Genomic DNA, 138,513 nt, shown 5'->3' with positions numbered 1-138,513 from the left:
GTTTCCATCAAGAACGGAGCAGGCAGTGCGGCCACAGGGATTGGCGTTGGTTGCCCTGAGAAGGAGTTCCTGATTTTCCTGAGTCATCCCATCCGAAAGAACTGACATCTTCCTTCTCCTTCCCACCCTCAACTCATCAAGAGGCAGGGGACGACCAGAATGTATCTGGGGCCGAGGATTCTGACACAGTAATACCGTGTATACGGACGCTTTCTCTACTAATGCTATGTCAGCTTCCTTTTCAGCTAGTTTCCAGCATGTCATTTTTCAAGTGCCCCACCCGGTTTATTGGTGGCCAAGAGGAAAACCAGAGCAGATGATGGATAGAAAAGGAGGTGGAGCTTTAGAATACAAAGCTTGCCAGAATTCCAGAGTGGGTGGAACCTGTTCGTATTGAATCACCATAAGTGGACAAGAAAGAGAGTCCCAGGAGGCCATGGGGTTATAGCTCAGAGATAGAGCATTTGACTGCAAATCAAGAGGTCTCTGGTTCAATCCTGGTTGCCCCCTTCCTCCTTTATCCTTTTACTTCCATTAAGTGGAAGTGAGTAAATATTTCTTCACTCCCAGCCCCAGGGTCACTAGAGGAGGAAGACAAGAATTCTCAATGGATTCTTGTTCAGAATTACTAGTTACTCTCACATTCTAAATGACCACTGAGAACAGATCCCTGGAGGACTCCGTTGGGCTTCAATTAAGACAAAGTCCATGAGGAAATTCTTAGTCTGAGATTAGATCTGAGCGTGGTGAACACAATTTAGCAATATGATGTATGACAGAGTAAAGATAAAGACATTTGTACAACATGTATTGTTGAGAGCTTAGTACACACAAGGCTGCAGTGAATTAAAAGATGAAAGAGGGCAGCTGTCCTCAGGGAGCTTTCAGTCTAGTGGAAGTTGACACATTCACACACAGCCATCAGAGGAAGAGCACTCTGTAGCTCAAGAAAGAGATACCTTTTAAAAAGACCTATTCAGGGACTCTCACCTTTTAAAAAGGCCTATTCAGGGACTCTCCTGGTGGTTCAGTGGTTAAGGCTCAGTGCTTCCAATGCAGGGAGTGTGTGTTCAATCTCTAGTCGGGGGAACTAAGACCCCACAGGTGCTGTGTGGCTAAGAAACTTTAAAAAAGACCTACCCACTTTTTCTAGATATAATTTAGAGATCCAGCTCAGTCTTGTCCCTGGAAGTGTCCACTGCTTGTGCCAAGAACCCTAGGCACATATTCAGGACGATACCTCAAGTTTGAAAATGCCAAGTGGAAGCATTTGATTGGCCGAGCCGTGGTCAGACATGCATGTCGTTTTCCTCCAGGAAGGGGACAAGGTTGGCCTTGCCTCACCAGGTTTGACAACACGAGATATTACCCCAGAATTGGAGGGGTGGGTGTTTGGATGTAAAAATGAATGCAACCTTTTTTCCTCCTTGAAGAAACTACTGTAAGGAGAGAGCATGATAAGTTATAAATTTCAGTCCTGGCAGTCAAAGGTTTGCTTTCTCATACCCCTTTATTTCCCATTGGCTAAAATTAATTAAATCAAAAGTTTGTATTAAATCGTGTTCACATTTTATCATGATCATGTAAATACTATTTATTATTGAGTCTATCCATATATACTGTGATAGTATTTCCTTTCTTGAAAACTTTTCTGAAGAAAATTACCTCATTTTCTCATTTGTGTATTTTTCTTTGTGCCTATTGGTAATTTGAACTTCAAGAGCCTCACGGTACAATTATTCACCTGCTCCAAACCTACCAAATTAATTTTTCAAGGCAGTCCTCCTGACACCCTCTATCCTTCTGTTTCAGGCTGTTTAGACCCGCCACCCAGTTTGGGGTGCCTTGGGAATTCCCATTCTGTCTCCTCTGTGTTGGATTCTCTCTGTTTCCTGGGCAATGTCTTCCTTTTTCTTAGTTTCCTTCTTTATATGGTGGAGAATAATCCGCAGGAGCTTCTTGAGAAAGAATATATGGGAGGCAAAATTCTTGAGTCCTGGCATGTCTGAGAATATTTTTATTTTACCCAAACACTTGAGAGATAGTTTGTCTGGGAATAAAATTATTGTTGAGAATTTTTTTTTCAGAAGTTTGAAAATCATTGTCTTCTAGCTTCTCTTGGTAGGTTTGATGTCATTCTTATTTCCATATGTAACCTGCTTCTCTCTGTAAAATCTTAGAATCTTTGTTCCTGATGTTCTGAAGTTTTTCAATGATGTACATGGTGATCCCTTTCAATCTAGAGATTCAAATCCTATCTTAAGTTTTATTTTTCTTTTATACTTTGTTCTCCATTGTTTGCTCATCTGGGGACTTACCTTTTCTCCCCTACTGTTCCTTTGTCTTTTTGTTCCCCCCTACTCTTCATTTGTCTTTTTGTCGTACTTTCTAGGAGATTTGCTCATTTGATCTTCCGACTTCTTTGTTAGCTTTTTGATTTCAGTTTTCTCATAGTTCCAACTGCTCCTTTGCTATTACATTCTGTTCTAGTTTTATGGATACAGGTTATTCTCTGGTTTCTTTAAAATTATGGTTGTTTCTGAAGTATTCTTCTCCAAGTACTGTCTGTTTTTCCTCAGTGTCCTTTTTGCTGCTGTTTCCTTTGGTTTTAGATTCTTGTGTTGAGAGCATTCACCAAATAACTGGCACTCCATAGGGTAAAGGCCATTGGAAGCTCTATAGTCTTCAGCAGGCTTGCTGACCGATGGATCTCCTTGTGGGGAGTCCAACGGTGAGCCAGCCTTTTCATTTGGGAACTTCCAAATGTCTGTATCTGTGGACCACCATGCCCCTATTCCTTGGGTCATTTAGTTTCTCCATAGAAAAATTCTGAGATCTCCTGCCTGGGGAGTAGAACAAGGAGGAGGAAGGGAATTAGTGACGCCATTTTTTAATAAGCAGACTTTCGCTTAATCTCTACAGCCATTCTGAAAGCCCTTGGCCACGCAGTTGGAAGTGGAGGGGTCTCACAGGTTCAGTCTCCCCAACAGATCTTTCACCCTTGGGACTGGGGAGGGAGATTAAGGATCTTAACTGCTCCTTATATAGACTTTCACCAAAATTCCCTATTTGCAGCCCACCTGGCGGTGCCAAGTTCCCAGCTTTTCTGGGATTCCTCACGTATCAATCAGTTCTCTTCTCTATTCCTCTCCACAGTTCTCACTCTTGGAAAGCACCATTCCATTTTCTGTCTGTATGAATTTGACTACTGTAGTACCTCATATAAGTGCAATCACACCGTGTTTGTCTTTTGTGTCTGGTTTATTTTACTTAGCATAAAGTCTTCAAGATTCCTCCATGTTGTAGCAGGTGTCAGAATTTCATTCCTTTCTAAGGCTGCATTTTATATATATACAAACATATATATATAAACACTTTGTTTATCCATTCGTCAGTGGACACTTGCATTGCTTCCATCTTTTGCTTACTGTGTATAATGCTACTATGAACAGTATGAACAGAATATACAAATATCTGTTTGAGTGCCTACTTCAGATTCTTTGGAGTGTGTACTCAGAAGCGGAATTGTTGGATCATACAGTAATTCTATGTTTGATTTTTTGAGGAACTGCCATATACCCAGAGATATTTTAAAATTTGATGCCTAGTGGGACCCAGGTCTCCAGATTTGTTTCTTTATCTCCCAGGTCCTTTTAATGTGCACTCAAGATGAAGAACCACTGTCAGCGCCAATACTTAGGTTTCAGCTTCCTCTTCTCAGCTAAATCACACCCCCCCACACTGCTTTCCACCTTCAAAAACTGTTTGACACAGCTCTTCTGTTCCCTCTCCAGTTGTCTTTGTCCTTGTCAAGTTATATATGCTATTGTTTTAGAAGAGTTTTGGGAGGGGATGGAGCTATTGATAAATACACGTTCCATGTTTTTTTCTCTATGATAATTATTTTTATATGGATTTTAAAGTGTGCATACATGTGGCCTATCTCTTGAGTTGGAATTCCTTAAGAGCGACTGCTTTGCTGTGCTTGCTCTTTCTTTACAGTGGCCAGGAAACAGTTTTCTTGCATTCTCCCATTCATTCATTCACTCATTTGTTCATGTAGCCACAGTACAGAACACCTACCACGTGCTGGGCGCACAGCGTATGCCCCACATAGGGGCAGTTTTTGGCCAAACAACAGATATAACTCTACCAACATACACATTTGGTCAAATGAAAGCTGTCTTCAGTTCCTTGCCCTTTTTGTTGTGTCTTTGTTTTGATAGACACATGCCAGGATGATATTTGAAGTTGCTTTCAACACACTGAGCCACGTCCACCTTTTAACCCTAGTAATTAAAAGGTCACCTTTCTATTTATTTATTTTTAATTAATTAATTTATTTTTTGGCTGCACTGGGTCCTCGTTGCTGTGCGCGGGCTTTCTCTAGTTGTGGCGAGCAGGGGCTGTATCAGTTGCAGGGTGCGGGCTTCTCATTTCGGTGGCTTGTTCCCAAGCACAAGCTCTAGGTGTGTGGGCTTAGTTGCTCCGTGGCATGTGGGATCTTCCCGGACCAGGGCTCGAACCTGTGTCCCCTGCATTGGCAGGCGGATTCTTAACCACTGCGCCACCAGGGGAGTCCCCCACCCTTTTAATTAAGTGTTGCAACACTTAACAGAATTTGGGCTTATTACAGCAGGACTAGAATCTTTCATTATCCAGCAGGAGTCCCAACCTCAAGTCCTACTGTTCCCTTTGCAATCACTGCACCTTTTCTGTCTCTTAGTAGTTTCCAAGAAACCTGGGGGCTTTGGGTCCAATTCTACCCAGTGTTGCTGAGAAAGTGTTTGAGAACGGTCAGCTGAAACTGCCTTCATTAATTAATTAATCATCAAAGTGTGGAAGAAGGGACTTGCTGTCCCTTCCTTTTGCTCTCACAGGGCCCCAGCTGGGGAGAGAGTACTTCCTTACAGTATTCAGAAGGAATGTATATTACTGGATGATGGCAATGCGCTGGTGGAGGTCAGAACTCTGTGGTGGAATAGTTCATCGCAAGGCAGCTGGTCCCTATTTCAATTCAGTTTTCTTTCCCAGAAATTCCCCCTCTATTTCTAAGAGACAGCTTAAACCCAATTGGCATCACTTTTAGAAGCCTGTTTGTACATTGATAGCTGAAATGCTTTTATGTCCCTTCCTTTGCCATTTAGTAAGAATTGCTTAAGTGGATGGAGTACATGCCACACACTCGGTGCTGTACTTTGGCTTCACATCTTGTACCTCAGTCTGTCCCAAGGGTGGGATGGGTATGCAGGTACGTGCAATTTGACAGCAGCTAGCCAACAGGTCACAAAAAACACTGAACCACAGAGTGAAAAAATGATTCCTTTTTCAATTCTTTTTTGTTCCTGAGTAACTTAAGGGAAAAGTTTTCTTTGGTGTCAACTGTCTAACACTTCTGAATCCTCTCTTTTTTTTAATCAGAGAGTAAATGTAACTATCTTGCTAGTGGGTTTTTTTTTTTTTTTTTGTGGTACACAGGCCTCTCACCGCTGTGGCCTCTTCCGCTGCGGAGCACAGGCTCCGGACGCACAGGCCCAGCCGCTCTGTGGTATGTGGGATCCTCCCGGACCGGGGCACAAACCCGCGTTCCCTGCATCGGCAGACGGACTCCCAACCACTGCACCACCAGGGTAGCCCGCTAGTGGTTTTTATTTGTTTGTTTTTGCTGTGTCACGCAGCGGGCCCTGGGCAGTGAAAGCATGACGTCCTAACCACTGGACCGCCATGGAATTCCCTAGCTAGTGTTTAATAATTTGTATTTGATTTTCCATTCTATTTATGGCAAGTGATACTGGTTTTCCTTTTTCAATGACAACTTTATTGATATAATTCGTATTTGATAAATTTACCTATCAAACATGTACAATTCAATTGTTTTTAGTATATTTACAGAGTTGTGAAATGGTCACCACAATCAATTGTAGAACACTTTCATCAACCCCAAAAGAAACCCCATACCCATTGGCAATCACTCCCCATTCCCTCCAACCTATCCATCTCTAGGCAACCACTGATCTACTTTTTGTCTCTGTAGATTTGCCTATTCTAGACATTTCATATACATTGAATCATACAACATGTGGTCTTTTGTGACTGGCTTCTTTCACTCAGCATACTGGTTTTCAAAGTTCATCCATGTAGCATGTATCAGGACTTCACTCCTTTTTATGGCCATATAATATTCCATTGTGTGGATATACCACTTTTATCTGGCCATTCATCAGTCGATGGGTATTTGAGCTGTTTCCATGTGTTGGCTCTTATGCTGCTATCGTCAAAGAAAAACAATAGTTGATCTAAGAAAGAAATGGAAAATTTTATTCAAGCCAAATTGAGAATTATAACCCAGGAACAGTCTCTCAGAAAGCTCTGAGAACTGTTCTGCCCATTAGAGGTCAAAGCACAGTTATATATGATTTTGAGACTGAGGACTGTACATTAAATGACAGTTTACACAATCCAGGACTACAGGTACAAAGCAAGTAGTGGGTGGGTCACGGGTCACAAGATTAAGAAGAAGGTTATCTCCCAAGGAGTTGTGACCCTTGATGAGATTAAGAAGGAATGTTATCTCTAAAGAGATCTGGTTAATGCAGATGCACACTAAAGGGGAGGGGGAGGAGGCTCAAATGGGCAAAGACAAATTTTCTGTTTAAATTTTTCTTGCTATAAAATATGAGTTTTATTTCATCACTATGGATATTCATGTACAAGTTTTGGTATGGATATATGTTATCATTTAGCCTACATATATACTGAGGAGTGGACTTGCTGGGTCATTTGGTAATGTTACTGAAAGTGGGTCCGGCTGCTCACCGCTCAAAAGACAATAAAGAGGCAAGGTTGGTGGAAAGGAAAATTTGCTTTATTTTGAATGCTGGAAACCGGGGGGAGGGCAGACTCCTGTCCAAAGGCTGACTCCCCACCACTGACAATCAGTGGGCAAGAGCCTTTATAGATGGAGGGAGGGGGCTACATGCAGAAAGCTCTGACAGTTATCTTAAAATTGGTCATGCGGTGGTCTGACCAGCATCATCTTGATTGTTGTAAGTACAGTTAATCTTCAGTTCCAGGGTCAATTTGTTCCCATTTCCTTGAAGCCGGTTCTCGGAATTGTAGCAGCTTATGTCATGGCTACAGTCTGGTCATCACATAGTTAACTTCTGGGGGGGGTTCTGTATCTACAAGACAGCTCACAGGACATGGCTCAGAATATTATCTATAGCCCTTGAGAAGGAACTAAAGGTCCTTGACTATGCTTAATGACTAAACTATCTTATTTCTCTGATTAAACTTATTCTTTGGCTAAAGTTTTTTCACAGACAAAAGGCAGGCGGAGGTTATGGCGGGAAAGGACCACAGGGTCCTGCTCTGCTTCAGTAATTATGTTTAACCTTTTGAGGAACTGCTAGATTTTTTTCCAAAGGGTTGATTTTCTGTTAAAGTTTCTTTTTCAAATAAATTTAAGTAAATATTGACTCCGTATACAACAGCTACAAGAACTAATTAGTGGGGAATTCCCTGGTAGTCCAGTGGTTAGGACGCAGCACTTTCACTACCAGGGCCCAGGTTTGATCCCAGGTGGGGGAATTAAATTCCATGAGCGTGTGGTGCGGACAAAAGAAATAATAATAAAATAGCTTCACAGTGGTGATCATTTTGAAATGTATAGAAATATTGAATCACTATATTGTGCACCAGCAACTTACATAGTGTTGTAGGTCAATTATTCTTCAAAAACAAACAGGGACTTCCCTGGTGGTGCAGCGGTTAAGAATCCACCTGCCAATGCAGGAGACGCGGGTTTGAGCCCTGGTCCGGGAAGATCCCACATGCCGCAGAGCAACTAAGTCCATGCACCACAACTACTGAGCCTGCGCTCTAGAGCCCACAAGCCACAACTACTGAGCCCGTGTACCACAACTACTGAAGCCCGTGCACCTAGAGCCAGTGCTCTGCAGCAAGAGAAGCCACTGCAATGAGAAACCTGCACACTGCAACGAAGAGTAGCCCCCGCTCGCCGCAACTAGAGAAAGCCCATGCGCAGCAACAAAGACCCAATGCAGCCAAAAATAAATATTTTTAAAAAGCTGCTGGATTCTGAAAAATAACGTAGTTATTAAAAACAGACAAACTCATAAAGAAGGAGATCAAATTTGGGGTTACCACAGGCGGGGTGTGGGGAGAATTGGACAAAGGTAGTCAAAGGTACAATTTTCCCGTTATAAGATAAATAAGTCCTAGGGATGTAATGTACAACATGAGTAATATAATTAACACTGTTGTGTATTGTATATGAAATTCGTTAAAAGTGTAAATCCTAAGAGTTCTCATCATAGGGAAAAATTCTTCTATTTCTTTTATTTTGTATCTATATAAGACGATGGATGTTTGCAAGAAAAGAATATAGGTGAAAGAATACATCCATGAGAAGGCAAATTCTGCTCAGGGAAGGAAGGATATAGAGACAAATACATCCAATAAATATTTGTTGTGTGTTTACTACATGCCTGCAGTGAGATCACACCCTAGTTGGGGAGACAGAAAATAAACAAATGCATAAATAATCCAATGTTAAGTACTGATATGGGCATAACCCAGGCAGAGGCATCCCCAAGCAAACAGCTGCATTTAGTGCTCAGCCACAGCAACAGAGAGGTGCTCATTCAAGTTCTGTGCCAGGTTTGGGAAGCATGCTTGGACCTACAGCCCCAACCCTGCTTCTTGAGCACTTAGCGGTGACATTTTGCCTTACCGAGTAGCTCTGTGTTGATTTCTTTCTGTGTGACTTTCGTTGATGCATACACAGAAAAGAGCACATATCAAGTGTGCAACTCAATGAACATCCCACCCCAAGCACACCTGGGTAACCAGCATGCAGCATCCCTCACCAGGTGCCCTTGCAGTCCCTCTGCCACTAACAGTTACCAGTGTCTTGACACGAACACCATAGATCTGTTTTGCATGGTTGTGAACTTTATATAAGTGGAATTAACAGCACATGCTCAGTGCATACTCTCTGGTTCTTTAACTCAAGATTAGGTCTGTGAGATATATTCATGTTGTTGTCTCTATCAGTGGTTTGTTTTTTTCATTGTCATCTTTCATTGTCTGACTCTCACAGTTTACTTACACATTCTATTAATGGACATATGAGTCATTTCCACTATTTTCTCTCTCTTAAAATTTTATTGGAGTATAGTTGATTTACAATGTTGTATTCGTTTCAGATGTACAGCAAAGTGACTCAGTTTTATATATGTATATATATATATTCATTCTTTTTTTGATTCTTTTCTCATATAGGTTATCACAGAATATTGAGTAGAGTTCCCTGTGCTATACAGTAGGTTCTTATTACTTATCTATTTTATATATAGTAGTGTGTATATGTTAATCTCAATCTCCCAGTTTAACCCTTCCCCCCACGTTTCCCCTTTAGTGTCCATAAGTTTATTTTCAATATCTGTAAGTTTTCCACTATTCTTTTTTTTTTTTTTTTTTTGGCCAAGCCATGCCAAGTCCTAACCACTGGACCGCCAGGGAATTCCTTCACTATTCTTTTAATAATTTTTTTCTTGCTAAAAAAAGAATAAAAGTGAAAGAAAAAAAACTATCAAAAATAAAATAGCATCACACACACACACAAATACTGGGACTTCCCTGGTGGTCCAGTGGCCAAGACTGCGCTCCCAATGCAGGGGGCCCAGGTTCGATCCCTGGTCAGGGAACTAGATCCCACATGCACGCTGCAACCAAGAGCCTGCATGCTGCAACTAAAAGATCCCTCATGGACTTCCCTGGTGGCCAATGCAGGGCACACAGGTTCGAGCCCTGGTCCGGGAAGATCCCACATGCCGCAGAGCAAATAAGCCCGTGCACCACAGCTACTGAGCCTGCACACTAGAGCCTGCGAGCCACAACTACTGAGCCCAAGTGCCACAATTACGGAAGCCCGCGTGCCTAGAGTCGGTGCACCACAACAAAGAGTAGCCCCTGCTCGCCGGTACTAGAGAAAGCCTGTGCGCAGCAACGAAGACCCAGTGCAGCCAAAAATAAATAAATTAAATAAACTAAAAAAAGAAGATTCCCTCATGCCGCAGCGAAGATCCCACGTGCCGCAACCAAGACCCGGCGCAACCAAATAAATAAATAAATATTTAAAAAATACTTAGGGGGGCTTCCCTGGTGGCGCAGTGGTTGAGAGTCCGCCTGCCGATGCAGGGGACACGGGTTCGTGCCCCGGTCTGGGAAGATCCCACATGCCGTGGAGCGGCTGGGCCCATGAGCCATGGCCACTGAGCCTGCGCGTCCGGAGCCTGTGCTCCGCAGCGGGAGAGGCCACAACAGTGAGGCCCGCGTACTGCACAAAAACAAAACAACAACAACAAAAACTTAGGAATGAACTTAACAAAAGATGGGCAAGACCTCTATTCTGAAAATTACAAAACACTGCTGAAATTAAAGAACACTCAAATAAATAAAAGAATATACCATGTTCACATATAGAAGACTCAGCAATGATAGGGGATGTCAGTTCTCCAGACCCATAGAAACAGCACAATCCCAATCAAATTCCAGCATTTTTAAGTTGTCAAGCTGATTCTCAAATTTATACGGAAATACAAAACTCCTAGAATATCCAAAGTCATCCTCAAAGAAAGGAACAAAATTGAGCGACTTAACACTGCCTGTTGTCTATACTTTATATAAAGCTATGGTAATCAAGACAGATGGTACTGGCATAAGGATCGACAAATAGATCAGTGGTGGAGAATTGAAAGCCCAGAAATAGATCCCACTTATGTGGTCATTTGATTTTTAACAAGGCACCAAAATAATTCAATGGGGATAAGAAGTCTTTTCAAAAATTGGTGCTAGAATAACTGGATATCCATATGGAAGAAGATGAATCTCATACCATACACAAAAATAAATTCCAGAGATGGCTCATCACTACCTAGGGTAGACCCAAAATGTAGTGATGTGAGCTAGTTAAGCCTAGAGTTGACTATGATTTCAGTGACATCCAGAAGTGTGTACTCTTCAAGGCTCTCTAGAATACGGGAAGTCTCCTTCTCAATAACCACAACACCAGGCAAATGCTATGGGCTAATGACCCAGCCACAGAAAATGCAGACTGGTGAACTGGAGACTATTATTATGCTCTGTGACTCCTATTAAAAAGCAAAATTCAACTGAATAAATTTGAAGATCTAGTTGGTTTTATATAACAATTCATAAGGCGCTCTGAGGAGCTGTACAAAAATGGAAAACTTATCGGCGGAAGGGGGCAGAGCAAGGAAGTTATTCTAGCAAAGAATGAATTGTTTCAGGCAAGGTCACCTTTCTTTGGGGATAGTTGGGGGGGGGGGTCTATCAAGTAGATTACCTCACTAGTGTTGACCAGGTAATTCCAGATTGGTCACATTCCTGGGAGAAGCTGAAACTGCAGTTACATTAGGTATTAAGTCTTGGTTTGCTGATGTGAGACTTAGCACAAGTGACTCCATTTGGGGGCCTGTTGTTTACTTTTTTAACACTCTCTAATAGTTTCCTAAGCATTGTGGCTTGTTTTTGAGTGGCATGTCAATACCTTCCTGGTTGTATGTGGCCTCTTTCCATTGGAGTTGTGAGCATTGATGCTTGCAACCCCAGGCTGAACACATTTTTATGATGTCCCCCTGTTTAAATGACCTTATCCTGTGTAATAAATAAATGATTGTCTCCAAAAAAATTTATTCTAGAAGGATCATAGACCTAAAGATGTTAAAGGAAAACATAGGAAAATATCTCTCTGACTTTAGGCTAGGCAAAGGTTTCTTAGTGCATGACTAGGAGTCTCTCCATGAGCAAACTTAGGCATGCACACTCTTCTGAGTTCTCTCCAAACTAAGCCTTGACTTTTGGACTTCCGTGTTCCTCTCTGCATTGTCCAATTTTAGCAAGAATCTTGCGAAGTCAGTTTAGTTAGAATCAGAATCCTCCCTCCACCATATCTGACCTGGTCCTTCATCCCCCATCATCCTGCCGGTGATGTGTGATCATTCTGGCCTGTCTTTAGTTTGATTTAGCCAGAATTCTATCCCTACCCCTGATGTTTTTTCTTAGTGATTTTCCATCCACTAACCCCTGCACTGCTGCTTGGCTGTAAATTCCCACTTGTCCATGTTTCATTCAGAGTCGAGCCCAATCTCTTTCCCACTACAAGACCCCATTGCAGTGGTCCCTATTGGCCCTAATCTTAAATAACATTATTCTTTAACAAGTGTCATGAATAATTTTTCCTTTACCAAGAGGACACAAGAAGCATAAAAGAAAATATTGATAAATTAGACTTCATCAAAATTTAAAGTGTCTGCCTATCAAAAGAAAATGAATGGGCAAGTCTAGACTAGGAGAAATTATGTGCAAAATATATATCTGACAAAGAACTAGCATCCAGCATGTGTAAAGAACTCTTACTACCTGAAAGTAAAAAGATTGTAAGCAATCCAATTAAGAAATAGAGAAAAGATTTGAAGAGACATTTCACAAAGGAGGAGATACAAATAAATGGCCAATAAACCCACGAAAAAATATTTAATATCATTAGTTACCAGAAAAATGCAAATTAAAATCACATTGTGACACTCCACATGTATCAGAATGTCTAAAATTAAAAAGACTGACAATATCAGATACCAACTCTCAAGCAAATTGGTGGGAATGTAAAATGGTATATACCATTCGGGGAAAAGGTCTGGCAGTTCATATAAAATAAAATATATTGACCTACCTCTCAGCAATCCCATTCTTAGGATTTTACTCAAGATAAATGAAAACATATGCTCACAAAAGACCTATACAGAAACATTCATAGCAGGAATTCTCTGGTTGTCCAGTGGTTAGGACTCTGCACTCTCACTGCCAAGGGCCTCGGTTTGATCCCTGGTCGGGGAACTAGATCCCTCATGAATGACACAACTAAGGAGTCCACATGCTGCAACTAAAGATCCCGCATGCCACAACTAAGACCCGGCACAGCCAAAATAAATAAATAAATATTTTTTTTAAAAAAGTGGTTGCCTGTTGGGGGGAGGGACAAAGATTAACTGGGAAGGGGAATGAGGGATGATGTCAATGTTCCATTTCTTGCTGGAAGTTTGGGTTACACAGAGTTAGTGAACATACACCTAAGATTTATGCATTTCATTTAATGTAACTTTAACATAAACACTGTAAAAACTGAATATCTAATTATAGTTAATGATATGCATGCTGAAGTATTTAGGAGGAAGTGTACTGTTTGTCTGCAACTTACTTCAAAATGTACTTAAAGGGACTTCCCTGGTGGCGTAGTGGTTAAGAATCCGCCTGCCAATGCAGGGAACATGGGTTCGAGCCCTGGTCCGGGAAGATCCCACATGCCGCGGAACAACTAAGCCCGTGTGCCACAACTACTAGGCCTGCACTCTAAAGCCCACGAGCCACAACTACTGAAGCCCGCCCGCCTAGAGCCCGTGCTCCGCAACAAGAGAAGCCACCGCAATGAGAAGCCCGTGCGCGGCAAAGAAGAGTAGCTCCCGCTTGCCGCAACTAGAGAAAGCCCACGCGCAGCAACGAAGACCCAACGCAGCCAAATATAAATAAATAAAATAAATAATTTTTTTAAAAAATGTACTTGGGCTTCCCTGGTGGCGCAGTGGTTGAGAGCCCGCCTGCCGATGCAGGGCACACGGGTTCGTGCCCCGGTCCGGGAAGATCCCACATGCCGCGGGGCGGCTGGGCCCGTGACCCATGGCCGCTGAGCCTGCGCGTCCGTAGCTGTGCTCCACAACGGGAGAGGCCACAACAGTGAGAGGCCCGCGTACCGCTAAAAAAAAAAAAAAAAAAAGTACTAAAAATAGGAGGACTTACTGGATGGAGAGAAGGGTAGATATATGTATAGAAATGTAATAAAGCAAGTAGAAGAAAATGTTAGCTCTAGAATCTAGCTGGTAGTTATATGGGTGTGTCATGTACAATTCTTTCACCTGTGTTGAATGAAAAATTTTTGTAATAAAATGTTGGGGACTTTTTAAAAAAGGTGAATCAATGTAAGTAAAAGTATTAAATATCATTGTTTTATGAATGTGACAAAAATTTTGAGAGCAGTACTTGAATGACTGAAGTGGAGAAGTAGAACATTACTTCATTGAATCTGCACAGCAACTTTATGAGGTCGGTTAGGTACTAATAAAATCATTGTTTTAGTAATGGGGGAACTAAGGCACAGAAAGGTTAACTGACCTGCAATGTGGCATGCCAGGATATTAACCCAGGTATGTTTGGACTCCAGCACACACTATGCTTCACTGTTTGTGCAAAAAATCTTTATTTCCCCGGGTTAATATATTACTTTGTATGTTTCTCAATTATGGCCTTTGCTACACTATAGTGATGTCAGGTATTTAGGCATCCGCCTCCTCTTTTATACCATAAAGGGGTATAAAGGCCAGGGGAAAGTTTCCATCTTTGTAGCCTCCATACTTAGCATTGTTCTTAGTATAGTGCTAACTAGCACATAATAATCTTTCCCTTAGGTTGCTGAATGGATGCAGGAAGGAAGAAAGGAATGCTCTCTAACTTGGATGATGCTTTCTGGCTTAACCTATCTCAACAGCGTACTCTTCCACCACTTTCTGCAGGATTCGTGCCTAACCAGACCGTTTGATCAGGGCCTATAGTTGTTAACCTGACTTAACAGCTGTGGGGCTATTTATGGTTACTTGACTGTAGGGCTGGCTTGTACAAGCTCCAAAGCAGCAGAATTTGGGAAAACCATCTCTGGAGTAGCTGAGGAGTAGCAAAGACCTGACTCTACCTTGGGAAGAGCATTTATCAGTTTACAGACTATGGCTATAGTACAATTTGTCCAGAGCCTGACATCCACTGAATGGACAAATGAATGAATAAATGATGATGAAAGGCAACACAGATCAGTCATGGCAATTAATTCCTTGATTTGCCTCTCATAACGCCTCTCTCCTCATTGGGAAAACAGCTCTGTATTACAGTGTTTGTAAATAACCTTTAGGTTTCCTGGCTTAAGACAAGACTATTTCATTTATTTATTTATCTTTGAAAACTAACTTTATTCTAAAGCAGTAGTTTTCAAACTCTAGTGTGCACATGAATCACATGAAGAACTTTCTAGAATCTGAGAATCTCACCCCTGGAAAGTCTATTCAGTGGTTCAAGGGTAGGGTCCAGGAACATGTCATGTTTAAGAAGACCTTCAAGATATTCTATTATAGGTAGTCCCCAGGCCACACTTTGAGAAACATTAGTGAAAAGAAATTGGCTCATGTAGTTTCTGCAATTTCAGTTATCTCTGCCTCAAAAATAGCCTTGTCTTGTTTTCAAGTACTTTCCACCACAAAACTATGGCACCACTGACTTTTAGAACCATCTCCTTCCTCCTAACCTTTAGTGTCAATCAGCCCTAGAAGAGAAGTTACTATGGATATTGGTAACTTTGTGGATAGAATTGTTATCATTTATTGAGCATCTACTATCTACCAGAGACTGTGAAATGCTTTACAAATGTAATTGCACCTAATTCTTACAACTTTGCAGGGTAGGTGGTATTGTTCTTATTTTAAGGATGAGGAAAAACTCTCAGAGAGGTTATGTAACTTGTCCAAGGTCACGTAACATAGCTGACAGACTTGTGATTCAAATGCAAGTCAAAGCCATTGCTTTTTCAAACATATAACCCCCATTATTATTGTATGAAATTATTAATATTAATGGTTATTATTATTTCTATGAAGTCATGCCCTAAGCAAAACACTTTGGTCAATGGTGACTTCAAAACACAGGGCCTTTAAGGCTCATCCATCCATTCATGTATTCACTTAACAATAATTAAGCAACTACTATGTGCCAGAAACTGTGCCAAGCACAAGGGACACAAAGGTGGAGGTCTCTAGCATTATGGAACTTACATAGGCAATTATAATACAGAGTAAGTGCTATAATATAATTCGCCTAATTAATCTACAAATTTAATATATCTCTCAATAATTACATAAAAAACACTGTCTCTGGAACTGGACAAGCTGACCTGAAAGTTCATTTGGAAAAATAAAATTGTAAACAGAACCAGGAAACTCCAGAAAAAGAAGAGTAGTGAGGGAGAAGTAGGCCTACGTCATTAAAATAAAGCTATTAGGGCAGTTTGATAAGACCACATGAATAGATGGATTAATGGAATGGAATAGAGAATCCAGAAACAGACTCAGATACAAATGGGAATATAGTATATGTATATATGTATGTATTTCACACCAGTAGGGAAAATATAAGATTATTCTGTAGAGGTGTTGAGGTGAATCAACTAGAAAGACCAAAAAAAAAAAAATTCCAAATGGATCAAAGACTTAAATATGTAATATAAAATTATAAAGGAAACATGGGATAAATGAACGCTGATTGAGGAGGGTATAAGGATGGTGGGAGGCTTCTACTGCATTGACTTTTTTTTGGCCTCACCACACAGCAGCAGGATCTTAGTTTCCTGATTGGGTATCAAACCAAGGACCCCTGCAGTGGAAGCGTGGATTCTTAACCACTGGACTGCCAGGGAACTCCCTACTGTGTTGACTTTTGTATCTTTTAAAACATATTTACAATGTATTACCCACTAAAAAATGTTTTTTTGTTGTTGTTAAGAGTGTTTGGCTAGGGAAATAAAAGTTTAGCTCTAGCATAGTGAGTGAGAGGTAGGGAGTCTTAATGAAGCTGGAGAGGTAAGAAGAGTCCGATCATGAAAGAACTCGACATGGCCGCACAGCCCGGCTTATGGGATATTAGTTCCCCAACGAGGGATTGAACCCGAGCCCTCAGCAGTGAAAGTGCAGAGTCCTAACCACTGGACCGCCAGGGAATTCCCAGGACTTCACATTTTTTAAACGCGGGCTCTATAGTATGAATAATGGGGAGCTATGAAACGTTTTAAAGCGGTGGGTTGATACAATCATATCTGCATTTTAGAGAGATCACTCTTAGCTATAAAAAGAGTGCATAGATCTATAAGGGATAAAACTGAAAACGGGGAAGTGGACTTCTACCGGGTGAGGGATGATGATGGCCTGAACCAGGCAGGTGGTGAATGTCATGGTGAGGTGGACAGATTTGAGAGATGTTGAGCAGTTAGAATCTTGTTGATTGGATGTTGGAGATGAGGGAGAGATCTAAGAATGACGTCTGGATGGAGAAGTGGTGGTAGTAGGGGATTGGGGGAGTAAGTATAGGTGAGATAACACATTTAGTTTAAGTGACTTCCAGATGTCCAGTTGGAAATGACTAATAGCCAGGCTTAAAACCCTGGAGCTTGAAAGAGGGCTATGAGTGGAGATAATGAATTTGGGATTCATTAGCATATAGATGGTAACTGAAACCCTGTGAGTAGATGAGATCACCCAAGGAGAGCACCTACTGTGAAAGGACCTAAGACAGAACGGATGAGGAAGAAAAAAAGAAAATGTTCCCTGAGAAGGATCTAGAGAAGGAAAATTTGGAGAGTGATGGGAAGAAGTCAAGTGAAAAGTGTTTCGATAAGGAGAGAGTGCTCCTCAATACCAAAGGCTAGGGGTAGTCCAGATGAGGATGAAATGTGTTTTTTGATTTAAATACAGGGGTATTACTGAAGATCACGGGGAGAATAGTTGAGCGGAGGGTTTAGGTTAAGCAGAAGATGAAGCGGAAACATCTTGTCTCCGAAGTGCAAGCATCTTGTCTCCGAAGTGGAGACAACTTGTTTCAAGTTCGCTAAAGACGGAGAGGAGAGTGCAGCAGCTGGGGGAAAGACATGAGCTTTTTTCTTTTTTAAGGATCAACTGAGCGTATCTAAAATGATGATAACAAAGAACCAATACTTAGGGAGATAGAGGAGAGAGGGAGGAATTGAGTAATACCAGATGCGAGGGGTGGGATCCGAGCAGATGAACCGCCGTGCCTTAGATTAGGAGGGATGCTTCTTGCATCGTAAACGAAGGGGAAGGAAAGGGGAAAGCTGGCAGATTCTAAAGGTTTGGTGCAGGGAAGCTGATGGAATTTCGGTTCGATGGTTTCTATTTAACTCCGTAGAACACGCCTGGAGTAAGGGGGTTGGCTGTGAGTCGAGGTTTGAGGAGACTGCGGATTTGAAAGGCCGTTTAGAAATTCCGGGAGGCCCAGGCTGATCCACGCTGGGGCTTCGCTAGGGAGGCCCCGAGTGGAGCTCCGAGGGGGACGCCGCGGTGCGTCGCCATGGCAACCGAACCGCCGGGCTAGGCCCAGGACCAATTGTAACTCGAAACAGCCGCAGCGTTTTAACTCACTACTCCAGAAATCAGGGGAGGAGCCAACCCGAGGCGACCAAAGTGAAACCACAGATCCCGCGATATCACGGCCGCAACCTGCGAAGCTGCACGTGACGCTACCGCCACGCAGCGCGACAGCGAGTATTAAACGTCATGGTACCGCGACGCAGTCGCTCTAATACAACGCTCTCCCGGAAGTGGTCTCTGGATCGGGCAGTGAAAGTGGTAGCCAGTCGTCCCCGGGATCAGATCTCTGGAGGTCGTAGCTGAACTCTTTCTCTGCGTTTCGCCTCGATCCTTCCTGAGTCTTCCAGGCTCTCCACCATCATGGGGGGCGGAGACCTGGTAAGTGAGGGAGCCCAGGGCTGGGGCAAGACTGAGGCCGGAGACCGACTGAGGCTGGGGACGGAAATTGGTGGGGGTGGCAGTGGGTATTCTTGCAACGCAGCCGTTGGGGACAGGGAGCTGTAGCACTGAACAGGGGACGGATAACTAAGGCCATGAGGGACCGGGCAGAGACTTGGGAAGATATGTGAGGTGGGTCGCCAAGGAGGGGAGATGGTGTTTGTTGACAGGGAGCTCTTCTGGCTGGAAATTCTGGGAAGACTCGGGGGCGGTTGGAACCATGGCTAGGAAAGGAGGCAGGTATGGAGGACGTGTCACTTTGTTTTGTATATCTTGTCTTGGGATACATCTCCTTTCCTCAGCTAGGAGTTCAGTCATGTCCTGGGCTGTAGTAGGGGTGATTTGTGCCCCCGTTCTCCTCATCCCTGAGCCATGTCCTGGGGTCACGGAAGATCTTCCTCATGTTCACTTTTCTGACTTCCACTCCTTCTTCAGTGCTGCATTCTGATCTGTAGTGGCAGAGCTTTCTTCTGAATTCATAGCACTTAATATAAGTTATGTGGCTATTTCTCTTAAACTGTATAGTTCATTTGTAGGGGGCTAAGCCTCCGAATTGGGCAAATGTACCCATAAGAGCATGGTGCAAGATCAGAAAAATGCTAATCTCCTGAAAGTGTAGCTAATTGAATCAGCAAATAGATTCGTTTAGCCACCTGTCCAGTAGCTATATTAGAGTTTGTCAGGTGTTATCAGTTAGAATGAGTTCCAAGATACCATCAAGGTTCTTCTGACTTACTGTCTTCAAGTAGCTGCATTTAGGGATAGGAAAGCTCTAATCCAGAGTTTCTCAACCTCAGTGCTATTGACATTTTGGGCTGGAGATAATTCTTTGTTGTGTGTGTGGTCCTGTGCATGTAGCAGCATCCCTGGCCTCTAGCCAGTAGCACCTTTCTCCTTCAGTTGTGACAACCAAAACTGTCTACAGACATTGCCAAATGTTCCCTGGGAGGCAAAATCACCCATATTGAAGGCGAGAGACGAGGACCATTAGGACAAGGTGGAGGGTTGGGGAGGAAGGGAGGAAGGACTGAACAACCTGATGAGGGGAAAGGGAGTACAAGAAGAGAGAGAGAAAAGGAAGCCCTCATTAAAAAAAAAAAAAAATTATTTTGGCCACACTGAGCAGCATGTAGGATCTTAGTTCCCTGACCAGGCATTGAACCCTGCCCCCTACAGTGGGAGCACGGAGTCCTAACCACTGGACCACCAGGCAGTTCCCTCATTTAGGTTTCTTAACTGGTCTCCTGGTTTTCAATCCTGATCCTCTCCAATCCATTCTTTACATGCTAGGCTGGTCATGCCTCCCACCTGCATATGAATGTTTAGTGTTTTCTGCTGTCAACAGGATAAAATCCAATCCCTTAACATGGCTTATAAGGCCCTTAATCTGTTGCTTTCTTAGTTGGCTTCATCTTGAGCCCCTTCCCATCAGCTTGCTCTCCTATCTCCAGCCATGCTGAATTATTTGTTCTTTCTCACCACTGGGCCGGCAGTTGTGTGTGCTGTTACCTCTGTGTGGAAAGCTACCCCACTCCTTCCCGCTTCCTGCATCACTGGGCTAATTTATAATTATCCTTGGATGTCACTTCCTCCAGGAAACCTTTCCTGGTTGGGAAGCTGAACCAAAGCAGTGGCTCATGGGGAGGAGGGAGAGGAGAAGCATTCCTTGAGGGTGAGGAGGAAGATCAGAACCAGGGGGAGATTCTTGGGAAGGAAGGTTGAAAGAGGTACTAGGTGGGGTTGTAAACCATGCAAGTTTAAGGCACGTTAAGTGGACTCAAGGAAAAGAAGGCTGTGTTCATAAGAATGAACGTCCAGTGCCAAAGGCACTTGAATTCTTTTGCCTTTCAGAGTCTATACTTTCCTGCTTCTCTACCCCATTCCCCCTGTATTGTCATCACCAACCCTCACTTCAGGCATGGCCAGTAGAAGTCAGACTCACACATTTAAGGATAGAAGTATTTGAAGGGAATCTCGGAGGGGCCTGTTTTATCCTGAAGCTTTATGTACTTGAACAACCTCTCTCCCGCCCCGCCATGTGTGAGATTTTTGGGTGCCAACCTTGCCATTGTTAAAGACGTCTTGCCCTTACATGCCTGCCTTGGCATGAATATAGGGGTGGGAAAGGGAGGGCCAGTTATACTCACCACCCACCCACTGCCCGCATTGTTTTCTCCCTCCTTTCATTTACCTCAGAATCTGAAGAAGAGCTGGCACCCGCAGACCCTCCGCAATGTGGAGAAAGTGTGGAAAGCTGAGCAGAAGCATGAGGCTGAGCGGAAAAAGATTGAGGAGCTTCAGCGCGAGCTGCGGGAGGAGAGGGCCCGGGAGGAGATGCAGCGCTACGCGGAGGACGTTGGAGCTGTCAAGTACGTGAGGAGCTGGAGCGATTTGGCCTGGGGGTGTCTTGGTGTGTGGGGAATTGCAGAACTGCCTGCAGGTGCATCGTCCAGTTTTTGCATAATAGCTGGTTAAGAGCGTGAGTTTGGAATCAGACTGGCCTGGGTTCTGAGGCTGGCATGGCATGGACTAGCCTAGCTGTGTAACTGGGAGCAAGTTTGGGAGCCTTGGTTACCTTGGTAGAACCGGGGGAATGAGAGTACCCAACTCCTAAGGTTTGTTGAGGATCAAATGAGATGACATGTAAAGGGCTTAGTGTAGACCAAGTTCATGGTAGATGATTGCCAAACACCTGTGGCTGAGGATGATTGCCTATACCCTGCTTCTCAGTACGTGTTGAGGCCTCAGTCCTGCTTTTGTTTATTTATGGATTGCAGGCTCATTTTAGGGAGGCAGAGAGGGCCCGTGGAAGGAGGTAGATGGTGTGTCTGTCAGTAAAAGCTGTGTGAATGTGGACAGTCTCATTCGATATTCCCTGACTTCAGTTTCCTCTTGTATAATATAGGATAGGAGTAACAGACAATAATTACTCTACCCATCTCATAAGAGGGGATGGGAATAAATGTGTTCTGAGAAAAATTAAAAGCATAAAATATGCAGTGCAGGTTTCCCGGAACCTGGGATTCTAATCTGGGGTGTGAGGATAGACAGTGGGAATGTTCTTCTTTACTGATTTCTGTAATTTAATAAGGCGAGATCAGCTCCGGGTCCAGCCGGGGCTCTTGACCGGGAAGTGGCCGCGCAGTGGGGAGGGTGCTCTCAAGCGGAGGTTCCACGGCCCAGGGAGGGCAAAAGCAAAGTCTAACCTGTTCTCAGAGGGAGGTTTCTTGAGCCAGGGAGGTGGTCTATGGTGGCGCTAATGGAGTTAGCACTGGATAGAAGCTAGGTGTTGTGAGAGCGCCCCAATTTTTTTTTTTTAAAGCCGATCCAAATTTCCATCTCTATTTTCTTTACTCTTTCTTGTTTCTAAATGTTCAATGTACTTTTTCTGCAGCTAATGAAAAGTGAAGGTCTTCAAATGTCATGTTTGAGAGTACAGGTAGTATTCAGTGGAAATTGGGAGTCGTCAATATGTTTTTTTTTATCCCAAGAACATAAAACAATCTGTACATACATATTTTTTGTAAATCTTAAATGTAAGAAAATATAGTTAAAAATCACCTGCTTTAAAATCAAATGTAAAATTGTTCTTTGGGAATTGTTTTTTTAAAACAGTGAAAAGCAATGAGTAGTGAATATACTAAAGCTAGTTATAATCTCTGACTTATTTTAATATACCTGAAATTTTGTTTCTGGTAAGAGCTATTGCTTTCTTGTTTGACTTCCTGATTAAGTTTCAGTAAAATCTGCATGTAATAACAACAAACTGTATTCTGTATGAAAAAAACAAATCCGAGAAAACCCACGTCTTCACTGCAACGATCACCAATAAATCGGTATTTTTTAATTTAAAAAAAATATGCAGTGCATTCCTAAATCAGAATTGAATAAAAACTCCAGATAGACTAAAATTGACTTATCTGTACTATCCCTTGTTCATATCCTAGTGGGCAAGTCTCCAGGGTGACATGTGACATACTTCCCCTGTTGGATATACAGGGCTTTTCCTTAGTAATTTCATGACAGGAGGATTTGTGACATTCAGAGGCATGTGTGTGTGTGAGAGAGAGAGAGACTTAGTTTCAGTTTGTGGAAATGGCATTATGGAATTTAGGCAGGATAACAATTACATTCTTTCTTTTTGTTTGTTTGTTTATTTTATTTATTTTTTATATAGCATGTTCTTATTAGTTACCTATTTTATACATATTAGTGTATACATGTCAATCCTGATCTCCCAGTTCACCCCCCCGCCATTTCCCCCGCTTGGTGTCCATACATTTGTTTTCTAAATCTGTGTGTCTATTTCTGCCTTGCAAACCGGTTCAACTGTACCATGTTTCTAGATTCCATATATATGTGTTAATATACGATATTTGTTTTTCTCTTTCTGATTTACTTTTACTTCACTCTGTAGGACAGTCTCTAGATCCATCCACATCTCTACAAATGACCCATTTTCGTTCCTTTTTATGGCTGAGTAATATTCCATTGTATATATGTATACATTCTTTCAGGATTGGCAGAAGGCCATTCTGACTTGAGTATAAAATTTGAAATGTTTTAAAATAAATGGAGTCTTGGAGTTTTTAAAGTACAGCACAATATATTTAGGGCATTAATATATAAAATGAGGTAAAATAATGAAATTTTATAAGTTTTTTTTAACCATAGATACACATTAAATTATTTTACTTTATATACTTTGTATAAATTATATTCTTTATAATTTAAACTAAATAAATTTCACACATTTGAATTAATTCCTGGGCAGCTTATATGACATTTTTATATGTGAGTTTTGAGATTTTTTGAACGCTTGATTTTAAAACAAATGTCAATTTTATACGGAATAGCCATTAGTTATAAGAGTTTACTTTCCCACTAACCATAAGTAAAAAATTATTTTGAAATTTTTATTCAGCCAAGCATTACATATTCTGTGCCTGATACGTCAGAAATTCGGGCTTTGCAGAGTCTAATTAATGAGGTCAGAGTATAGATGAGCAGCTTCAGAGCCGGGAGTCAGTGTATATCCTGTTGCTGACCCTCATGCTCTCTTGTCTGTTGGGAATGGGAGGAAGGTGATTTTATATTCTTTTGATTTTTTTGCCCCCTCACATATTCTCCAATGTTATGAAACTCAAAGGTTAGCACGTAGGTCCCTTTTTTTGGTCTTTACTTGCAGATGTATTTAGACGATCTGCTTGTCCAGCTGACTGGTTTGTGTAGTTCTTTGCATAGTGTCGTGCTTTTCATTTATCCAATACAACCCTTTGCTATTTAACAATTCACTTGTATGGTTCAGATAATCTTTTCTGTGTTTATTATACAGCTCTCTTAGAACAAAGAAGAAACCTCAATATGCATGTTATCCTTGATCTCCATCCAAATCCCTCTTTGCAGTAGAATGTTGTTTAAGTATTTACTGATAATATTAGAAAATTGTGTTTTCTTTACCAGCATTTTTCAACGCTTGCACTTTAGGGTGTCCTTGGAAGATTAGATAAATGAAGATGGGAGTGATTCCCACCCAAGCAGACTCTCTAAGATTAGCAGCGGGGGTCTGGGGCGAGGGCATCTGGATACTTTAAGAGCTCCCCGGGTGATCCTCATGGGCAGCCTCAATTGAGAACCTGTTCTATATCCTTAGTGATAGCAACAGCAAAAATCTATACACCATTTCGTTTTTATATGACTTTTACCCCAAATGTTCTCTCATTTAAAAACTCAGAGAGAGGGTCTCACTTTAAAAATGATGAGAAATGGCAGTTACTAGCTCCATTTTAGACGTGAGGATATGGAAGTGCACAGAAGTAACTTGCATGTTTACCCAGCTGGGTAGTGGCGGAACCAGGTCAAGTCCAGTGGCACTGGATCTCAGCGATACATGTTCTCTTACTGGAGGGCCTGAGCAGGACTGATATTAGTTGAGTCCTTTTAAGAGTAGCTGTAGCCCTGAAAATACTGCTTTATAGAAGTATCTGTCTTCATTTTATCTATCCTTTCTTCTGGATACGTCTTGCTCCTTTGCCTGCATATTCCTGGCCCTCCTACCTCTTCATACTGTCTCTTCTCTTTTATTCACTTGCTTAGCTTCTTTTCCCTCATCCAGTAACTGCTCCTGCTTCCCAAGGCTCACTGTTCTTCTCCCTTCACTCCTGTGGTACCAGTGTCTGCTGCATGCTGACGACTCCCACGTTTATCCCACACAAACTCTTGTACCTCTGTATATTCAGGCAGTTCTTTTTTTTTTTTTTTTAATTCAGGCAGTTCTGCTTCAAGTGTCCCACAGTTACCCATCACATACTTAGCTCTCAGCAGCACTGTTCAGTAATTAGTTGACCTCTGTGCCTCATCTGGTAGCCTGTGAGCAACTCAGCTGCCTGAATCTTTGTCATCTTTCTGACCTTCTTGCTCTGCCTGGCACATAGGAAATGTGCCGAGTCGTTGTTTACAAATGAATAAACAAATATTTATTTCCAGTTTCCCCATCTGCATTCGTGTCAGGCATGCATAGACATGATCCCTTGAGCCATCTTTGACAAGTCCTTTTAGGATCCCCCCCTACTCGATCACTGAGACCTGCTTTTCATTCAAAAAGTACTGCCAGTTCCAGACCCATTGCCCATGAATTGTCAAACACTGAACATATTAGGCAACTGTCTGGGATTCATTCCAGCCATCTAGGAGTTTAAAAAAACCTGGTGGGAGATACAAAACACATACATAGAGAATAAAAAGACTAGCTAGTGGGAACATCAGTGATTATCCCCAGGGTAAGAAGACATGACAGAACTACAGGGTAGGTTATGGGATAGGAGGGGCAAAGAAATTATGAAGTACATATTTTATCTCAATACATTTATGTTTCTTCTGCCAGTTGATGAGTTGCCCTTGAAGTAAAACAAAGACAAAACAAAACAGACTAGCTAGTGTTTATTTAGTACTTACTTTGTGGCATGCACTCTTCTGAACACCTTAAAAATTCATTGACTTATTTAATCCCCAACAACCCTATGAGGCAGGTACTCTTTTATCCCCATTTTACAGGTGAGGACACCAGTGCTCAGATGAGTTGCTTGGCTTTAGAGCCGGGATTCAAATCCATGTTGCCTGACTCCAGAGCTTGTGCTCTTAACCATTATGTTATACTGCCTTTCAGGAAAATGAGCTTGCCAGAATATTCTAGTCACCACTGATCTTCTTGCTTAGACCTCTTTAAGCTCTTATGTAGTCTGCCTTTCACAGTCAGTTCCCTCCAACCCCCAGGAGTTTTTTATTGTTTGAATAACAGAACACACAAAACCAGGCAGAGAAGTCTCCAAGGAAATGATGGTTGTGTTTCACTGTTATTTGTCCCTTGGTTCTTCATCTTCTAAGCACTTATTACAGTTTCTTTTAAGGCTGTTAGACATGTATTTTGATTATAAATACAGTCCAACTGTGAATAAATAACTGTATTGTCTTTTTACACCCATCCCCCATGTTCCTTTAAATAGAAAAAAGTGCTCAATATCTCTTAATAGCCTATTTGGCCATGGTTGTCTCACCTGTGATTTAAAAATACATTGTATCTTGATCTTCCAAAATCCTTCTTGAATTACAGCTTATTCTGTTAAAGAAATTCTGGGAAAGAAGTCATTGATATTGTTGATAGTCTCCAAAAGGTGAGGGTGGTAACTGAGTTGAAGGCACCTGGGAGGGATCTTCAGCAAACCGAGGACCATTGGGAAACTACACAGAGGCAGATCTTGTCAGTAAGATACCAGCTCCTCCAATTAACCCTAGGAGAATGCCACCAGTCACAGCTGACCCAACAACTGTGGCCACTGGTCCCTTTTGGCTGCCAGTGTGACTCCTGTGAAGGCTGCACTTGTGACAGAATTCCAGAGGTCTTTCTAACATGCACCATCCAGCAGAGAATCATGGAAAACAGACCTCCCCAAACTGCAAAGCCACCTCCCAACTGTGGAGGCCTGCTTTTTTTTTTTGGCGGTATGCAGACCTCTCACTGTTGTGGCCTCTCCCGTTGTGGAGCACAGGCTCCAGACGTGCAAGCTCAGTGGCCATGGCTCACGGGCCTAGCCGCTCCGCGGCATGTGGGATCTTCCCGGACTGGGGCACGAACCCGTGTCCCCTGCATCGGCAGGCGTACTCTCAACCACTGCGCCACTAGAGAAGCCCGGAGGCCTGGTTTTAATAGCTGTCAAACTCCCACGTAGTCTCTGGTTTACTCCCACTGGAGAATGGTGAAAACCTTTAATTGCATAAAAGACACTACTACCTGTGGTACCCATCATAAAGGCCCCACCACAGTCTTCCACATAGTTCTCCGGGGCACGGCTCTCACTCTTGCTCCTCCATCTTGACCCCAGTGGTGTGAGTGAGGTTGGGTAAGCTGGGTGGAGCCTGACCCCTGTGGCCCACAATCAATTCTTTTTTTTTTTTAATAAATTTATTTATTTATAGCTGCACTGAGTCTTTGTTGCTGCACTCAGGCTTTCTCCAGTTGCGTTGAGCAGGGGTTACTCTTCGTTGTGGTGCATGGGCCTCTCATTGTGGAGGCTTCTCCCGTTGGGAAGCACAGGCTCCAGGCACGCGGGCTTCAGCAGTTGTGGCACACGGGCTCAGTTGCTCCGCAGCATGTGGGATCTTCCTGGACCAGGGCTCAAACCCGTGTCCCCTGCATTGGCAGGCAGATTCTTAACCACTGCACCACCAGGGAAGCCCCACAATCAATTCTTAATCATAGACTATAGTGTTTCTCAAGCCAATCCTTATAATAGGAAAAGAAATCTGAAGGGTTAGACCCTCTATTATTGGTTTAAATTATTTTTATTAAAAATATATGCAAAGATATAACTAGGAAGGTATTATTTATGCTCATGGTTGTTATATAATCTTAAACAAAAATAAATATACAAAATTTAAAAGTCATAGTCAAAAACCATTGCACCTAATGTTATAGATAATATTGTTTCGATGAACCTACTTTGCTACTTGTAGTGTGAATGTGATATTGGCTGCTCCAACACATGCTCTTATGAATGAATTCAGCACACCTTTACTGTCTGTTGTGTGAAGGCTCAATTTTCTCACCACTTTTTTTCTCTTAGAACCACAGGAAAATATTTGGCATGATACTGTGACATAATTTGGCTTCCCTCTTTTGGCTTGAAAGCATAACTTGTTATTGCTGGTCTTTTCTCATTATCCCCTCGAATGTAGTATATTACCACTGGTGCCAAGGTGACAATAAGCACCAAAACACACAGTAAACACAACTGCATATGTGGTCACTGAAATCGTTTTGGTGATGAGCTGATCCAGAACATGCATGTTAGCTCTTTCAGATTATCCTCGAAATGAAAGCACAACATAAAGACTTTGTAAAGGAGACTTGAGAAACCCTGAGCAGAAGATCCATGCCACAGGCTGAGGAACTTTTTTTTCCTCAGAAATTGCTTTAGGTGTGTGGAAATGATCTCTCTCCTAAAATGTAAACTCCATGACAGCAATTACCGTTTCTTCCCAAGTGCCCCATGGAGTGTGGTGTTTAGCCCTTGCTAAGGGGCCTGTAGAATGAGTCCAGTTCTGACCAGCTGTGCCTTTTTTTTTTTTTAAAGTTTGGCCACGCCTTGAGGCCTGCAGGATCCTTGTTCCCTGACCAGCAATGATCAAACCTGCACCCTTGGCAGTGAGAGCATGGAGTCCTAACCACTGGGCCGCCAGGGGATTCCCCCAGCTGTGCTTATCTATCCCTCATGTTCAGGTTTTGTGTGTAGATTTGAGAAGTCTACATTTTCTTTGACTGTATTTTTTTTTTTTCTTCAACTAGGAAAAAGGAAGAAAAATTGGACTGGATGTACCAGGGTCCTGGTGGGATGGTGAACCGTGATGAGTACTTGCTGGGGCGTCCCATTGACAAATACGTTTTTGAGAAGATGGAGGAGAAGGAGGCAGGCTGTTCTTCTGAGACAGGACTCCTCCCAGGCTCTATCTTTGCCCCATCAGGTGCCAATTCCCTTCTTGACATGGCCAGCAAAATCCGGGAGGATCCGCTCTTCATCATCAGGTACTGATGAGCGGCTGAGAAGGGGGTTTTTATTACAGAGATGCTTAGCAGAGATGTTATCTCACCTCTCGCTTTGCAGTTGGTTTCCTGTTGGCTTTTGTCTGCCATGTAAAAGGATTTGTCTCCATTTGGGCTTCTGACGTTGAAAAGGAGGCTCTATTAAGGGTGCCTGAACTAGGCTGTTTGGGAAGAGATTGGTAAATGTACCAGGCCAGACCAAATTTATTCACTTACCTTTGGCGCTTAAACAAAAATAAGAGGTAGAAGCAAGGTGAGAAAGACTGGCAGCTTCTTAGAAATTGGGGGATATGTGTAGAGTTGGCTGGGGGGTTGAATAGGCCTTTTCCCCTCCCCTCTACCCCTCCCTTTTGTTTGTTTTTTGCAGCAGAACCCTTTGAAAAGAAACTTTAGAATTTTATTTAACCCTAATATGTAACAGATCAAGTAGAGTTGCATTTTGGGTGTTAAATGAAATCATGTGGTGCGTTTTTTTTGTTTTTGTTTTTAATTTTCATTATTTTATTTCAAGTGTGTAAGGTTGAACATTAAAAAATGTTTATTTCTTATTTACATTTCTTTTGAAAATTCTTTTAAAGTTATCTATATATTACAGATATATATTTATATGTAAATATTTTCTCCCATTTTGTTAGCGTCTTAATTAATTAATTGTAGTAAAATATACATAACATAAAATTTACCATCTTAACTTTTTTTTTCTTTTTTTTTCAAGTTCCTTAAACTCACCAGCGTACAAATGTGAGCAGGCACTCTTCCCACACTCACATTGTATCATGAGTACATGTTTGGGTTTTTTTTAATAAATTTATTTATTTTTGGCTGCATTGGGTCTTCACTGCTACACATGGGCTTTCTCTAGTTGTGGCGAGCGGGGGCTACTCTTCATTGCGGTGTGCGTGCTTTTCATTGCGGTGGCTTCTTTTGTTTCGAAGCACAGGCCCTAGAGCGCATGGGCTTCAGTAGTTGTGCCGCGTGGGCTCAGTAGTTGTGGCTCGTGGGGTCTAGAGCACAGGCTCAGTAGTTGTGGTGCACAGGCTTAGTTGCTCCGTGGCATGTGGCATCTTCCTGGACCAGGGCTCGAACCCATGTCACCTGCATTGGCAGGCAGATTCTTAACCACTGCGCCGCCACGGAAGTCCCATTTTAACTATTTTTAAGTGTACATTTCAGTGGCAGTAAGTATATTCACAGCATTGTGCAACCATCACCACTACCTATCCTTCTCCAGAACTTTTTCATCTTCACAACTGAAACCTTATACTCATTAAACAGTAAGTCCCCATTCTCTCCTCTTCCCAGCTCCTGGCAGCCACTTCTACTTTCTGTCCCTATGAATGTAACTACTGTAGTTACCCATATAAGTGGAATCATATGGTATTTGTCCTTTTGTGACTGACCTATTTCACTCAGCATAATGTCATCAAGGTTCATTTGTGTTACAGCATGTGTCAGAATTTCCTTCTTTTTAAAAACTGTGGTAAAATACACATGACATAAAATTTACCATTTTAACCATTTTAAGTATATATATAGTTCAGTAGTAAGGGTATCCAAATTGTTGTGCAACCAATCTCCAGAAGTTTTTCATCTTGCATAACTGAAAATCTGTATCCATTAAGCAACAACTCTTCATTTCCTTTTCCCCCCAGCCCCTGGGAACAACTATTGTACTTTACATTTCTATGAGTCGGACTATTCTGAACCTCATAAAAGTTGAAATCTTTCAATATTTGTTTTTTTGTGACTGGCTTATTTTACTTAGCATAATGTCCTCAAGGTTCATGCATGTTGTAGCATGTATCAAAATTTCCTTCCTTTTTAAGGCTGAATAATATTCCGTTGCATGTGTATACCACATTTTTTAATCCATTCATCTGTCGTGCACATTTGGGTTATTTCCACCTTTTGGTTATTGTGAATAATGCTACTATGAACATTGGTGTACAGATGTTGTGCATATTATTTTATAAACTCCTTTTTATCACCTAGTCATATATATGGGACATTTTTCTGTGTTGCTGACTATACTTCTGTCACATCATTTTTAGTATCTATATTGTATGGATATACCATAATTTATTTATTTATTTTAAAACATTTTTTTTGACACCTTCCCTTTCTTTTTTTTTTGTTTTGTTTTTTAAATTTTTTATTTATTTATTTTTGGTTGCATCAGGTCTTAGTTGTGACACGCAGGATCTTTCATTGTGGTGCGTGGGCTCTCTAGCTGTGGTGTGTGGGCTTAGTTGCCCCAGCATGTGGGATCTTAGTTCCCTGACCAGTGATTGAACCTGCATCCCCTGCATTGGAAGGCGGATTCTTAACCACTGGCCCACCAGGGAAGTCTCTACCATAATTTATTAATATTCTCCTGTTGGATCCCTAACTTGTTTCCAAGTTTTCATTGTTATAACATGAACACCTTTTTAGTGACCTTCCTTGATTATATCCTTTCAGTAACAAATTCTTGAGGAAGCATTTGTAAGACTAAAGAGTTTGTGAGTATGTACAGGCTGTGATAAATGTTGCCGAATTGTCCTCCGGGAAGGTTGACCAGTTTACCCTCCTATGAACCCTATGTGAGAGTAAGACTTCTTGAAAGAGGTATCCATTCTGTTTATTTCCCAGGGGTTATCATGCTAAACAGTGGAGGTAGTATTGAAATGTTGCATACGTTTGATACACAAGATGACATACATTTACTTGACCAGCTGGGAAGCCCTGAGCATGAAGCTTAATAAGCAACAGACCAAACTCACTTTCTTGCACAACAGGGAACCAGTGTGAACTTTCCCCACAATAGTCAATCCCTTATGCAGATTTGGGAAAGATTTCTGGCTTCCACAGAATCATGCAGATTGCACCATGGGGCCTGTCTGCCTGCACTGAGAAAAAAGATTGCTGTATAGAATTATGGAGAGTAGAATGAATGGTTTAATCCCCTTTTCTGAAAGAAAGAATCATGATTTTTATAACTTCTCTTTAGGAAGAAAGAAGAAGAGAAAAAAAGAGAGGTATTGAATAATCCTGTGAAAATGAAGAAAATCAAAGAATTGGTAAGTTGTACATCAAATAAGCATCAAGAGCTACTTAACATGAAAACTCCTCTCCATTTACTCTTACGAGAGGGAAAGCAGCATGGCTTTAAACATTTTTGTCTTTTAGAGACCTTCTCCTGGTGATTTTGTGCAATCTTAACATATAAAGCTTAATTATGCTTGATTTTTCTCTTTTATGTCTTTTGGTTGGAAAAACAGCATGTTATATCATTCTTCCAGAAAAAGAGGGGTATTGGGATATGCCTGTGGAAAGCATGATCATGCAGTGTGTTCAGGAGATCAGGTGGTATCAAGCCTTTAGGCCCATTCATCACTCATGTGACATATTATGTGATTGTTCCTTGGATTAGTTGGTAAGGGAAATTTAAAGATTGATCTTGTGGTCCCTGATTACTGTCAGCAGAGTTGCAGTCTTTTGACAAATGGGAATTCCTAAGCAGTGGTTCTGGGGACTGTTTCAAAACACAGATTCCCAGCCCCACCCACCAGAGAGTCTGTTCAGTAGTCTAGGGGTGTTTGTGCACAACCAGGGTCCAGACCCTCCACTCTTGTCGACAGGGGACGTCTGATCATGTCCTGGACCCCTGTAGACCCTGAGGCCTGGAGGCAGGTAGTTTACCATGACCCTGTCCCCTCAGAGGGACTGACAGGGGTCCCAGTAATCTTGCGCGGTTATGTTCTGGACATTTTCTAGTTGCAAATGAGTCTGGAAAAAAAGGAGAAGAAGAAAAAGAAGGAGAAGAAAAAGAAGCACAAGAAACATAAGCACAGAAGCTCAGGCAGCGATCGTTGCAGCAGCGAGGATGAGCACGGCCGGGAGAGGTGAGTGTGTGGAACGGCGTCCTGCACCTTGATTCACTCACTCATTCATTCCACAGATACGAACTGAATACCTGCTCCGGGCCAGGAGCCACCAGGTTCTGGGGGTTCAGTGGAGAACACTTGCACACCGGCCCTCTGCCCCCAGAGCTGGCCAGCTAGCACTTGAGTTCCTGGAGGAGTTGGCGAAACCCCCAGGGGAGCTGGCTGTAGCTGTGTCAGTCTTAGGTCAGACGTCCTGGATATGACTTTCATCTCAGCTCTTGATTCCTGCAAGACTTACGTGGGTTTTATGGAGGCTTTTTTTTTTTTTTTTCAAATGCATTAATGGGCCCATCTGGACCTGTTCTGTGTGTCTCCTTTGCGGGAGCCGCCAGCGCTGTCTCTGCTGACTCACTCGTAGTCCCTAGAATAGCAGCACGAGGTGAGAGGAGAATGTGCTCGGGCGCTGGGGCTGAAAAGCAAGGCCCACGGTTTTTCTCAGTAAAAACATGACTGTGCTGATACATCTTCCCGCAAAGATAGAGAAACACACTCCCATGTGAGAGCCGGGAGGTGGGAGAGGTCACGTTTGAAACAGGAAGCACGTCTCAGCACAAGAGCTGTAAACCGGACCTTTAGGCATTTTCTTTTTCAATGAATATGTGTTTTAATCTCTTAGATCTCAAAAGAAGATGGCAAATTCTTCCCCTGTTTTGTCCAAAGTCCCTGGATATGGCTTACAGGTAAGGATATGGGCTTCTCAAAGGGAGTGACTGTGGGACTGGAACGTGCCAACCTGGGTACCTTTTTGGACACAGAGCATATTTAGCAGCCAATCAGACGTGCGGAAAGAAGGGAGTTTGGGCAGCACAGACTGGAGAACAGGCCCATTCCTTATCCCTGAGCCTCTGACTATGGCTGAGGGCCCTCTGAGCAGAGAGGCTAAACTACCAGTGGGCATTTAGGCATTCCGTGCATCCCTCTGCATATAACTTACATGAAATGCGTACATGTTAAGGGTTGATGACTTTTTGATTAATGTACATCCCTCTGGATTCCTTTTTTCCCCTGAGTATGTTTAACCTGAGGTCCTGTCCTCCGTATTCTGCCTCCTGCTCCTCCTTCGGCTGTAGCAAAGAGCCAAGCCAATTTAGGTGGTTGGGTGATACATCCTTTTAGGGCGTTCTGAGGATAACTTTCCTAAGTTTATACAGCTCTCAGTGATAACTGTGTGATGGGATCGGTATACCCAGTTGGCTCCTTACAGAACCTCAGTGCTTACTCATTTTCTTGTTTCACTGCATCTTCTCCTGAGCTGCTAGATTTTCCTATGAATAACTTTTCTTCCTTTCCTTGATGGTATAGGTCAGGAACTCTGACCATAGCCAGGGACTGCAGGGTCCTCTGACAGCTGAGCAAAAGCGAGTGCGTGGGTTGAAGAATTACTCCAGGTCCAGAAGCTCCTCTCCCTCACCTCCCAGACATGGCAACAAGAAGAGCACCAGAGAAGCAGGGTCTCGGGACAGGAGGTCTCGATCCCCGGGCAGAAGGTCACGGTCCCCAAGGCCAAGCAAACCGTGAGTATGGGAATTCAGCGGGAAATAACCTGTGTATGTGGGGGCCTGGTTACAGCTGGTATTTGCTTTTAGCGATGTCTGTTCATCAGCTCTTCCAAATGTCTTTGCTTTGTTATTATCTTTACTTTTTTTTTTAATGTAAAGCTCAGACCCCTAGAACTACATATTTATATATGTGGAATCTCTAGAGTGAGATTAATATCAAATCTTATGTATCCTTATGCCTTTGTTTTTCTTCCACTTCTTCCCTCTATTTTCTTCAATTTGGATTATAGTTGTAAAACTGTTAGCTTTTCTTCCATCATTTGAGGGACATGATACAAGCCACTGTATTGAAAAAGCTCTTCTCCTCTCTGCCCTCTGTGTCTGTTACAGGCACAACTCTAAGGTAAATAGGAGAGACAGAGGCCGAAGTAAGAGCCTATCACCTAAAAAAGACATCTACCAAAGGCGGCATGGTCATGGGTACACCAGGTGAGTCAAGAGCCCAGTAGGTTAACTTCAGACTTTCAGGCCTGAGTCTTGGAATGGCTCAGACCAGGGCAAGTGGATAATCTATATCACCTTTTTTGCCCACCCCTCTTTTATTCATCTTGGTCAACTTTTAACCATCTGCCCTGCCCCCAACCCCATGCGAGTCACATTGAAAGGACAAAGTAAATAGTTTTGAACTATTGAACTAATGACCAATTCACTAAGTGATTGTCTCTCAACACCTGTAAACATGTTATTCTCACAGAGATTTCTACAGGAAGCTTTTCTTAAGAGTGTGCTCCTTTCTTGAGGCATCAGCTGAAAGGGAAGCAGGAAGGTGGTCTCCTTGAGGGCAGACACCCTAAGATAAACTCTGTGTTTGAGTTGGGTGTGGTTTGGGTCAGACAGAACATGGGTGTGCAGTCATGGGACCTGAGGGGAGTTGGCTGTGCCCATGAAAGGCTGTCCCTAGGGGTCTCGATTGCTCTTAGAAGTTTAGATGAGGGAATTCCCTCGCAGTCCAGTGGTTACGACTCGGCGCTTTCACTGCCGTGGGCTCCAGTTCAATCCCTGGTCAAGGAACGAAGATCTCATAAAAAAAAAAAAAGTTTAGTTGACTTGGGCAACTTTTGTGTATTTCCTTTAACTGCCTCCCCCAGTTGGCTGCACATTAGAATCACCTGGAAAGCTTAAAGAAAAACCAAAATCCTAATCAATCCCTTGTTGCACCCCAGCCCTATTACATCACAATCTCTGGGGATGGGGCCAGACATCAGTATTTTTAAAGCATCCCAGTAGTTCCAGTGCACAACCAGCACTGAGAACCACTGAGAGTTCCTAACAACCTCTTTTATTCAGTATGCTGTTAGAAGAGAGGCAAACCCTAAAGTCCCTTTTAACTTTTAATTGCCTGGTTCCCTAAGTTTAAGGTTTCATTTTCACTGGCAACTTTCCAAAATACCCATGTACCTATTTCCCTGCCTTCCCAGAGAGGGAGGGTATATTATGCATAATTTAATCTTTTATTGGTGACACTGGGTCAGTTCTTCTGCTGTAATTCATGCTGTTCTTAGGGATGGATGCTCATGAGTGTTTTTTTTTTTTTGATGTATTTTAAGGCTCTCGGTCAGCGCAAGGTCTGCTTTTTCAGATCCCGCTTTGTTTTTCTGTCTCTTTTGCCATCTGCCATCACTTAAATTTGTCTCACTTTGTCAGCCTTTCTTATCGCCCTTAGAATCTTTGTTGAATTTTGTGGTTTAAAATGAGTTAGAATAAACAACAAGGTCCTACTGTATAGGACCAATAGACCAATACTTCAATAAAGTTTTTTTTTTAAATAAATCTATTTATTATTTTTGGCTACGTTGAATCTTCGATGCTGTGTGCGGGCTTTCTCTAGTTGCAGCTAGTAGGGGCTACTCTTCATTGCGGTGTGCGGACTTCTCATTGCGGTGGCTTCTCTTGTTGCGGAGCACGGGCTTTAGGCATGTGGGCTTCAGTAGTTGTGGCACTTGGGCTCAGTAGTTGCGGCTCACGGGCTCCAGAGCTCAGGCTCAGTAGTTGTGGCACATGGGCTTAGTTGCTCCGCGGCATGTGGGATCTTCCCGGACCAAGGCTTGAACCTGTGTCCCCTACATTGGCAGGCAGATTCCTAACCACCGTGCCACCAGGGAAGTCCCAGTAAAATTTTTAAAAATAAATAAATAAATAAAGTGAGTTAGAGCCCTCAAGACTTTTGTCTTCCAGGAATGGAAACACAGAAACTTGAAAGCGTGGATTCTATGATATCTCTTTGTTTTGGTTTGGTGTTCCAGGGAGTTGAACACCAAAGATGTAACCAAGATGGTGCTGAATTAAGACAAAAGAAAAGTTATGGCTGTGAAACCTTTCTTAGCACTAGTTCCACTGTTTCTCAGATTGAGAGTCACTGGATATTTCCTCAAGGGCCTGAGAGTTCTGTAAGGATTTAAAATTTTTTGAGTTATCTTTTGTATGTATGTTTTGTTTTAATTAGTGATCTAAAACAACTTTTTGTCAGCTGAAGGATGAAGCTTTTCTTTAGCAGTGAGGCTCTCAATTTAAAGCGATTTTTACAGACTAAGACTTTTTTTTTTCTCTTAAGTTTTTCTTTGGGGGACTGAGGGATTCCACATTATTTTTCCATTGCTTTCAGTGCTTCCTAAATTTCTTACAGTCAACACAGCACTTTTAAAAAAAAATTATTCAAGTATAGTTGATTTGCAATGTTGTATTAATTTCTGCTGTACAGCAAAGTGATTCAGTTACACACACACACACACACACACACACACACACACACACACGCACATTCTTCTTCATATTCTTTTCCATTATGGTTTATCACAGGATATTGAATACAGTTCCCTGTGTTATACAGTAGGACCTTGTTTATGCATTCTATATGTGATAGATATCACGATATCACAACACTTTTTTAAAAAATTTATTTAATTAATTTATTTTTGACTGCGTTGAGTCTTCCATGCTGTGCGTGGGCTTTCTCCAGTTGCAGCGAGAGGGGGCCACTCTTCATTGTGGTGTGCAGGCTTCTCATTATGGTGACCTATCTTGTTGCAGAGCATGGGCTCTAGGTGCGCGGGCTTCAGTAGTTGTGGCATGCAGGCTCAGTAGTTGTGGCTCGCAGGCTCCAGAGCACAGGCTCACTAGTTGTGGTACACGAGCTTAGCTGCTCTGTGGCATGCGGAATCTTCCTGGACCAGGACTCAAACCCACATCCCCTGCATTGGCAGGCAGATTCTCAGCCACTGTGCCACCAGGGAAGCCCCACAACACTTATAATTTTAAAAAATGTGTATGCTCAAAACAAACTAACAAAGATCACTGCTATAAGGTCATACCCCAGAAGTGGCTAAAATTCCTTCTGTTGGGCTTGTAAATTGCCCAGAACAAAGGTGGCAATAGGAAATAGAAAATGGAGTTACTATTCTTGCATTAATTACTATTATTAAGGCACAATTTCTTTAATTGTTTTGATCAAATAATAGACACCTTTTTTTTTTTTTTTTTTTTTTTGCGGTACGCGGACCTCTCCCGTTGTGGAGCACAGGCTCCGGACACACAGGCCCAGCGGCCATAGCTCACAGGCCCAGCCGCTCCGCGGCATGTGGGATCTTCCCGGACCGGGGCACGAACCCATGTTCCCTGCATTGGCAGGCGGACTCTCAACCACTGCGCCACGAGGGAAGCCCCAATAGACACCTTTTTTTTAAAGTGTAGTTTATTTATAATATTATATCAGTTTCAGGTGTACAACATAGTGATTCAATATTTTTATAGATTATACTCCATTTAAAGTTATTATAAAATATTTGCTATATTCCCTGTGCAGTATAATATATCCTTGTATCATATTTATTTTATACATAGTAGTTTGTACCTCTTAGTCCCCTACTCTTATCTTGTTCCTCCTCCATCCCCCTCCCCACTGTTTACCACTAGTTTGTTCTCTACATCTGTGTGTCTGTTTTCTATTTTGTTATAGTCATTCATTTGTATCATTTTTTAGATTCCACATATAAGTAATAACATACAATCTTTCTCTGTCTGAGTTATTTTACTAAGGATAATGTCCTCCAAGTCCATCCATGTTGTTGCAAATGGCAAAATTTTCATTCTTCTTTATGGCTGAGTAATATTCCATTATATACCACATCTTCTTTATCCAGTCTTCTGTTGATGGACACTTAGGTTGCTTCATATCTTGGCTATTATAAATAATGCTGCTATGAACATTGGGGTGCATGTATCTCTTCAAATTAGTGTTTTTATTTTCTCTGAATATATACTCAAGAATGGAATTGCTGGGAATTCCCTGGCAGTCCAGTGGTTAGGACTCTGTGCTTCCACTGCAGGGGGCACAGGTTCGATCCCTGGTCAGGGAACAAAGATCTTGCATGGCGTGGCAGAAAAAAAGAGTGGAATTGCTGGTTCATATGGTAGTTCTATGTTTACTTTTTTGAAGAACCTCCATACTGCTTTCCATAGTGGCTGCACTAATCTACATTCCCACCAGCAGGGTAAGTAGGGTTCCCTTTTCTCCACGTCCTCACTGACCTTTGTTATTTGTGGTCTTTTTGACACCAGCCATTCTTCAGGTGTGAGGTGATATCTCATTGTGGTTTTGGTTTCATTTCCCTGATGATTAGCAATGTTGAGCATCTTTTCATGTACATGTTGACTATAAGAAGACTAGCCAACATGCACAAGAAGATATAGAAGACTATATCTTCTTTGGAAAAATGTCTATTCAGGTCTCCTGCTCATTTTTTAATTGGGTTGTTTGTTCTGATATTGAGTTGTTTGAGCTGCTTATGTAATTTGGATATTAACTCTTTGTCAGTCGTATCATTTGCAAATATATTTTTCCCATTCAGTAGGTTTTTTAAAAAATCAGTTGTATTTCTTTTTTTTTTAAAGTTAATTAATTTATTTATTTTTGGCTGCATTGGGGTCTCCATAGCTGCGCACGGGCTTTCTCTAGTTGCAGCGAGCGGGGGCTACTCTCCATTGCGGTGTGCGGGCTTCTCACTGCAGTGGCTTCTCTTGCTGCAGAGCATGGGCTCTAGGCGTGTGGGCTCAGTACTTGTGGCATGCGGGCTCAGTAGTTGTGGCTTATGGGCTCTAGAGCGGAGGCTCAGTAGTTGTGGCACACGGGCTTAGATGCTGTGCGGCATGTGGGATCTTCCTGGACCAGGGTTCAAACCCATGTCCCCTGCATTGGCAGGTGGATTCTTAACCGTTGTGCTACCAGGGAAGTCTCATTTTTTTTGTTTTGTTGACAGTTTCCTTTGCTGTGCAAAAGCTTTCAAGTTTAATCAGGTCCCATTTGTTTATTTTGGCTTTTGTTTCCTTTGTCTGAGGAGACAGATCTAAAAAAATAATTGCTGTGACTTATGTCAAAGAATGTTCTGCCTATGTTTCTTTTTTTATATATTATTTAAAAAAATATCTTTATTGGATTATAATTGCTTTACAATGTTGTGTTAGTTTCTGTTGTACAACAAAGTGAATCAGCTGTAAGTGTACACATATTCCCATATCCCCTCCCTCTTGAGGCTTCCTCCCATCCTCCCTATCCCACCCCTCTAGGTCACCACAAAGCATCGAACTGATCTCCCTGTGCTGTGGAGCAGCTTCCCACTAGCCATCCATTTTACATTTGGTAGTGTATGTATGTCAGTGCTACTCTCTCACTTTGTCCCAGTTTCCCCTTCCCGCTCTGTGTCCTCAAGTCTGTTCTCTACATCTGCGTCTTTACTCCTGCCCTGCCACTAGGTTCATCAGTACCGGTTTTTTAGATTCCAGATATGTGCGTTAGCATACAGTATTTGTTTTTCCCTTTCTGACTTACTTCACTTTGTATGGTAGACTCTGGGTCCATCCACCTCATTACAAATAACTCAATTTCATTCCTTTTTATGGCTGAGTAATATTCCATTGTATATATGTGCCACACCTTCTTTATCCATTCATCTGTCGATGGATGTTTAGGTTGCTTCCATGTCTTGGCAATTGTAAATAGTGCTGCAATGAACATTGTGGTACATGTATCTTTTTGAATTATGGTTTTCTCAGGGTATTTGCCCAGGAGTGGGATTGCTGGGTCATATGGTAGTTCTATTTTTAGTTTTTTAAAAAACCTCCATACTGTTCTCCACAGTGGCTGTATTAATTTACATTCCCACCAACAGTGCAGGAGGGTTCCCTTTTCTCCACCCCCTCTTCAGCATTTATTGTTTGTAGATTTTTTGATGATGGCCATTCTGACTGGTGTGAGGTGACCCGTGTCCCCTGCATTGGCCGGCAGACTCTCAACCACTGCGCCACCAGGGAAGCCCTCTCATTGTGGTTTTGATTGCATTTCTCTAATGATTAGTGATGCTGAGCATCTTTTCATGTGTTTGTTGGCAATCTGTATATCTTCTTTGGAGAAATGTCTATTTAGGTCTTCTGCCCATTTTTGGATTGGGTTGGGGTTTTTTGTTTGTTTTTGGTTTTTTTGTGTGTGTGTGTGTGTGGTACGCGGGCCTCTCACTGTTGTGGCCTCTCCCCTTGCGGAGCACAGGCTCCGGACGCGCAGGCTTAGCGGCCATGGCTCACGGGCCCAGCTGCTTCGCGGCATGTGGGATCCTCCTGGACCAGGGCACGAACCCATGTCCCCTGCATCGGCAGGCGGACTCTCAACCACTGTGCCACCGGGGAAGCCCCTGGGTTGTTTTTTTGATATTGAGCTGCATGAGCTGCTTGTAAATTCTGGAGATTAATCCTTTGTCAGTTGCTTCATTTGCAAATATTTTCTCCCGTTCTGAGGGCTGTCTTTCTGTCTTGTTTATGGTTTCCTTTGCTGTGCAAAAGCTGTTAAGTTTTGTTAGGTCCCACTTGTTTATTTTTGATTTTATTTCCCTTAGTGTAGGAGGTGGGTCAGAGAAGATCTTGCTGTGATTTATGTCAAAGAGAGTTCTGCCTATGTTTTCCTCTAAGAGTTTTATAATGTCTGGCCTTACATTTAGGTCTTTAATCCATTTTGAGTTTGTTTTTGTGTATGGTTTTAGGAATTGTTCTAATTTCATTCTTTTACATGTAGCTGTCCAGTTTTCCCAGGTGCACTTATTGAAGAAGCTGTCTTTTCTCCATTGTATATTCTTGCCTCCTTTGTCAAAGATAAGGTGACCATATGTGTGTGGGTTTATCTCTGGGCTTTGTATCCTGTTCCATTGATCTATATTTCTGTTTTTGTGCCAGTACCATACTGTCTTGATTACTGTAGCTTTGTAGTATAGTCTGAAGTCAGGGAGCCTGATTCCTTCAGTGCCGTTTCTCTTTCTCAAGATTGCTTTGGCTATTAGGGTCTTTCGTGTTTCCATACAAATAGTAAAATTTTTTGTTCTAGTTCTGTGAAAAATGCCATTGGTAATGTGATAGGGATTGCACTGAATCTGTAGATTGCTTTGGGTAGTACAGTTATTTTCACATTGTTGATTCTTCCAATCCAAGAACATGGTATATCTTTCCATCTGTTTGTATCATCTTTGATTTCTTTCATCGGTGTCTTATAGTTTTCTGCATATAGGTCTTTTGCCTCCTTAGGTAGGTTTATTTGTAGGTATTTTATTCTTTTTGTTGCAGTGGTAAATGAGAGTGTTTCCTTGATTTCTCTTTCTGATTTTTTTGTTGCTAGTGTTTAGGAATGCAAGAGATTGCTGTGCATTAATTTTGTATCCTGCTACTTTACCAGATTCATTGATTAGCTCTAGTAGTTTTCTGGTGGCATCTTTAGGATTTTCTGTCTATAGTATCATGTCATCTGCAAACAGTGACATTTTTACTTCTTTTTCAATTTGGATTCCTTTTATTTCTTTTTCTTCTCTGACTGTTGTGGCTAAAACTTCCAAAACTATTTTGAATTATAGTGGTGTGAGTGGGCACCCTTGTCTTGCTCCTGATCTTAGAGGAAATGCTTTCAGTTTTTCACCATTGAGAATGATGTTGGCTGTGGGTTTGTCACATATGGCTTTTATTATGTTGAGGTAGGTTCCCTCTATGCCCACTTTCTGGAGAGTTTTTATCATAAATGGGTGTTGAATTTTGTCAAAAGCTTTCTCTGCGTCTACTGAGATGATCCTATGGTTTTTATCCTTCAGTTTGTTAGTATGGTATGTCACATTGATTGATTTGCGTATATTGAAGAATCCTTGCATTCCTGAGATAAACCCCACTTGATCATGGGGTGCGATCCTTTTAATATGCTATTGGATTCTGTTTGCTAATATTTTGTTGAGGATTTTTGCATCTATGTTCATCAGTGATATTGGCCTGTAATTTTCTTTTTTTGTGACATCTTTGGGTTTGGTATCAGGGTGATGGTGGCCTCATAGACTGTGTTTTGGAGTATTCCTCCCTCTGCTACATTCTGGAAGAGTTTGAGAAGGATAGGTGTTAGCTTTTCTGTAAATGTTTGATAGAATTCGCCTGTGAAGCCATCGGGTCCTGGGCTTTTGTTTGTTGGAAGGTTTTGTGGTTTTTTTAAATAAATTTATTTATGTATTTGTTTTTTATTTGTGGCTGTGTTGGGTCTTCGTTGCTGTGCGTGGGCTTTCTCTAGCTGCAGCGAGTGGGGGCTACTCTTCGTTGCGGTGCATGGGCTTCTTATTGTGGCTTCTCTTGTTGCGGAGCACAAGCTCTAGGCATGTGGCCTTCAGTAGTTGTGGCTCGCGGGCTCTAGAGTGCAGGCTCAGTAGTTGTGGCGCACAGGCTTAGTTGCTCCACGGCATGTGGGATCTTCCAAGACCAGGGATCGAACCCATGTCCCCTGCATTGGCAGGCAGATTCTTATCCACTGCGCCACCAGGGAAGCCCCTGTTGGAAGGTTTTTAATCACAGTCTCAATTTCAGTGCTTGTGATTGGTCTGTTCATGTTTTCTGTTTCTTCCTGGTTCAGTCTTGGAAGGTTGTACTTTTCTAAGAATTTGTCCATTTCTTCCAGGATGTCCATTTTATTGGCATATAATTGCTTGTAGTAGTCTCTCATGATCCTTTGTATTTCTGCCGTGTCATTTGTTATTTTTCATTTCTAATTCTGTTGATTTGAGTCTTCTCCCTATTTTTCCTGATGAGTCTGGCTAATGGTTTATCAATTTTGTTTATCTTCTCAAAGAACCAGCTTTTAGTTTTATTGATCTTTGCTATTGTTTCCCTCATTTCATTTTCATTTATTTCTTATCTGATCTTTATGATTTTTTTCCTTCTGCTAACTTTGGAGGTTTTTTGTTCTTCTTTCTCTAATTGCTTTAGGTGTAAGCTTAGGTTGTTTATTTGAGATGTTTCTTGTTTCTTGAGGTAGGATTGTATTGCGATAAACTTCCCTCTTAGAACTGCTTTTGCTGCAGCCCATAGGTTTTGGGTTGTTTTGTTTTCATTGTCATTTGTTTGTAGGTGTTTTTTGATTTCCTCCTTGATTTCTTCAGTGATCTCTTGGTTGCTTAGTAGCATATTGTTTAATCTCCATGTGTTTGTATTTTTTACAGGTTTTTTTTCCTGTAATTGATATCTAGTCTCATAGCATTGTGGTCGGAAAAGATGCTTGATACGATTTCAGTTTTCTTAAATTTACCGAGGCTTGATTTGTGACCCAAGATGTGATCTGTCCTGGAGAATGTTATATGTGTGCCCTTGAGAAGAAAGTGTATTCTGTTGTTTTTGGATGGAATGTCCTATAAATATCAATTAAGTCCATCTGGTCTATTGTGTCATTTAAAACTTGTGTTTCCTTCTTTATTTTCTGTTTGGATTATCTGTCTTTTGGTGTAAGTGGGGTGTTAAAGTCACCAACTATTATTGTGTTGCTGTTGAGTTCCCCTTTTATGGCTGTTAGCATTTGCCTTATTTATTGATGTGCTCCTATGTTGGGTTCATAGATATTTACAATTGTTATATCTTCTTTTTGGAGTGATCCCTTGATGATTATATAGTGTCCTTCCTTGTCTCTTGTAATAGTCTTTATTTTAAAGTCTATTTTGTCTTATAAGAGTATTGCTACTCCAGCTTTCTTTTGATTTCCATTTGCATGCAATATCTTTCTCCATCCCCTCACTTTCGGTCTGTATGTGTCCCTAGGTCTGAAGTGGGTCTCTTGTAGACAGCATATATATGGGTCTTGTTTTTGTATCCATTCAGCCTGTCTATGTCTTTTGGTTAGAGCATTTAATCCATTTACATTTAAGCCAGTTATCGATATGTATGTTCCTATTACCATTTTCTTAACTGTTTGGGTTTGTTATTGTAGGTCTTTTCCTTCTCTTGTGTTTCCTGCCTAGAGAAGTTCCTTTAGCATTTGTTGTAAAGCTGGTTTGGTGGTGCTGAATTCTCTCAACTCTTGCTTCTCTGTAAAGCTTTTAATTTCTCGATCAAATCTGAATGAGATCCTTGCTGGGTAGAGTAATCTTGGTTGTGGGTTTTGCCCTTTCATCACTTTAAATATATCTTGCCACTCCCTTCTGGCCTGTAGAGTTTCTGCTGAAAGAGCAGCTGTTAACCTTATGGGGATTCCCTTGTATGTTATTTGTTGCTTTTCCCTTGCTGCTTTTAATATTTTTTCTTTGTGTTTTTAGTTTTTGTTAGTTTGATTAATATGTGTCTTGGCGTGTTTCTCCTTGGCTTTAATCTTTGTGGGACTCTGTGCTTCCTGGACTTGATTGACTATTTCCTTTCCCATGTTGGGGAAGTTTTTAACCATAATCTCTTAAAATATTTTCTCAGACCCTTTCTTTTTTTCTTCTTTTTCTGGGATGCCTATAATTCGAATGTTGGTGCACTTAATGTTGTCCCAGAGGTCTCTGAGACTGGCCTCCATTCTTTTCATTATTTCTTTATTCTGCTGTGCAGCAGTTATTTCCACCATTCTATCTTCCAGCTCACATATCCGTTCTTCTGCCTCAGTTATTTTGCTATGGATTCCTTCTGCAGTATTTTTAATTTCAGTTATTGTGTTGTTCATGACCGTTTGTTTGCTCTTTAGTTCTTCTAGGTCCTTGTTAAAGGTTTCTTACATTTTCTCTATTCTATTTCCAAGATTTTGGATCATCTTTACTATCATTACTCTGAATTCTTTTTCAGGTAGTTTGCCTATTTCCCCCTCATTTATTTGGTCTTGTGGGTTTTTATCTTGCTTCTTTGTCTGTACGATATTTCTCTGTCTTCTCATTTTGTCCAATTTACAGTATTTGATGTTTCCTTTCCTTAGGGTGCAGGGTTGTAGTTCCTCTTGCTCCTGTTCTCTGCCCCTGGTTGTGGGGTTGGTCCAGTGTCTTGTGTAGGCCTCCTAATGGGAGGGCCTGGTGCCTGCGTTCTGGTGGGTGGAGCTGAGTCTTTTCCCTCTGCTGCGTAGGGCCGTGTCAGGTGGTGTGTTTTGGGGTGTCTGTGAGCTTAGTATGACTTTAGGTAGTCTCTGTGCTAATGGGTGGGTTTTTGTTCCTGTCTTGTTTGTTGTTTGGTGTGATGCATCCAGCACTGGGAGCAGCTGGTAGTTGGGTGGAGCCAGGTCTTGGGTTCATATAGAGGCCTCCGTGAGAGCTCTCGGCGATTAATCTCCCCTGGGGCCAGGAATTCTCTACTGGTCCAGCATCCTGGACTTGGTGCTCCCACTCCAGAATCCCAGGCCCGACTTGTGGTTGAAGGACCAAGACCCCGCAAGTTGCTCATCCCAGCAATAAAGGGGATTAAAAAATAGACTAACAAAACCCCAGACAAATGGTAAACAGTAAAATCAAACAAACAGAAACAAGGAAACACACACACACACAAAAGAAACAAGAACAGAACTAAATAAATCAAATAGCAAGGTAACAACCAGACAAACAAAAGAACCCAAGAACGAAATCAAACAAGAAGAAAGCTGACAGAAGCCCCGAAACAAAACCAAAGCAGAGCACCAACCGAAGAATGAAGCAAAGAAACGAAACAAACCGACAAAAAGTGATGTAAAAAAAAGAAGAGAGAGAAAGGGGAAAGAAGGCAGAACAACAGAAAAGCAGCGTAGAAACAGAAATACAAAACAATAAAATAGAAAATATATTAAAGAAAAAGACAAAACCCTGGAGAAATGGTAAAAACAAAATCAAACAAAAGCAGAAACACTCATGTAAAAGAAACAAAAACAGAGCCCAATAAAACAAAAAGCAGAAGAACCAGACAAAGAGAAGAACTCAAAAATGAAATCAAACAATTAGGATTAAAACTAACAAAAACACATGATCTAAAAACAAAACCAAAGCAGTGTGCCAGCTGAGGAGTAAAGCAAGGAAACAGAACAAACCGATAAAAGCGATTAAAAAATAATAATAATGAAAGAAAATAAAAAGGGAAAAAACACAGGACGACAGAAAAACAAAGTAGAAATGAAAAGATTCAAAAAAGAAAAAGAAAATGAGGAAGGAAAAAATAAGGGGAAAGAACACAGAACAGCAGAAGAGCAAAGTAAAAATAAAATTGGATAAAAAATAAACAATAAAAATATGTAATAAAACATGGAGATCCCAAAAGACTGAAAAAAAACTAAAGCAACAACAAACAAAAAAAGAAAAGAAAAAGAAACCAAAAAAAAAAGCTAGAACCAACAACAGAATGAATCAAAACATAATAAAATTAATAGTAATAATTATGTTTCCCTGGGGTCTCTGCTGTAAGTGTCCTTGCACATGCCATGAGCCACAGCCCACCTCTGCCTCCCCAAGAGGCTCCTCTGCCTCTGGGCTGGTCTCTGGACCTGCTGTGGGCCCTGTGAGCACCACTCAGACTCTGATCTGGCCCAGTTCCTGTGTGTGCTTGCCCCCAAAGTCCACAGCTGCCAGAGCTAGACCGTTTTCATTTGTGGGAAACACTCATTGTCTACTCAGATATTCCATAGATGCAGGGTCTACCTAGCTGATCCTGGGGATTTAATCTGCAGCTTGTATGCTGATGGAAAGATTTTCAATCTTCTTCCTTAGTTTCCCTGTCCCTGGGGTTCAGCTTTGGTTTTAGCCCCACCTCTGTGTGTGGTCCACCCACAGGAGTCTGGTCCTGAGGCTGCCTTGGAGCTCTTGGGTCTGCCCCTGTGAGGATGGGGTACAGAGGTGGTCTGACTGCTTGGATCGCAGGAGCCCGGACAGTGCCAAATGCGCAGGGAAGCCGGCGGCCACGAGCGCACGAGATACGGCCCTAGTGAGGGCCTTTTCTGGCGCCCAGCATAAGGCACGTGAAGGCCAGCCCCGGCCGGGGTTTTTCTGGCATCCGGCAGTAGGCGTGTGAGGGCCAGCCCTGAGCGGGCTTCTTTTATTGTCGTTGGCAGGCGCCGGCCCCGTGTGGGGAGAGAGAGGTTACAGTAGTGGCTCCTCCCCATGCATGTGATTCAGCAGTAGCGCCTGCTTTCATGGCAGTCCAGTCTTCCTGCATAGGCATTTCCTGCTGCAGATTTCCTCCCTCTCATCCCCTCAGTTCATCTTCCCACATCCAGCAGCGGTTCTCACTCTGGGCCCGTTCTCCAATCCCCATGCACCAGCTCCCAGCCCCCTTGCACACCTGTGAACACATGTCCCAGTCTGGGGCACGCAGGCCCGCGGTATGGACCATCTGTGTATTTCTCACTCTGTCCCGTCTGCCACAGATTGGCCACTCCACCCTCTTCCAACAGCCTCAAATGCTTCCCTTCTGTCCCAATCGATTTTCCCGTCGGAGAGGGGGTTTCCCCGAATTCAGGACTATCTCCTCTGCTTCAGTTCCCCCGCCCCAGAGTGCAGGTCCCCATCCGCTTCCTTTCCTCCTCCTTCTCCCTTCTTTTTTTCCATCCTACCCAGTTATGCAGGGATCTTTATAGTCCTTTCTGGCATCCAAGGTCTTCTGCTAGTTTTCAGCCAGTGTTCTGTGAGAATTGTTGTATTTATAGATGTATTCCTCATGTATCCGTGGAGAGAGATGAACTCCACGTCCATAAAACTAGGAGTTTTATGGTTTCCTGTCTTACATTTAGGTCTTTAATCCATTTTGAGTTTATTTTTGTTATGTGATGTGAGAAAATGTTCTAATTTCATTCTTTTACATGTACCTGTCTGGTGTCATTCTCCTGTGTGGTTCAATTTCTCAGAAACTACTGGAGGGTCTACCTTCTAGAGGGTCTGCTGTAGATGTTTGGGAGAGTAGTCACAGGCTTCCCCGAGTCAGGCATGAGGACCCCAGAATGTCTTAATTGCTCCTTATACAGACCTTAAATTAGTCCCTTTGTTTTCAACCCTGTGCACCACCCTCCAAAGTGCTTGGTTCCTGCAGTCCCTGAACCTTTCCTGGGTTTTGCATTGTGAATATCTTGCTTCTGATCAGTATCAGGCACTTAGGATTCAGTTTCCTCTGATCTGTTAAAGTGGTTACTACTCCTTCATCCACTTCCATCTTCTGACAGTTTGTTCACATCTCTTATTTAGTGTTATTTCCTCTTCCATCTTCTTGTGCTTTTATGTATTTTAGTTAGTGGGGTGTTTGAAGGGGAGGCTTTTCATTTCGCTATAGATAACTAAATGTCAAATTTTAGTATCTTAATTTTCTCAAAATTGGGCTCCCACTCCCTTATGGGACTCCGATAATTATTTTTCCTTTTAAAGGGGGATCAGTACGTCACACAAATTTGAGAAGCAATGGATTTGGATGTCTGACATTGGTAGTGATCGAGCTGGTTCATCACCTCCTCTTCTTGCTCTTCATTTGCAGTGAGTGCCAGGAAAGACCTACCTATTACTGTCCAAGGCTAAATTGAATTCTTCAGGCATCTTGCTTCTAGCTTAGTCCTAAAGTGGTATACTCATGCACTGCGTCCATGAATTTCTAAGCACCTCTAGTGGGTAGGTGGTAGATGTTAACCGTTACATGGATGAACTTAGTCCCCTGTTTTATAAGTTGTTGAGCAAACAACTGGAATATAATTGCCATAGCCTGAGGCTCCTGATTAGTTCTCAGTTTATTTTTTGTATTTATTGTTTCAGAGTAATTACTCCAGAGATTATTGAGTGAGAGTATGGAATCCTTCACTAAAAGTCTTTGAAATTTGAGTGCAACCACCTGAATAAGATATTAGGAAGGAAGGAAACTCATGCTGAGTGTGGCACTGGGCTGGGCACTTCCGAGAGAAGAGAGCCATGGGCTGGAGAACCTGGGGTCCTACTTGGTTTCTCTTCTCCCTGTGGTGTTTCTCTATTTTTTGTTGTTGTTGCTGGGAGAGAAGTAGATCTTAGGGTGATTTTTGTGTTCAACAGAAAGCTCTCATCAGAGGAGCTAGAGCGAAAACGGCAAGAGATGATGGAAAACGCCAAGTGGCGGGAGGAAGAGAGGCTGAACATCCTCAAGAGGCACGCTAAGGACGATGAACGGGAGCAGAGGCTGGAAAAGCTAGACTCCCGGGATGGGAAGTTTATCCAGTGAGTGCATCATTTTCCTGCCTATCAGCTTTTGTGGCGATGGTCCCAAGGAGGCAGTTGGGCAACTGGTTCATTCATTGTGTTCCCAGTGTTTCTGTGTCGGTGCGGAGCTCAGCCCCCAGACACCATTGTTACTACTCCCAGCTTCTGGCCAGACAGTGGGACGTTTTTCATCTGAGGGGAGGAGAAGTGAGTTGGTATTTTCACTGAATCTCCTTGGCCTTCTCCTAAGAATTCATGGCTCAGGAAGCCTTTTTCAAATGAAGCTTGGACTTACTTTCCAAAACAGATACATTTCCCTTATAAATTTATAAAAAATTGAGTTCCAGATGGAGTCACTCGAAAGTTATCTACGTGGGCTTAAGAGAGCTTGTGCTTCTGCAGCTCTTTATGGCTAGCAACCTGTTTCTTCTTACTCTGCCAGATAGTTGACCAGCTGATAAATGCATGTTACTTAACTTTCACCTGTCTTCTCTTCCCAGCCGCATGAAGCTAGAGAGTGCATCTACCTCCTCTCTGGAAGATCGGGTGAAGCGGAATATCTACTCGCTACAGAGAACCTCAGTAGCTCTGGAGAAGAACTTTATGAAAAGATGAAAGCCATCCCCTCTCTTGCTGGTTTTCCTGAAATTTCCAGGGAGGCTGCTGATCCCTTAAAAATTCTCTTTATAAGAGTTCAAATGGCTTCTTCCACAGATGTCAAACCACCACTGTTCAAAGTGACTCTCCTCCATGGATTCCAAAAACAGCCCACTTCTTTTGAGAACCAGTGTGACTTGCTCTATGGGACCCTCAGTAACTTGCTGGGTGCAGAGCAGGTCTTAACTGTTGTTAAATGGGTGGGCACTGGAACATCAAGGTGTGAGCACTCATCTTGCTCTGGAAGGAGGCTCCCTTATGCCTCTTCCCTCCACCTGTGTGAACAAACCTATTCTGCCACCTCAGAATAGACTGGACCTTTCAGAAACCTCTCTCCCCAGAGTCACCCAGATAGTTTGTGCTTACCAGGGTAAACGAACATTTACTTGATTTAGTAGATAATGTGACAGATGATGTCAGATTAGGGCAGGGCCAAGGGAGTGATAAAGAATCTGGAAGGGAAAACAATGCAAAAAAACCCCTAAATGAACTGTTGAACTATTTGGACTATCTTTCAAACTGTAAAGTGTATTGTGTATATGTAGAAATGTGTGATTTTTACATGCTTTAAAAAAAAGTAGTTAGCTTTGTTAGAATATCTTGTTTGGTAAGTGACTTTACTATGTAATAGAACCACATTGTGTCTTGTTATCCAGTAACACAGTAAGGCAGGTCAGCTTTTCTTTCCTCTTGGAATCTGGCTGGTTGTGGAGGGGCCTGGGTTTATTGATAGGATCTAGGGTATCTCTCCATTTACACTGCTTACAGTCTCTGATGTGGGCAGTGCAGTGTTGAAGTCAAATGATTTTAGTAGTCAGGACCAAACTACCAGTATGCTCCCTGGCTCTTAAAAGAAAATATAATGGAAGCTGTGTATTTCATGGCTTCCCTTTTATCATGTAGTAATCTTATTACAATTCTAGATTTTCAGGAGTTGTTTGCTATTATTTTTTAGTCAGGTATTAAACAAAACAAAACAAAACAAAAAACCCAGACTCGTGGGATCCATCTCCTTGTCTTTACCCCTTTCCCTTCTCTTTTATCAGAAGCCCTCATTTGACCCAGGAAGTCCTAGGCACTCTTGACCCACACATTAGCTGGGCCAGTTCCTTGTTCTGCTAATTCCTAACTCTGCTTAAAATGAATTTGGATTTATATTTTTGAGCACTTATGATGCCAGACACTGTTACGCTTAAAACCCAGTCTTTCCCCAGAGAGAAAGTAACATACACTTGTTATGCATTTAATCACCTTATCCTGCTTCCCTATACTAGGGTTAATTATGTCTTTTATTTTATTAATCGGTAATAAAGGCTACATTTATTTTTGTAACTGTGCAAAAAGCCACCTGTGCTGAGTAACGAATTCCCATACAGAACAATATTGATCCGCAATTTGTGTCCAGTATAAAATGGAGAGCCTTAGTCTGAGAGGAATTATGTAACAAACCGTGGACAGTTTACTCAAAGATTTCATCGAGTGAGCCAGAGAGTAAGATGATTATAATTCTCTACCGAAGGATAGGTGTCTTACGGTGCCGGCCTGTCCCTTAACTGGACCCTTTGGCGGGAGGCGGTCGGCAGCCAGTGGGTGGGAGCGGGACCCATTCATAAAACCCAGGGCTCCCGGCTGGCTCCTCTCATTGGCCCTGGGGGGAGGAGGCGTGTCCTGCGGGTGGAGCGAGCCCCGGGGCCCAGGGGAGTGGGAAGATCCACGCCTGGGTGCAGCGAGGGGGCGTTTCTTTCCTTTCCCGGCAGGACTTTACCCCTCGCTGTGGTCCTCCTCTCTCCCCCGGGGTGGGGATGGTACGTCCCACCCTCCTCGCATTCCCGCCCCTCCGCCCCTCCTCCCCTCCGGAGCAGTGGCGCCGCCGCCATCTTGGCACGTCAGGTTGAGGAAAGAGCCAAACGCTAAATTTTGGGGCCCCGAACAGGGAGACCCTCCCGCGGTAGACAGCGAGACCTACCCAGCCCTCCTCCCCTCCCCGCTCGGCCGCGGGGCTCTGGGGCGCGCGGAGGCCGGCTCAGTTCCTGTCAGGCCCGGGAAGGAGGAGCGGGCCTGGCGGCCGCTGCCTCCCCAAAACGGGCGATACCACCCAGGCGGGGAGGAAAGGGCCTGGTGACTGCGGGGCTGCTGCACCGCCCGGGGGCGGGGTGCGGAGCGGGCCTGCCGGCTCCCTGGGGCGGGGCGAGAAGGGCGGAGCGTGGGGCGGACGGAACCACCGGGGCGGGGTGGGGAGGTAACGGGACGGGCGCGACCATGGCGCGGTGAGGGAGCGGGGGTGGGGATCGGTCCGGGGGAGGCCTGGGACCGCTGGCTTGTGTGCCGTCTCGGACGCCCCCTCTTTCGCTGCCGCCGCCGCCGCCCCGGGCATGTCGTCCAACTGCACCAGCACCACGGCGGTGGCGGTGGCGCCGCTCAGCGCCAGCAAGACCAAGACCAAGAAGAAGCATTTCGTGTGCCAGAAAGTGAAGCTATTTCGGGCCAGCGAGCCGATCCTCAGCGTCCTGATGTGGGGGGTGAACCACACGGTAACCAGCTCCCCGGCGCGCGCCCCTCCGAGCGCGGCCCCGCGCGTGCTCACGCCCCCCGCAGTCCCGGGCCTTTGCCCGGCGGGCCCCGCCAGTGACGCCTGCAACCCCTTGGCAAGCCAGTTGCACGCCCACCCCACCCTTGCACGCCGTCCCGGCCGGGTGTGCCTCCCCGCGCGCCACGCGAGGCCTGGTGTCACCGTCGGTGGTATGCCGTCGCGTCGTTCCCTCCTCTCCAGTCCCTCAAGCTTCCTGCGTCTGGCTTCGAGCAGCTCCTGGAGCGCAGAGGGAAGGCCTGGGTGGGGTGGAATGGCTTTCATCCCTTCTTCCTCTCTTCTCGCCTCACCCCGTTTGTTGCATTTGTTTTTCCCCATGTTCCTTATAATTGGCTGCCTAGCTCACTGTCCAGTTGACAGGGCAGGTGGCACTGGCCTGCCTGAGTATTCCTCTATTTCTGGTCGTTTGGTTGGTGTGACTGCTCAGAGTTTCCCCATCCTCCAGACCTCCTGGCCACTGACTGGAAATCCTCCTTGGGTTTCCTTTTTTCCTTCTTGAACGAGATGTATCAACTGAAGAAGCACAGGCTTCCTTGGACCACAGACACTTTACCAGGGTCTTCCTGGGTTAGGGAGAAGGGAGAATGTAACCATTTGAGAGAAGGTGAGGCCTGCTTATGAGGACCACTCATAGTAGAAATGATGTGTCTTCCTGAATACTGTGGTGTTCTTGTCAAAGATGTTGACTTCTCAGTTAGTGAGCTTTCTACTGTATGGTCATGGGATGTGATAATGGACAGTGATTAAGGTGAGAGAGAGGTTTCCTGGATCCTTGGGGTGTTTTGAGATTGGCCAACAGCTCCTGTTAGGAAGTTGGAGCCCCGCACAGTGTTTGATCTGGAGGACTTCGTTTGTGTCCTGTTTGTTTGGGATCTTCTTTCTCTTCCAGCCACTTGCTCCTTGCGTTCTGACCATTTCATTGAGTCCCTACACCGGAAATGAGAAGAGGAAGTAAGAGGACCTGAAATGCCAGCTTCACCAACTAAAAGTTTGGAATGAGAAAAATGAAGCTAATGGCTTGAGTTTCCCGTGAATATCAGTTCTTTAGGCTCCCTGACTTTTCTGAGCACTTGAAATTGCCCACAAGACCAAATGATGACAAAGGGGCGCAGGGCCAGCAGGACTTTTTGCTTTGCTTTTCTAGAAGAGCCTCTGGCTGGAGATTGATGAACCATAGTCTGAGCCGGGGTTTTAGATCCTTACTGCTAATACAGAAGTGCACATGGGGGTCTTGGGCAGGTTACTGTTTTCAGTAACCCCACTGAGGTGGACATCCTGGCCAGGGTAGGGAGAACCGCTGGTTTAATGCCTAGACTTCTGGGAGCTGCTTTGATTCAGTAGTCCAGCAGCATTTGTTGCCACTGCTTCCTGCTGCCTCAGGGGTCATCTGACAACATTGCAAGGGAAACTGGGTCATCAAAATGTGAACCCTGTGTCCCTGCCTTGAAATCAATCCTTGATTTTGTTGTGCAGCTTGTTTCTCACTAGAAAGCATCCTGTCTGTATGGAGAATTGGTAGAGGTCTGAGAGTCAGGAATGTTACAGCTAGTCGTAAGGGACTTCGGGCCCCTTATTTTATACGTGAAGAAATGGAGGCCCTGGATGGAGGATTAGGTCGCCTGTGGTTACAACAAAAGACGCAGCTCGTTGTCCAGTACTGTGGGCTGTGTTGGCCAATGGTGGTGCTTGAATAGGAGGTCTCGTTTTCTTTGCCTCCTTTTCCTTGTCCTGCCTCTCATCCAAGTGCCAGGACAGATGGGAATTATGGTCTTGTTAGAGAACCTGAATGTTACGGTCAGGAGTGTGTGCCTGTGCCTGCCAGTTCCCAGGAGTGTATGTGGTGCTTGGTTTTCTGATAGGCAGGCAATGAGTCTCTGGCAGATGAAGAGGCATCTGTGATTCCTAGTCACCCTCTAGTTTTGCTAACTTTAAGAAAGTTTGTTTGAGAGCTAGCTGGGAAGGCATTGACTTTAAGCAAGACCCAAGCCTCTGGACATAATGAGCGAACACCTCAGGGGGAGATGCACTGGGCACCACTGCCCTGGACAGGCCGAGCTTTGGAGCTCAGTTAGTCAAAAGTTTTCTTGCTTTCGCTTAGCCTGCAATAAGGTCTAGGACTTCGTGGGTCCCCTTGGGAAATGGAGCATCTCCCCAGAAGACTATAAAATCTTGCAGTTCTCAAGGGGGTCAGGACCACATTGTTTTGGTGGATTGATGGCCTTTCTTGGAGGTCACCTTCCTTCAGAAGCCCATCGTTGCAACTTTTTGCAGTGTAAGTTTTCAGATACCACCTTTTCTTTGATTCTTTAGTTTCTCACCCATTTAAGCATTTAGGCTGTGACGGTCTATGGTTGATGGTATATGAGACATGAAGGATGGATATGTCTTTATCTGTAGTACAAGTCAGTTACATACTCTCTCATGAGGTGGTTGGTTTACTTCTGGGTGGAAAAAGAGGCCTTTGAACTCAGTGTTGTAACAGGAGCTCCTCTTGTGGACAAGAGATGCAGCCCCTGGACTTTGCAGAGGAAGACTGTGTAGGAAACAGGGAGAAAAAAATCAGAAGACTTTGGATCTGTCAGGGGAGAACTAATAGAGAGAGACAACCAGAGTTTTAGTGAATGAAATACAGCCCAGAGGGTCTGGAGTTAGGGAAGAGGTGGCTTGGGAGAGGGGTGTGGAGACCGGAGGAGGCAGACCTGGCTTGATAACCTGTTGGCCATTTTAGGAACCGGGTATGTATGAAGCCTCATCCCAGTGATTAGAAGGAATAGGGGAAGTTGATGGTAACTACGTTTAACTATTTGGAAAGCTGCCTGACTGGTTCTTCAAAGTAACTGCACCATTTTACATTTCCACCCGCAGTGTGTGTGGGTTCCAATTTCTCCACATCCTGTCAACACTTGTTATTGTCTGTCTTTTTCATTACAGCCACCCTAGTGGATTTGAAATGGTATCTCATTGTGATTTTGATTTGCATTTCCCAGATAGCTAACAACGTTGAACATCTTTTCATGTGCTTATTGGCCAGTTGTATATTTTCACTGGAGACATATCTATTAAGATCCTTTGCCAATTACTTTTTGCCCATTTTTAAATTGGGCTGTTTGTCTTTTTATTATTAACTTGTAAGAGTTCTTTATATATTGTAGATACAAGTCCCTTAGCAGATACATGATTTGCAAATATTTTATCCCATTCTTTGGGTTATCTTTTTTACTTTCTTTTTAAATTAATTAATTAATTCATTTTTGGCTGTGTTGGGTCTTTGTTGCTGTGCGTGGGCTTTCTCTAGTTGCAGCGAGCAGGAGCTACTCTTTGTTGCAGTGCATGGGCTTCTCATTGCAGTGGCTTCTCCTGCTGTGGAGCATGGGCTCTAGGCACGTGGGCTTCAGTAGTTGCAGTGTGCAGGCTCAGTAGCTATGGCTCGCGGGCTCTAGAGCACAGGCTCAGTAGTTGTGGCGCACGGGCTTAGTTGCTCCGCGGCATGTGGGATCCTCCCGGACCAGGGCTTGAACCTGTGTTGCCTGCATTGGCAGGCGGATTCTTAACCACTGCGCCACCAGGGAAGCCCTTTTTTACTTTCTTGATGGTATCTTTTGAAGCTCAAGTTTTTAATTTTGATAAAGTCCAATTTATCTATTTTCCTCTGGTTGTTTGTACTTTTGGTGTCATATCAAAGAAGGGTTTGCTTAACCCAAGATCGTGAAGATTTACTCCTATATTTTCTTCTAAGAAAAACTCAGCGTTTTCTAAGAAAAACTCTTTTAGTTTTAGCTCTTACATTTAGATCTGTAATCCATTTTGAGTTAATTTTTGTGAATGGTGTGAGGAACAGATTTATTCTTAAGTCTGCTCAGTTCTCTCCCACATTCTACCCCCATTCTGTCCACACATTTTCTTTGCCTAATGCAGACCCAGAACCTCCTTTCCCTGCCTTTTTCTCTTTTCCTGCTACTTTAAAAATCTTTAGTAAATAGGGGCTTCCCTGGCAGTCCAGTGGTTAAGACTCCACGCTTCCAATGCAGGGGGCATGGGTTTGATCCCTGGGAGCTAAGATCCCATGTGCCGTGCAGCGTGGCCAAAAAAAAATCTTTAGTAAATATTCCTGCTCTAGTGAAGCCTTTGGATGAATTTGTCCTTCAGCACACCTTCCCACCTCACAGAGAACACTGGGGACTCAAACAGGAAAAGAAAAACCAAGGTGTAAAAAGGAGGAATAAACCCAGGGGTGGATTTGTTGGCACCTGTGGCTCTCTGTTCTTGCCCCTTTCCTTTCTGGAGTTTCACATCTCGCTTGGACCTCCTTGGTCTCGGGAATGTGTTCCCCAACACGTCATGTTTTCTGATGGTGGCAGGTAACAAATGATTGTCAGTGGTGGCCAGCCCATTGATGAGCCACCCACAGAACCCTGGGACATGTCAGGAAGCCTGCATGCCCAACGCGCGCCTCCTGGGTAGCAATCCCTATGAAGGTCGCAGAGGGAAGTGGAGGCTTCTGGAATCAGAAGTTCACCGGACTAGAACTAGTGACTGAATTCTCATGTCCAGTAGGATCAGCACAGGGTAAACCCTCTGCTTCTAAGTTGTTTCTCACTCAGCTTGTTTAGCCTCCTCATTATTTATGCTGATGGCTCATAGAGTTAATCTTGTGGATAATCCAAAAACCACTTACATGATGTGAGATACAACACATTTACCATCCTAATATGTTCTGTTTATCGTGCTACTCCAATGAGTTTGCATTCCGCAAGTGCACTTCTGCTGAAGGTGAAGGAGGTTGGCCGAGAAATGTGCTAGATAGTAAAGGAAAGGCACGTCTTCCCGAAACATTGCTTTAGTCACAACCTTTCATGCTTCAAAGCTTTTGGTCACTCTCCTTTATTCTCCTCTCCCTGGCATTTAAGACTCTTTACATTCTGGTCATAGCCTCAGTAGCTAACCTTAATCATCTTTCCCATCTTCCAGGCCATGAACCTTAGGCATGGTCACAGCAGCTTTGCTATCTCTTTTTCTTTTTATCCTAGTGTTAGCCATCTTTCAGTCCCCCTTTTCTAGCCATCCATCCCTCCAACCAACATTTATTGTATAACTAATTGTGCCAGCCATTCTGCTAGGGACATAAAAATGGGTAAGGTAGTCTCTTCCTTCTAGGGGCTCACAGTCTAGTGGAGAAATGAAACATGTAAGCAAACAATAACCCAGGCGAATGTGATATTTACGATATAAAGATGCACATGGGAATGAGTAACTAGTTCAACCTGGGGAAGACAGGGAAGCTTTCACAGAAGTGTTATTTAGTGAGATCTTGGCTGATTCTGTTAGCTTTATTCAAGCTTCTTCTAGTCTTGCTGCCATAGTCTACTACCTGAACTATTGTAATAGCCCCGTAAATGGTCTTGCTGCTTCTTACCTTTGCCCTGTCCAATCCTTACTTGATTTTGATTTCAGAATTACCTTCCTGTATCACCCATCTGATCATGTGAATTCCCAGACTTAAACCTGAGAGGACTTAAACCTGAGAGGACTTCCCATTGCCTGCAGAGTTAAGTCCAAATTTATCATATAGTGGAAAAACTAAGTTCAAATTCAGGCTATGTCCCTTAGTATAGCTTTGGAGTAGTAATTTTTCTCTCTGAGATTCATTTTCCTTTTCTATAAAATGAGCATAACACTTTCCTTGCAGATTATTAGGACAGAGGAAAGGAATGGAAAACACTACCTTAGCCAGGGTAGCTGCCCATAAGAAGGATTGCACAGCACAGTGTAACAGAGCCCAGGTTTTGGCACCAGCAGACCTGGGAGCAAATCCTGACTCTACACATATTGTCTGTGTGACCTTGAGCGAGGTGCCTTGAACCTTTTGCAAAAGGCAAAATCAGATTAATAATAATTAATGTGACCATTAAATATTAGAAATATAGAATAGGATATATATGTGAGATATATGATATATATAATAATATAAAGCACTGGCCACTTACAGACATTCCATAAATAGAAGCAGCTGTTATTTACTAATATTGATAATATGTGAGGCTGCTCACCTGTCTTTCCTGTACTGTCTCCCTCCACTACTTATTACCTCTGTCCTACCCTGCCACTCTCCCCCCGCCCGCCTACCTAAAACGGGCAGTATACTTTTACAGCTCTGAGGCTTGTTTCTGACTGTTCCCACAGCTGGGATTCCCTTCCTCGGGTTTTGTGTTTTGTTCCTTTTTTTTTTGGAGAACTACCCTCGTAGGCCTTTCTCACGGGTATTTCTCTATAGCTTCCTCTAGCCACCAGCTCTCCCATGCCCAGGCAGAATCAGTCATTTCTTAAGCTACTTTTCCGTCTACCTTTATTCATAACTCTATAGCACTCATCACGTTGTATTTGTTATTTGTTATCTGTCTTCCCAGGTAAACAGAGACCATATCTTTTCATTTTTGTATCCCCAGCTTCTGGCACATAGTAAGGCTACACTGAGTAGAAGTTAACTGAATAGAAGTTTGGCAGAGTCTGAGCCAGATCAGGAAAGACCTTAATTGCTAGGCTGAAGGAGTTAAAACTTTACCCTGAGGTTGGTGAGGAGCCGTGGAAGATTTTTAGGCAGGGTGTAACGTGATCTTGTTGTGGGTTCTTCCAGTGTCAAGTGCTCTTGGCAATACCAGGAGGGGCATTAGGTTCCGTTTCTAGCCTGAGGTGTAAGGGCTGGGAGTCTGACTCTGACCATATTAACCTCACCCTCCTCTGACATGGCTGTTCTGTTCACCGTCCCTGTGTTCTCACTTACTTAAATGCTCCTTGACTTCCAGATTTACTGTATCATAGGTTTGTGTCATCTCCCGGATAAAAGGATAAGCCTCCCACTTTTGTGTGCACAGTGCACACAACGCTTCCCTTGCTGCACACTCCCTTCTCCCTAACATAAAATGAAGCATGTAGTAGGTATTTCAGTAAGTGCTTGTTCAACTGAAATTGAATAGAACTCTCTGGGGATGTAAAATTTAGCACAACGAAAAAAAAGAAAAAATAGTACAGCTGATCCCTAGAGTGAATCATCTGCGTGTGGCCCAGTGGAAATGAGGGTGCGTCTACGTAGTTCAGCTATATGAATTGTTCAGCAATATATCATCTGTTAGAAATTCCTATAGTCAAGAATAGAGATGAATTGAGAACTAAAAACTGACCAGCTTACAACTATTCAAACTATGCTGCACTTAGAATTACACAGAGAATTAACGAATGGAACATCCCTGAATAGCTCTTATTAGAATAATTCATCCTGGCTAAGGGGCAATTGACCCCTCGCAAGCAAGTGTTTTAGTCTTTCCTAGTTCTCCCAGTAACAAGCCCTGGCCATGGCATAGAGTCTGGATTTTAGACTAACCCAAATCAATCAGTAGCAGATACTAGAACCTTTTGGTATAAAACCATATTCTTTGAGCCAGTGATATGTTCTTTCTAGCATGGTGGAATAAGCTAGAAAAGGCAGAACTTAACTTTTTTAAACTCTCAGAGCCAGACTTAATATGCCAGGAAAAAGGAAGTGGGACAGCTACAATGAATTGTTTCTATTGGCAGAAAAATGATGCGAAATGGTTTCCTCTCTAGTCGCTCACTAAACAACCAGCTTGCCCTGTGAGCACCCCCTGGAATGGTAACTGGCAGAACTTTTTTTTCTGTGGCTGTTGAGCCAGTGGTGGGCATCTCAGACCTGGATGCTGGGAATTTTAAGTGTACGATTTGAGGACTTTAGACAAAATGATGTACTCATGTAGTCATCATCCTAAACAACATATAGAACGTTTCTAATAGCCTAGAATTGCGCCTCTTACGTCCCTTTATAATCATCCACACCCCTCACAACCCAGGCAGCCTCTTACTGGATTTCTGTCACTATAGATTCTAGAATTTCATATAAATGGAATCATACACGCTGTACTTTTACGTTTATGCCAGTCAGTTATGCCAGCAGTTTATTGTCTCTGCCCCACTGCCAACTTACACTGCTACCCTACGGCCCCTCCCCATACACATACACTCCTATGCCTTCCTTCATTTCCCTGTGAGTAAATTGAGTTTTTCACCAGTTCTAGGAAGGTATGGTTTCCCCAGCCCAGTTACTACATTAACTTGAACTTCCTCCATCCTCTGACATTTCTAAATAAAAAAGGTTTGGAACATGAAAGGAGCAGCAAATTACATGGTATTTCCCCCCATTTATGCTCCTGGAGGAGTCCTAATGACTAGGTTATTCCCTCACTGCCACATGGGGCCTCATTGAGATAATAGGATTTGCAACGAAAGTATCCAGGAGACACAAGACTGTGCTCCCCTTGCCCCCTATCCATTAAGTCGGGACTAAGGTTTCCTCTCTAAATCCTGAATGCATTAGTGGCAACTGGGTTGAGGGTCAAATGTCAAATACTCTGCTGTGATGGGAGAGGACATCTGCGGCTAATTAGACCACTAATTGGCTAAACTGGGGATGGGCAAGGGCAGGAGCTGCCCTCTCAGCTCTGCACCAATGGGAAGCCAGTTCCCTGTGCAGCCTCCAGCTCCCTGAAGGGGGGATGAAGGACAATGAGAAGGTTTGTTTGCAGTGGGGGCAAGGCACCCTCCCGCATCTCCCCCAGTTCAGCACAAGAGAGGACATGGCTTTAGGGCCTGGCCCTGCTTTAATTAGGAGAGTAAGAACGAGCCAGTGGCCAGATGTCTACCTCTTCTGCTCACTTTAAATTTAATCCTTTACTTTGGAGATAAGAGTTACATACCCACATAAACCCATCCAGCTTTTTTCTTGCCCCAGGCTGATTTCTTGAGTGATCCCCAATTGTAATGAAGATGTTCAAAGCCCTCAATTAATACTCACATAGGTTGGGTGATATTTATTCATAGATCCATGTATTATTGCATTTGATAAATACATATATAGTACCTGCCATATGCAAATTGTGGTGCCAAGTACCATGTGTGGAGCCTCCAAGGTCAGTTAGATGATCTTTGCTTACAAAGATCAGTGATAGGATCTTGCCTAGCTTATAGTCAAGCAGGCTTGTGAGGTTTGTAAGCATTAACTGCAACGTGAGGGAGGCTGTGAGATGGCCAAAGGATGGATACAAACAATGCTTCAGGAATCCCGAGATAGGAAAGAACATTTATGGTCTAGAGAATCATGGAAAGCTTCATAGGGGAGGTGCCTTTTGAGCTGGACCTTATCAGGTGGAGAGAATTTCAGTAGGTAGAGATGAAGTTGGGAACTTATTTGAAGAAAAGAACAGAAATAAAGACAAGGAGGGGGGCTTCCCTGGAGGCGCAGTGGTTGAGAGTCCGCCTGCCGATGCAGGGGACACGGGTTCATGCCCCGGTCTGGGAAAATCCCACATGCCACGGAGCGGCTGGGCCCGTGAGCCATGGCCGCTGAGCCTGCGCGTCCGGAGCCTGTGCTCCGCAGTGGGAGAGGCCACAACAGTGAGAGGCCCGAGTACCGCCAAAGAAAAAAAAAAAAAAAAGACAAGGAGGGAATCCATGGACATGTGTTTGGTGAGATGGTGGCATCCACGGTGTAGCATATTTTCTCTCTGAGGCAGGTGCCTTGGCTGAGAACCTCACTTTCCCCTTGCTTTACAGATCAATGAGCTGAGCAATGTCCCTGTCCCTGTCATGCTAATGCCAGATGACTTCAAAGCATACAGCAAGATCAAGGTGGACAATCATCTCTTCAATAAGTAAGTTGCCTGCTGAGTGGGCTCAGGTTTTGTGGCAGTTCCTTCCCTCAAGGCAGAGAGCTTCCCAAACCTCACCGTGGTGAGGACAGGCAAGCACCTAGCAGGATGTGACAGCAACACCTGGCTCACAGAGCTGAAAAACTGGCTGGGAAAATGCATTCATTATGTGCCTCTCCCCCTTGTGCCGTCCTGTCATCTCAGTCCTTTATCAGCCTACCTCCAGTGTCCCTCAGGGCTTGTGGCTCAGCCCAGAGTGATTCATCTAGGGCCAGTTTAGTTAACAGTGAGCTGCTCGGGAGCTGAGGTATCTAGTACGAGGCTGACAGCAGTGGCCCTATCTTGATCTTAGTCTGAGGCAAGAAGCTGCCAGGCATGTTCCTGGCCTGGGATGCAGCCAAGCTTCTTTCTTTCCAACTAGCGTGTGAACAACAGGCTGAGCATGGTGCCCAGGGGCGCTATCTAAAATCATTCTTCCCATTTTTGCTCATTGTGGCTTCTTGGATTAACACTGGTGTCTTTGTCTCGGACTTTGATGGCGCAGCTGCCTCACCTGGCACAGTTTGGGGCTTGCTGTAAGCCCTTTAGAGGCCTTGCTTTTTCATCCTCCTGTGGGTCACCCAAGGAAATATTTGCAGCTCACACTCTCTTCCTTTCTGCATTTGAATCCTGGTTCCACTCTCCATTGTCTCACCGTCTCCACCACCTCACCAGCTGGGCTCTGTCACCCCACCATTCCCAGACTGTTAGCCCAGAGGAGAAGCTTGATTTGAAAAAATCCATTAGTGGCCTCTCTCTGCCATAGTAAGTAATAACATCATATTCTAGAAGCTGTCTGTCTTCATAGCTGCTACTTGCTAAGTGGCCACCTGTATAGAAGAAAAACTGTTTCTCCTCTACTCTCACATCACTACTCACTTCTAATACCAAATGTGTGTGTTTCCCACACATCAAGCAATTCTGTAGGACACTAACTAGGTGTCCTACAATTCAGTTCAGTTCTGACACTCTCGACCTGGAGTTAGCATCAGGTCTCACAGGTTAAGGGCTGAGTCCCACAGGACTGCCCCTCCACCCCGCTTCGGACCCCAGTCTCCAGTCCAGGTTGTCACCTGTGCTTCTGACCAATTTGCTGTAGCTCAGAGGTTCCCATGACCCTCCCCCTTGGGTTGGATTAATTTGCTTGAGTAGCTCACAGAACTCAGGAAGACAGTTTACGTACTAGATTACCGGTTTTTTATAAAAGGATACAACTCAGGAACAGCCAGATGGAAGAGAGGCATAGGGCAAGGTATGTGGGAAGGGGCAGGGAGCTTCCATGCCCTCTCCAGGCACACCACCTGCCCCAAACCTCCACGTGTTCACCAACCTGGAAGCTCTCGAACCCTGTCCTTTTGGATTTTTATGGGGACTTTTTTATGACAGCGTGATTGATTAAGTCGCTGGCCACTGGCGACTGATTCAGCCTCTAGCCCCTCTCCCCTCCCTGGAAGTCAGGGATATGGGACTGAAAGTTCCAACCCTCTAGTCCTGGTTGGCTCCCCTGGTAAAGAGCACCCATCCTTAGAGGCTTAACAAAAGTCACCTCATTAACATAAATTCAGGTGTGATTGAAGGGGGTTTGTTACAGATAACAAGACACCTTTATTACTCTTACCACTTAGGAAATTCCAAAGATTTGAGGAGCTCTGTGCCAGAAACAAGGACAAAGACTAAATATATATTTGTTATTATATCCAGTATCACACCATCTAAGGAAAGAGAGGCAGTGCTACCCTGTGAGGCAGGAAAGGGGATTGTTCTGTGCCAGAGGTCCGGGCTCAGGTGTGGCCATTATTGTACCAGGGTCCATGGTGTCCACCACATTGACATCTTGGCCTAAAGTGGACATCCAGTATCTTTATTTGTTTTTTCATCTTTCTTGATTCCTTTTGTCTTTTCAACAACTGTTTACATGCTAGTTATAAGACTGCAGTGCTGTTTACTAGAAGATCAGGCCCCTGCCTTCATGAGAGGCCACTGCTTTTTATTTCCTTGAAGTCTACCATCCTGGAGTAGTCAGAGGGACATATTTCTTTTTTTTTTCCCCTCAGTTTTATTGAGATATAATTGACATACAGCACTGTGTAAGTTTAAGGTGTCCAGCATAATGATTTGACTTACATACATCATGAAATGATTGTCACAATAAGTTTAGTGAATAGCCATCCTCTCATATAGACACAGAATTAAAGAAATAGAAAAAAAAATTGTTTTCCTTGTGATGAGAACAGAGGGCCATGTTTCTGAAAGGGAGTTCCCAAGCAGGTTGACTGTTGTCAAGATGGAGGATTTGGAGGAGGCATCCCTTCAAGGTGATCTCCTTCCTCCTGGGAGTCTGTGGATTGACTAAGGAGTGGGGAGGACGTAGACTGCTGCCAGCAGCCAGCAAACGAGGCTTCATGGAAAGATGGGATCCCAGTCAGTTGACTGAGGACCTCTTCAATCTAAAGCACCCTCTCCTTCCATCCCAGTGGAAGCCAAGGGCAGGACTTGCTGGGTGTAACCATCTTCAGGATGTATTGATAGGAGCATCTCCAGAGGAGGGGGGTCCTTTGATGAGAAAAGCCTTTCCCTTTAGCAGTCAGACTGACATTTACCTCACAGCAGCTCTTCACATGCGGCCACCTACCTGCAGCAAGTACAGCACTTGTGAAGTAGGGCCAACACTCAGTCTCACTTCTCTGCAGGTAAGGTTTTTTTTCCCTTTAATGTAAATTTTATTGAAAGATAGCATGTACTCAGAAAAAGTACACAAATCATAAGAATACAGCTAGATTAATTTTTACAAAGTATATACAAGGAATGTGAGGTTTTTAAACTTTTACATGCTCAGAATCACCTGGAGTGTGTGTTAAAAATGCAGATTTCTAGACTGACCTCGAGAATGCTGAGGGCTTAGCAGCCTACATTTTCAGTGCTGCAGATTGTTCCGATCCAGGTGACCTGTGGACCACACTTTGAGAAGTCCTGGTGTATGAGTTAGAGGAATAAGAAGTTCACAAGAACATGTCTCTGCTTTTCCCCAGAGAGAACCTCCCCAGCCGCTTTAAGTTTAAGGAGTACTGCCCCATGGTGTTCCGAAATCTCCGGGAGAGGTTTGGGATTGATGATCAGGATTACCAGGTATGGGGTGTCTTTGCAAAATCGTAGGGGTTAGGGAGTGGAGGGGGGTCAGGAAGCCACGGGACAAGTAGGGAACCAAACGTGTCTACTGTTCTTGTGCTGCGTCTTCCTGTCATGTCTCACTCCAGCCCAGGCAGTCTTTCTCCAGTGTTGGTGGGCTCTTGGAGGAGTGAGGGCCTTAGAAGTGCTTCTCATGATGCGTCACAGGCTCAGGCTCCTCTCCCTGGGAGGGAGCACAGTGGGAGGGAGAGGGGTCTACGGAAGCTGCTTCATTTTAGTCTGACATTCCCAGTCTAGGCTGAAGAACCCTTCTCCTTCGTAGTTTGACTTAAAAGAGAGAATTATTGCCAGCGGGAGATGAGGCCTCTTAAAGCTGATAAGACAGATTATAAAAGGAAGACTTCAAGGGTAGTGTAACTTCTTGCCAGGTATGAGTGCCACCTCCTAAACTCCCCTGTCCTAACGTTGGGAGGGGGGCTAGGCATGGCAGGGCAGCTGCCCCCTTCGGGGGGTGATCATGTCACAGAGGCCTTTGGCCTACTGGGAGGAATCAGTCCCAATATCAGGGACATTCTAGTCTGACTCATTGTCTGGGGCTTCTGTTACTTCTCCACCCAGCACCTTCCTTGGACTTCCTCCCCTGGCAGACAGCCTGGTGGTGAAGGTGGGAGAATTTTCCACTTCACTTGTGCAGCAGTGAGAAATACAGCTGATTTTCAGTTGTCTGTTGGGGGAAAAAAGGAGAGTACAGCCTAGTGAAATCTAAAATGCATGCTCACATCTTGTAAGATGCTGTCATTCCTCCCATCCCGCTCCCAGGAAGTCTTTCACAGAGTAGATCATGAGAAGCAGGGTCTCCTTCTCCTCTGTCCTCCATCCAGGGGGCCTCCTGAAGAGGAGGGTGAGGGAACGTGAGAGGAGGAAGAGATGCCAGAGACTTGCACAGTCAGGACCAGCCGTGTCCAGGAGGTGCTGGGAGGGCCTCCAGCCCCTCCTATTGGGACCAGACCCTGAACTAAGTCATGCCCTGATTGGAGCATGAGGTTTTTGGAAAACTTCTTGCCATTATTGGCAAGGTTGCTCGGGTATCTTCCTTCCATGGTGGCTCTTTCCCTTCCCCTTGGCCATCTAGCCACATCCTGTATTTTTTCTCTGATAGACTTTTGGGCAAATAATGGTGCTCAAGACTGAAATAGGGGCAGGGAAGATGGTGTTCAGGGAGGGGACTCTCTGCTCTTAGACTACCAGTGACTTAAAGAGACAGGAAATGCTGCCTGGAAATGAGGCAGGGGTAGAATTATGCTTGTCAACCCTCTGTCTTGTGACCTCCCGAAGGTCTTTTCCCAGCATCTGCTCGGTGAACACATCTCTTTGGTTGACTCACACCTTCCCCTACTCCCTCCCCGCTTGAGGCTTCTCCTGCCTTCTGATCCTAATGGGAATGGGCCTCCGAGAAGGAGCAGGGACAGAGCTAGAAAAGCTCCCCGGATCTGCCTCGTAGCTCTGCAAAGACAAACAGGAGTCTGAGGTCAGGGGAGAGGTGTTGGGCAGAGTGGTGAAGACCAGCTTCCTGCTTTGGGAAAGGTTTTCCAGGATGAGGGTACATACAGGAGATAAAGATGACTGTGTCCACTCCTTCTTTATGCTTGACTTCTTGAATATTTCCTAAGCTTTGTCTTCGTCACCCCCAAGAGACTGGGACAATCATCTCATGTTGCAGGTGAGGAAACTCAAGAGTAGAGAAGTTCCGTGGCTCACCCAAGGTCCTATTACACGTGAGCATCAGGATTAGAGCCGAGGCCCCTAACATCTGAGGCCGAGTTTTAGTTTTTAGAGCAAGTTCTCTAGGATCAGAATGAAAAGAAATATTTCAGTCAGTCCTCTTCCCATCCCAGTCAAGGATTAGGAGCAGGTGGTAAGGAACAACCCTTGTCTCTCTTATGGAAGACTTTTTGGGAAAGATGTGAATTTCCCATGAGAAATGGGGTGGGTAAGGTCCCATCTGTCTCAGTGTTGTTGGCCTTAGAGCAGTCTGACCCGTAAGAGAAGACTCAGAATACAAGTCAGAATCTTCATTCCCCTCCCAAGACCAGCTTTTGTCTTGGTCCATCAGAATTCAGTGACGCGCAGCGCCCCCATCAACAGCGACAGCCAGGGCCGGTGCGGCACACGTTTTCTCACCACCTATGACCGGCGCTTTGTGATCAAGACTGTGTCAAGCGAGGATGTGGCTGAGATGCACAACATCTTAAAGAAATACCACCAGGTATGGTGAGTCAAGAGCCTCAACAGCAGAGGATGGGTTGGTGGAAGAGGGAGAGGAGCCCCCGGTAGAGCTTCTTGGGGAGGGCTTGGTCCTCTTTGGTAATGGCAGGTACCTCCTGATAACCAGGCACTTGCCCTCCCCCAGGGCCGTGTTTCTGTGAGGTGAAATGCCTACTTGAGAAAAAGAGAAAAGAAATGAAGGCACGTTATGGATGCAGGCCCAGTTGAACAGCTGTGTCTCGTCAGAGTTGGAAAGTTTTCACACTCTGGCACCTGCCTCATTTCTTCTAAAAGAGGTCCTGTCGGCTCAGCAGGGCTGCTGCTTTTCCCGCTCCCATTCTCCTCTCATCTGGAACTTGCCCATGAGAAAGGCAGGGAGTGCCTGTCCGAAGCCTGCCTGGGTCTTCAGGGAAAGCTGGCTTCTCTCTGGCCACCTGAGAGGTGGTGAAAGGGACTTCTGGTGTTTCGGGAGTTACAGCAGAAAACCCTGGGGCCTGGCATGGGCGAGAGCTTTGGGTACGAAGCCATTCAGTTTTCCCAGGCGACCCCATCACAGCCCTGCCTCTGCATCCTCTCTCTGCCCTTTGGCTTTCCCATTTCAGGCTGGCAGAGAAGATGCAAGTCCTAGATCAGTGATTTTCCTGCAGAATCCCAATCGGATGAAACCAAAGGGGCTCTGCACTGCCTGCTCAGCCTCTCCCTCTGCCTTGCCGGTTAGGGGTGGTGGCGGCTGTTACCTGTTGTAAGTCTGAGGAACCCCCATGACTTCACAGAATCCAGTTTGGAAACCACTGGTCTAGAGGCTAGAATCCCAGGGAGCATGTTAGCCCAGGAGGAGCCCCGTCCATCCTGGCACCTTCACCTGTTCCTTCCCTGCCTTCCTTTCTAGTTCATAGTGGAGTGTCACGGCAATACCCTTCTGCCACAGTTCCTGGGCATGTACCGCCTGACTGTGGACGGCGTAGAAACCTACATGGTGGTCACCAGGAACGTGTTCAGCCATCGGCTCACTGTACACCGCAAGTATGACCTCAAGGTAAGGGGCCCTGTGTTTCCCAGCTCTGTGGCCTCCCTCTCCCTGAGGCTTGGAGGGGCCACGACTCCAACTTCCACATAATGGGAAAGCCGGAGTGTATGTTTTCGCATGGGCAAGTGGCTCTGGAGTTGATGTGCCTAATTCTTAGGAGCCAAAGGCTGTCTCAAGTCCAGGTGACAGTGACAAGAGGTTATTGAAGCCCCCAATGTACCATATTTATGTAACAATTGATGTTTTTCCACCCCTGTCAGGGGGATGTGCACACAGAGGGCAGCAGTACGGGGACAGGCTGTGCAGACGCAGGCACCCTGGCAGCTGTCCAAGCCCCATGGACTGACAGCACAAGCACATTTCTAGACACGGACAGAAACACACGTGTGCCTGTGAACCACAGCACTCCGTTGTTCTTGAACCTGGCTTCCTGACTCCTGTCTCCTCACACCACTCTCCCTCTCTCTGCTGCGGCTGCACTGGTTTCCTTTCCGTTCCTGCAGTGCCCGTGCTCTCCGCCTCCCCAGATCTCACATAGGCTGCCTGTGATCTTTTCTCTCCCTGCCCTTTTCTCCACCTCCACCTTCCCCCACCTAATCACGTCCTACTTAACCTTCCGAGCTCGGCTCAAAATCAGTTCTTCTAGGAAGCAGGCTTTGGCCACCGCCCCTCCCCAGTCTGGACCCTGCCCCTGTACTACATGCTCTCAGAGTCCTGCCTTCTCCCCTGTACCACTGAGCACCATTGGAATTAATGGATTAATTAATCGTGTAACTCCTGCTTACTGTCTGTCTCCCCTGTTAGAAGGAGAGTTCCTTAAGGGCAGCGACTGAGTCTCTCCATTCAGCCCGATATTCTGAGCATGTGTCTGGTATATAGTCAGAGCTCTGTAAGCGGTCTGTGACAGAGGAAGTGAACAAGTTGCTGCCTCCTGGCCCCTCTAGGAGTCTAACCAGCCTACTTGAGTTCACCTGCTGCCTCTCCCTAAAGACCGGTGCATGTTTTTTCGATCAACGGAATTTGCCTCAGCTGGACTCCTCCTGATGGCTCTTATCCTTTCAGGGTTCTACTGTTGCCAGAGAAGCGAGTGACAAGGAGAAGGTATGCTGGGGCCTGTGCTGATCACTTGTGGAATGGGTCGCTGGGAATCAAAAACACCTTCTGTTGGCCATCCTGTCCCTTCCTCTGCTGCCGCCCCAGCCTAGTTCCCAGACATGCGGTCTGTTGATGTGAAATGCTGTGTCACTGAGCTTGTGTCTGTCCTCATCCTTGGCCTAGGCCTTGGTCTCCAGCCTTTTCCGTTGCCCTTGCTGGGTTCTTCGTAGTCCTGGAGGGCTAGCAGTTTCCATCTCAGGCCAGCCTGAATCCGTGGGTGGCTGGCTGCTTGAGCTCTGAGGTAGTCTCAGGGCTCAGCAGGAAGTCCTTTGGTCAGTCCTCATTGTCTGACTCGTGCTACATATTTGCCATCCCTGCCTGCCCGAAGCTGGGACTGTAGACCCCTGGACTGAGCTGTTGATTTGGCAGCTTGGCCACCTTTGTGCTGAGGATCCTTTCCTTTCCTGTACCATTGCCCCCAGCAGAGGACTCCTTGGGGTGAACAAATCAGGCCACCAGCCTAACACTGCTATTGCTCTCTCAGGCCAAGGACTTGCCAACCTTCAAAGACAATGACTTCCTCAATGAAGGGCAGAAGTTGCACGTGGGAGAAGAGAGTAAAAAGAACTTCCTGGAAAAACTGAAACGGGATGTAGAGGTATATATTTACCCTCGTTTTTACTTTGGTTAAACAGGACCTCCTCTTGTCCCCAGAGCAGAAACCTCTTTAATCTTAAGAAAAATTGAATTCACCACTTCCCAGGAGTGTAGACAAGAGGAAGGGTGGTGATTTGAGCCATGTAGGTAGTTATTTGCATCTAAAGCTAGTGCAAATGTACATTCCATTTGGGGGGACACAATTTGTGCCAGTAGAACGTGTGTAACTCGGTTTGGAGTGCTTTCCCTCATCTCTAGTCTGTTCCAACCCCTCTTCAAGCTTCCTTTCTGGTGGTGTCCCCGTAGTGGAGGGGGCATCCAGCTGTCAGAGTGACAGGAAACCAGCTGTTAAGATCTGCCAACCGTGCCTTTCTCTGGCTCTGATTCTCCACTTACCTAGCAGCATTCTGGTTGGAACAGGACTTCCTGTGGAGAAGTTCCTTTGGGGAGGACAGGTGGTAAATAATGAATGTGATATCTGATAATTCAGTGTCTCCTATTTTTTTTTTTTTTAATATTTATTTGGCTGTGCCAGGTCTTAGTTGCGGCACGCGGAGCTTCATTGCTGCGTACGGGATCTTTAGTTGCGGCATGTGGGATCTAGTTCCTTGACCGGGGATAGAAACCGGGTCCCCTGCATTGGGAGCACAGAGTCTTAGCCACTGGACTGCCAGGGAAGTCCCAGTGTCTCCTATTTTAATCAGTTGGGAGCCTGTTCATTAAAACCAAATTCTATAAACTTCAGCAAATGTTTTATTTTTTTTATTGTGGTAAAATATGCATAACATAAAATTTACTATCTTAACCATTTTGAAGTTGAGTGGCATTAAGTACATTGACATGGTTGTGCAAGCATCCCCACCATCCATCTCCAGAACTTTTTCATCTTCTCAAACGAAAACTCTGTACCCAAGAAACACTAATTCCCCATTCCCCCTTCTCCCTTGCCCCTGGCAACCACCATTCTACTTTGTGTCTCTGTGAAATTGACGGCTCTAGGAATCTCATATAAGTAGATCATACAGTGTTTGTCCTTTGTGTCTGGCTTATTTTCACTTACCGTAATGTCTTCAAGGATCATCCATGTTGTGCTATGTGTCAGAATGTCCTTCCTTTTTGAGGCTGAGTAATATTCCATTGTATGAATATACTACATTTTGTTTACCTGTTCATCCATTGATGGACACTTGGTCACTAGTTAAGGTTAACTAATTAATCTAGTTTCTAGTCTCCAGAGAAACAGAATAGGGTGTAGAGAGATAGGTAGATGTTTATTGTAAGGAATTGGCTCACATAATTATGGAGGTTGACACGTCCCAAGATCTGCAGTTGACCAGCTAGAGACCCAGGAGACCTGATGGTGTAGCTTTAGTCCAGAGGCCAGCAGGCTTGAGACCCAGGAAGAACTGATGTTTCAGTCTGCATCTGAAGGCAGGAAAAAACTGATGTCCCAGCTCAGAGGCAGTTAGGCAGGAGGAGTTCCCTTTTACTCACAGGAGAGTCAGCCTTTTCGTTCTTCTCAGCCCTTCGACTGATTGGACGAGGCCCACCTACTTTAGGGAGAGCAGTCTGCTTTACTCAATTTACCAATTCAAATGTTAAGCTCATCCATAAACACCCTCACAGACATATCCAGAATAATATTCGACCCAATTTCTGGGCACCCAGTAGCCCAGTCAAGTTGACACATAAAATCAACCCTCACACTTGGATTGCTTCATTGTGAATAATGCTCCTGCGAACATGGGTTGAACAGACTTATTTTTGTTAGTAAGCTTTACCTTAACCACCCCCTACTACGTTTGTGCTTTTATTCTGACATTTGGTTTGTCCAGAGTCTTTCTCCTCCTTTTCCTCCTTTTCTCCCTGCTCTGCCTTCAAGAAGAATTTAAGGCAGTCAACACAATTCATTTGGGACACTGGTCCCTTCTCCTTCGGCCTTCAGAGGGCATTGTCCAGAGGTGCTTGCAATGGTGCCCCTCACTTTTCTTTCCTGAGGAGATTCTGCTGATCTCCTACCACTGGGGCTTCTTATGCTTTTAGTTGTCTTCTGGGCCTGTGCATAGAGCCCCTCTGGTCCTGTTATGATTCTCCGTCTAGTCAGTCAGACAGTTTCCTGCAGTGCTGCAGGTTCATTTGTGACCATGGCAGGATGCCTGGCACATGGCTGATGGTGGCTGCTGGCAAGTTCACAGAGGACTTGGACCAGTGGCTGTGGCGTCACATTAGTTAAACTGGAATGCCAGTTGGCCATTTCCATCCTGTATCATTCCCACGCTCTTTGTTCTTCTCCAAGTCATTGAGTCCTGGCTCAGGAGGCTTAGATACCATCCTGCCCCCAGCACTTGCTACATGGATGAGAAAGGTGCAGTGCAGCGTTCCATTATCTCTTTCCTCCACTCACCTCACCTCACCTCTTGATCCCAGACAGAATCGGCTCTTCCCTCTTCCTGCAGTGCTCCTTCTACTTTTACTCGCACAGCCTCTGCCTGCCTGACTGCTCTTCATTCGTTGGGTCAGGCTCAACTCCTTTCCTCAGGGAGGCCCTCTCCCCTCTGCCGTCGACTCCCACAGCTCCTCGCCCTTGTGGAGTGACTGTCTTCTCCATTAGATAGTGAGCTCGTTGAGGGCAGAGGCTCTGATGTCTTATTCTCTGCTGTATTTCAGAATGGGAGAATTAAGTTGAAAGGAATGCCTTTTCTCTCCTTTCCAGATGCCACTTTGCCTCTCCAGATGTCCCTTGTAACCTCTTCCTTCCCTCTCTCCTCCCCCCACGCCCCTAGTTCCTGGCCCAGCTGAAGATCATGGACTACAGCCTGCTGGTGGGCATCCACGATGTGGACCGGGCAGAGCAGGAGGAGATGGAGGTGGAGGAGCGGGCGGAGGATGAGGAGTGTGAGCACGACGGGGCGGGGGGCAGCCTGCTCTGCTCCTACGGCACACCTCCGGACAGCCCTGGCAACCTCCTCAGCTTTCCCCGGTTCTTTGGTCCTGGGGAATTTGATCCCTCTGTTGATGTCTATGCCATGAAAAGCCATGAAAGTAAGTAGGAACCTCTGCCTGCCTGCCCTGCCCCCAGCCCTCATCCTACCCGCCCTCCCCCTCTTCAGTGGGCCTCCATCTTAGTAACTGCTGACTTTGGCCCCTTTCTGCCTCCATCCTGGGTCACCAGCAGTAACGCTGTCTTCTGGGGCACTGGGGTCCTTCTCTGTCAGGCCTTCCTTCACCTCTTTGCTTGTCCTGGATAGCTGAGGCCTGGTTTGGCTCTGGTTCATGGGATGGACAAAGCCTCCTAAATGGTGTCACGTCAACCCCACAGGGTGGCTGTGAAGATCACATAAGATAAGAGCTATGAAAGCTTCTAAGAAGAACTCCATGGGTCATTCCTTTCCTCACATTCAAAGTGATAGGGATGAATCTGGGTGTCGTATCTGGAGGGTTATGGACCCAGCTGCTTTCTGCTCTTCTCCCTGCTCTTCCTCCTTTCCTGCTTCCCCTCCCGCTTCAGGTGCCCCCAAGAAGGAGGTTTACTTCATGGCCATCATCGATATCCTCACGCCGTACGATGCTAAGAAGAAAGCTGCACATGCTGCCAAAACAGTGAAACACGGGGTGAGTCCTTCGTGTCTCCATCCGGGCCTGGGGGTGGGGCCTCAGACCCCCAGGGAGGCCTCCTGCTCGAAGGGGATGCTCTCGTGGCCCCTTCTCCCAGGACAGGGACCAGGAAGAGCAGCCCGCCTGGTTGCCTTGTGTTCTTTCTCCGCCATCTACGTCCCATCCCCTCCCTGCAGCTGGCTGATATGCCCAACTTGCTTTGTTCTCTGGCTCCTTCCCCCAGGGCTGCTGGGCATGTCATGCATCTTGTTGACCGCCAGTAATAGCCTTGTTTACATGCCCACACTGCTCGCCAGAGGCCTGTTTCCGCATGGGCTTCAAGCTACTGTTCTCTAAACAGGGGCCCCCCAGAGCTCTGGGGCCCCTCTGCCGTCTCCCCATTGTCTTGTTCCTGCTTCAGTGGGAGCAGCCCTGGGATTGTGAATCAGAGGAGCGGGGCCAGGGCACTTCTGAGACATGGGAACCATTTCTCAAGGTGGCCTGCCCAGTTGGGGGCGGGGGGCAGTATTCAACTCTAACGTGGAGCCAGAGGCTCCTGAATACCCAGGCCCCTCCTAGGTACAGCCTCCTGATTAGGGCCTCTGTGTATTACAGGCGGGAGCGGAGATCTCAACTGTGAACCCTGAGCAGTACTCCAAACGCTTCAACGAGTTCATGTCCAACATCCTGACGTAGTTACCCTCTACCTTCAGCCAGAGCCAGAGTGCTGGATGTGGGGTCGGGGATTGGAAGAGGGAGAGGGTGTTATTTGGGCTGGATGGGAGGGTGGGGAGCAGAGTGGCGGGTAGGGGAGGGCTTTAGCAATGCGACTGCAGCCTGTGACACTGGAAGAGACTAGCTGGAGAGGAGGGGATGTGCTGTGTGTGCGCGTGCTCACAGGATGTAACCTCACCTGCTTACCCTTGATTTCCCCCCCATTTGACCCAGGTTAAAAAGGGGTTTCCTTTTTGTTACCCTGTTACTTTTTAAGATACCTTGGGGCTAGAGATGACTTTGTGGGTTTATTTGGGTTTTGTTTCTGAAATTTCGTTGCTCCAGATTTGCTATTTATAACGATGTATGTCATCACCCTATCCACCCTCCCCATCCCTGACCTGCTCTCACTTCCCTTCGATTAGAGAAGCACCCATAGACCCAGCGAAGGGTCCTCTCAGAGCAAAGCGCTCTGGTGCCACAGGAGAGGAGGTTAGACGCCTCTGCCCTCCCTGCTGCATTTGATCTTGTCGAGGTTAACTTTTAACTTCATGGAGTATTGTGCACAGCTTCCTCCACTTTTTCAGCCTCAGCTCCAAGTGAAATGTTACATGATTCCTCCATCTAAGTGCTGTTCTTCCCGAAGGAACACTCCAGATCAACATCAGGCATCTTGGATCAGAATCAAAGATCTCAGAGGGGAGTGAGTTCATCCTCATGGGATGGTAAGGGGTCGGGGGCTGCTGGGCTCTTGAACAGCTGGTTCTCAGAGAACCCCATGATCACCACCCAAGCTCCTGGGCTCTCTCGGCCCCTGGAGTTCAGATGTCTTCTCTGTAAAGCCTCCCACTGAGTCAAGAGGAACTAGAAAGCACCTTTGGCTATAACAGGACCCTCGTGCTTATTAAACGGTTATTTCCCCTTGGGAAAGCCCAGCAAAGCTGATGAGTATCGAATGAGGTCCTATGCCCTCCATCCATTTACTTCCTTCTGACCTTCTCCCAGGCACTCTCATTTGTAGGTGAGCTTTTTAGTTGGGGGCAGATCTCCATGTGCCTGGGGTGCTCCTTGCAGAGATACCTCTTCAACCCCCAGGGCTGCCATGTAGGTAATCTGACTCCCTGTGGTTTGTCACCTGGATGGTTGTGGCCAGCAGGGAGTGGTGCCCCCCACCTTGGAGCGTGGCACCCAAGCCTGAGGTTGCTTCTGAGCCACTTGAGGATCTGACCTGGGAAATCCAATTTGGAGGCTTGATGTGCGATTCAACCTGGCCCCAACCTTGGATCTGGTTTTCCTCGATGGCCCCCCAGACTTTTCGCAGATCTGCCACCCGCAAGCCTCCTCAGGAGTGGCATCCTGCAGCTTCCTTCAGGATCTCTACCCACCTTCTGAGCCGGCTACCTAAGCCTCAGAATTGTGTCCTTCTGCGATGCCGTCAGAGCAGTCTGGTCTGGCTAGGAGAGAAGACAGCCCTGTGTTGGGGGAGGTACATTCCTGCGTCTTCTCACCATCTCACCAGGAACTGGGGTCTTGGGATGAGACACGGTAAAACCTGTAGATAACTCCGCAAATGGAAGGAAAGTGTGTGGAACCATTTTGAATGAATGGATTGGTTTCCTTGGCTCCCTGCAAACCTGGCCAAGCTCAGCTTCTGGAGCAGGAACAAGCACCATCTCTGTGCCCAACCCACGGTATTTAGGTCAGGGAGGAATGGAGACCGCATTCTTGGACTCTACTGGGGCTGTTGGAACCCTTCTGGAAGAGGCAGACAGGGGCCAAACAACTGCCCTGGCCCCAGGAAGGGGCTGTAGGTAGCTCTGAACGTCAGCAGCAAGACCGCGAAGTGACCGGAAGAACTTGGAACCAAGTGGCTCGTGGAGAAAACAAATTTGACTTAGGAAGGGATTAGTAGGAATAATGTTTGGACTTGATTTCCCCACCTCCTAATCAAGAATGAAAATTTGGATCTGCTCCTAGGCGAGCCCAGCATCTCCCAAGCTTTTCAGGCTGTCCTCTTGCAGCCTCCACAACCTTGGGCTCCCTCGGCTTCCTGCATTTGGTCTGCTGATCATGTCGCCATCATGTGTACGAAAAGTGTAACCAGTTGTGTTCAGTTGAAGGTGAGCTACCAGGTATCTAACTTCTTTAACATCGAGTTTTTGTGGGCTTTTGTTTTTGTTTTGTATATTGTTTACATTTTGAGAGGTAGCATTCTGTTTTAAATGCTCTTTTTGTTTTTCTAACAGTATTGTTGACTGGGTCAAAACATTTAAGCTGTGGTTTGGTGGATTTTAAATTTTGTTTAAAGCTCATTCTCTGTGCTATCTTCAAAACCTTGGGTTTGGTCCTTTAACTCCTTTGGCATTCAAATGTTTAAAAGCTATTTATCTGGTTTTATACAAGTTTTTTCTCTTCTTTTTGTAACGATGAAGATGTTAAATTTGGTTTGCAGTCTGAATGTAGAGAAAGTGAAGTGATCCCCAAACCTTTGTGTTTTTTCTCCAAGTCCCACCATGCCCTCTCTGGGCAGGTGTCTGAGGGGAAGTGACTACCCTCACCATCACTCTTTGGAGCCATGAAGAAAAACTGAATGGTCTTACGGCATCCCAGAATAATTTGGTCTCCCAAGAACAAAGGCATAAGAATAGAACGTGGCTGACTGGGTGAGGCCTGGATGGGGACAGGGCAGGATTTTTCTCCATTCTCTCCCTCTGCCATTTAACCAGTCACAGCTTCTCCCGCCCTGCCCCTCTTCTGAAAGTCTATGGCTGAGAAAACTCTAGTCTCCCAGGTCTCCCCACCAAAGTAAGGGGTTCTCTGAAAACTCCACCTAGACCACTAGAAGGCGGCCTTTGGCCCTTGTTCCTATTAATGAACCACTGAGTCTTTGTCCCCTAGTGCAAGCTCATTCCCTGTGCCCTGCAGTTTGGGGGTTATGGGGCAGGCTAGGAAGCCAGCAGTTCCAGAAGCACAGCCTGAGGCAATGCTCGATGTCTCCTTATCTAGCTCAGGGGTTACTGGTCTGTGGGATGTGCTATGAGTCGCCCCTGTGGCTGCTCTCAGTGGCACTCCCTAGGTTCCCTCCACAGGCAGCTCGTCATCCCTTCTCCCTCTTCCTACTTCTGTTTCTCTTGCCTGTGCTTTAGGCCTCAAACAGGTACCCTGGTAGCGCTCAGGGCTTGGGACTACATACTCCTGCCCTACTGACTTTCCCCTCTTCACAGTCTGCCAGGGCCTGCCCCAGGGAGGTGGACCAAAGACCCAGGACTTTTCTCAGTAGCCAGTCCCACCCTCCTAATTGTCTTTTTACCAATTCAGGTTGGGAGAGAAGAAATTTCAGCAATCCCCAGCATTTGAGCTACTCACGTGTTAGGGGCCAGAAGGGACAGTGTGTTTAAAACAACCCTTAGGAAGCTCTGGCCTTAGACCTGTGGCTCCCCCAGTACCAGAGACCTCACTTTTTTCTGGCAGAAATGTGGGGAGGAGGCTCCAGCCTGAGCACAGGAATCAAAGGGAAAACATTCAAACTGCCCCCAAATCTACCAGCCATCTGCAGGCGGCTTTGTGACACAGCCCTGGCCTTCTCCTGAAACGTGCCACTTATGAAGAGTGTCTCCAGAGGGACGAGGAGAATCGGCTGTCCCCGGCGGGCAATCCTTTGGAGGCTGGGGAGGAAACTTCCAGAGGAGCCCCTTCCCCTTACTCAGAGCCATTTTGGGAGGAAGTGGGAACCAACAACCTTTGGGGGAAGGCCTGGTGTGGCTCAGCACACCCAAGCATCAGGTCGGGTCATTGTAATAAAAAAATGTGAATGAAGTTTAGATTCAGCTTTTGGGGGAGCAGGATAAACGACCACCCCACCATATGTGTGTGACTTCTCAATTTCCCACTGCAATTTCCATTTTTTTTAAATAGGAATTTTCAACCCCCTGTGCTTGTCTAATGTCTGCTCGGAACAGTTCGAGACCCTGTTACTGTTTTAAGATGCATGCATGTTAAGGTGAATCTCCAACCCGAGGAAAAAAATAAAATTCAAAAAAGGTTTGTGTACACACCTGTTATGTATGAGTCCTTCGGAAATAAGCCTTTTATCTATCTTTTTCATAATTAAAAGGTTTTGGTCCCAGTTTTAGGGGCTGCTTGGGCTAAATCAGGGTATGGCTTGAGTTTGGGGAAAGAACAGTCAATGACTTTGGTCACCCACTCTCAGATGCAGTTAATAAGCAATGGTTAAGAGCACAGGCACTGGACCATCTGCCTGTCAGCTGCCATTACCACACTCGCTGAGGAATGGACCAACAGCCCCTCACTTCTCCAGCCGCGTAGAACCAACACTTGCTGGGAGCCACACACCCGACACACCTGTCCTAGCTCTCCCTTGACTAGCTATGTTGCTGACTTAACAAGTCACCTCTGTGTGCCTCCGGTTCTCCATCTAAACGTTTAGCTTAAAATCTAGTGGTTCTCGGGCTTCCCTGGTGGCGCAGTGGTTGAGAATCTGCCTGCCAATGCAGGGGACACGGGTTCAAGCCCTGGTCTGGGAAGATCCCACATGCCGCGGAGCAACTAGGCCCGTGAGCCACAACTACCGAGCCTATGCGTCTGGAGCCTGTGCTCCGCAACAAGAGAGGCCCGCGCACCACGTTGAGTGACCCCCGCTCGCCGCAACTAGAGAAAGCCCTCGCACAGAAACGAAGACCCAACACAGCCAAAAAAAAAAAAAAATCTAGTGGTTCTCAAAGTGTGGTCCTGGACCAGCACCTGGGAATCATAAATTCTTAGGGCCTTCTGCAGCTCTGAATCAGAAACTGTGCTTTAACACGGTGACCCCCAACCTTTTTGGCACCAGGGATTAAAGACAATTTTTCCACAGATGGTTGTGGGGGATGGTTCAGGCGGTAACACGAGCGATGGGGAGCGGCAGATGAAGGTTCGCTCGCTCGCCCGCTGGTCCGAGGCCCAGGCACTGGGGACCCCTGCTTTAACAAGCCCCCCAGAGTCTAATGGAGGCTAAAGTTTAGGAACTACTTGCTTATTAGGGCATCTGCTACAGGTTGCAAGCTGGAATCACTTGGGGAACTTTTCGAAAAAAGAGGTGCCCCAGCCCCTTTAAAAGGCCAGATAAATCAGGGATGGGATCAAAATACCTGTGTTTTAGAAGCTCCCTAGGTGACTAATATGCAGCTAAGGTTAAGAAACACTGATGTGGGGACTCCCCTGGTGGCGCAGTGGTTAAGAAGCCACCTGCCGATGCAGGGGACACGGGTTCAGGCCCTGGTCCGGGAAGATCCCACATGCCACGGAGCAACTGAGCCCGTGTGCCACAACTACTGAGCCTGTGCTCTAGAGCCCGTGAGCCACAACTACCGAGGCTGTGTGCCACAACTACTGAAGCCCGCGTGCCTAGAGCCCTGCTCCACAAGAGAAGCCACCGCAATCAGAAGCCTGAGCACCGCAACAAAGAGGAGCCCCCGTTCACCGCAACTAGAGAAAGCCCGCGCGCAGCAACAAAGACCCAACGCAGCCAAAAATAAAAAAAACACACACAAAAAAGAAACACTGATGTGCAAGGATATTACTTATGGACACTTGGCCAAATTTCTACCTGAAACAAAGAAGATTTAAGCGTTTTCCGAGAGTTGAGTAAAAAGGATGCTAGGCTTTGGAGTCAAATGGAACATGGGTTGACATCTTTGCCCTATCACAAAGTGGCCCTGGGCAAGTTATTTAACTCGTTAAACAAGGATAATTAATGTATATTACCTTGAGTCAATATGATGATTAAATTTTAGAATGTGTAAAGCACTTTGTGCAGGGCCTAGCACACAGCAGGTACCCAACAAGTGATTTGTAGATACTATCCCCACTGGTGGACCGGTGGAGCACGCTGCAAGTCAAGAAAACCTGAGGGCTGAGCTATACCCCGAGTAGCTATTTGTAACTGCCCAACTGGGGACAGAGATCTGTGGTAAAACACTCAAAGAAGCAGGAGTGAAAGAAAATCTTTTATTTAAAAAAAAGAAAAAAAGTGGGCTCTGGGAAGAACAGAGTTAGTCCATCCGGGCCTTCAGTGTCCTCGTGGTGATTTTGTCCTTCTCACTGCAGAGGGAGAAAAATCACAGAACGTCTACACCCATTCTAGACTGCAGAACAAACTAGAACAGCTGTCCTAACTCTGGGGTTAACTGTTTTGCCCACGTTACACTAATGTTAGCTTGTTTTCCTGGCCTGTGGTGAGGAAGGGGAGAATGGAGAAACTTCCATAGGTGGAGCCGTCAAGAGTTGGGATGATTCAGGGCTGGAGTGTGAAGCGCTCCAAAGCAGGGAAGGAGCTCCCCAGGCCTAGAGAACAAGTAACTTAGGAAGGAGGTGTGAGGTGTTTCACTCCAGTGAAGGGAAAAGATCCTTGGGGTGGTAAATTGTCTGTATTAGCCCCAACCTGTTTTTCACGGTAATTAAGCAGGTTACCCCATAACAAAAGGGTCCAAATGCTTGTTCTGGGAGGTTCCCAAGGAAAGCTGTTGGGAGGATACCAGGTTCCTGGTGACAGCCCCAAATAAGCAAGAGGGAAAGAGGGTGGCAGTTAGGCATCCGGCTGGGGGGTTGGAAAACACTCCCAGGGCTCAGCACACCACACAGTTGTGGGTTCCATGCTGGTGTGAGCTGGGAGAGGACAGGAGCCACCCAGGATTTATTCTGATCAATCTGCAGTAGCTCTGCTGGGGCTCATCCCCACAAAGGTCCCTGAGACTTTGGGGACAGTGCTCAGGAAGGAAAGAAATGTCTATTGTGAGCAAGGGGAGGAGACTCGGGGACACAGAGCCTCACCAGACGGAGGCCAGGGGAATCTGGGTAGGCTCCCACCTTAGCTGCCACCCTTAGGAAGCATGGATTTCTGCTATCCCGGGCCTGCTGCAAGCACCCTTCTTATTTCACACCTGACTAGGGGGCTGGGAAGATGGGGTGTTTGTGCAGGAGGGGAGAGGCACGTGTCTGCAGAGCTTCTAGACTTCTCCCAGTGCACACTTACATGATGTGAACAATGACTCCCATGCCTGACACCGCATCCCTGTCCACAGCATTCAGCATGGCTTGTGAGATGGTTTCAAACAGGTGTTCTGGGTCCTGCCGACAGAGCAGAAACCTTTCAATCCCCAGAGCCTTGGACCCTCACTTGGTCTGGCCCATTAACTCTCTCTTCTCTAGGCTCGAGGTGCCCAGCTCTGGCCCCTCCCGTGTCTGGAGTGAGGGATGGTTCCCTGGATGCGAGAAGCCCCCTCACCTCCTTCTCAGAAGGCAGCAAGGTTACGTAAGATATAGTTCAAGCCCTGCACTTCCTCCGCTAACCAGCATTGTGACCTTGAGCAAGTCAATGTCCCTTCGCTAAGCCTCAATTCCTCTTCTGTAAAATGGGGGAAGAATCCCCGTGGCTCCTGTGTGCTTTACCAGCTATCTCATGGACTCTCCTCCTGGGTGGCTCAGAAGTATTGCACAACTCAACCTGTCCAACCATGAACCCATTTCCCCCCAAACCTGTTGCATCCACCACATCCTCTATCTTGGTTGGCTTAGCTAGAAAACTCAAGTGTCCTCAGCATCTCCACCTCGCTCACTTCTGTTTTAAGTGACCAAGTACTCTAGACTCTGGCTGCCCCGCTCCCCCACTGCCACTCTCTTTGCTCAGGACCTCAGTGCCACACCGACCTGCAGGCCTCTGGTGCCTCAGGTCTCTTACTGCCTTTGACACCATGTCAGAAGAAAAAGTTCCAATGAGGTATCACCTCTCACCAGTTAGAACAGGCATCATCAGAAAATCTACAAAAAACAAATGCTGGAGAGGGTGTGGAGAAAAGGGAACCCTCTTGCACTGTTGGTGGGAATGTAAATTAATACAGCCACTATGGAGAACAGTATGGAGGTTCCTTAAAAAACTAAAAATAGAACTACCATACGACCCAGCAATCCCACTACTGGGCATCTACCCTGAGAAAACCATAATTCAGAAAGAGTCATGTACCAAAATGTTCGTTGCAGCACTATTTACAATAGCCAGGTAGGTCATGGAAGCAACCTAAATGCCCATCGACAGACAAATGGATAAAGAAGATGTGGTACATATATACAATGGAATATTACTCAGCCATAAAAAGGAACGAAACTGGATCATTTGTAGAGACGTGGATGGATCTAGAGACTGTCACACAGAGTGAAGTCAGAAAGAGAAAAACAAATATTGTATAATAACGCATATATGTGGAACCTAGAAAAATGGTACGGATAAACCAGTTTGCAGGGCAGAAATAAAGACACAGATGCAGAGAACTCACGTATGGACACCAAGGGGGGAAAGCGGGGTGGGGGGGGCGGGTGGTGGTGGGACGAACTGGGAGATTGGGATTGACATGCATACACTAATATGTATAAAATGGATAACTAATGAGAACCTGCTATATAAAAAATAAAATTCAAAAAAAAAAAAGTTCCAACTGCTTGGCGTGGCATCCAAGGCATTTCCGAGTCTCATCCCGATTTCACTCTCCTCCTTCCTCTCACCCCACATTCTGCCCACACGCCAGCGGCCACAGCAAGCTCTCTCCAGTCACTGAACACACTGGGCCCCTCCTGTACTTCTGACCTTCGCACAGGCTGCTCCTTCTGCCAGCCAGGCCCTTTCTTTCCTCCTGTTCCTGGCAAACTTCATTTCAGCAGGTATCTGTGGGTCTGTCTTATTTCATTAGGCTGCAATAAGCCCTCGAAGACAGACTATCTGGCTTCCCCGGAGCCTGGCAGAGCTGGCACAACAGCCGACCCTGTCAGGTACTGTTCCAATCTTCCCAGGTGATTTCCTCACACCACCACTCATAAAATAGATTCTGTTATTATCCCCATTTTACAGCTAAGGAAGTGGAGGCACAGAGAAGTAAAGTGACTTACCCTGAACATAACTAATGAGATGGTAGGTGGATCTGGGTTTCCAACCCAGACAACCTGACTCCACAGCCCATTCTCCTGAGCTGCCCCTAACCCTATACCTTGTTAAATGTGTGTTCAATGAATGGATATGAGAACCCTGTAAACCCAACGTGGGGAATTATTTGTTGTTGTATCTGACTGAGGTCTCTTCATGGAAGGTGCTCTCCCTGGGAGCCAAGGCCCTGGCAGATGGAGTTTCTGGATGCCCTTCCAAGGCTCAGCAGCTGTGGCTTTCTTTCCTACCTGCACCATTCTTCCCATTACCTGCCAGGTAAACACATTTTCCCCTGATGGCCAAGGGGCGGGCACCTGAGAACCCAGCCCCGCTCCATGCCACCAACTCACCATGTTGGGTTCCCAGAGGGACTCGCACATCCCGTACATTTGTTCAGTGCAGGTACCACTGACTACAAAGTCTTCAGTCACCATGGGGCAGCCGATAAGGTCTAGAGAGCAAATGAAGGGCTTAAAGGTCTTCGGGTCCAATCCAGCAATGACCGGCTCAGTGTAGTAGGGCCCAAACCTGTGGGGGCCAGGAGCAGAGAGAGAAAGTGGAGCTCAAGACCATTCACTTTCCTGTTCAGGCCTGTTCAGACAAGGCCCCGGCCCAGACCCAGGGAGGAAAGTGGAGGGCCCGTTTGGGACAATCCCCTTTCCCCCTCTCCTGGCATCTAGCAATGCTCTAAGACTTTTTCTTCTTTTCTCTGACACTTACCTTCATATCCTCCTCACCCCGACCCTCTCTTCCTCTTCCTTTCTTTGGGAATTCTGTTGTTGTTTTTTTAACCTACTCTCCCTAGGTCCTATCTCATCCAGGTCCTATCACCATTCAATCTTCTATTTATACACCTATACCTTTACTCCTTTCAAAAAAGGATTTGAAGCAGTTTGTAGAAAAAACACTGAAAAATAAAACCAAACAGCTAAAACATAATGCCATTTGCAGCAACATGGATGGACCTAGAGATTACCATACTAAGTGAAGTAAGGCAGAAAAAGAAAGACAAATACCATATGATATCACTTATGTGGAATCTAAAATATGACACAAATGAACTTATTTATGAAACAGAAACAGACATAGAAAACAAACTTATGGTTACCAAAGGGGAAAGGGAGTGGGGAGGGATAAATTAAGAGTTTAGGATTAGCAGATACACACTACTATATATAAGATAGATAAACAAGGCCCTACTATATAGCACAGGGAACTATATTCAATATCCTGTAATAAACCATAATAGAAAAGAATATGAAAAACAATATGTATATATATGTATAACTGAATCACTTTGCTGTACCAGAAACTAACACAACATTGTAAATCAACTATACTTCAATTAATTTAAAAAAAAAAGTCCTTCCTATGCACCAACTAAAGAAAAAAACAACCCCAAAATCAAGAATACAAGACACTCAGACAAAACACAAAGTTTTGTTCTGAGTCTCCCAGCAGACAAAGCAAAGAAGGATACTCAGTGAGCTGGGTTATTTTCATTGTTTGCCATTAGGAAATAATAGCTTATCAGAAACTTGTTCTAGACACTGAGCTTTAAGAAGAAGCAATCTTAGGGATATTTAAATAGAAAATAGAAAATACTCAAAAAGTAATAGCCACTATCCTCAACAGAAACAGTAAGTAAACAGACATTTTCCATGTCTTATATCAGCTCTCAGTAATTTCTACGGGCATGATCTTAAGTTACAACTCTGTAAAAAAATAATTCTAAATAAAAAAATAATAATTGTAAGGTGGAGGAAGAGGTTGGAGTAGCGTGCTTTGATCTGGCATTTCTCAAACAGATCCCTAGGTATCAAATTTCTCTAACAAATCTTAAATTTTGTATTTTCCTCTCAATAAACTGAAAACAAAGTTAATATAAGAATGTCCTGTATTATCTGGGTAACAACCTTAAAACTAAATACAACATGGCTCAGGGCCTGCATTTGTACTTCCAGTCGTGTCGATGTCACGGTACCACCTAAAGGTCAGTGTTTCACAGAGGTGCTTGGATGGATTCTCTGGGGTCCATGAGAAGTTATTTACTTTAAAAAGGGTCTGTACATGGCTCAATTTTGCAAATCACTGCATTAGCCTATCCTGCTGGAAAATCAATGATTTCAGTTGGGCTTGTAGAGAAAGCCCCTGGTTACAGTAGCTGAGAATCTAGAATTTTCCAGGTCAGCTTCAATGTCCTGTATTTTTATTATGAGTAAACATGAGCCATTAAATATATACCGAAATGTGAGTTAATCTGTACAACTTTGTAAGACTTCCTCCCTATATCTGAAACTAATATAATATTGTAAATCAATTACACCTAAATTAAAAAAGAAAGAAAAATAAAGACCTCTCCCCCCACCCCCATGAACCAGTTTTTTAAAATCTCTTGGGGCTTCCCTGGTGGCGCAGTGGTTGAGAGTCCGCCTACCGATGCAGGGGACACGGGTTCATGCCCCGATCCGGGAAGATCCCACATGCCGCGGAGCGGCTGGGCCCGTGAGCCGTGGCTGCTGAGCCTGCGCGTCCGGAGCCTGCGCTCCGCAACGGGAGAGGCCGCAGCAGTGAGAGGCCCGCGTACCACAAAAAAAAAAAAAAAAAGATCTTTTGTTAAGCCTTTCTCAATTTGGGATTTTGATAAACATGGTTACTACATACGGCAGACAATTCATAGCTGAGGATATTAACATAAACCTAAAAAAAAGGTAACCATTTGTTTTGTTTATTTTTTAATAGTAAAAAGACAGTAATATTGCTCCAGGTATGGAAATGGCAAAAACTTAGTTTTGAAAGCTGAAGAGTACTTTTGCAACTTTTCTATAAAGTCTAAAATTATTTCAAAATAAAAAGTTAAAAAAAAAGGAAAGAAAAAAAGCTTAACCTGTCTTCTTGCCACCCAGTCTTTTTTTTTTTAATGGCCATTTTTTTCTTTTCTTATTGGAGTATAGTTGCTTTACAATGTTGTGTTAGTTTCTGCTGTACAATGAAATGAATCAGCTATATGTATACATATATCCCCTCCTTTTCGGATTTCCTTCCCATTTAGGTCACCACAGAGCATTAAGTAGAGTTCCCTGTGCTATACAGTAGGTTCTCATTAGTTATCTGTTTTATACATAGTAGTATATATATGTCAATCCTAATCTCCCAATTCATCCCACCCCTCCTTTCCCCATTTGGTGTCCATACGTTTGTTCTCTACATCTGTGTCTCTATTTCTGCCTACAAATAGGTTCATCTGTACTATTTTTGTAGATTCCACATATATGCTTTAATATACGATATTTCTTTTTCTCTTTCTGACTTACTTCACTCTGTGTGACAGTCTCTAGGTCCATCCACGTCTCTGCAAATGGCACAGATTTGTTCCTTCTATGGCTGAGTAATATTCCATTTTATATATGTACCACATCTTCTTTATCCATTCCTCTGTTGATGGACATTTAGGTTACTTCCATGTCCTGGCTATTGTAAATAGCGCTGTAGTGAACACTGGGGTGCATGTATCTTTTGAATTATGGTTTTCTCCACGTATATGCCCAGGAGTGGGATTGCTGGCTCATATGGTAGTTTTATTTTTAGTTTTTTAAGGAACCTCCATACTGTTCTCCATAGTGGCTGTATCAATTTACATTCCCATTTGCCACCCAGTTCTGCCCAGAGGTGGGTGGGGAAAGTACCTACAGGGTTCTCCCTTCAATTTCATTCCAGCTTCTGCACTGAATTCTACAGTTAGGAGCCCCTTCTTTTCTCATCATAAAGTCCTCAAATGTCAAAAGTTAACATACACAATTCCTAGGTTCCGTGTATTCCAGAGTATCTAATGACAACAGAATAAGCTCTTGGGTAAGGGTGGCTCCTGGCTGGGAGACGCCAGGGCACACTTTGGTAGCGTTAATTTTGTTTCCTGGGAGCAACTTCACTTGCTGCTTGCATTCCCTGTCTTCTTCTGAAGTAGCCCTTTCTTTCCTATTTGGTTGTTAGGTCCACAGAAAAGACTCAGAAAATAAGGATACTATCCAGCAAATAAGAAATGAGTCAAGGAGGAGGAATCTCCTTCCTGGGTGCCCCCCTCCATACTACTTGCCCAATCAAAGGTCTCTGCATTCCCCGAGTCCCAGGCTACATTTCTACTCACCGTTTCTCGTACAAGAGGTTGGCCACCATGCTCATGAGAGTGTAAGGCTTGATCTGCCGACCTTCCTTCAGCTCATACAGGTTCAGCCGGAACTTGAGGCGCTGGGCACTGTGGTAAAAGGAGAAAAGTGAGTTAGTATGTCATTGCTGAATGTCCCCTGGTGTCCGCCTCATGGAGACACACAATCCCAGCCCCTGCCGAGACTCCTCCCCATCTGCCAGATTTTCTTCTGATTTTCTCACCAGAAGTCCAGCCTCACATCTGCTTCTCAGTCTTGTCCAACTTCTACCCATAAACATGCCACTCTGCTAACCCTTTTTCTCATACTTTTTTTTAGGGTGAGAAAAGGGGAGTTAAGAAGTGGATTCTCCCCCCACTTTTTTGAGGAATAGCTTATACAGTACACTCTGGGTAGGCGTCTGCCTGCAGACATAATGCTGGCGGCTTACAGTAGAAAGAGCAGTGAACTGAGAGAGCTGACCTGGGCTAAGCCTTCACCTTACCACTTAAGTTTTCCATCCCTAAGATAGGGACAAAATAAGTCACCTTATTTTGTGAGATAATGTATGGGTGTTAATAAGCAGCAGCTGCTGCTAATGGACTGAAAGGCGCCTAAGAAAGTAGGCCGCACCTCCTCCAGTCCCATCTCAGAGCCCAGGGATAGGCCCTGCAGGGAACAGACCAGTGACATACATGCTGGAAGCAGAGCAATGAGTAACAGGACACCAGAACAAAGAGCCTTAGACACAACCTAAGCATCATACAGGTGAGGAAACTGAGGCCCAGCAAAGGTAGCAATTACTGCCCACAAACATGCAAACTCGGTGAGAAGAGGCTCCTGAAGAAAAGGAAATAGTGTGAAGGGAACAGCAGTGACTGGAGAGAGGAAGGCTGATGGGGGCCTTCATACTGACAGGAATGCTAAGCCGTCATTCTCTGATTCCACCAACAATGGAAAAAAAGGGCTGGTTGGGTTAGATTTCAGGAAGAATTTCCAAAATATATGTTCTTGAGACTTTAGAGAGGTTTAAGGGAAATGAGAGAGAAAACTTTCTGACAAGCTCCCACCCACTTTAGTGAACTATCAATCTTCTAAGAACAAAGTCCAGGAACTGCTGCTCCTTAGGCCACCTGTGACCACATCTTCCCTCTTGAAACGTTGACCCTCTTTTCCACTGGCCTCTCTTCTTCCCCAACTGACTGCTGAATATACAGTTCAGCTCTGGAGCTGCAGCTTACTTTTTCCCTCTGTGTATTCTGTCTCTCCAGAATCTGTTCCCATAGATTTAACAAATCACCAATGCCTATCCAGCCCTGAGATATAATCTCAAGACCCCAACTGCTCAGAAGATGTTTCTACTTGGCTTGCCTTGTCCCTTTAAAATTGGTATCAAAATCAAAGTCGTCACCTTTCCCCTAAAACCAGTCTTCCCAATTCCCGTATTTCAGTCAACATGCTCAAAACAGAAATCACCTTTAAAACACTTCTGGATTGCCTACATGCCAAGTACTAGAATAGATACTAATAACAAATAAAAAAGACACAAACCCCGACTTCAATGGTTAACTCTTTGGCCTCACAATATCCAAGTAGCCACTAAGGTTGGTCAGCAACAACTCTCAGAAATGCCTTCTTTTCCTTTCCCACCTCACCACCCCATCAGAACCACAACCTTCACACCCGGACCATCACAAGAGCCACCTATTTCATCTCCCAGACTCTCCCTTCTCTCACAGAACCACTGTCAACTAGGTAACTGCTCTAGCAGTTAATAAGGGTTAGTTATCTTATTATGGGTTAGTTATCTTTCTGTATGCCTGCCTTTTCTCCCAACTAGACCTGAAGTTCTTTAGGGGCTGAGCATGGGCTTTGGCCTCAGAGATTGGGATCCTGGGGGTCATTCATTAGCTTACATCTTGGGCAATACACTCTCTGTGACCCTCAGTTTCCTCATCTGCAAAATGGGACAACATGGTAACGTGGTTAAGAGGATTAAAGTCCATGGATGTAAGGTGCTTTCCACCGTGTCTGGCACAAAGTAAATGCTGCTAAGTTGGTTAGGATACCACTCTATCGCTTACGGTGTTCGGCAAAGTCTCAGATTCACTGATGTTGTTTAGTAGATGACTAACACCCACGCCACTCGAGCCGCTAGGCAAGAATGGTCCAAGAAGAAGCCTGGGTGTAGGTGGGAACCCCCGACACTTACACTGTCTGGACGTCGGTGGCGAGCCCGGCCAGGCCGATGTACAGCCGGTCGCCCATGGGAAAGATCTTCTGGAAGTCCGTGGTCACCATCTGGGCCTGGATCCCGAAGCGCCTGTCGGCAGCGATGGCCACACAGTTCTTCCCCTTCATGGCCATGACGGCCCCTCCGTTATAGGACATAATAGACTGAAACAGAGCGGAAGGGCTCAGCGCGCGGGGCCAAACGCGGCCCGGCGCAGCTCCTGATTCGGAGGCTCCTGTACGCACCGTCCTCCACTCTGGAGGCGCCTGGATGCCCTGAACTCCAGCTCTGAGATTAACGCTGGGAGGCTGCGAGGAGCCCCATTCCCTGCCTCGGTCCTCACCGCGGTCCGCTCCCCCTTCAAACTGGAGCCGCTTCCTTCAATCGACCACCAGGCCTCTACGCCTCCCAAACTCCCCATGACACCCCTCCCCATTCCTCAATCCCTACCCCGTGTCCCTTTTCCTTGCTCCCCACCTCACCATGATTGCCGCGTATTAGGACCTCCAATAGCCACAATTCCAGCAAACCTGCTACGGGCCTCACTGCGCAACCACTCTCGCTGCTTTGTCTCTATTGGCTGGGAGGCCGACCCTTCCGGGACAATTTGGCTTCCTATTGGCTCTATATCTTTGTCAGTCATCAGACAGGAGTTTGGTTGAGAAGCCAAAACCAAGGTGAGGAAAGCGCAAAGTGAAAAGTCACTCTCGGTGCGGAAGAGCCCGGCGTCGCGGTGCAAGCTGGTATAGCGGTGGACTCAGTCTCTGGGCGCAGGAGACGCCGGCCGGAGTCTGCGCCCACGTGGGCTAGTGAAACCCGAGATAAGGGCCTTTGGCTCCAGTGAAGGGCCACGGGGTTGGTTAAGAGCACGCTGTGTGGGTCGGGCATATTACTCATGAAGTTTGTTTCATTTATTCATTCCAGAAATCCTTACATCTGTTGTATGCCAGGCACCATGCTAGGCTCTGGACATGCACTGGGCATGTGCCTAGTATTTAAGAGGTGCCCGTAAAGTGCGTATTTACTCTTGCGAGGAGGGAGGGGCACAGGGAGGGTGTCGCGGGTATTCAGCGGCTGCAGGGATTGGGCTGCAAAGGGGACGTTTGGAAGCCGAGGGTGGTTCTGCTTTGGGGGACTCTCAGCAGGTCGACTTCACGTATCCCCAATATCAGATCACCCTAAAGAGGGACATCACGGGCTTCCCCAACTTTAAGATCCAGAGGAGGCAGGCGACGATTTCCGCCACCCCCGAGCTAATGGAGGGGAGGCGAGCACGTCCCGCCTGTTCCCCTCCCCAGATCCGGACCCTTCTTTGGGTTTGACTTCTTTAGTCCGGTTATGGAATTTCCGAGTTCTGCGCTGTCGCAGGCTCACTCCCATTGACTCGGCTCACTGCGACACGGGTAGTTACCACCGTCTCTGTGGCGCAATCGGTTAGCGCGTTCGGCTGTTAACCGAAAGGTTGGTGGTTCGAGCCCACCCAGGGACGCTATCCACTTTTTTTTCCACCCTGAAAAGGAAAACCTAAATGAATTATTCTCCCAACCGCTGTAAAGCCAAATTTTGTATTGAAATAGCGGACAACACTTTTTCTATAGCTAATCAAAGGGTCGTTGTGACTGAAAATTCGTTGTTGTTCCGTTAATGACGGGATAATGTCTCCAGCACTTCCCTCCTCCGCCTACCTCCCACCCCGCCCCCAAGCTGGATTGCAGGAAAGGCAAAGACAGGTTTTTGTCTCACCATGCAATACGTTTAACGTTGCATTTTTCGTAGGATTAAAAATGAATTTGCAGTGGAGGTTGAACAGTTTTACATTGTCTGCTTCAATCAATGTTACAATATCGAAATATTACATTTGGAAAGGAATAAAGTAGTGCGAGAGACAAAGGCAGCGACAAATTGAGGGATGAACAGAAAGGTGAGAAAGGAAGAACACAGCTGTGATATACGGAGAGAGACAGAAAGAGGGGACACGACAGAGAAATAGGCGGGTGAGTGGAAGGAAGACCCGGAAAAAATGGAGAGAGGGAAAAGAGAAGCAGTTAATATGAGAAGCATGAGGAAAAATAAATCAACAACAAAAAAACAGGTTTTTTTCTAGAAATACAGAGACGTGGGGAAGAGGATGGGGAAATAGAAGCAGAATCTGACAAAGGACATTGTTTTGGGGAGAGAGAAGAGTAAAGAACACAGTTAAAGATAGTCATAATATCACTAGAGGAGCTGCCCTCTCCTGCCATTGTCATCCTCTTCCAGGAGATCTTATCCTCGCAGTATCTCTTCGTATATGTGCTGGAAATAATTACCTAGATTCCTGAGTTCCTGCCCTCTGGAAACTTCTAGTCTATGACACACACAGTGACTCTTCTGATGAAGAGTTTGTCAGCTAGGTGACCTCCTGAAATACTACAACTAACCCAATGGAGGGGAAGCTTTGGCATCTCACGTCCGCCAGAGGTGCCTCCCTGGGCTGGGAGTGGGAGCCTCCGTTTTTAAGTGGAGCTAAGCTAAGGACTCTCTCAAGCAGTTCCCTTCCACATTTGGTGCCTCCTCAAGACTGGGCTCAGAGGAAGCCTCTCTGAAAGCCTTCCCCAGTGCTCACCCACCCTTACCTCGAGCTTACAGGGGCGGGGGTGGGGGGCGGTAAGTGGCACACAGTGCCCATGAAAGCTAACGGGACAGGCTGCGTAACCCTCCCGCTTGCCCCCGCCGGCCTGTGAACACCCTGTGGGGCAAAAGCCCGGCTCATCAGCTTTATATTCCCTGCGCTTAGTGTAGTCTTTGACAATGGCACAGGACAGGTACTTCTTTGTCGGGAAACCTGGGAACTTCAGAAGTGAGAAAGGTTTGGTCAGAGGTTCTCCTGATAAAGCCAGAAAGGCCAGGGATATGGGGACTGGAAAGTGATGGAAGTGATTAAAATGAAGCTTTAGTGGGTAGTGGGGTCTTCTGTCTTGTGTTTTTGCTCGTGATTGGCGCTTAATAACTGAGGAACAAATGAACGGATTCCCAGTGAGCACGGTCGTCCCCTTGGGCAGCACTCCAGGATTAAAGGGCTGCAGTGGGGACTCAGAGGGACGTCAGCCTTCTTCCCAGTAGCTGATATCCTCCCACCTTCATCCAAGACAGCCCCTGGGTGCCCTCTGTGGATCATGGGTGAGACCGAGACCTTCGCGAAACCCCTACAGGTTTCTCTTGCCCGGGATCTTCTAGCCCGAAAGGAGTGGCAGACCAGGAGTCCTTGCTGCTGCACTCTCCTCCCCGCAGGGTGACTGGGGGACTGTAGAGGATGCGCTAGCCTTCCCAAGCAGAGTCCAGGATGCCAGCAACACACTTGCCCCAGGGACAGTGGGCGTGTCCACGCCAAGAGCCCCCTTTCTGTGAAGGGCGGCGAACTCCCGGTCTCCCCGCACACGGAAGGAAAGGAGAGCAGGTGACCGAATCCTCCCCGGCCCAGCTCCCGCGGGTTCTCAGACCACCCCCTCTGGGCGGAAATCTCTCCAGCCCTTCCTCTTCCTCCCCGCCCCCACTCGGTGGGTGTGCGCCAAAGACTGAAGCTGGGGTCACTTGGCGGCCAGTGTCCGCAGGTCTTCTGGTCGCCAGCCAAAGGGTGAAAGCATTCAGCACGGTGGCCTCAGCTTCGGGTCTGCCTGGGCTGCGAAAGAGGAGGGAAGGAGGAAGAGGAAGGCCGTCGGATGCTTGCTGAAGATTCGTTTCCTAATTTCCTAACTTGAGCCACCCACCGCCAGTGCGCTTAATGGCGCTTCTGGCCGGCTAATCGAACTCTTTGGAGTGACTGACATAATGATCATCCCTAATCTATACTGAATAACGAATACGCGAATCGACCGTCCTAATCTAATGAGGCGGACCCACGCTAGTCTCCATAACGTAGTATCGATCGGCTTCCCCGGCGCCGGCCTCAGCTGCTGCTCCAAGGTTTTCCAATCTCCCTCCTAGTCTTCTCCTCCGGCGGGAGCCACAGGGTACCGGAGCCCGGAGCAACGATCGGAGTAGGAGGGCATCAGCCGCCTTTGCGCTCGCCGGACTCCCGCCGCCTGGGCGAGCGAGGCGCACCAACCTTGCAGAGGTCGGGGCGCAATCGGCGCGCGGGCGAAAAATGCGGGAATAAGTGCCCGGCAGGAAAAAAGCGCGGGCCCACTTCCGAGCCCCGGCGCCTTGTTTTCGAGTGCATTCGGGCCTCTCGCGTTAGGCCGGGTTACTGTGTCCCGGGCCCGGAGCCTGAGCTGACGTCTTCAGCTTGCCTCCCGGTCCAGGTTGCGTTCCGATCTTGACCGAGCACACCGGAGGCGCTAGCCTCCACCACAGCAAACCGAGCCCTCGCCGCGAGACGTCCTCCAGGCCTCTGCCTCCGTCCTCCCGGCGGTTTGCTCCCCCGAAGCGCCCGGGCCGGGTCTCGGGCTCAGCGTTTCAGAGCCGCCGATCGGGCCGCCGAGAGGGCAAGGGGAGTGGGGAGGAGACGCTCGCTCTCACCCATGCAGTTATTAATTTCAAGGGAGTGTCACTTAAGTGAATGAAAATAACCCAGACTCGTGGCCAGAAGCGTCGCGTCCCCCGCCTGAGCACATTGCCCTTTGGTCGCGGCCGAGGGGTGGAGGGCTGCAGAGCGAGCCACATTTCAGCCCAGTCCTCATCTCACCATTTTCCAGGCGCTCCAGCTAGGGGCGAGGATCGCAGGGTCAGGGGGTAGGGGGGGCGCACACATATTTTGGGGGCAGGGGTTAGTTGAGGAAGGGTGAGGTCGTGGTCTAGTTTTGGGGGGCCCGGCACCCGGTTGGGGGCGCAGCCTTGTTAGCCTCTCCCCCTCCTCCTCTTCCCCTCTCCGCAAACACCCTGAAGGAATGAGGTCACGTGGGTGAGTGGTGGGCGGGACCTACTCTTGTCTGGAGGAAAAAAGCCATTTTGTCTCCCCCCCGCCTCCGAACTCTGGTCCCTCCCCTCCCCCCTCCGTCCCCTCCCCTCCCCTCCCCTCTCTCCCTCCCACCCCAAACCGCTTTCACAAACTCCTTTCTTACCGTAGGTTTCTCCCCTCTCGCCGCCCGAGCGAGCGACACGGCTGCGGCCCCCCTCCCCTCCCTTCCCTCCCTCCCTCCCATCCCCCCCTCCCCGAGACCCACCGGACCCCGAACCCAGGTAAGCGGACGCGGACTCCCCTCTCCCTCCTTCTCCTACCCCGTAACCATCTGGGGACTGGGACTGGGAGCCGGTACCTCCTTTACAAACCCCTGTGGGGGTAGGTTCTGAGCCGGGCCTTCTCGCGTCTCCGCCCCACCCCCGCCGGCCCCTGTCCTAGCTCGCCCCGTCCGCCTTTCTTTCTCCCTTTTTTCTCTCCTTTTCCTCCCTTCCAAGATGGCCGAAGTGCATTCCCCTTTTAACGATTTGGCGTCTCCCTCGACCACCACCTCTTTGTGCCTCAGCCCCCCTAGACCCTGCTCCCGAGGTAGCGAGGGGGAGGGTCCGAGGCAGCCACAAGGGCTTTGGGGCTCCGCGCTGGGGCGGATCTCTGCCCCACTAGCCCTCCCCACGAGCCAGCTCAGCTCCTGGACCTCTCCCACTACTCCTTTCGGTTTGGGGAGGGGTCGCTCTCGGTTTCTTCGTTGGGCACTGGGGCGTCGTGGACGCGCGAGGACTTGAGGCGGGGAGGAAGGGGACGAGCTTTTCGATTGCTGCGGGGCCGGGGGAGGGCGCTCTTCCCTGCCGGGACCGGTCGTCTCGGGCACCCCCCCCAGTCGGTCCCTTTCACCCCGCCATCCCGGGACTGGGCGCCCCGCCCCCTCCCCTCCCCGAGCCACCTCGGCGGAGCCTCTTTCTCCGGAACACCCCTCCTCGGGCCCCGCCGAAAGTTTGGCTCTAGGGAAGGTAGGAGCGGCCACCCGGTGACTGGGGTCTCTGATCTTCTGACCCAGGTTCCTGGGGATGCCGGGGTGGAGGGAGTAGAATGGAGATGGGGAAGATTTATCGCGATATTTCCTATCGCCCGCAGATGCAGGAGGGGGCTGGCGGACTGGCCGGTCTTCCACTGGGGAGCCCGGCTGCCCCCTCCTTTCCTAGGTCCTCCTGCTTCTATTTCTGAGAGGATGGGACCCCTCGGCGAGCAGACACCCCTGCCCCTCCTGTCTCCACGGGGGGCCCAGGCATGCCTCTCTCCCTCCCCCACAGCCCCCGTCTGCCCAGAATTGCTCCGGATGGCTTGAGGTGGGGAAGGAGGAGGCCTGGGGATGGTGAATTTGCCTGTAAATATTGTGGAAGCGTTGCCCCGCGCTTGCCCCTGGTCTTTGTCTCTCAGAGAGCCCCCCCAACCCCCGCCGTGCTGCCTCAGTCTCCAGGGCTCCCTGTCGCTGGGGGCGGGGGGCGGGTCTCCTGCTTGTCTCCCACTCCGTTCTTAAGCCTCCTCTGGGCCTCTTGCAGTTTGCATCTGTTCCTGAAACTCTATAATTTCTCTTCCTCCCCCTCTCCACTCTGTTCCAAGGTGCTAGTACTTGGAGAAGGAGCATAAAGGCAGCTCTGTTATAGCTTTTCGGTGGGGAGGTTTTCCCCGGGGTTTCCTGGTTTGGAGTTGGGGGTTGAGGTCTGAGAGCTGTCTTTGGAATGAGGCAGGAAACAGGCCTGAGGTGAGTCTTGGGACTTGGGATCCAGAGTGTAGCTGGGTGGGGTTCAAGTTGAAGTCTTTGTGGGGGGTGCTCTCTCCTGCTTCTGGTCTTCCCTGGGAGATCTTGTTTGATGGAGCTGTTGCCATGGGAATGGAGAGAGCCTGAACAGGAAGAGGTGACATCTTCATGCAGGTTGGATGCCCACCCCACTCCTCCAGCCTCTGGCCCCCAGAGCAAGGCTGGGAGCTGCACTGCCTTTGCTGCTGGAAGACTTATGTTATAATTTACCCTCGGTAGACCGGGGATGCGCAGAAGGGTGGTGTGTGTTTGCAGCTCTGGTTTCAGGCAGGGATGTCAGACTCTGTGCTCCTGGGGTGGGTGGGGGCGGCTTGTACATCTGGCAAGCGTGGGCCTGGCTCTGGTCTGGCTGTATGTGTGATGGGGTGTGTCTGTGTGTGTGTCTGGCCAAGTGTCTGGCCTTGTGTGTTGTGAATGTGAGAGAGAAACGGAGGGGGTGTGTCTGGCTGTGTGTGCATATGTGTGTGTGTATCTGTGTATATTTTGGATTTTTGTCTTTGTTTGATCTTAGGAAGCTGAGAGGTGGGAAAGGGAGGGAAGGTAGGGTGAGCCTGTCTTCAGGAGACTAGAGGACTTTTTTGATGCTGCTGGTGGGAGGCGCAGATCCTCCACCCAAGGTCAAGGATCAGGGAACATTGAGAGTTTGACAGCGTCCCAGACAGACCTCCACCCCCTACTCTCCCTACACACACACAAATACACAGGCTTGCACAACTGAACCCGAACTCCTGGGACCCAGCACAGTCTGGCTCACTGAGCTTCCACAGAGCCTGCTTCCATATCTGTATCAGGAAAGTCGGGTGAGGCCATTTGCCTCTGCCCCCTCTTTCTACTTCAAGGCGAGAATGTGTGCTGTTGGTGATGTTTTGGCCCATATGGCTCACTGAATGGTCTTCTGTGGAACCTGGAGTCCTGCTACCTTCCGCCTGCCTGGATGGAGTCAGGCCAGGCTTACTGGTTCCTTAGATGAGTAGGAAGCCCGGCCTGGGTCCCAGTGTGGAAAGAGCACTGGAACGGGAGTCAGGCTGCGTCTAGTCCTAGAACTGCCACTGAGTGACTGCATGACCTGAGACGAGTCACTTCTTTCTGAGTTTCTTCATCTGTAAAATGAAAGGACTCGACAAGATGCTTTCTAATAAGATTCCTTCCACCTCTGCCATTCTAGATGTCTGGATGTGACCTTCAGTGACTCTTCCCAAGACTTGGAGATTTTCTAGTGAGGGAGTTGGGTGAATTTCATGTGGAGGGAAAGCAGAGCAAAGAATTCTGTAGCTGGGCATCTGAAGGAGCAGAAAGGAACCTCTGGGTTATCAGAGATTGGCTATTTCTGCAGTGGAAAAAGAAAAAAAACTAACGCTGAGAGAAGTCTAAATTACGGGGGAGCTTCCAGAAAAAGACTGGTAAGAATGGAGAGATGGGGGGTGATCTCTATAAGTAGGGGGCTTTGAGAATGGGGAAAGACACAAGCCAGGCTTGGGTGGCAAGGAGGAGTTGTGGTTGGGTGCTGATCAAGCTCCTTTCCTGCCACTATAGCTGAAACCCGGGCCACCAGGGGCCAGGAGCAAGGGCTGTTCCACCATGATGCCTTTGCAAAGACAGTGGTTTGGGGACAGAAGATATTGAAGGACTTGCCCCCCGGTTGGGGGAGGTATTGTGGGTAGGAAACAGTGCTCAGGTCCACTGTGGGGATGTGGTCAGTACTGACCTGTGAAAGCCTCCAGAGCTCCACAGGGCCACTTCCAAATGGCCCTTGGTCTCCCTTTTTCTGCTTCTTGGGACTTGTCTCTCCCTCTCCTTCACCCTCAGGCTCTTCCCTAAGGTGATGGGAGCTGGAGGTCCAGCCAGTTGCAGCTGGGGAGGAGCTGAGTGTGAGGTGTGGGGCCCTGGGGCCTCATGGGGGGAGAGAGATGGTGAGTGGGTGAGGGAACAGAGCTCCTGTTTACAGTTGTTCTTGGTACCTGCTGGCAGGGCCCTGCAGGTAACCATGGCAATCAGGTGAGGAACCAATCAGTGCTTCTCCCCACCCCCAGCCCCAGAGGTCTGAGGCCCCTGGGGATGGGGCAGGGGGAGCAGGGAGTGTGGCAAGGGGGCTCATTTCTTAAAGGGAGAAGGAGGAGCATTTCATCCAGTAAGCACCACAGCTCTCGCCTTCACCCGTGCATCCAGAACAGAGCTTGAGGGGTAGTCTTGGTCTGAGTGCTTGCAGAAGTGAGAGGGTGAGGGTCACGGCCATTTGCTTAGGAGCTCTCGCACGTTGAGGCCACAGTTGGCCTGGAAGGAACTGCATGAGAGTTCTTAAAAGCAAGTGTCTGTTTTGAAAACACAGTGAGTATGTGAATGAGGTGGCTAAGGCAGTGTGAAGCGAGCGTGTGCGTGTGTGTGTGTGAGAGACAGAAAAGAAGGCATGAGATTTGCCAATAGCAACCAGGACCCCCATACATTATCAGACCCCCAAATGTTTTGTTTCTGGCTGTGCACACACCCTGAGATTCATCTGGACAAGGCGCACACATGGGGCAAGTAGTCACATGAGGTACCGTTGGGGGTCCAGCAGCATGTACGCATCCGATGGAGATTATACACGCTCAGCGAGTCAGCCACTTGGAGTTTGTTCCCTCCTCCGGAAGGTTGTAATAATATTTGGGCATCTTGCCAGGGGTTACTATGGGAACGACCAAACAGTGTAGTAGCCAGCAAGGCTTCTACATAATTATGAAGAGGGGACCCGTGCAGGGAGAGCTGGCTGAGGGGAGGCGGGAACCCCTTTCCTTCCTCGGGCCATGTCTGCAGGTCTTGGCCGCCGCGTCTCCACTGGCTCTGGGCTTGCTTGTTCCTCTCCGTCTGCCCTGCAACTTGGTGTCTCTCTCACATGTGGCCTTTGTGTCTCTCCATCTCTTTCGGTCTCTGGCCAGCCTCTGTTGGCTGTTTGGGTCCTGGCCAAACTCATTCTGGGGTCTCTATAGAAACTGCTGATTCCCAGCTGTGAATTTTGGGTCCTAGAAAACCCAGCGTGTTGGCTTTAGAAATCTTTCTGGAAAGGAGAGAAGGATGTATGTTGTAAAAGAGCTGTCGGGACTTGGCCGCCCTCCCCAGCCCTGCCCCTTGGGCTTCTACTCTGGGAAAGAGGAGGGAGGTACCATTGCTCCTGGGCACAGGCTGGATTTCTACACCAAGAAGTAAGCACGTCAGCCAGTCCAGACCTGGGCTGTGCCTTTCCTCCCCGGACCCCGCCCGGGCCTGGCTGGGCACTCGGTGGGCTGTGGGGAGAACTTTCTGCATAGCTTTGGCAGGCATCTCTGAGAGCCTGTGGTCTGTCACCGGGCAGCTTGTGGCCGGGTTGCAGACAGGATACAGCGGGTGGGTAGCAGTGCCCACGTGGGGAGATTCCTGTGCGCCTGGGAGGGGCAGCGTGCAGCAGGCTCTTTGTCGGGGCCCGTGGTGGCCTTCCTGTGGAAGGGGCAGTAGCAGTCTTTTTGCCCAGACTTTGCAGTTAACCTGCAGAGTCCAGGGCTGGGCCAGGGGGCGGGTTGGAGCCGTGTGTTCCCAACTTTGGGCACATAAGGACCATCCTCAGTACTTCCTGCTTGAGCACCAGGCCTAGAACCTGCATGGTCAACATATGGTGCATTTCCAGGGAGCTGCTCCGGGGCTGGGGCTGGATGCAGCAGTGCAAGGATGAGTTATGGGGTGCCCCCTTCAGCCTTAGGGCGGATGTGCCCCCAGTGTTTCCAGGGAACGCATCCTGGAGAAGGAGTGATGGGATGGAAGGACAGTAGGATGGATTAGAAAGACCCAGTCAGGAGTCTAAGTTTCCTCATAGTTCTTAGTGAGTTCACTTGAGTGAATATGGTTTGGGATCAGGGAGATTTTTTAAAACTCCATTCTCTTCCATTTTCATGCCTCCCCACATCCTCTGGAGAGTTGAGTAGTACTTCCTGTGATCTAACCTCAGTCTTTCTGCTGTCCTGAGATAGAACCTGACCTTGTTGCTCAAGGTCGTGAGATCTCCAGAGCCCCTGGCACCCAGTGAACACTCACAGGGGGTCAGAAAGAACCATCCCCACATGTGCACCTTGTCCGGCCTTAAAGGGAAAGGAAGGGCCTTGGGCCCAGGAGCGGTGTCGCTTGTGGGGCAGGTGGAGTAGAGTGTGGGAGGGGCTCTTGGCTCTGTGGGTTCCTGATTCCATGTTTGTTTCCCAGGGTGACGCTCCCCAGTCCCCTGCCCCCCACCCCGGCATCATGCATCGGACCACACGGATTAAAATCACGGAGCTGAACCCTCACCTCATGTGTGCCCTCTGCGGGGGGTACTTCATCGATGCCACTACCATCGTGGAGTGCTTGCATTCCTGTGAGTTGAGTCGAGGGGCTGCTCCTCGGGTGGGTGGCCTCTGCCCTGAAGAGCAAATACGTCCATGTGTCTGGTGAGGGTCCCAGGTCCCTGAGAGGCTGCCTTGGAGGGGATACTGGAGGGTTCAGCTCAGAAGTTCATTTGGGGAACTTTTACCTGAAATCTCAGTTCTCTCCTTGCATCTCTGTGCCTGAAATTGCGCTCCCGGAAGGTGCAGGTGCCCTGGTGTGCACCACGGGCTGGTGGCTGGGGGTCGAGGACCCTGCGATAGGGTGTCTAATAGGTTGGCGGGGCTTGGGACTTGGGACTCACCTTTACACACACACACACACACGCACACACACACGCACACACACGCACACACACACACACACACACACACACACAATCTGTCCTCCCCCAAGGATGGATGATAAGGGGCACAGTTGCCATCTGTGCGGGAACAAGGTGGAGAAGAGGGGATACCTGAGCCCGAGCAGGGGGCATGGGGGCTGGTCCTGGGGGATGAAGGGGACTCTGACTCTTCCTCCTCTCTCCACACCCTTCTGCCAAGTCTGCAAAACCTGCATTGTGCGCTACCTGGAGACCAACAAGTACTGCCCCATGTGCGACGTACAGGTCCACAAAACCCGGCCGCTGCTGAGCATCAGGTGGGCCCAGCACGTCCTCCTGTCCCCGCCCGTCCTCTGGGGCAGCTGCCCTCTGTCCCCCAGCCCTCCTTGCTTCCTGAAGCCAGGCTGGCAGGTGGAGGAGAAGCGCCAGGCATGGACCGAATCCCCTTCCTTCCCTCAGGGGTGTATCCAGCTGAGAAGTTCTAGAGAGGTAGAGGCAAGGCCTCTAGGGACCCCCATGCCTGGGCCCTGGGTCTCAGGAAGGGAGGTGGGAAGAAGGGGCCCCAGGCTGGAGAGTCGGTGTGACGTGGTTGCCAGCAGGCCCCTGTGTGCTTCTTTCCAGATCTGACAAAACCCTTCAAGACATCGTCTACAAATTGGTCCCTGGGCTTTTTAAAGGTACCTACACCCTTCGTTGTCCTGCCACCCCCCACCCCCCACTGCCCAAGCGTGTTGCCCCCCGCCTCAGCCTGCTCCCTCTCTTCTAGATGAGATGAAACGGAGGCGGGATTTCTACGCAGCCTACCCCCTGACAGAAGGTGAGTGTGTTCACGTGTGTGTGCGTGGGTGCTGCCCCAGGTATAAGGGCCAGATGCATGGAGCGCCGGTGGGCACCGCACACGGCCTCCCCAGCCCAGGGGTGGCTGGGCTCACCGCACTGAGCTCTGAGATCCCTGGGTCCTTGGTGGGGCTCCTGTCCCCCCCTCCTAGGCCAACGCCTCAGAGCTCTCTCCTTCCGCAGTTCCCAATGGCTCCAACGAGGACCGTGGTGAGGTTCTGGAACAGGAGAAGGGGGCTCTGAGCGACGATGAGATCGTCAGCCTCTCCATCGAGTTCTATGAAGGCGTCAGGCAAGTCTGGCCCGTGCCTGGTCCTTTTGGGGTCCTAGGCTGGGTCCCTTCTCCCATGCCATCCCCATTCCCCTGGGAGGAGAGGGTGCTTCCAGGAGGGCCTTCCGGATGTGTGCAGTTAGATCCTGCCTACACCAAGGTCTCCCTTGCTTCATTCCTTCTCCTTCTGCAGGGACCGGGAAGAGAAGAAGGGCCCCCTGGAAAATGGGGATGGTGACAAGGAGAAAGTGAGTGCTGGGGCCTGCCCAGGAGCGGGGTGTGGGCTGGGAGAGAGTGCCGGGGTGGACCCCAGCCCTTGGGTGCCTCTCCCCCACCAGACAGGGGTGCGCTTCCTGCGGTGCCCAGCAGCCATGACGGTCATGCATCTCGCCAAGTTTCTCCGCAACAAGATGGACGTACCCAGCAAGTACAAGGTGGGTCCCTGGTCCCTTTTGAAAAACGCGTCCGTGTGTGGATGTATCTGACAATCTGTGCGTCTCAGCCATGGTTCAGGGCTGGCTGGGTGTCACCGAGGGCCTGCACGGTTGTGTAACTGAGCCCGTGTAGAAGGGTAACTGAAAACTAGATTGGGGTGGGGCAGTCTGCGTCTGCTGAAGCCAGTGTGCAGAGGTGCAGGAGACCAAGATGGTGTGTGTGTGTGTGTGTACATGCTTGCACGTTTAGAACTATGGCAGAGGCGTGTGTGTAAAAATGCAGGGCCTTACCTGGGCCAGCTGGCTGTGGGAATGCTAGTCTCAAATTGCCAAGGAGCTCGAGGACATCGCTTCTCAAACTTGAACATGTATGTGATCCCCTAGAGAGCTTGTTGAAATGCAGGTGCAGGCTCTTTTTTTCTTTTGGCTGTGCCTAGAGGCATGCGGAGCCCTAACCACTGGACCGCCAGGGAAGTCCCAAAATGCAGATTCTGATTGAGTAGATTTTGCATTTCTGGCAAGCTCCCAGGTGCTTCCGGTGCTGTTGGTCCATGGACTGTTGAGGCTCTAGGACAGTGGATCCCAAACTTTGCTACATGTCAGAATTACGTGAGGGGTTGCCTATCGAGATTAAAACTCGATTCACGTCATACCAGTTAAAACCATCTCTGGGAGTGAGGTCCAAGCACTGGTGTGATTCCACGGTGCAGCCTGGGTGAGAGTCGTTGCTCCACAAGTTCCTTCTCACCTGGGCCTTTTCTTTGCCTGTTAGCTCCTCTGGAGAACATGCCAGAGATAGAAGGGGACCCAGACCACCGTGTGGATTGCTGGGGCTGGGGCTGTTGATGATGTGGGTATCTTCCCTTCCCACCTGCTGGTCAGGAGTGATGTTGGAACAACTCTGATAGGGAAGTCGAATCCATCATGAAACCCCAGAGTAATGAGGGACCACCTGCTTGGAGCCTCTTTGCCAAACAGCTGGAGGCTTGAGCTGCGTCCTCCCGTTCCTCCTCCAGGTTGAGGTTCTCTATGAGGACGAGCCGCTGAAGGAATACTATACCCTCATGGACATCGCCTACATCTACCCCTGGCGGCGGGTGAGTGGGTGGGGTGGTACCAGCAAGGGGACAGGGCCGAAAGGGGACACGGGGCCATCACGTGGGCCACCCTGCTCTAATCACAGTTTATCCCTTGTCTCATGAGCTGGACATGTCCAGGGCGGCCTGCCACACACCAGGTACGCCTCCGGACGCTCTCTCACTGATGACTTTCCGCACTCAGAAGGAGAAAAGGACCCCTGGGCAGCCCACGTGCCCCAGCTGGGTGTGGAGGAGTGAACTTTGCCTTCTGCTCTTTGGCCTCCCTCTCTCCTTTTTCTGTCTCTGGTCTCACGTGCGCTCTCTTCCTCTCTGGGTCTCTGTGTGCCCCTGTCTCTCCGGCCTTGCTTGGTCAGTCCCACGTCGCGTGTCTCCTCCTCTCTCTCCAGTCTTTCTCCTCTCCAAGGCCCGGACCTTCCCTTCTCCCTGTTTGGGTGCCGTGGGGTGAAGGTGGGTGGCTGCCCCATTAGCCTCTTTCTCCTGACACCCTCCCCTCCCCTCTCCCTGCAGAATGGCCCTCTCCCCCTCAAGTATCGCGTCCAGCCAGCCTGCAAGCGGCTCACCTTGCCCACAGCGCCCACCCCCTCCGAGGGCACCAATACCAGCGGGGCGTCTGAGTGTGAGTCAGTCAGCGACAAGGCTCCCAGCCCTGCCACCCTGCCGGCCACCTCCTCCTCCCTGCCCAGCCCAGCTACCCCCTCCCATGGCTCTCCCAGCTCCCATGGCCCCTCGGCCCCCCACCCGACCTCCCCCACGCCCCCCGCCACAGCCAGTGGGGCCACCACAGCTGCCAACGGGGGCACCTCGAACTGCCTGCAGACACCGCCTTCCACCAGCAGGGGGCGCAAGATGACTGTCAACGGAGCTCCCGTGCCCCCCTTAACTTGAGGAAAGGGACCCTCTCCCTCCTTTTCCAGCTATGCCTCTCCACCCCTCCACTTTTTCTGGGCCCCCTTTTCCACCTCTTCTACTTTCCCCAGCTCCCCCCACCTTAGGGGTCGGGGATGGGTTTTATAAATAAATCTATATATATATGTACATAGGAAAAACCAAATATACATACTTATTTTCTATGGACCAACCAGATTAATTTAAATGCCACAGGAAACAAACTTGATGTGTGTGTGTATGCGTGGGGGATGGGGTGCTCAATTTTAGGCGGTCTTGTGTAATTTGCTCTGCTCTTTTTGGGGGTGCCTAGAGGTGGATTGGTGGGGCCACTTGAGGCTCGGTGAAGCCCTGCCCCATCCTCCTTCTGTTTCCCAAGGCATATGCGGTGTTGGAGGGGCCCCCACCAACCCCCAAAGCTTTAGGCACGACTCGAACTGGCTGTGTATGAGGTCCACCCTGCTTCTCTCCCCAACTTGGCTGCTGTCCTGCCCTGACCCTGACCAGTACCCTCCCCCCCACCATTGTTGAATGTCCAGAGAATTGCTAAGACAGTGCCTTTCACAAACGCAGCCTATCCCCTGGTTCTGAGGAGCAAGTGGGCAGTGGAGAGGGCATCTCCCTTACCTCCTCCTCTTGCAGTAGAAACTTTGTGTAATAGATAGTTCTGCCTTTTTTTTTTTCCCCTGTGTGTGTGGCCTTTGCATCATTTATCTTGTGGAAAAGAAGACTGAGGCCACAGAAGACCTCAGCCCTTGAACTTCCACTGTGGTGTCAGCATTGTAAACCGCTTCACCCCCTTCCTCCACGCCCCCCACCCAGGAGCCCGCACTAGCAAGGCGGATGGGGAAGTCTCACCTCGGGGCCTGTAGTGGAGAGGTGGAAGGGGGGGTGTTGACCTCAGATAAGCACAGACCCCAGATTTTGCCAAAGGCAAACAGTCCTCCAGTGCCCTCCCCACCCGCAGCTGAGGCCAAGTCAGGAAAGAACAACAGGCATCTAAAAGCACAAGAAGACAGAACCTGTGAGATCTGACCTCAGCTCCATCCCAAGAAGTCAAGTGGTCTTCCCCCTGAGGGGCAGACCCCAACAGACCCCTGCCCACCAGTTTTTCCTCCAATGGACATAGGTCAGATCGGGACGAGGGGAGGAGGCAAGACTATCACAGCCTATGTGTTTGGGGTCAGGTGTCCCCCAGTGGGTTTGTCTGTGTTCACGCCTCGTCCTGTGTCTGAGGTGCCATGGCTGTATCCTCCTCCTGGGACATCTGTATCTCCTGGCTTTGTAATAAATGCTGCGTACTCTCCAGAGCCTGTAGTTCTTTGGGACAGACGGGACAGGGAAAGGGTGGCTGGGTGCCCTGGCCTCCTCCTCTTGTCTCTGGGCTCAGCCTGCCTTGGGGGACCCTATATGGAGTGAACCTCAACTGCCCCCTCCCCGTGGCCAGTCAGGTGTCCCCAGCCCATGTTAAGATCCTGAAGGGGGACCGGTCACGTCCCTCACACCAGTGACCACAAGAACGCCACTCTGGGCCGGCACGCCTATTTAATGCCATCTTTGCCAGCAGGCATTGGGGCAGGGGCCAGTTCCAGCCACCCCAGACTGGAGACCTCGGGTTACGGGAGCAAGTCCTTCACGAGCCAGCTACGGGTACTGGGGTCCCTGGGGTGACCCCTTCTTGGGCCGGTCAGCAGCCGCCCCCTCAGAGTGGGGAGCCCACTTCTGCCTTCTGCACCCGCTCACTCCTGTGGGTGCCATCGCAGTACGGGGGCTTCTGGGTGGCCTTGCAGGTACAGAGCGCCACCATGCGGGTCTCCCGGGCCTTGAACTTGAGTGGGGATAGGCCAGTGCGTTTGAAGAAGTGGGAGCCATCACAGAAGGGCTGGTGAGGGAAAGAAAGAAAGTTAGAGACCCAACCCCACCTGCTGAGGCCGGGCAGGGCTGGGAGAAGCAGCACACGGGGCTCAGGGCCCAGACTCCTAAGTGATGCTGCCTGTGTTCGCTACCACACCTGTCTCATCTGTAACGTGACAGTAAAAAGAGTAGCGTCATCCCAAGAAAATAAAATACTTTATGGTTATCATGCACTTTGCCTGTAGAAAGTGTTCAGTAAGTATGAGTCTTTACAGGAGTAGTTTCTGGGGTTCCCAGAGGACCAGGACACAAGAACAATTTTCAAAGCGAAATGGGCCCTTAGGTATCAGCCATGTTTACGCTGATAGGTGTTTTTTCTGTTTTTTTTTTAATGGCTCTGAGTCTCCACTGGTTCACGAAATTCATTTCCTTCTCCACATTCTTGGGGTAAAAACTTCTCTGGGTGGGCTTTAAGACTGGGGTATCAATTTTGTTTGGCTCCAGGAAATAACTGGGAAGGGGGGAAGGGGACATCCCACAGCAAACTGGCTGCCTGGTGTGAGCATCTATGCCCTTCCATCCTGGAAGGTGTTCCTGGGTAATGGAAACAGGCCCAGAGAGGTGGTTAGCTAGTTAGTTAATGGCAGAGCTGGACCCAAGGCCTCTTGGCCTTGGAGTCAGGGTGGGATAGGAGAATGGATGAGAGAAGTGTGCAGATAAAAATAAGCAACCTGTCCCAGAGGGCAAGAGGCAGAGAGGCACAGAGGGCCCTCCTGTGCTAGGCCTCACCCGTGGGCTGCACAGCGCCACCCCCGTGAGGACCTGCTCAAAGTCCACAGCAAATCAGTGGCAAAGCGGGACTCGGGTCCCTGGGCTGCTGACACCACGCCATGCTGATTGGAGGAACACAGTTCAGAGCCCGCTCAAGAAAGAAAGGGACCCCGGAGGCTAAGAATATGGGGCAGGTTCCTGCTGGACGAAAGGCTCCTGGAGCAGAAGAGAGAAGGAGTTGGGAGCAGGCCGCCAGGCTGACAAGACAGCAAGAAACCAGGGAAGTCACAGAAACTGAGGGAGGGTTTTCAGGAACAGATGCCAGGAAGGGGCACACAGGGCCAGAGAGGCTGTGCAAAGTCTGCCCAATGCTGGGGTCCAAGGCCTGGGAACCTTTGACCCAGATGCTTCCTAGGAGGAAGAAGGAGAGAGGGGAGAGAGAGACAGGGCAGAGCCCGGAGCCTCTGAGAAGGAGGGAGCACCGGAAGAGGAGGACAGAACCCTGGCTCCACCCAACCGGCCCCGGGACTGAGTTTCTGTCTCTCTGGCTGCATCCTGAAGGAGGGATGCAGAGAACGGTGAGCTCAGGGCTGTGAGTGGCGCTGGCCTGAGAGTATCCCTCCCCACCAGTCTCCCTTGTTGTCCCTCAGGTATGTGTGGGAAAAAGAGGAACGTCTTGGGTGGGAGTTCCTGGGCAACATGTAGCGTCCCCAGCCACAGCTGTCATATATCAACGGGAAGGGGGACACAGGTCTCTCACCTGCTTCTTGCTGTGGCCACACACACACCACCTGTAGGTTTTCCCAGCCACCAGCTCCACCTTGATGGGTGTTTTCAGGGCCACCACGGACTTGGCTGGGGTTTGGGGGAACCATTGGGCCTGTGGCAGAGAAGATGAGGGAGTGAGGGTCAGCTCATGCCCTGGAAGCACTTTCTCGCCTGTGGCCTTGTCCAGTTTCCCAAGAGCCTTGGCTGGTGACAGGCTTCCTCTGCAGGAGGCTGATCTGATGCCACCCTGCAAGGACACTCCCCCCAGGACACCATAAGGCCCCTGAGCTCCAGACAGAGAAGAGATTTCAAGGCCATGCAAGCACATAGGTTTCGGGGTCCAGGCCTTCCTTTCAAACCCTGGCTCTCACCTGGGTGCAAGGGACGGGAGGCTCAGGATCCTGCCAGCCTAGGCGGGGGTAACTGCACCTAGGGCTGGGTTTATCAGGCACCGCTGTTCTCAGGGCAGAAGCCTGCTCCCTGCCCTGTGCCCTCTGGCCACTCTATCTCCCCTGAGCCATCGGGAAGGTAGCTATGGACAAGGCAGTCTCAGGCTGAAATCTACAAAGCAGGGCTGACCCATTCTGGTTCCCTCCTCTGGTCTCTACCTTTGGGGTCTCTGGGCCTGGGGGACTAGGGCAGAGAGAAGTGGAAACGGGGTATTGGTGGGTAGTACTTACCAGCCAGGAGGTGATGTCCCGTCTCTGGTTCAGCTTCTGCAAGGCAAGCAGGCATCGCAAGACGGTGGTTTGGAAACAGAAAAATATAAAGTCAACGGAAAGCGGAAGACTTCCAGAGGGAAGTCATCTGGGAGGGAAGAGACGACAGGGCTTAGGCGAGTGGGAGAAATACGAGGGTAAGAATAAGGGGTCCCAAGAGAGGAACGGGAATTGCTGGGGGAGGTGCTGGCACCCAGCGGGCGCTCAGGGAGGGCTGCGAAGGACCAGGCGACGTAGGGGCTTCAGGGACGCTCAGCCGAGGGGCGGGCGGGGCGGGCTCGGGAGGGGAGTCGGGGGGGCCGGCCGGCGGGGCCGCGGCTGCTCACCAGGGCCGCCGGCCTCAGGAGCGCCCCCGCGCCGCCCATGTCGGCCCCGCTGCCGCCAGCGCGCCGGCTCCGCCTCGCGCCCCGGTCACCTTCCCGCTTCCCCGCCTCCCAGCGGCCCGGCCCCGCCTCGGCCCGGAAGACGCTGCGGGGCTCGCGCGGTGCGGGCCGCGGGCCTGCGCAAGCCGACCAGCCCCAGCCGCCGGAAGTCGGGCCGAGGAGCCGACCCCGCAGCCGCCTAGGGGGCCCCGGGGTGTGGAGGGCTCTCCGGCGCCCCCTTTGGTTCCCGCGTGTCTGCGAATGACCCGCGCGGAGCATCGCCGCTCATTTCCTTGCCTGCGCCTCCCGGGCCCCCCACTTGCGAGCGGGGACCCTGACCGGAACCGTTTTCTCTTGCGGAGCCTTAGGGCAGTGCTTCTAGAAGCGCGGTGCGGACACATCTCGTCGCCTCGGGAGCTTGTTTTATCGGATTCGCGCCTGGCCCAGGCCTACACATTACATTCTTATGGGTGGGGCACAGGTATCTGCGTTTTCAATATGCAGGGTATTTCGGGTACGTTGTGCATTTTGGTCTGTGAACTACTATTCCAGGTGCTTAAAGAAATGTTCATTGACCATCCCCCGACCCCCGATCCCTTCCCAAGGCTCCCACGGATGGCACTCCCTCTCCCTTTCCCTTCAGTAAAGCCAGACAAAGCAGGGTCTCTTTGGATTTTTTTTTTTTTTTGTAAAACATTCTTTTATTAAAAGAACAAGTGCTGTTTACGAACTGCCCTTCGTACAAATAACATCCGTTATACAAAGATACAAGATCCGAGTTATGCACAATTCCAGGCTTGGAGGTGACGGGGTAGGGGCATTGCCTTTTGGGTTGAGGATATAAAGGAGGCTTTAGAAAGAATTAAAAAGGAGCCCCTGGGTTTGCAAACTGTAGCTTCCCCTCCCTGCTCCCCTAGGAAGGGTCTACTACATTGAGACAGGCTGGGGCGGAAAGGGGGGGACAGGCGAGGAGCCAGGGTTTGGGTCTCCAGTCCCACCACCTAAGTCCCAAGTTGGGCTGAAGGACGTGACCAAAGGGCAATGAAGGCACGCCCTCAGTCCCCAACTTTTCAGTAGATCAAGTCAAAGTGGTTGGGAGCCAGACACACTTTTAATCTGGTTTGATGTGACCGGAGGGAGCCAGGGTACTATGCCCCGCTTTCCTGCAAATTCCCAACTGAAGTGACCTTAATCCCTCCAGGCACCTCTCCCCAGGAAATAAATTGGGATAAAGGAGAACTGGAAGCAGGCTGCCTACCCTTAACTCCGGCCCACCACATACCAAGGAAGATGCTGGAAGCTGGCAGGGGGAGCCTGTGCCTTTGAAAACTTGTCTGCATTTCCAGTTTGGGAAAGGGCAGTGTGGAGAAGGTCACCCTTTCTCAGAGCTGGCTCTTTCTCTTTCCCAGGCTCTGGCTCCCTTCCTAGGAGTACTTCCCTAGAAGTCAGGACAGGAGTGGGCAGGGGTGCTCTCATCGGCCTCAAGGGAAGGGCGCCTGGAGGCAGCAAAAGACCTAGGAGTCTGAGGGGAAAAACTCATAAACAAATCGGAAAAACTTAGAGAAGAAAAGGCAACCTTTAAAGTGTCATTGTCTCTGGAGAGGATCCATCAGCTCTGAGCTAAGACAGTCAGTGCTTCACAGATACCCCCCACCCCGGCACAGCCCTGCACTCACACCACGCGTCACACACACAGGGACAGACGGACAGCCACAGGGAGGCAGCGCAGTGGGACAGGAGAGCCGAGGACCGGGAGGCCAAGGTCCTGAGGGCTGGTCCTGGCTCTGCCCCTGAGCCCCTGCCCCGCTAGGCTTGGAGCTATCACCTGTGAAGCAAGGAGCTGGCTCAAAAGACACCTAAAGACAGGTCCCTTCCAGCTCTGACATTCGTGCACTAGTTGTGACCTCAAGGCCAGACAGCGGCTCTGCATGCATACTGCAATCACACCTCTGCGCTGAGGGGGATGATGGTACTAAGCGCCACTCTGCATTTTCAAACTCCACTTCCGCCCTGCAAACCACATCCTTCCCTCCCCTAGACAGAGCCATATATAAATCTGCATCCCTTTCTACTCCCCATCCAAATTCATCCTAGAAAAACGGACTGAGGCTGGGAGCAGGGGCGCGGGGGGGGTGGTGTCTCGGTAGCCATACCCCTTGCACTGGGACCCCACTCCGTCCTGAAGCGCTCCACACCTTTCCTATTATAAAGCTCCCTCGAAAGAGGAAATGCACCACCGCTCTCCTGTCCCCCTGCCCCGAATTGAGGCACAGCACCAATCCATACCCAGCCTGGGTCCCTTCTTCAAATCTAACCTGCCTACCTGCCACTGCACCCCAGCCTGGGGAAAGTCAGAAAACAGAGACTCTTGGAGATGAGAACCCCAGACTCTCGGGTGCTGGAGGGAAGGGGAGGTCTTGGTTCCAGTGCACTAAGTCATTTGGACCTCTCACTCTCTGCCACAGCGGCCTTGGGGTGGATTGACTTCCCTCACTGTCCAGAACAGAAGCTGACTTTGGCTGTAAGTGGGCCGGCCTTGGGCAACGGTGTGGGTGTGAATGAGCAACTCTTCTAAGAATCTCTGAAGGTTATTTTTCTTTTCAGTGGTTTGGGGGCAGGGAGTTAGACAGCTTAATAGATGAAGATGAATAAAATGCTGAATTCTATCATTTCTTTCTAACTGATATTTAGCGTTAATAAAAAGTGAGTATTTCTGAGGTCATCACAACTGCCTCCCCCCTCCCCCCCCAAGCCCTTGCAAGTGCCTAAGAAATTGCCTCTGAAGGATCCCACCCACCCCCTCCATTATCAGCTCCCTAACATCTTACAAAGTCTTATCAACAGGAATATTAATATTATTTTCAGTATCAGAAAAAAACCAGTTGAGCAGCACAGGCAAAAATATATCTGCACTACGTTTCTGTCATTGCCAAAAATATACACATCTTCTTTTCTTTATTTAAAAAACAAAACAAAACCAACAACAACAAAAACCCAAACAGAAACACACACACACACAAATCCACACATGCAAAGAGACTGACTAGACGTGGTCATCAGGGAAGCTGGCCACGCTCCTCCTGGCTCCGACCCCAGTGCACCCGACACAGACACAGGCTTCAACCTCGCCCCTCTCCTGGCTGTCCCACCGGCCCTCAACCTTGGCCACCAAAGGCTCTGGGCCGGTGGGGACTCTTTAAGGTGAGAATTGCCCACTACACCCTGGGGAAATAGCTGGTGGGTGAAGGGACAGTTGTAGGTCAGCATAAGCTTAAGTCTCCCCTGGTGGGTGGGGGTGGGGTGCGGGAAGGCAGGCTGGCTAATCCTGGGAGGAAGGTTTCACTAAAAGAAGTGGCACTTTACCCCCCTTGCCTCATCCCCCAATCCCTGGGGCTCCCCTTTGCCAGGGAAGCAGGACCAAGTATCAGTGGGGGAAGGGGAGCGCTGAGGGGGCACTGAGACCATGTAGAGTCTGGGGGAGGAAAGGCAGGATATTACCCTGATTCAAAGCCCCCAGCCCCCAGTTACTCTCCAGTATTGGAGTACGGTTCTGGTTTTTGTTAACCATTCAGGCCCCAGAGAGAGACCAAAGTTGGTGAGGTGAGAGGGTGCGAACAAGAGCTGGGAGCGCCCCTCTGATACGGCCTCGTCAGAGCACTGCTCCTATCCCTGCCCTCAGCTGCCCGGGCTCCAGCGGTAGACAGACAGACAGACAGACGGACAGACACACGCACACGCATACACGCTCTCTGAGTCAGGCAGCTCCATCTCCCCACCCTCGGCACTCCTAAATCCAATAGTGCAAACAAGGGGCAGGGGATCGAGGGGGCTGGGCCACCCACCCCCTGCCTTCCCCCAGCCCATCACTGGGGCCCACCCCCCAGAGGTAGGGAGGCTTGGCCAAATTTGATGCCATCCTACCCCCTCTTCGGCCCCCCAGTCTGTGGGCTTTTACAAGCTCAGCTTGTGACCCTTGTCGGGGGCAGGGGAAGGGGCCCAGCGAGAAACAGTCCAAGGAAGCCCTCTTGCCATCTGCCCAAGTTGGGAAGAAACTGCAGGTCAAGTAGGGCCACCCCTTCTTCCATAAAAGACTTCTGCGCAGGGGCAGGCCCAGGGCCTAGCCCCCCACTTATCCCACTCAAGTGCTAATCCATTTTACGTGGCGGGTTCAACCAACCCCCCACTTATGCCATGGCCCACTTTGCTCTCTGGGGAACCTCAAAACATTCGCTGAGAGTGGGGGCTCCTAGGCGGGCTTGGAGCCTGTCCTCCTTCTGAGCCCCTCACAAAGGGGCCAGTGCAGAGGGGGAGGGGGGCCAGATGGAAGGGGCTCCCCTCTCGGTCTCAGTCCTCGGCACCAGGAGCGCCCCACACTCCCCGGGCCTCAGCACATGCTCTGGGCCGGGGCTCTCCAGTGTCTGGGTGCAGGTGCCTGCTCCAGGCTGGGACCCCTCAGACCAGGATCTGCCCCTCCACTTGGGGGTCAGCAGGAGCCTGGGTGGCTTTAGCCTTTTTCCTGGTTGGCTGAGGCTCCTTTGTCAGCAGTCTGGAAAAAGAGGAAGGAAGACTGGGGCTTTGGGAGGTGTCTGGGTCCTAACACCCAGTTGAGAATAGCTTCCTGGGTCAAGAAAGCTGACGTTGGGTGCAGTAAGCGTCTGGGCTTTGGCGGCTGCACACCAGGGTCACCTTGTGTGTGTGTGTGTTTGGGGGCGTTGCCCTGCATAGGGCACCCAGCTAAGCAGGCACGTGCCAGCTCAGGCCCTTTGCCCTCAGAAGGAGAAGGGAGGGCCTTTCTTGAAATGGCCCACCCAGAGCATCATCTTCTTCTAAATGGTCCAATCAGAGAGGAAACAGCCTTTCCTAATGGGTCTCCCCAGAGGAACGCCGTTTTCTAATTGGTCCTTTCGCTATTAGCCCATGTGCAAAGTGTATCTTTCTTAGATCTGCAGGAGGGCACCCATGTGCTGGCAGAGGCCCTGGGGTCTAGAGCAGGGCACTCTGCTGCCCTAGGGGTCGCTTCCTTCCTCCTTCTGATGATGCATCTGATGATGTACCTTCTAATGCTCCCTCGCTGCCCATCCAGAAGGGAGACAGGACGGTCCCTCTGCCCCACTCCCGGCCCCTCCCCCAAGCCGGACCCCTTACTTACCCCTCCTTTGGGGCCACTGCCACTGCCATCCGCCCCCGACAGGCTGAGGAAGGGGTTGGTCTGGGCAGTGAGGACTGGAGGTCCGCCTGCTGCTGCTACTGCTGCGGCCGCAGCTGCTGCGGCCATGAGACTTGTGTTGTTGCCGAGCGAGGGAGCCACCAGGGCTCCGGCGGGCAGCAGAGGTGGGGCAGATGCTGTGGGCAGCAGGCCAGGAGTGCCCGCGGACAGCAGCGGGGTGGAGCTCCCGGCCAGCAGGCTGGCCATGGGCAACTGGGAGCCCCCGGCCATCTGCAGCCGCTGCAGCTCCCGCTTCTGCTGGATCTGCTGGATCATCTGGTAGACAACAGTCTGGTGTTCCTGCAAGGGGCCCAGATTGCTTACTGGCCAGTGGTCCCCAGGGTCATCTTGCTCTCACTGGCCTGGGCACCATCCTATCACACTAGGACCATGAGGCAAAAGACCTGGGAGACACTCAAGGTTCTGTCTAACTCCCTCCTCTGGGCCTCAGTCTCCCCACCCAGACCAGAAAGTGGTTGCACACCGTCAGCACTTGGCACAGCCGGGGCCAAGTGCAGGGGGTTTAACATCCCTGGCCCCACCCCCCCTCACTAAATCAATTCCTCAGTTGCTATGACAACCACAAATGTCCCCAGGGATGGTATGACCCCAAGTTGAGAAACACTGAATGAGGTCAATAGTTTTCAACTCCCCTCTTTTTCATTTGTTTTTTCCCTTAAGAGTCATTTATTTTTGCTTTGAATAGGCAAAGCATTTTCAGTGTTCCAAAACCCAAAGTGATTTATTAAGGCTTATCTTCAGAAATCTTGCTTTTACCCCTGCTGCCATCTGGCCTCTGTAGATAACCAATTGAATTGGTTTCTTATGTATCTTTCTCATATTTCTTTATATGAAAATGAATATTTTTCTATTTTTTCAACTCCCTCCTTTTTAAAAGGAAGAATTCCTTTCCTCCAAAGGAATTTTTAGCAGAACTCAACACACAAGAAAGACCCAAAAGGGGCTGCTCTGGTTGAAGCGGTGTCTGTCACCCGCTTGGCCAGCGCTCTACGCAGACCCCGAAGTTCCCCACTGAAGAGCCTTGGGGCTGGAATTGGAAATGCTCAGTAACTGAGGACTCACCACCCTCCAGAACCTCTCGCTAGGATGTGATCTGGGGCCACTACAGCATCCCTTCCCCAGTGCCCAGGGGCCCCCCCGAGAGGAACACTTATGCCCTCTTACCCCACATGACCCTTAGGGGCAACCTCCACCCAGCCTGGGGCTGCCCTCCCTGGGCTGGCCCAGACCCTCTGAGAGGGCCCTTCCAGCAGAGCTGGGGGAGGGGAGGTGGCCCAGGAAGGGAGGGGCATTACCGGGGTCAGCTGTGGGGACGCCAGGAGCTGCTGGAGCTGCTGGAGCTGCTGCTCTTGCTGCTGCAGGAGGTGTCGCTGCTGCTCGGTGAGGCTGAGGCAGGGGGACAAATCACAGACCATGGGAAGGGACAGCGGAACCCTCCTCGCCTGCTCCCCTAACTTCCCAGACTCCCTCAGACCCAGGTGGGGAGAGGCAGGGATGTGAGATATTAGAGGACTAGAGCGAAACGGACTGAGCTCAGAGAGGACAGTGGGAGGGAGGCACATCAGAGGGAAGAACTTTCCCAGAAGGAAAACCTAGGCTAGCTAGGGTACAAGGCATAAACAGACGACTTTGTCCACGGAGAGCTACCATCTGGAGGGCACTCACATCTAACATCTAAGGAGAACCTGGGGTGACTAGATTCTAGACCCTGTAAGATCAGAGGACAGCTTTCCTTCTGAGGAACTGTGGGTGTTTGGGGGGATTCCCTCCCAGAGCCAGCCTCCCCCTTCCCTTCCCCAGACTGAGCTCTCCCTCACCTGTTGAGACAACCTGGCAGCTGCAGCGCAGGGGCCCCGCCAGCCTGGCTCAAGCCCGCGGGGTTGGGGGCGGCAGCCCCATTCAACCCCCCCAGGAGCCCATTGAGGGGCAGGGCCCCGCTGCCCGCCAGCCCCCCCAGCAGCCCCTCAGCCAGGGGCATAGCCCCCAGCCCCGCTGCCCCGGGTGCCCGGCCTAGCCCATTCTGTGGCTGGGGCGGGAGCGGGGCAGGGCCCCCAGGCAGGGCCAGGGGCAGAGTAGCAGGGCTCTGCTGGAGCAGGGGCAGCGGTGGGGGCGTGCTGTGGAAGGACAGCGACGAGCTGCTGCGGCTTGGGCAGCCTGAGTGTGGGTCCTGGGGAGGGAGGGGGAAGGGAGGGGTCAGAGGGGCAGGGGGCCAGCATGACCTTTCTGGCCCCCCAGCCCGGCACCCACCAGCATTCTCACAGAGCACAGCCACCCCCCCCTTCCCCCAGGCAGAGCCACCCAGGAAGAAGCAAGGCCCGGGATAAAGGATAAGAATCCAAACAGTCTTCACAAGTCACTTCCTAGGGGCCCAGCATCCCTCACGATGCTTGTTTAACACTGAACAGTGATGATGGTAGTGACCACCTGGTGAACCAGACCCAGGGTTCAGTGCCTGACCTGTACTAACTCGTTACTGCCTTTTTATGGGTGAAACCACTGGTTCTTAAACAGGCTAAACAACTCTGCAGGCAGCTGGAGTGAAAGATTCAGGCTCAAATCCCATGTCCACAATTTAATGGCTTGAGTGGCTTCTCTGTTTTAGTTTCCTCACTCATAACACGGGGGTAAGAGGAGAACCTATTCCATAAAACTATTGTGAAGACAAAACACACACACCCTTTAAAAGTCTCAGCACAAGACGTGACAAAGGGCAAGTATGCAATTAATGTCGGTTACTATTATGACTATTGTTGCCCAAGTCACACATTTAGAAAGTAGCAGGGAGAACAAGAACCCACTTTGTTTGATTTCCAGAAACAACCACAATATAACAATAGCAACGGCTCCCCCAACCGCCAGCAATTACACGGGGATTATTTTGTGTGCAGCTACAACAAACTATAATAAACTCTTCACAAACACTTCTCAAAGAGGCCTTCCCTAACCACCTTATATTCAGAGAAGAACCCCACCCTCCATTCTTTCTCATAGCCCTCAAATTATTTCCATCTTAGTAATTTTCCTGATTTGTAATTATTGATTTTCTTGGATTGAGCCTGTCTCCAGGAGCAAGACTGTCCGATTTGCTCACTCATTGCTTAGCCAATGCCTGGAGCTAAGTAGGCACCTCATAATGATTACTTATTTAATGAAAGAATGAATGGGTCAGTCAACCAATTACTCAGCCAATCACTCCATTGTCCAGCCTCCAATAGCCGCAAGGTAGAGATGCAACTAGAAGGCCCTTGCACCTCCCCACTCCTGCCCGTCCCTGGTGCCCCTCCCCGTGGCGCCCACCTCGGAAGACGTGGACAGCGAGTTGTCCAGGCCCAGACTGTTCTTCCCCGGAGGGCTCTTGCTGGTGCTCAAGGAATCGCTGCTGCCGGCTGAGGGAGGGAGATCACGGAAGGAGGTCAGGGGCTGGAGTCAGGGCCAGTTCCGACCGCACAGCAGAAGCCCCCATCCCCGGGCTGGGTGGGATTCCCCTTACCTTGGGGAGGCAGGCCATAGGGCCCAGGGACAGGGCCGTTGGTGGCAGGCAGGGCGGCAGGCAGGGCGGCGAAGGGCACAGAGAGTTGCACGTTGAGAATCTGCAGTCGCTCTTTCTTAGCCGTAAGGCTCAGGATCTGCTCCTGAAGCCTCTGGTTTTCCTTCTGCAGTGCATGCAGCGCCTTCAGCATCTCCACGACTGCAGACAGAAGGCGAGAGCGCCTGAGCCCCGCGGGCCTGGAAAGGCTGGGGGCGGGGCCAGGTGACCGGGGGCGGGGCCTGGAGGGGCGGGGCCTGACAGAGGAAATAGGACTGAGACCTAGCAGAGAAGGCGCCGGCTAGCGAGGGACTCAGGTGAGTCCTGGGGAGCTAGAGGTGTGAGGACCACGGGTGGGGCCTGAGGCTTGGGGTGGAGTCCAAGTGCTTGGGAGGGAAGGGGCGGGCGGAAGTTGGGGCTTAGTAAAATAAGGGCCAGGAGGTCGTGAGCGCCAAAAGCCCTGCGAAGAGGGGGCGGGCCCAGGAGCAGGACCCAGCGAGGGTTAAAGGCAAGGCCAGCGGTTGGCCAGAGTTAAGGCAGGGGCGGGGCCGCAGGCGGAACCGTAAAGACGTTTGGGGACTTGGGAGAGAAAGGTGACCGAGTCTGGGGGTGTCCTAGGACAGGTCACCCAGCCCGACGTCACCCCTTCTCACTGTTGACTCCGGCCTCGCCATCGCCCTGCTTCTCCAGCAGCTGCTCCATGTTGGTCGTTCCGGGGGCCGCTGGGTCCAACTGGCCGCCCCCGCAGGGTGCTGTCTGGTCGAAGAGTGCTGGGAGACTGCTGATTGGGGACCTGGGGTCAGAAGGGAAAACCGAGCTCAGGCTTACCTCACTCCCCCACTCCTGTCTCCCTGCCCTCCTCCTCCCGCCTTAGGGGTTTCAGTCATCCCCTCTGGATCCCAACCTCTTCCCCGCGCCCGCCTCTCCGCTCTCTCCTCCCTGACAGTCCCTCCACCCCGCTCCCAGCCCCTCCCCCAAGCCGCCACTCTCTCCCTCACATGGAAGACAGACTCTCCTGGGGGGAGGTCCCCCGACATCGGAAGCTGCAGTCCTCCAGGTCTGGCTCTTGGAAGGAGAAGGAGGGCAGGGATCAGCGAGGAAGAGGTGCCGTCGGCCTCACAGTCCCCGCCTGGGAAGTGGGTGCGGGATCTGGGACCGTACCGCAGACCCCTTTCCCCAGGATCTCCCAACCCCAGATAGCCAGTTCTAGTTCTTAAGGCGCTGGGAGCCCTGGCTTGGAAACCCAGCGCCGTGGGAGGCAAAGCCATGAGATCTCGTCCCTTCCTCCTTCTCTAGGCAGAAAGGCTCCTGCAGCCTGGCTACTTTCAGATCCACCTCCTAATTTTTTTCCTGGAAAACTTACAACTTCAGAGTCATAGAAACTTGGGGCCTACACAGTCCTGAGTTGAACTTGGATATGATACTTACTTGCTGTGTGACCGTGGGCTTGAAACTAACCTCTCTGAAGTGATTGTTACGAGGATTAAAATGAGGTAGTAAATGTGAAGCGTTAATCTGAACGGCTTAGCTGGCATGCAGCAAGGCCTTAATTACTGTAGCTATTATAATCAGTTTTATATGACCTTTATATTAATAAACTAAAACATTAGACGTCAAAACCCTCTGTTGGGCCACTGAATTCCACTTTGCGTTTTGGCAAAATACAGTCACCTACTCTGTAGGGTTCTTAATTCTGGAATCAGATTGGCCCCCTTAAGGCTTACCTGAACTGGTAAGCCCTGCCCTCCAGCCGGCCAGGTGGTACCGCTGCACCAATCAGCTCTCTGGGGCTGGGTTGACTCTCCAGGGAGAGGGAGGGGCACTTGTGATCCGCCCCCTTAACTCCTAAATACCCAGAGAGGCTGCTGTCCAGCTGGTGGGATCTCTGTAAACTCTGATCCCAAGAACTCACTAAGAGGCCAGCAGGGAGCTAGGCTACACCGGTAGGAGAACGAGGCTTGGAGCCAGGGTACCAGAATTTCAGCTGCTGCGCTGCCTTTCCCTACCCCAACTGCCTTGAGCAAGTCATTCATCTCTCTGCCTTTTTGTTTTGTGAGATGGAGCAGTATTTATTCTGCCCTGTCCTGTCCCGCCTCCTCACGGGGGTTTTAATGTGAAAGTGTAGGTTTGTCGTGTGTGGAATGTTTTTTTGCAGGGTGGGCAATGGCCAGAGGGTGCGGGCAGCCAGAAAGCCCTCCCATCCTTTCTGGGGTGACAAGCAGGTGACAGGGGCCCCTCAGGCCTTTGGGAAGAAAGGGGAATGGGGTCAGAGACTCACATACCTGTGTGGCTGCTCTCGGCTTGGGTGAGGAGGGGGTTAACGGCACCCATGGGGGTTCCAAAGATGTGGGTAGAAGGGAGACTAAAGGTGGAGCCAGCCAGAGAAAACACCTGAGGGAAAGGAGGTAGAGTCCAGCCTGGTGGTTATTCTTGGATCTAGAGCACAACTGTGTGCACCGGGGTGGAGGGGACCAGGCGTGCTGGGGAGGAGAGAGGACCAGAGAGAGGGAGAAGTTCTGGTGGTGAGCAAGCCCAATCTCTCAAATTCCCATGGGAAGCTGGGGTCCTCAGCAGGCTGTCCCCCACCTGCCCAGGGATGGCGGAGCCCAGGAGTAAGGCCTCACCTGAGTGGTGGAGATAGAAGCAGAGGAGGAAGGGAGGGTGCTGGTGAATGGGGAGCGGCTGAGGCGGGGCAAGGCCGAGGTCCCTGGGGGCCCCAGAAGGCTGGAGGAGAGGGGGGTGCTGCAGACAGCCCGCAGCATTCCACCACCGTGGGAGATGGGGTCCTTATTACTGGTGTAGATGCCTACAGGCACAAGACAGACACAGAGGGAAGCTTAGAGTCACCCCTCCCCCACGTCCCACCTTAGTCAGGTGGCTAGAGCAGCCTCTCCCCAAGGAGAACACTCCCCTGGATCTGGCCACACACCAGTCTCACCCTCTTGCTGCAAAGATGTCACTTCTTGCTTGGGTGACATCTGCTTGCCATGCCTGCTTATTCCACTGCCCTGCTAAACCTGGAGAATTCCCAGTTTTTCTAATCCCCCAACCCAAACTTGGTTAAGTCCTGTTGGCAATCTCTCCCGCTACAACCATGCAGAAAATGGGTATGGGGGAGTGTCTCAGAGGTGACTGCCACCTGCATCCTTTGTCTTCTGGAGCAGTTTCTATCGCATTTCCTTCTAACTGCATGTTTGTGCCTCTGTCCCCTCACTAGACTGGCTGGGCCCTGAGATACCCTCCATCCCCAAGGGTCACTAACCTGCCCCCAGCAGTGGGGACTCCAGGCTCAGGCTGGGCAGGCTCCCGGAAGGCCCAAAGGTACGGGAGGCCAGACCACCCAGGCCAGAGCTGACAAGGGAACCTCCGGAGAAGGGTGAGGCAGCAGTGGCGGTAAAGCCAGCCAGCTGGGCACTGGGCAGGGAGGGAAGGGCCGGGCCCCCGGTGCCCTCCTTGTTGCGGCTGCCCTTGGGACGGCCTGGCCCGTGTCGGCTCCTCTTGCTGGCTTTGTGCTTCTTCTCCTTCAGGCCTGTCTCAGGGGCCTCCTCAACAGGCACAGGGGCGGCGCTCAGTGTGGGCATCCGCTTGTGGGTGCCTGCTGAGGTCCCGGACCCCGAGACGTGGGGTGACTTATAGTCCCCAGGGGACGGGGCCCGGGCCCGGCCCGAGCTGGAGGTGGTGGTGGAGAAGCGCATGATGGGCCCAAAGCCAGAGAAGACCACCTTCTGCTCAAAGAGGTCAGCCTTGGGGGGCTCGGGGGCTGAGGGAGAGGGAGGAGCTGAAGGGGGGCGCGCTGCGGGCTTGGAGTACTTGTCCTCCTCTGGCTGCTCCAACTTGGGGAATGCAGAGAAGTCAGGGGAGCTCTGCAGGGACGAAACTGCAGAGGGGGAAACGGAATTACAGCTGGACCCCAGATCCCCTGCCTCCCTCCCACTCAGTGTGCACTAGCAGAGAGAACTCTGGTCAGGGGATGGGGAAGCTGAGTTTCCTGTCCCAGCTCGGCCACTGTGTCTGTGTCCTGGGACGAGTGTCCCCGCCCTCCAGCTTTCCCACCTGTGATAAAGTAGGAGGAGAATAACTCCCACCCTAGTGAGCTCACTCGATGACTACAGAGATTACAGGAGATTAGAGTTGGTGCTTTAAACGTGGTACCTGACAGCGTAAGTGCAGGGGATAATGAATATGGTTATGGGGGTTGGAGAGGTGGGCCCTGAGGGAGACCGGAGGGGAGTTCCACCTCGAGAGGAGAGGGCTGAGGGGAGGGTGTGGATGGGAGTCACTTGGTGGGGATCCCCCCGACCCCAACCACTTTAGGAAGCAAATGAGACGCAAACCAACATAAAAAGGCCCTTGGTAGAAAAGCTCAGGGCCAAAGACTGTCCCGCTCCCAGCCTCCTCCGGGACGCCCACACTCACCTGCAGGCTGGAAGGGCCCCCCAGAGGAGGAGGAAGAGGAGGAGGAAGAAGAGGAGGAGGCGGAGGTAAAGCTGCTCACACCTTTCCCACTGCTCAGCTTCTTCCCCTTGTGACTCAGGCCATGGCTGGAAGACTTTTTCCCCTTTGAGTCCCTGCTGCTTTCAGAAGTCTCCTGAGTGCTGGCCTCGTGGTGGGAGGAGGAGGAAGCTGAGGAGGAGACCTGAGGGAAGGAGGAGAGGAAGGCTCGAGGCCGGCCCCCAGGGTCTGGGCTCACCCTGACTTGGGAGCGGAGCAGGACACAGGACCTAGGGCTCTACTGGGGGAGCCCAGAGTTAGCTTCAGGAAGGATTTTCGGGCAAGGGGATAGTGGCAGGAGCTCCTAGACCGGGGAGATGGGGGGCAGCTCTGTAACTTCTGGGTGTGAAGAGTTGGGAGCTCTGAACCCAAGAAACTGTCTGTCCTTCACCTCGGGCAGGCGAGAGATGAAAACAGTCTCAGAGTCTGTACTGATGCACGTATCTTCTTAGTCACTCATTTAAGAAATACTTAGGGGCTTCCCTGGTGGCGCAGTGGTTGAGAGTCCACCTGCCGATGCAGGGGACACGGGTTCGTGCCCCGGTCCGGGAGGATCCCACATGCCGTGGAGCGGCTGGGCCCGTGAGCCATGGCCGCTGAGCCTACGCGTCCGGAGCCTGTGCTCCGCAACGGGAGAGGCCACAACAGTGAGAGGCCCGCGTACCGCAAAAAAAGAAAAAAAAAAAGAAATACTTAGGCCTAAAGGGCTGGACTTGTGTTGGGAACTGGTGTACGCAGGGAAGAGGAACTTCAAGGAGAATGGCCTCATTCCTGGGCCCTCCAGTCCCCACCACTCCCTCCATGCTCACCCCCAGAAGCAGCCACCTGGCCGACAGCCTGCTCCCCGGCCACTCCATGCCCTTCCTAGACAACCTGAGCTTCCATGCCCAGCCCTCTGCCCGGAGAGCCTAGCCTTCCTCTTCCCGGGAAACATCTTCTCCTTCCAAATCCAGCTCGAGAGCCCCCTCTTCCGTGAAGTCACCCTATAGCTACCTGGGGTGGAACAAATCTTTCTGTCCTCTTATTTCCGGGTATCGTGTACCCACCCACGTCAGCCATCAGGTGCCACACTGTACTGCAAGATACGGTCCCCCACGTCTGAGGGTGGCAGCAGTGGCTGGAAGAGCGGGGTCTCTGGGGTCTGTTAGCCTGGTGGGTTCTGCCGGTTACCACCGTGTTATGTTGTGTGGTCTCTCAACCTCACCGAGCTTCAGTGTCCTTATGGGGCTAATTATGCCTATTTGGAGAATTATGAGGACCACAATGCCAGACACATAGTATGGGGTCAATAATGAGGATGATTCTGATGGCATGGCTGCTAGTGATACACTGCAGAGACAGTGTCCTGTGGTGGTTAAGAGAACAGGCCTTCAAGCCCGACTGCCCGGGTTCAAATCTTGACTCCACCACTCCCTAGCTGTGTGCTTTTAGGCAAATGACTTAACTTCTCTGTGCCTCAGTTTCTTCATTTATTAAATGGGGTTAATAAAATACCTACTTCATTGGATTATTTTGAGGATTAAATGAGCAAATCCCCCAGGCATCCCCTCCATCCCCCTGTTCCAGAAGGGAGCCTGGCATGTGGTGAGTGAGTTAGGGCTTTGTATTACTACCAGGGATGGCTTTTCCTCCTGGTGGAGACCAGGTATTCAGTAAATGAACAAATGCCAGAGGGAGGATGGATGGGAGAATGAGAGCCACCCCGTGCTGCCCCTTCCTGGGCGGAGCCCTGGTCTCTTGTCTTTTTCTTTGTTCTTTTCAACAGCTGGAGTTCTGAAGGGAGCCAGATGTGGTTATGAGAGCAAGGGAGGAGAGGGCCCAGGGGGAGGGGTGGCTGAAATGCTGGGGTGGGTGGAGGGGGATGAGCAGAATGCTCCAACACATCCAAAGGGATGCCCAGCCACTGGGATAACTCCTAGATCTCTGGCCCTCTCTTTCCCCCTGTCTGCAAACCCCAGGGAAAGACCAGAGGGCGCAGACATCAAGCTTTTCCAGGTGAGCCCTGGGCAGCAGGGAGGGGAGAGGGTTACTGGGACAGTTGCCACAGCAACATCACCGTGGAAACCTGATACCTGAGCCTCCTGCTAAGATGCCCAGAGCTCTGCCAACCTCCTGAGGCCAGTGGAGGTGAATGGGGCAGTAATGGTGACAGGAGGAGGCAGCGTCTCCAGGCCCCTGTTCTCCTTCCATGGGGAGGACGGGCTGGAAGGAGGGGCAGGGAGGGCTGCTCTGGCTTGGATTAGCCATTCCCTGGCCTCGGATAGGGCCTGCTGGTTGCTTATCCAGATGTTGCCAGTTTCTGGAGTCAGGCCTGACATGCCATGCCCCTACCGGGAAGGTGGGCTTGGTGAGGGTTTCAGGGTGTGGTCCACAGGCCTGCCCCGCAAGCCATCAGGGGCCACACTTTCAGTCCCTCCGGCCTGCATGGAGCGGGCTTTTGGTTAGGCGACAGGCTCTGGGCAGCCTCCTGATGCGGAGGAGGGATGAGAGTGAAGGGGTCCTCTCTGCCTCTCTTTGGGGAAATGGGCCCCAGAAAATCAGAGAAGCACCGTGAGTACCGTACCTGCAGACAGGAGCCCAGTGCCGAGGCCCTCTGTCTGGACAGAGGCAGATGTGAACATCTGGCAGCCAGCAGGCAGGGTGGTGCCCCCCACCCCACCCCTACCTCTCCTGGTTGGGCTGAGGAGCAGAGGCTCCTCCTGGGCTAGAAGAGGAGTAGAGCGGGGCGGGGTGGGGAGCAGAGGCATATTAACATGAAGCTGAGGAGGTTCCCAGGGGTGCTCACCCTGACCCCTCGCCCCGTGCCTCCCTCCCGCTGCGGTGGCCATCCCTCCTGGGTGTAGGCAGCAGTACCTTGTCAGCAGTGGGGACCACAGGTGGGGTGAGGATGCTGGGGGGTGACTCAGGCCGCTTCTTGTGCTTCTGTTTAAGGCGTTCTTTGTCCTTTCGACTCTGGGGAGGAAGAAGGGACTGGAACTGATGTTGGGGAACAGTCTGGGTCAGGATAAACACAGCACATGCGTGTGGGGAGTGGGGTCCTTTCAAGGACAAGGCTTTGTGGGCACCATCTCCCCCTATGGAGGGACTGGGGGACTTTGGCGGGACAGGAGTGGCCCAGGCAGGTTCCTCTGAGAGCCGACAGCCCTTCCCCCTCCTCCTCACTGCCTGCTAAAAATAGCCCGTCCCATTATCATGCCAGCGACACAGAGCACCGCTCATGTGAGCACACACCCGGGACACCGAGCTGTGCGGAGGGACGGGGGCCGGGCACACCGTGACGTGTGGCGGGGACGCAGGCGTGTGCACTTACAAACTGGACCGACACATGGCTAGACTGTGGCGTGTGTGCAAATGTTGGGGACACTGTCATGTCATGGGGAGGACACGGAGGAACCACACAGATACAAAGAGCCCCAGGGAAGCCAAGCCTTCACCTCACCCTCTGTGACCCTCACATGTCACTTCCTCAGTCCCCTCTCTGCCCTCAGTGGCCTCAGAGGAAGGAAGGGGGTAGGCCCTATGGCCTTCCGGAGACCTGGGTGGCTTCTTGAAAGAAACAGGTGTTTGTGAGTGGGCAGGAGGGGTGGAGGGAGAAGACTTTTACCTTCTTCTGGCCCCTCTCGTGGTGGGAAGGGTGCTTCTCCTGCTGCGTGGACGGCGAGGCCGACCTGCTCCTCCGGCCAGCGATAAAGCCGCTACCGCCTGCCCCTGTGCCTCCCCCTCCTCCGCTGCCTCCCCCGCTCGCGTGCCGGGATGTTTTCTGGGGAGAGAACCGAGAGGAACTGCCATAACCTCCTCCCACTAGCCTAGGAAAAGGTTCCTGAAGATCAGGGACCCCCCACCCCCACACTGCCCGTCACTAAGAGGACCCTGTATCCTTAATGATACTCTGCTCAATGGAAGTGCATTCCCTAGACTGGAATCCTGGTTTCCCCGCTGGCTTGTCCAGTGCACAAGGTTCAGCAGCAACTGAGGCCCAGAGAGGTGGGGCGTCTCGGCCCAGCAACGCACGGATGGAGGCAGCCTCTCACTCTCCGCCCACCTCTTCTCACGGTGCCCTCTCGGCCCCTCTCAGGCCCTGGGCCACCGCCCACTACCACCTCCTTCCCTGGGGTGGAGGACATACAGGACAGCCCTCATGGGAGCCCCTGCTCCCCTGTACTCCATACCCCATCCTCTCCTCCAGACACTTTGCTCCAGCCATCACCCCTTCTCCTTTGTTCCTGGCCCTCCACCAAACACAGTGGTTCCTTTTGTCCCAAAGGACCTGCTGCCCTTAAGAAGCGGAGGCGGGGGCGGGGGGGGAGTAAACATCCATAAGAAAAACCCAGACAACACTTGTGCTGCCATTCCCCCCCGGCCAGAGCCTTGGACTCCCCACTGCCTGGGCTGATGGCTTCACCTGTCCTAGACTTATAGCTGTTCCCTGTAAGGCCACCCACTACCTCCCAACCGTCAAATGCAAGCACTAATTTCAGGCCTCGTCTGACCCCATCCCTCCCCAGCGGTGGGCACTGCTTCTACTCTGCTGAGCTCTGAACTCCCCACCTCATGGTTCTCTTCACACTTGAGCCCCCTACCTGATGGGCACCCGGGGATTCAGCCCCAGCCTTATACACCTGGGGCTGCCACTACCACCCTGCCTGGGGGCCTCACAGCCACCAAATCTGAACATCCCCACTTGGCACCTCCTATGAACCAAACCGAGCTCCCTACGTTGTCTTAAGTTGATATCAAACCCTGCACCTAGATGACCCTATGACTTATGATCCAAAGTAGGACACTTCTGAAAATGAAAGGGGGAGCTATTAATAATTACACCAGGGCAAAAGGCACAAACTGGGACTCTCCGGGGCAGACCAGGACATATGCTAGCCCTACAGAAGCGTACCGCACCACCTGTTCACAGCGCCCTCAGGTGCTCAAGCCTCATCCACCCAGCATTGAGAGCCTGAATCCTATGTGCCACCCTCAACTCCTCCTTCTCAGCTACCCTGACATGTAGGCAAGTCTATCTAGAAATGGTTCTAGAACCCAGCTTCATCCCTCCATCCCCCCTTTCTCACAGCTGTCTCCCAGCCGCGCCCTGGCCCTTCAAATCTGGCTTCACAGTGGCTGCCAGGTAATCTTCCTAAAACACAAATCTGATCGTGTTACCCTCTTGCTTTCAAGCAGCCTTATAAGCCTGTAGCCTGGGGGTGAGGTCCAAGCTGCCTTCCCAGTCAGGCCACGGCATACCTCTCCAGGACACCCCACAGCTTCTGGAAATGCACGTCTCTCCACAAACATGGGTTAGCACCCCTTCTCCCACCTCTCCTTGGGCCCCTGAACCTGGGGCAGAAGCAAGTCCAGCTCTGGCCCTCCTTGGGCTTTTTCGCCTCATCTCCTGCCTTGTCCCTCCCCCACACCCTGTTCTGCCGCTTATGAATGCTTTCTCATCTCGGGACTTTACCCACGCCAGTCCCTCTGCCTGGGATTCCTTTCTCTCTGTCTCTGCTTAGCAGGCTGCTGAGGAGCTTCAGACTGTCTGTTCTGAATCCCACACACCAGCTGGGAGATAAATAACAGAATCTTAGTGGGTCTGAGCTTACTCATCCATAGAAACGGGGAAATGCAGTACACCTAGTTCTTAGGGTTTGGGGGACGATCACACAAAAAAACACACATAAAGAGATTAGTACAGAGGCTGGGACACAGCGAGCCCCACAAATGTTGGCTCAGCTTAAATGCTGCCTCTTCCTTGAAGCCTCCCAGACTCTGACAGGCAGGGCCTGAGCTCCGTCCTCTGGATGGAGCCTGGTTCGGCTCTGATTCACACCCCTCAACTGTGCTTCAATTATTCCTCATCCAGTGGCGAGCTCCTCAAGGGCAGGGACATAGTTCCTTCCACGTCTGTCCTCCCAGCCCCAGGCACTGGCCTGGCCTGGAGCCCATACCCTCTAAACCATGGCTGACTGACCCATTCATGCCCAGATGAAACTCACCATTTTGCTGAAGTGGTATTTGCAATAACCACAGTACTTGACATTGTCGACCTCCAGCACTTCCTCCTCACACAGCAGGCCTGCCATTTGGGCACTAACCGAGAAAGGTCAGCCTGAGAAGGGTGGCCACGAACCAGACCGGCCACCTCCCCTGCACCCTCCTAGATCCCTGCGGGGGTGAAGCCAAGACCACCCAAGGAAAGCACTGCCCTCATCTCCAAAGACACAGCAGCTAGCATGAACCTCTTTAGCAGCCCCCCATGGCAAAGCTCGGAGGGGGTTGGTACAGCTGGCTAGAGGACCCTTCAGGGTGGGTGCAGGGCAGGCGGGGCTCTCACCAGGTGACATGGAAAGCTTGTCGACATCCGTGGCGGTTACAGGTCATGCAAGCTCCTGAGGCTGCCTTGCTTTCCCGGCCCTGCTCCTCACAGATGTAACATGTCTGCAGGATACAGTACAATCGTGCCCTCCTCCCTCCCACCTGAGGGATCCTTTGGTCTCCCCCCTCAATTCCATCCTCTCCACGTGATCCTAAGTCAGGGCTATCCAACAGCACTGTTGGTGGTGATGGAACTGTTCTCTACCGCACTGTCTGATGCAGCAGTCACAGACCACGTAAGGTTACTGAGCACTGGAAATGTGGCTAGTGTGACTGAGGACCTGAATTTTAAATTCTATTTGATTTTAATTAATTTACATAACCACATGTGGCCAGTGGCTACTATACTGGACAGTGCAGTCCTTGGACGGTGAGCCCGATAAGGCCAGGGACTGTGTCTGCCTTCCTCACCGGTGAGCTCATCCCCACCTCTGGGCCTTTGCACATGCTATTCCTTCTGCCCGGTACCTGGAACTCTCCCCCCTCATCAAGGATGGCTCCTTCTCATCCCCCAGGTCTCAACCAAAATGTCTCTTTCCTTGACTACTTTATCTAAAGTAAGCCCCCCCCGCCCCCCCGCAAGGTATCCTTTATTTCAGTACCTTCTTTGTTTTCTTTACAGCACTTAACACAAGTTGCATTTACTTTATTTGCCTGTTTATTGATATCTATAGTCTTCCCACCCAGAAGTGTGAGTTCCGTGGGGCAGGGAGCACACCTGTCTTGATCAATCTAAACACTGTGTGTCTAGCATCTTGCCCCAGTTTTGGCACATAGTAGGCACTCAGTAAAATGTGCTCAGTGAATGAATAAGTGAACTGCTCGCTAAGGTCTACCTTCAGGCAGTACTTCTGCAAGGGAGCCTACTATTTCACTTGAGTTCCAGAGCATGAGCGTGAATCTATCAGTGGAAGGTGCCTACCCTCCTCCTGAGTTCCCCGAAAGTGTAGGTTGGACAGAATCAAATTACACTGGATGAAGGAAGGGCTGGAGGGACCCAAGAATGGTTGGCTAGGGAAGGGACTGGTATGGGGCACGGTAGGGGCCGCTGACCTTGTTGAAGCGATCATGAGGCACGTACTGCAGCACGATGGGCTCCATGGTGAGCACGTTGGCAAACTGCACCTCAGGGATGTAGAGGGCACACACCACGTGGGCCCAGCCTGGGGCAGTGTGGGGCTGGCCTCAGCTGCGATGGCGAGCCCAAGACCCCCACCTCTCACAACCCCATACTGCAGATGGTCCCCTCCTCCATGGCCTTCCCATCAGACTCCACTGCCAGCCAGGGAAGGGAAAGGAAACCAGCCTCTGCATTCCACCCCCACCCACAGACCACTCCTGCCTTCCCAGACCCTGCTCAAGGGGCCTTGCTGACCTCAGTAAATGAGCCCTGGGGCTCAGCACCCCCCTCACCTCCATTGTCAGTCCTCTTCAATGCCCCATCTTTGTGTGGGCACAGCTCACACCTCTGCCAATAAAAGGGGGCACAGGGGTTTGGGAGGTGGGCTTTCCCAAAGCGGGTGGGGGATCTGCTGAGCTGGGCCCTCCCTGAACACATTCAGAGGGCCCCAGGATGCAATGATAAGATGTCTAAGGAGGAACTGGTGGGGGTACAGAGAAAACAGGATTGACCACGAGTGATCATTGTTGAAGACGGGTGATCCACATCAACGTGAGGTTCATTAGAGCATTCCCTCTACTTTTGTACAGGTTGGAAACTTCCCATAATAAAAAGCTCAAACAAACAAGCAAACAAAAATAAAAGGCCCGGTGCCTGAGGTGACGCAGAGTGAGGGATAAGCTGAGGGACAGATGGGGTTGGTGATAGGTGTGCAGGAAACAGGAAATCCTGTGTGACAGTCCCACCCCAGCCTCAGCCTCAGAGTCCCCTAGCTCGGTGGGGAGTGGGGGGGGATGCTCAGGTGTACAGAGGGGAGAGAGGAGTCTCAAACTCACCACCCTGGCTGCTCGCTCCTGAGATTCACATTTCCTGCAGAACCAGGGTCCTGTTGGCACCTGGACGATGCCATAGCAAGCTGGGGATGAGGGAGGAGAATCACCAAACAAATCTGTCACCAGGGGTTGTTCCCAGAATAACTGGGGGAAGGGGGTGACTCTAAGGAACTAGGCCAGGGGGCTGTTCCCAGCCTGGGGGGCACTCACTAGACAGCAGGACCACAAGGAATGCCCAACAGCACGCAGCCAGCTTTCAACCACACAACCAAGTCCTCCAAGCAGAGGTGGGAAGTCTGAGTCCTTGACCTTAAACTTCTAGAAGATCCTCCCCTCATGCCCTTTCTGTACCCAGCTTTCTGTTTCCCAGCTCCTGCCAGGACCAGTCCTCATCATCAGGAAGAGAAAATCAGCGGAACAACATTTACGATAGACAAACGCGTTTTGTTGTTATTGGGGGGGGGCATTTCTTAAAGGGCCAGTAATGTTAGAGGCGGGGAAGTCGGGGGTCTAGGGAGCTCATCTTCTGCCACTAACTATAATAGGTACAGCTCAAAAGTCAAGGCCGAGAGCAGGTGCAGTGCAGGTAACCAATAGGAGAGTGGCGGGAAGACCCGACAGCGACAGGATTAAGGGCTGTCCCAGGAAGGGGGGGGGGGCAGCTGGCTGTGCCAGACAGGCGGGAGATGCCAGTCTGCGCCCTCGGTAAGATTCCTCAAGGAGTTAACTCCCGAACCATGTGCTGCTGGGGGAAACTCCAAACCTCCCTCTTCTCTATTCCCGGCCCCCTGCGCAACCTCTCTCCTATCCGCAACTCTTTCCCGGAGGATTTTAGGAGTCCCCTCTCCCCTGGGACCCTTCTCCTCCCTTCCCAATTCCGCTCCTCCCAGTATCCGGAAGCTGGAGGGGAGGATGACCCCCCCCCCCTTGACCTCTCCCTCCGAGAGCCGGGACCAAAATAACCGGGCGGGAGGGTACACCTCGCAGGTAAACATTCTCCAAGCAGCCCCGACGCTGACGGTGTGGGGCGCGTTGAGTGCACTCATTGGCCCCTAGACTGTCCCCAAACTCCCTCAACTTGGGGTGGGGGGCGCGGGACTGGAACAATAGGCAAGAAAACAATGCCTGACCCGGTCCTCCAGGACCGGGCGGGGGCAGCCCCCCGACTCCTCCCTTCTCTTCAGGTGGGGTGGGGGAGGGGCGCCCGAGCCCCGGGAGGTCTCCAGAGGGCGCGGCCGGGGGCTCCCTGCCCACGCCGCCCCCTGGGTCCCTCCGCCCCCCCCGCGGGCCACCCCCATACCTTGGTGGACAGCCACGCTGCACGCGTGCCCATCACAGTAGACCAGCGGATTCTCGGCCCAGCCCCTCTCGTCCGAACATACGCAGCAGCCTCCTACCATCTCCTTCATACTCCCATGAGCTCCCTCCGGGGCTGGGGCGGGGGGCCGGCCGGCGGGGGTCGGGGGTCAGGGGGGGAGGGAGGGAGCGGGGGGCCGCGCGCCTCCTCGCTCCCTCCTCCTCCTCCTCCGCCGCCGCCGCTTCTTTTCTTTGCCTCCTCCTTCCTCCTCCTCGGCGTCCTCCTCCTCCTCCTCCTCGCTCGCTCTGTCTGGCCGCCCCCCCCGCCGTGCTCTCGCCCTCATGCCCCGACGGGCCCCCCCCCAACAATGAGACCCGCGCGCCGGGCTCGCCCCCTCCGCGCCGCACGCCCAGCTACCAGGGCCGCCCGGCCGCCGCGCAGCCCGGGCCCGGCGGGGGAGGTGCCGAGTGGCACATCGCGGGCGCCCGCCCGCCCCGCGCCGCCCGCTCACGCGCCGCCTCCCCGGCCCCCCTGCCCGGCCGCGGCAGCCATGGCCGCGCGCCTCCGCTCGCTCGCTCCCGGCCCGCCCGCCGCCCGCCGCCGGGTAAAGTCTTAGGTTCAGGGAACAAAGCCTGGCTTGGTAGGGAGCTTTTCTCTCGCTCGCTCCGCGCTCATTCTCCCTCTTCCTTTTTCTTTCTATGGCTCTCGGTTGGCGCTCCTGAGCCCTCCATCTGCTTGCCCTTCGGTCTCGGCTCCGGGTCTCCGATTCGCCAGCCCCTTCCGCCCAGGTCTTCGTCTGCGACTGTTCTTCAACCCCAAGGAAACTTGGAGGTGGAGATCAGGGGAAGGGGAGCTAGAAGCAACGGAGCGACGTGGGCTGCTCACCCCTCGGTGTGCGGGGGTCTTTTTGGGTGGCCGCTCGAGGGCTCTTCCCTCGGAGGCCTGTCTGGAGGGTAGACAGTGTTACACGCAGACATTTGTTCATTCAACAAATATTTATTGAATGCTTACTATGTGCAGTCGTTGAGATAGAGCAGTGAACAAACGGGTGTTCCTGCCCTCGGGGAGCTTCCGGTCCAGCTCACAGGCACGCACGCACGCACAGGGACTCAGACTCCTCAGAAGCACGCCGAGGCACCCACAGACACACAGACTCACTCTTAGCTTCATCCAGCCACACTACCCTACCCTCCCAGAGGGGCACACCCCAGGTCCAGCCATTCAGGCGCGCTTAGAGACCCACGCGAGTTAGAGAGCCACTACTGCGGAAGTGCTCACGAACAACACATTTACACTTGAGCTCGATACATGTACACAAACACAAAACATAGACTCACACACAGCACCCCAAAGTATTAAAGTCCCTGAAATTGGGTCTGGGGAAGAAGTGAGGGGGCGTCGTCAACCCGAAGGCTTCATCCCCAAGGCCGGTGTGGGCAAGGGGGACGAAACCTGACCCCCCCTACTTCCTAAAGGGGGGTGGACACCCGCAGGGACCAAAGGTCACACTCCCGCAGAGTAAGACGGGGTGGCGGAGGGGAGAAGCAGCCCTGGGGGCTTCAGCGACACTTCAAAGGCGTCGGGGCCGGGAACGCTTCCTGCGGGGGAGGGGCTGACCGAGAGGAGGGGGGAAAACCGGCCGGAGGACTGAGGCGTGGAAGAGGCTACCCCCACTTCGGCGCAGGCCCCCCTGGCCGACTCTTCCGCCGGGTCCGCCTCCTTTTCACCAGCACCTGTTCAACCGGAACATCAAGGGGCCGGGGCCCGCCACCACCCCTCCCTTCGCGTCTATTTAGTACCTTTCATCCGCGAAGGGGGGTGAATTCCCACCCAGGAGGGGGGAGTAGGGCGGGGGAGAACTTGTCCTTGACCTGGTCTGTGGCATCAGGGATTTACTCCCTTAATCCCGACGAGACTGGAGTTTGGGGAGGTCGGGGAAGCTAAGTTCTAGGCTGCAGTCCCCAACTCCCCTTGCTCCTGTAGGGACACAAGAATCCGGAGGGCCGCCAGGTCGTAGAGGCTCTGTATAAACTGGCTGGGCCGGGGGTGGGGGAGGCCTGTCTCTGCCGCTTCCGTGCCTGGGGTAGGGGACCGAGAAGCAGGGTATTGCTGGGGGCCGGTCCGAGGGCCAGGATCCCCGTAAGGACTGCCACGCGCCGGCAACTTGGTCTGCTTTGTGAACTTCGCTCATACGAAAAGTTAAACAAGACACAGACGAGAAGTCTCACTTAGGAGTTTCTAACGAATAACCTTTACTGACAAGAGTAAAACATCAAGGAAATTAAACGCAAACATGTCAGCCCTAGCCATGCGCCAGTTTTGGAATATTTGCTTTCGCGACCGACCTTGGCCGAGGTGACCGACCGTAGTTTCGGGTTTCGCGGGACGAGGGTCACTCGAAGACCCGTCCGTCCCTCCGTCCAGGAGTGGGCGACTTGCGGACAAGGGCAGAGGAACTTTTGTTCGGGTTCTCACCGCGTACAGGTGTACCGCCCGAAGCTTCTGGGATGGACGGGTAGCTATACCTGTGCGTTTAGTTAAGTGTACTAGGAACATTGTTTCGTTTAAGCCACCCACAACCCTTTGGGGTGTATGTTAATATCCTCCATTTTATTGATGGAGCAACTCAGGTCCGGGCAAGTGAAGTGACTTGCCCAAACCTACACTGTCTGAAACCGGCAGAGCGGGGATTTGAACCCAGTCTGTCCTCCGCTAGGGCTGGGGCTCCGCCACCACGTGTTCGCTGAATGCCTGCGTCGAACTGGGATGTCCGCCCATCGCAAGTGTTCCCTTCCGAGGTCTGGGGAAACCCGGTGCCCCGCAGGCTGGGCTGGATTCGCAGGGGTACTCCCAGGGCTGAGCTGTCAAGCTCCTTCTCCATCTTCCAACACCTTCCTGAGCACCTACTATGTGCCGATCCATGAAAAACAAGCAAGAGCAGGACTCGGCCAATAAGTGGTTCAAGTTCATCGCGCTCTCCTTGGTGTAACGGAGCACTGATCTGGGGTGTCAGGCTGATCCTGGCTGTGCAGTTTTCGGCGGGTGACTTCACCTCTCAGAGGCTCAGCTTGTCCCTCTTAAATGGGGCGTTAACCCCCTCCAGCAAGGGCTGCAGTGAAGATCTAACGAAAACGCTTTTGTAAAGCACTAGGGCACACAGTAGGCGCTCAACCCCTGCTCGTCCCCTCTCCGCCCCTCTAAGCGTGCCAGGGCAGCGCCTTCCCGCTCCCGCTTCCCGCCTCCGGCACGCTCGCCCGCCTTGCGCGTCCCGCGGCTAAGGGACTGGGGCAGAGAGGACCAAACAGAAAATTATTTCCGCCCGCTCGGCCCGCCCCGCCCCGCCCCGCCCGTCCCCGGAGCCAGAAGGGGATTGTGGGGCCGCCGCGGCCGCCGCCGGAGCGGAGCGGGGCGGAAGCGCGCATCGCGCTGCTGCTCGGGCCCGACCGCGCCGGCCCCCGCACCTCCCGGCCCGGGACTGTGGGCTGTGGTCTGGGTGGTCCCGGGATCCGAGGCGGCTGCCGCCGATCGCATTTCCACGAAACCTTGCTCACTGGTTCCCGGAACTGAGCGGGGGAGGCTGAAGAGTGTTGAGGTTTCGCTTCTGCTAGCTGGCCGGGCGCTTCGCCGGCCCCGGGGGCGCGCCCTCCGCATTAGAAAGCCCCGGGCTCCGGTAAAGGACTACGCCGGCGCCCGCGGGTTTGCATTTTATTTGCGTCTCGTTTGCATATCACTTTCTCCCCCGAAAGCAAAGATTCTGACCTTGGGGGAGTTCAGAGAGATTAAGTTACTTTCCCGAGGTAGCCCAGCCAGTAAGAGGCTTCAGGTGGTTTACCTGCCGGCTGGGAGAGTCTGGCATGGCCAAATGGAAAGCGCGGGCACTAGAGTCAGAAAGACCTAGGTTTGATACCCAGCCTACTCATTTACTGGCTTTGACCATGGATTAGTAATGCCTTATCAGGGACCCTCAATTTCCCCATCTCAGAATGTGGACGTAGTACCACCTTCAGGGTTGATGTGAGCAGTGACACTGTCAGGTACCTGGTACAGCGGGAGGGGTGGTTTCCCCGTCAAAGGTTATGACTCTGCAGTGGTCTCTACAGTAGGCTTGGTTGGGGTGCGAGGGTGGGTGAACAGGTTCTTTCCTAAGTCAGACATCCTGTGCAAGAGGGATAGAGGCTCGATTTAAAGAGGAACTGGTGGGAGTGAGGGGATTCCCCCAAGCATTAGGAGGCCCGTCGTCATGATTATTGTAAATAGTGACTCTGCCCCGGTGGGATTTTTGGCTTTTCAGGTCCTTCTACAGGAAGAGCACAGTGCTTAGTGTCAAATTAGCTAGCAGTGTAACACAGAGTCTCACTGCCTCTGTTTGCCAATCTGGAGAATGGAGATAATTGGATCCCCTCCTCCATCTGGCAACTCCAGCCAGCCAAGCTCCCAGCAGGTGTTTTAAGAGCTGTGACTGAGCCCACATGGTCCCTTTGACCATGTTAGGACATAAGGGACTTCCTTTAGGGAGTTAAAATGGGTAGGAAGGGAAGAGGTCCATGGGGTGAGGTAGCCATCTGCCCAAACTTTTTCCAGAGCTACTTGGAATCAAGTCCCAGCCCTGCCCCTAACCAGCTGTGTGACCTTGGGCAAAGCAGTTGCCCTCTCTGGCATTTGGTTGGGTGACTGGATCTTGAAAATCCCCTTGGAGTTAACATTCTGTGGTTGATGGTTTTGCTCTTGGGGAAATTTCCAGGCTGAGGGATGACAGATGAATAGCACATTCGCCCTGCTGTGTTCTTCTTTTCCACTAGTTCCTCCTGAAGTCTAATCATCCCTCCTGTTATAGTTGCCATCAGGACAGAATTGCAAAAAGCTGTATTATTCCATCTTTCAGCAAACACTTCATTGAATCATCATGGGTAGGCCATAGGAGATACACAGATAGTCCCTGGGATGGTGGGAATGACAGATCTATAGAGAAATGACTTCAAGATCGTAAGGGCTGTGACAGTGCTAAGAAGAGTGCTGACACTGGCAGGAAGGAAGTAACCATGTTTACGGGATCAGGGATAGCCTGAGCTGGGACCAGATGAGTGAAGGAGGGTTTGCAGGCAGATAAGGGGCAGTAGAGCTTTCCAGGCAGGGGGGACAGCTTGTTCAAAGGCACAGAGGTAGGAACCAGCAAAGTGTGTATCGATGTTGTACACTGTGGACACCCCATGATGGTATGTGTAGTAGGAGAACAGGAGGGAGGGTGAGAGGGATGACCAAAAACCAGATTAAGGGGACCTACGATATTTTGCTAAGAAGTTTGGATTTAATCCTGAGGGCAGTGGGGAGCCAGTAAGGGCTTTTAAGTAAGCGGTGCATCGCCTTATTTGCACACTGGTTGTCAAGTCTGGGACTGGTTAGGGTGGGGGGATTCTAGATTAGTAGGACAGCAATTCTCAACCTTTAAAGTGCATGTGAATCCCCTGAGAGTCTTGTTAAAATGCAGGGTGTGATTCAGTAGGTCTGGGGTGACGGTCTGAGACCCAGCATTTTAAGAAACTCCCAGGTGAGGCTGTGTTGCTGCTCCAAAGAGCACACTTGAATAGCAAGTGGTAGGAGACTTGTTAGGGCCCAGCTGAGAGATGAGGGTTTGATTCTGGCAGAAGCAGAGGGGATGAGAGAAGGGCAGGGTATGAGGATGTAAAGAAGTGGGATGTTAAGACCACGACAGGGACTGTTTTGTAAGGCAAGACCGGGAGGATGCCTCCCAGAGGTGCAG

The 138,513-nt window shown here is 49.1% G+C and overlaps 6 protein-coding genes, 1 non-coding gene and 1 pseudogene across 15 annotated transcripts; 4 read left to right on the top strand and 4 right to left on the bottom strand.

Moving 5' to 3' along the window:
• The first annotated feature begins 18,455 nt into the window (after positions 1-18,455).
• On the top strand, positions 18,456-51,350 carry CWC25 (CWC25 spliceosome associated protein homolog). Of its 2 annotated transcripts, XM_067715038.1 has the most exons (11): positions 18,456-18,674; positions 20,931-21,103; positions 28,576-28,812; positions 31,820-31,889; positions 32,587-32,714; positions 33,373-33,436; positions 34,059-34,270; positions 34,646-34,744; positions 48,913-49,017; positions 49,561-49,722; positions 50,205-51,350. In XM_067715038.1, exons 1-11 carry the CDS (start codon positions 18,657-18,659, stop codon positions 50,317-50,319), a joined length of 1,383 nt encoding a protein of 460 aa, XP_067571139.1. In that variant the 5' UTR covers positions 18,456-18,656; the 3' UTR covers positions 50,320-51,350. The 2 variants fall into 2 exon arrangements, with proteins under 2 accessions (XP_067571139.1, XP_067571140.1); XM_067715039.1 differs by lacking the exon at positions 48,913-49,017 and having other exon boundaries at positions 18,460-18,674.
• LOC137212173 (mitochondrial import inner membrane translocase subunit Tim17-A-like) lies at positions 26,376-27,101 on the bottom strand (annotated as a pseudogene).
• Positions 51,351-52,148: 798 nt separating the features above from the next.
• Positions 52,149-79,228, top strand: PIP4K2B (phosphatidylinositol-5-phosphate 4-kinase type 2 beta). Of its 2 annotated transcripts, none has more exons than XM_067715041.1 (10): positions 52,149-52,166; positions 62,567-62,664; positions 65,730-65,826; positions 67,940-68,092; positions 68,981-69,127; positions 70,181-70,219; positions 70,758-70,871; positions 73,654-73,912; positions 74,379-74,482; positions 75,080-79,228. In XM_067715041.1, exons 1-10 carry the CDS (start codon positions 52,164-52,166, stop codon positions 75,158-75,160), a joined length of 1,095 nt encoding a protein of 364 aa, XP_067571142.1. In that variant the 5' UTR covers positions 52,149-52,163; the 3' UTR covers positions 75,161-79,228. The 2 variants fall into 2 exon arrangements, with proteins under 2 accessions (XP_067571142.1, XP_067571141.1); XM_067715040.1 differs by lacking the exon at positions 52,149-52,166 and adding an exon at positions 52,614-52,892.
• A 1,942-nt stretch (positions 79,229-81,170) lies between these two features.
• PSMB3 (proteasome 20S subunit beta 3) lies at positions 81,171-91,158 on the bottom strand. The gene is made up of 6 exons (XM_067715042.1): positions 91,004-91,158; positions 90,501-90,685; positions 88,291-88,398; positions 84,497-84,674; positions 82,209-82,303; positions 81,171-81,277 (listed from the first exon to the last, which is right to left on the bottom strand). The coding sequence occupies exons 1-6, from the start codon at positions 91,004-91,006 to the stop codon at positions 81,229-81,231; spliced, it is 618 nt and encodes a 205-aa protein (XP_067571143.1). The 5' UTR covers positions 91,007-91,158; the 3' UTR covers positions 81,171-81,228.
• Positions 91,159-91,936: 778 nt separating this feature from the next.
• TRNAN-GUU (transfer RNA asparagine (anticodon GUU)) lies at positions 91,937-92,010 on the top strand. Its single transcript has one exon. It is a non-coding gene; the product is annotated as a tRNA-Asn (tRNA).
• A 3,516-nt stretch (positions 92,011-95,526) lies between these two features.
• Positions 95,527-106,732, top strand: PCGF2 (polycomb group ring finger 2). Of its 4 annotated transcripts, none has more exons than XM_067715267.1 (11): positions 95,535-95,678; positions 98,379-98,613; positions 101,414-101,564; positions 102,118-102,214; positions 102,519-102,574; positions 102,664-102,714; positions 102,918-103,026; positions 103,199-103,253; positions 103,344-103,439; positions 104,456-104,536; positions 105,047-106,732. In XM_067715267.1, exons 2-11 carry the CDS (start codon positions 98,452-98,454, stop codon positions 105,422-105,424), a joined length of 1,236 nt encoding a protein of 411 aa, XP_067571368.1. In that variant the 5' UTR covers positions 95,535-95,678; positions 98,379-98,451; the 3' UTR covers positions 105,425-106,732. The 4 variants fall into 4 exon arrangements, with proteins under 4 accessions (XP_067571369.1, XP_067571368.1, XP_067571367.1 ...); XM_067715269.1 differs by lacking the exon at positions 95,535-95,678 and having other exon boundaries at positions 96,486-98,613; positions 105,047-105,155; positions 106,154-106,732; XM_067715268.1 differs by lacking the exon at positions 98,379-98,613 and having other exon boundaries at positions 95,527-95,678.
• Positions 106,733-106,952: 220 nt separating this feature from the next.
• CISD3 (CDGSH iron sulfur domain 3) lies at positions 106,953-110,182 on the bottom strand. 2 transcript variants are annotated; one of them, XM_067715270.1, is made up of 4 exons: positions 109,863-110,074; positions 109,498-109,533; positions 108,810-108,929; positions 106,953-107,306 (listed from the first exon to the last, which is right to left on the bottom strand). In XM_067715270.1, the coding sequence occupies exons 1-4, from the start codon at positions 109,899-109,901 to the stop codon at positions 107,127-107,129; spliced, it is 375 nt and encodes a 124-aa protein (XP_067571371.1). In that variant the 5' UTR covers positions 109,902-110,074; the 3' UTR covers positions 106,953-107,126. The 2 variants fall into 2 exon arrangements, 1 of the variants encoding a protein (XP_067571371.1); XR_010937389.1 differs by lacking the exon at positions 106,953-107,306 and having other exon boundaries at positions 108,816-108,929; positions 109,498-109,624; positions 109,863-110,182.
• Positions 110,183-110,571: 389 nt separating this feature from the next.
• On the bottom strand, positions 110,572-133,191 carry MLLT6 (MLLT6, PHD finger containing). 3 transcript variants are annotated; one of them, XM_067715264.1, is made up of 20 exons: positions 132,759-133,191; positions 131,462-131,541; positions 130,919-130,973; positions 130,559-130,668; positions 129,465-129,568; positions 129,127-129,220; positions 126,747-126,902; positions 125,996-126,094; positions 123,149-123,287; positions 121,914-122,528; positions 121,276-121,457; positions 120,934-121,042; positions 119,650-119,716; positions 119,305-119,444; positions 118,616-118,813; positions 118,423-118,511; positions 116,943-117,292; positions 116,421-116,511; positions 115,048-115,404; positions 110,572-114,444 (listed from the first exon to the last, which is right to left on the bottom strand). In XM_067715264.1, exons 1-20 carry the CDS (start codon positions 132,865-132,867, stop codon positions 114,403-114,405), a joined length of 3,186 nt encoding a protein of 1,061 aa, XP_067571365.1. In that variant the 5' UTR covers positions 132,868-133,191; the 3' UTR covers positions 110,572-114,402. The 3 variants fall into 3 exon arrangements, with proteins under 3 accessions (XP_067571365.1, XP_067571363.1, XP_067571366.1); XM_067715262.1 differs by having other exon boundaries at positions 123,068-123,287; positions 132,759-133,190; XM_067715265.1 differs by lacking the exon at positions 116,943-117,292 and having other exon boundaries at positions 123,068-123,287; positions 132,759-133,188.
• Between the last annotated feature and the right edge of the window lie 5,322 nt (positions 133,192-138,513).

Source organism: Pseudorca crassidens, chromosome 19 (genome assembly GCF_039906515.1).
Source record: "Pseudorca crassidens isolate mPseCra1 chromosome 19, mPseCra1.hap1, whole genome shotgun sequence".
NCBI classification, from domain to species: Eukaryota; Metazoa; Chordata; class Mammalia; order Artiodactyla; family Delphinidae; genus Pseudorca; species Pseudorca crassidens.
Note: the sequence above shows the minus strand (reverse complement) of the source record. Positions and strands in the feature narration are given on the sequence as shown.

Bases quoted from the DNA above. Each gene is read 5' to 3' on its own strand.
- CWC25 (XM_067715038.1), top strand. The intron at 31,890-32,586 runs GTAAGTTGTACA...GACATTTTCTAG, and splicing joins TGAAGAAAATCAAAGAATTG to TTGCAAATGAGTCTGGAAAA. The intron at 32,715-33,372 runs GTGAGTGTGTGG...TTAATCTCTTAG, and splicing joins GATGAGCACGGCCGGGAGAG to ATCTCAAAAGAAGATGGCAA.
- PIP4K2B (XM_067715040.1), top strand. From the start codon at position 52,734: ATGTCGTCCAACTGCACCAGCACCACGGCGGTGGCGGTGGCGCCGCTC. The intron at 68,093-68,980 runs GTATGGTGAGTC...CTTCCTTTCTAG, and splicing joins TCTTAAAGAAATACCACCAG to TTCATAGTGGAGTGTCACGG. The intron at 69,128-70,180 runs GTAAGGGGCCCT...TTATCCTTTCAG, and splicing joins ACCGCAAGTATGACCTCAAG to GGTTCTACTGTTGCCAGAGA.
- PSMB3 (XM_067715042.1), bottom strand. The intron at 88,399-90,500 runs GTAAGTGTCGGG...CTTTTACCACAG, and splicing joins GCCACCGACGTCCAGACAGT to TGCCCAGCGCCTCAAGTTCC. The intron at 81,278-82,208 runs GTAAGTGTGCAC...CTCCCTCTGCAG, and splicing joins GGAGTCATTGTTCACATCAT to TGAGAAGGACAAAATCACCA.
- PCGF2 (XM_067715267.1), top strand. From the start codon at position 98,452: ATGTGGAGGGAAAGCAGAGCAAAGAATTCTGTAGCTGGGCATCTGAAG. The intron at 102,215-102,518 runs GTGGGCCCAGCA...GCTTCTTTCCAG, and splicing joins CGGCCGCTGCTGAGCATCAG to ATCTGACAAAACCCTTCAAG. The intron at 103,254-103,343 runs GTGAGTGCTGGG...CTCCCCCACCAG, and splicing joins GGGATGGTGACAAGGAGAAA to ACAGGGGTGCGCTTCCTGCG.
- CISD3 (XM_067715270.1), bottom strand. From the start codon at position 109,901: ATGGGCGGCGCGGGGGCGCTCCTGAGGCCGGCGGCCCTG. The intron at 108,930-109,497 runs GTAAGTACTACC...TCTCTGCCACAG, and splicing joins GGGACATCACCTCCTGGCTG to GCCCAATGGTTCCCCCAAAC. The intron at 107,307-108,809 runs GTGAGAGACCTG...TTCCCTCACCAG, and splicing joins GTGGCCACAGCAAGAAGCAG to CCCTTCTGTGATGGCTCCCA.
- MLLT6 (XM_067715262.1), bottom strand. From the start codon at position 132,867: ATGAAGGAGATGGTAGGAGGCTGCTGCGTATGTTCGGACGAGAGGGGC. The intron at 126,903-129,126 runs GTGAGTTTCATC...TTCTCTCCCCAG, and splicing joins AATACCACTTCAGCAAAATG to AAAACATCCCGGCACGCGAG. The intron at 119,445-119,649 runs GTGAGGGAGAGA...TTCTGACCCCAG, and splicing joins CAGGAGAGTCTGTCTTCCAT to GTCCCCAATCAGCAGTCTCC.